Below are 144,179 nucleotides of genomic sequence, written 5' to 3'. Positions count from 1 at the left end.
CTACACTCTAAGCGCAGCTGAAACCAATTAGATGCTAATCAATTTTACTCTGTCTGATGCAGAGTGGAAAAAATGTCCCAGAAGTCTCTCCACCCAAGATGTTCTTGGCCACGGGTCTCTTGCTGTGGGCCCTCCCACCTCTCTTAGTCATACACACTCAGGAAGGAGACCCCGCCAACTCCCTTCAGACCCCAGCAGAGAACAGTCCCAGCCCAGTTCTCCCTTGATGTCAAAGTGCATCTTAGGGAAGAAAGACTGCAAACTTAAAGCCCATCCACACCGAAACTTCGAGAGTGTAAAGACCTGAGGAAACTCCAGCCGTGGCCGCTCTCTGACATAGCCACCTCAGGAACTTTCCTACTGTAACCTCTCATGACTGCCCTCCAGCCCCACCCCTTCCATGAGTACCCAGGACTGAAGCAGTCTTTCAAATCTGACAACTCAGAGTTTGATGTGCAGAGTCACTGTTCGCTTTTAACTCTAAGACTGAATCTAAAATTGAGCTAAAACCCAAGGCAGCCTCTGGCATGTCTACAATGCACTAATTCACATCGCCAGGCTACCTGCATATGGTTTTCAAACAGCCACTGAGGAGTATAAGCCTCAAACTAAACATGACTTCACGAATGACTGCGACACCTTTCCACATTCTTGGCGTTGTCCTCACAGGGCCACCAGAGCTGACTGGCTGTGAGCCACAACCCCTAATCTACAGTCAGGGAACTTGAAAGAGCCAGGTGCCCCAAATGCTGGCAGTCATGGAGTGTTGAAGTAATTAGATCCATGCTCCTCAGCAACAAGGGTCCAGACAAAATACTAGAATGTTATTCATGCTAGAGGGAGGGTTCAGGAGTCCGTGATCACATGAAATAAAGGACTTACGCTCAAACATGAAGACATGAATTGAACCCCAACACCCATATAAAAAGCGGCCACTGCCTGGAGAGATGAATCAGTGCTTAAGAGCTATAAATACAGAAGAAACATCAGTCAACCAATCCTAAACATTTTAATACTAAAATAGTATGTAGAATCCAGACTTGGTACAAGTTGATCTAGGGAAAAATAAATCAAACTTATTTGCATCTCTATATGTATTTATTATTTAATGTCACATTAATTAACATATCAGTAATTCCATTAAATAAGGCAGTATTTAAGGCAGCATCTTAAAGATAGAAATGGGTAAACTGGATTGAAAAACATAGTCCATCTATATTTACAAAAATCATACTCCATATATAATGACACAGACAGGTTGAGAGTATAGTAGCAGAAGGTAAATCATCCGAGTATGAAGTTTGTCTCCTTGGGTCTGTAGTACCTCACTCAATCTGATCTTTCCTAGTTCCATCCATTTATCTGCCAAGTTAATGTTTTCATTTTTCTTTGCAGCTGAATAGTATTCTATAGTATATATGTACCATCTTCACTACCCAGTTGTTACAGGACACTTAGGTTGCTTATATTTCCCAGCTATTGTAAACAGAGCAACAATAGTCATGGTTGGGTAAGTATCTGTGGAGTAGGATCCAAAGCTCTTTGGGCATATGCCAAGGAGTGTGTAGTTGGGTTTTATGGTAGAATTATTCTTAGCTTTGTGAAAAAACTTCACACTGATTTCCAGAGTGAATGTCCTAGTTTGAAATCCCACCAACAGGGAGTAAGGGATTCCTCTTCTCCAAAACCTCTCCAACATTTGTTGCCAGTTATCTTGTTGATCTTCAACATTCTGACTTGAGTAAGATGAAATCCCAAGATTGTTTTGATTTGCATTTTCCTAACTGCTGGGGATGATGAACAGTGTTGGAGATGTGTCTTAGACATCTTTATTTCTTCTTTTGAGAACTCTGTTTAGAATGAATGCAGGCCCATTTTTGAAGGATCATCAGTTTTGGTTTTGTTTGTTTTTTTTCTTTTGACTCTTTTGTTTTTTCAATCATTTACATATGCTGGGTATTAACCCTCTGTCAGATGTGAAGTTGGCAAACATTCTCTCCCATTCTGTGGGCTTCCTCTTTGCTGGGTTGATTGTTTCTTTAACTGTGCAGTTTTTAGTTTTATAAGGTCCTCCTTGTCAATTGTTGGCTTTTATTCTTGAACAAATGGAGTCCTAGTCATAACAACCTTTCCTATATGTAGGTCATGTAGGGAACTGGCTGTGTTTTCTTCTAACTGTGTCACTATTTCAGAGTTCACAGTGAGGTCTTTGATTCACTTGGACATAGTTTTAATGCAGATGATATTTGGGAGTCCAATTTCATTCTTCTGGACATTCAGTTTCCCCAGAAATTGAAGATTCTTCCTTTTTTGGCATCTTTGTCAAATATTAAATGGCTGTACTCATGTTTGGGTCTACATGTCTGTTATTGTACTAATACCATATTATTTTGTTACTATGACTGTAATGTATCTTTAGGTCTGGAATGGTAATCCTTACAGAATTGTTTTAGTTGTCTGGGGTCTTTAGTGGCTCCATATAATTTTAGGAAAGATTTTTTTCCTGTTTTGATGAAAAATGAGATGGGGATTTTGATTGAGATTGCATTATATCTGTAAATGATTTTCAGTAGAATGGTAATTTTTCACAATGTTAACTCTACCAATCCATGAGCATGGGATGTCTTTCAATTTTATAGTGTCTTTATCTCTTTCTTCAGGGATTTAAAGTTTTCATTGCAGAGGTGTGGCTCCCGTGCCACAAGCAAGTCTGAGGTATTAGGAAATGAAAGACAAAATGCCCAGTTGTTTGTGCTAAGAGAATGAGTGTGTGTGCCTTTATTGCAAGAGAATGCATGTGTGTGTCTTTATTGCAAGTGCTAAAAGGTCTCTCTCTCTCTATTGCAGAGGGGGAGCAGCCTTATATACAGACTTACAGCACGGTGGGAAAACCCCAGGTGGAAGGATCATGTTTTCACAACTAGATGTTGATGTCAGTGGGGCAAGGTTGGGGCAGTAAGCCAGGACTGGAAAACAGGATGCACTTGGGCTGGAAAACAGGGTGTACTTGTTGGCTGACCAGCAACTCACAAAGACCCCGTGGGGCCTGGGACCCCACACAAAAATCCTTACCCTCCTTGATCATATTCATTCATAGATAATTTTATTTCCTCGGATACTGTTATGAGTGGGAGTGTGTCTCTGATCTCTTTCTCTGCATATTTGTTGTTGCTGTTTAGAAAACTATTGATTTGGACAGGTTGATTTTGTATCCTGACACTTCTGTGAACTTGTTTATCATTTCCAGAAGTTTTCTGGTAGAATTTTTAGCAGTTCTTATTGACGATATTATGTTATCTGAAAATGTGAACAGTTTGGTTTCTTTTCCTACTTGTATTTCTTTAATTTCCATCTCTTGTCTTAATGCTGCAGCTTCAAGCACAATGTTGAAGAAGAGTAGGGATGATGAACATCCCTGTCTCATTCCTGACTTCAGTGGAATTGCTTCAAGCTTTTCATCATTTGGGATGGTATTAGCTATGGGTTTCTCATATATAGCTTTTATTATGGTGAGGTAAATTCCCTCTAGCCCTGCTCTTTCTAGGGCTTTTATCATGAAGATGTGTTGAATTTTCTGTCCTTTTTTTAAATCTATTGAGATGATCATGTGATTTTTGTCTTAAAGTCCATTTATGTGGTTTATTACATTTTTTTGACCTGCATAAGCTGAACCATCCCTGCATCTCAGGAATAAACCAACTTGGCCATGTCCAAACTCTTACTCATCATGTCTGTCAAGTAACAGAAACTTATCTTGACCACACAAGCAAAAAAGGAGTTTGTATATTGTATCTGGGATCAGGGGAGTCTTGTACAGCCTGGGAATGATGAGGCAGCTCAATGCCAAGAGCAAAAGGATGCAAACATCTGGACATCTTCCAGTCTTTCTTGTCTTCTCCTTTCCACATGTCTCCTCACTTTCAGGGGTGCTGTGCTGGCACCAATGGTGGAGATCTCTGTCAGTAGATCTGACCTTCAGCTGGATCTTGCCCTAATGAAACAGAACGGCCACACATCTTTCATATATCCCTTCACACATATGCCACGGGAACCTTTCTATTCCACCCAGATTAAATTTGCTTTCAGTCTATGCTCTGGCCCCAAACCTCCAAACTTTCCTTCATCTCTATTCCTATCAACACCATCCTTCACCAGCATGGCTTCCACTTACTCAAACCTTCTTTGGGATCCTTCCCCTGACCATATTTCCCTTTGAGAGCCCTTTATGTATACCTACATCACTTGTTACTTGTCATTAACTTTGTCACTCTAGTGAGAAGCAATTATTCACTTTGTTGTTTCTGTTCACCAAACAGTACTTTCAACTCACATCTTTTCATTCTCAATCTCATATACTTATCAAAGTGCCTGGAAGAAGACAGAAGTCTCACAAAGGCTGAAAGATGAGGGCCTTATTCTAGTTTCATTTCTATTGTGATAAAATACCCTAACAAAAGCAACTTAGGACAAAAAGGGTTTGTTTAGCTGATAATTCCATGTTACAATCTGTCATTGCCAAGAAGTCAAGGAAGGAACTCAAGATAACTAGTCACATCACATCCACAAGCAGAGAGAGGACAATTATGTATGTACTTGATGCTCATTAGCTTTCTCTCCTCTTACATAGTCCAGGGCCCAAAGTGTTCCCCTTTCTCCACATCCTCTCCAGCATAAACTGTCATTGGTGTTTTTTATTTTAGCCATTCTGACAGGAGTAAGATGGTATCTCAGAGTTGTTTTGATTTGCATTTCCCTGATGGCTAAAGATGTTGAGCACTTTCTTAAGGCAATGGTGCTGCCCACTTTCAGGCTGGTCTTCCTGTATAGATTAAGGTGACTAGGCACTCCTCCATAGACATTCCCACAAGCCAACCTGATTTAGATCCACAATTGAGACTCTCTTGCCAAGTGATTCTAAGTTGTGTCAAATTGACAGTTGAAGCAACCATCATGTCAGGTGCCCCATCTACACATCTGCATTGTGCTATTCTTCTGATAGAGCCCCTGGTCCCCTCTCATGTTGCCTACTTTACATTTGTGATCTCATTCTTGTTATAATTGCTCTTTCTTTATCTAGTGAAGACCAGAGTTTAGTCTTCTAAATACAGAGGGAGCCATGTTGTCTTAGATGAGCCAACTTTTTAGTAGTCATAATACAGGAAAGGATATAGGGTAGGACAGGATACCAGACCTTCTGCATTCTGACTTTGACCATAAAGGGGTGCCTGGAAATGTTCTCTCAGTATTGACACAGGCATTCCCTAAGTTCTTTGCATGACTTTGTTTCTCGGGTTTCTACAATCTGGAAAGCACATTGATGCCTCTTGAGACACTAAGTTTTGAATAGTTCTCCAGTGATCAAATCCATCTTGAGAAGCACATCTCAGTGACCTGACAAGGACTATTGTGTGGCTCCCTCAGTTCACACTTTCCAAAGTGGAAAAAAAGTAAGTTGATGTATGGGGACTTAGAAGTAATCTCTTTTATGATATCTGTGCCAAGTGCTTCCCCGGGGTCATCTATGCTCCAGGCAGACCTGTTCTCTCTATAGAGCCCCAACTAGTCTACAGAATCCCAGGAATTTTGCAGATTCATGAAGTTCTAGGGCTGTCACCCTGAAAAGAGGCCTTCTTCTTGCATAGGACAAGGCCCAGGAAAGAAGTCAGTATTATAGGACTGAATTTCTCACAAAGCCACAGAGACTAAGTCTTCCTTCTGCTCATTGCAACTTTTAATAAGCCATGTGCTTGGATGAGGAAAGGATGGGAGGTAGAAGAGGCTGTGAGACAATGAGAAAGAACCTGTCATTTGGTCTACAGAGCCCAGTGCTTCTGCTATGCAGGCAAATGTGCTGTCCTTCTAATGCTTTGTGCTACTCTAAATCGGTGGTTCCCATCTAGGGAAGTTCTTGTCCCCAAAGAATGTATGACAAAGTCTCAAGACACCTAGGTCTTCACAACTCGCACTGGCACCTACAGATAGAGCTCAAATTATTAAAAAGGCTTTAAGGTCTGGCATGGTGCCTGTAACCTCAGCACTCAGGAAGCGGAGGCTGGGGGACCATGAGTGTGAAGTCAACATGGATTCATAGAAAGACCCTGTGTCCAGACAAAGTAGAGGAGCACTTAATGAGGGACCCCAACTCAAGATAGAGCTAAGGAAAGCTTTCTGGGAGAAGTGTCTCTGGATTGGCCCTGTAACACTCACGGAGACCCATCAGATGTGGGCTGCATTCATTCACAGCTTCCTGGAAATTTCCCTTTTTTCTATAATGTTGATCTCAGTCCAGCAAAAGTGTGAATTTTGTGACTTTCTCTGGATGCCAAGATTTAGATAAATAACCTCACCCACGCTCAGTCAAATATTCCCCACTTCCTTTCCTTTCCTGTTTCCTGCACTATTGCTAAGGTCTGCATTTGCTTATTTTTCTTATTAGTGTGATAAAACACCCTGGCAAAAATTAGCTTAAGGTCCTGCCTGTTTCCTAGCTTCTCTGGCAGTGTGGACTGTAGGCTGGTACTGCTTTGCTCGATGTCTAATATCCATATATGAATACATACCCTGCTTGTCTTCCTGTGATTGGGTTATCTCACTCAGGATGATTTCTTCTAGTTCCATTCATTTGCCTGCAAATTTGTTTTTTTTTTCCTCTGAGTAGTACTCCATTGTGTAAATGTACCACATTTTCTGTATCCATTCTTCAGTTGAGGGGCATCTAGGTTGCTTCCAGGTTCTGGCTATTACAAATAATGCTACTATGAACACAGTGGAACAGATGTCCTTGTTGTATGAATGTGCATCTTTTGGGTATATGCCTAAGAGTGGAATTGCTGGGTCTTGTGGTATAGTGACTCCCATTTTGCTGAGGAACCACCACACTAATTTCCAAAGTCTCCGTACAAGCTTGTACTCCCACCAGCAATGTAGGACCGTTCTCCTTTCTCCACATCCTCTCCAGCATAAACTGTCATTGGTGTTTTTGATTTTAGCCATTCTGACAGGAGTAAGATGGTATCTCAGAGTTGCTTTGATTTGCATTTCCCTGATGGCTAAGGATGTTGAGCACTCTCTTAAGTGCCTTTTAGCCATGTTACATTCCTCTATTAAGAATTCTCTATTTAGTTCTGTGCCCCATTTTTTAATTGGATTATTTGGTGTTTTGGTGACCAGTCTCTTGGGTTTTTTGTATATTTTGGAAATCAGTCCTCTGTCAGATGTGGGGTTGGTGAATATCTTTTTCCATTCTGTGGGCTGCCTTTTTGTCTTGTTGACTGTGTCTTTGCCTTACAAAAGCTTCTCAGTTTCAGGAGGTCCCATTTATTAATTGCTGATCTCAGTGTCTGTGCTGCTGGTGTTATGTTCAGGAAGCAGTCTCCTGTACCAATTAATTCAAGAGTATCTCCCACTTTCTCTTCTAAGAGGTTCAGTGCAGCTGGATTTATGTTGAGGTCTTTGGTCCATTTGGACTTATGTTTTGTGCATGGCTATAGACAGGGATCTATCTTCTACATACCAACATCCAGTTATGCCAGCACCATTTGTTGAAGATGCTTTCTCTTTTCCATTGTATAAATTTAGCTTCTTTGTCAAAGATCAAGTGTTCATAGGTGTGTGGGTTAATATCAGGGTTTTCAATTCAATTCCGTTGTTCTACCTGTCTATTTTTGTGCCGATACCAAACTGTTTTCAGGACTATAGCTCTATAATAGAGCTTGAAGTCAGGGATGGTGATGTCTCTGGAAGTTCCTTTATTGTACAAGGTGATCTTTGTTTGTTTGTTTGTTTGTTTTGCTTTTTGGCTATCCTGGGTCTTTTGTTTTTCCATATAAAAATGATTATTGTTCTTTCAATGTCTGTTAAGAATTCAGCACAGGTTCTCAATGGCAGCCTCCCAGGACCAGTAGTAAGGTTTTCTAAATCTCCCCAAGTGGTTTTAATATGCATCAAAGTTCAAGAGCTGAGAAGTCTCCTCCAAGCATGTTGGGCCTCCAGTGCACAAGCAGTGAACAGAATTAGTTAGCTGCAATCCCCTGTAGTGTAACCAAGGGCCATAGTTTAGGTTCTCTGTTTTAATGCATAGATTGGGTTATATAATAATTTCTATACTGTGCATGTCCCTTCTCACAATGCCTAAGAGTTTAAAATTATTCATAGGCATAAGAAGGCAAGTAGAGAATTTTTCTTAAAAGATCATTGGAGGACATCATTTTGCCTTATTGCACATGCACCCAAAACAAGTTCAGGCCAGAGTATCTTTCTGTTCTTTTACCTGGACATGAGGAGGATGCAATTAGATAGACTCTAAGTTTGAGCGTCACTGGGAAAGAGAGAGTGATTTCATTATTTGGACATGGGTGTGTCTGCAGCTCTGTGCAAGCTGTGTCCTCTGTTGCTAGCAGTTGTGTTGCTCAAAGTGGGCTACGTGAATACAGTAGTGTGTGCAGTATATGCAGCTAAGAGGCCGAGGCTGCTATTATTATTAGAAATCAGTCATGTATAAACCAAGTGGATCCCCAGGAGCAGAGCCTGGATTCTCCTGAAGTCTCTGAAGACTATCTGCCCTCTTCGATTTCTGGGCTCTAGAGGCTGCTTGCATTCTTTGACTGCCAGTCTCTTCTGCCATTCCCAAAGTGCTCTGTGCTTGTTTCCAGTTTCTTTTCTTTTCAACCTCTGCTTTCATCTCTACCCTAAATCTGTCACTACAGTCCCCTGTTACGAACACTCAGTTCTGGCTCAACTGAGATAATAGAGAATCATTCCCTCATGTCACAGTCCTCATCTCAAAGCTTCCTTTCCCCATTAAGAACTATTTGCGGGCGTTGGTGGCGCACGCCTTTAATCCCAGCACTCGGGAGGCAGAGGCAGGCCGATCTCTGTGAGTTCGAGACCAGCCTGGACTACCGAGTGAGTTCCAGGACAGCCTCCAAAGCCACAGAGAAACCCTGTCTCGAAAAACCAAAAAAAAAAAAAAAAAAAAAGAACTATTTGCAACACTCCCCTCCCTGGTCCCTACTGACTCTAGCTGGTGAGGGATCTGACCTCCTATACTAGCTGCAACACTGGGGAAAGCAGGTCCTGCACCTCTGGTGTGAGCATGGGAGACCTAGCCCTGCTCCTCATTCGCTATATGGCAGCATGGGAGAGGGAAAGATGCCCTCCCCAACCCCACCTCCCTGCCCATCAATGCCTGAGGGGAGAGGGGGAGAGCTTGCCATGAGGTAAGAGCAGGAGAGCTAGCCCTGCCCCTCATCAGCTGCAGTACTCCAGAGAGAGGCCCCTGGACAACACAGAGCTGACCCTGAAGGTGTAGGTGTGGGAGAGCTGCCCTTGAGGATGTGAAAGCAGGAGAACTGGCCCCACCACTTGCTCATCCCTGCAAGGGGTGCACTAGCCAGGGCAGTGCATGAGAGAGAATAGGGTCACCTAACTTTGGATTGGAACCTCCAAAACTGTGAATCAATATAAACCTTATTTCTTTTTAAGTTAGTTGCCTCAGGTATCACAGTATAGTACAGAGAAATAGACTAATGCAATAGGTTTTGAGAAATCAAACACAGGCCTCTCAAGGAATATAATTACCTACCAACCATTTAAGGCAACAGTTAGCTTTGTAATTTGTCAGGCTTCCAATATCCAGAGGCTATGAGCTTCTTAGAAGATAAGGACACTGCAACACTGGATTTTCTGGCCTCACATTTCCAATAAATTTGTATCTCAGGGTTTTTACTAAGATGAAACACTGTGACCAAAAACAGTATGGGGAAGAAAGGGTTTATTTCACTGACAGTTCAATGTCACAGTTCACCATCAAAAACAGCCAAGGCAGGAATTCAAGCAAGGTAGGAACCTGGAGGCAGGAGGTGATGCAGAGGCCATGGAGGGATGCTGCTTACTGACTTGCTCTCCATGGCTTGCTCAGCCTGCTTTCTTATAGAACCTAGGACCACCAGCCCAGAGGTGGCTCCACCCACAATGGGCTGGGCCTTCCCCCATCAATCACTAATTTTAAAAAAGTCATACAGGCTTGCTTACAGACAGACATTATAAAGGCATTTTCTCAGTTGAGGTTCCCCTCCTCTCAGGTGACTGGGTTGTTTCAAGCTGACATTAAAACCTAGCCAGTACAATAAGCAGGCTGAATTAGTCCACCAGTGACGATGGTGGCAACAGCAACTTTGCCCCCGCCCCACCACTCCTCTGACCACTCAGGTATCTGACAATATCTGGAGACATATTCACCTGCCCCAAATGACAGTGATGGACGAGCATGACTGGCACCTGGAGGGAAGAGGTCAGAGAAGCTATTAAATATTTCACAATCCGCAGGACAGTAACCACGAGCAGTTACCTGGCCCAAAGTTACTTTGAGAAACACTAAATCAGACCACTCCTAGTCGGTGTGACCCTTCGAACAACAGCAGCTTTGGCATCACCTAGAGGCACTTCCAAAGTCCAGCATCCTCCAGCTTCAGACCAGAGCAACCAAGTCAGGAGATGCATTCTAGCAGCGTTCAATGGTATCTCAAACACACCCTGAAGTTTAAAATGGGCCAGAGTGATACCTTCTAGCTCAAATTCACTTTGGAATCACTCAGTCCTTCAAAAAGAGATGGTTTTGTGCCTGAGGTTTACCTCAGACCTATTTAGTAAGGTCTGCCTGCTGGGAGCCAGGCACAGGTCTCTGGTACAGTTCTCTGGGTAGGTCTAAGTGCAGGAGACTGGGGAACTATAGCCCTATGATCTTAGAAACATGTGAAGCCATTTGATGTAGAACTGCAGAATCTCGAACCTTAGGAGACTATGGGAACTGGCACTCATATTTAACAAGATCTTCAGGTGATTCTAGTCATGTTAAAGTTGGAGAATACTTGGACACTGGTGGCCCATGCCTGTAATCCCAGCAGTAAGGAGGCAGAAGAGCTCAAGATTCCATCATATATATATATATATATATATGTATATATATTATATCTCATATTTCTTTTCATAATATAAAATGTGGGTTTACAGAGGGCATTCACTCTACCCCTATACGGTGGAAACTGTTCAAAATCTCATTTAAACAATGCTCTTGTGTTTCCAAATGCTGAATATTGTACGACTATGCTTACTGGCACTGCTCACAGGCAAGCCCTTATATTCTAAGCAATTCCCAGCTTGTCAGCGTCCAGGAACAAGTCTTTCTTAACAAAGTAGTGTGTAGAAAAGCACCCTCTCCCCCAGGACGCAGGGGTGTGGTCAACAGGGAGAAACTTGGCTGAGACTTGCCGGGGGAACTGGGGTCTCTAGTAGAGGCACACCCAGATTGTGTCAACGGGAGGGAGGGAGGAAGGAGTTATAAAGAACAAAGGCAGGCTGGAAGGAAGTACAGAGGAGCGGACATTTGCAGAGAACTGGGAATGGAGGTGTGGATTTCCAGTGACAATGCAGCCCTGGGCCTTCAGGTCTCAGAGTGAATTATGAGCACACAAACTCCATTTTTCCATCTAAATAAAGTAAGAAAAATAGAATGAGCTGTGGAAGAGAAAAGAGAAATGGAGAAATAGATTTCTTTATAGTATCTAATCTTTACATTAGGAATTGCTCTACCCATTTCTAAAAAACCAAGACTTGGAGATACTCAGTGACTTGTTTGAGGACCTGAGAGCAGGCTGGCTAACAGTGCTCTCTCATTTCTGTTCACCAGACTGAAGGTGACTGGTACAGACTGGATTATGTCCTCACTACCAGTCCTCTGTCCTCAGTGTTTATATTTTCAAGAAGGACTCAAGACCCTCTAGCTCAGAATGTTACCTTGCTTTATGGAGGTAATCAACTTGAACTAAAATAGCTAGAGTGAGCGTTAATGAGATATGACTGTACCCTTCCAAAAGGGGGAGTCTGGAGAGACCCAGCTACAAAGACTGTATGAGTAAACCAAGGAAGGAAATAGTTACTAAAAATCAAAGCCACAGGTCTATGCCATACTTTTCCCTCACAATCCTCAGAGAAGCCATCCCTGTGGGCACCTCCATTTCAGACTTCTGGCCTCCAAAGCTGAGTCAGTAAATGTCTGCAATTTAAGCCACCCAGTGTGTGGCACTTGGTTATAGCAGCCCCGTTGGAGGGGGTAGGGACAGAACACACTAAGTGACACTCTGATAAGGGTTTAGCTTTAAAGAGAAAAGGAGACAACCAAAAGGCACACCAGTTCCTTTTTTCAGAAAGGTATTAACTTAACAAACCAGCTGAGCAGGTGTTGGAGGACATCCCAGGAGAAGGTTGGCAGACACTGAAAATTGGACGCTGAAAATTGCAGGAGGCAGCTACACTCTCCAGAGACGGAGAACATAAAAGAAGAGGCCAGTATTATCTGGATCCAGAATGTCAGAAGGAAAGGCCTCCTGAGTGGGGCCCAGCCTGGGGGCTGCCTGTCTCCAGGGGGACACTGGGAATTTCAGCTCAGAAGTGTGGAAAAATCATGGAAACCAGAACTGAGTCTTCTCCAGAAGCTGTCCTTGGAAACCCTGACAGGAACAGAATACAAAAGTTTGAAGCCTCCAGTGTCCCCTTCTTGGCTGTAGTCAGAGTGCCTCAGGGAGTCAGTCTGAGACAGATGGATACGACTTGCTGATCTTTCCCTTTTCAGAAACACATCAGCAGGGATCCCCTCAAGAGGACCCCATATAGCATCCCTTGCTGGGCCTCCTTGCCAGTGGTCCTGCTAGCTGTTCAGTGAAGCAGACACCTTTGTGGGCAAACTCCTCCATGAATGCACCTTCAAAGTGACTTTCTTTCGTTTCAACCAAAACATTTGGAGAAAACAGCATGCCTGGAGGCATTTGTGCCTGCCATTTTTATAAAAAGCTTAAGCAAGCTGAACATCCCCAAAGTATTCCTGTCTACCATAGACACATTCCTGTCCGTGACTTTGAGCTAAGCATGGTTCTAAATGTGTCTGAGTATGTGCAGACTCACCAATGAAGTCCCCAATCTTTCTCTGTTCACAGAGGATATTGCTTTGGAAATAATTCCCATTTTTATTTACCGATTATAAGAAATAAATCTCTTTTTACTCTTCTTCTCATTCTCCTGCTCCTTTTTCCTTCTCCTGCTCCTTCTCCTTCTCTCCTTCTCCTTCTTACTACATTGCCCTGGCTGGCCTGGAATGAACAAAGAACCACCTACATCTGCTGAGAGTGCTGGGATTAAGAACATATACCAACACATCTGGCGCTACTCTTATGATTTAGCTATGTTTTCGGTTTTGTTATTGTTTGCATTCTATATTCACCATGATGTAAACTCCTTGAATTTAAAGATCATCCTAGAATTAGAATTTAACGAAGTTCACTTGTACCAGCTGGTTTTATTTTTAAGATTTATTTTGTTTTATATGTGTTTTGTCTGCATTTATACCCGTGCACCATGTGCATGTCTGGTGCCTGCAGAGGCCAGAAAAGGGTCCCCTGGAACTGGAGTTATAAATGGTTATGAGCCACTGTGTGGGTTCAGAGGACAAAACCCAGGTTCTCTGCAAGGACAAGTGCTCTAACTGCAGAGCCACCCTCCAAACCTCCTGTTTTTCTTTAATTTTTGGGATTATAATATAATTACAACATTTCTCCACTCCATTTCCCCTTCCAAGCCTTTCCATATCTCTCTCCTTCAAATGCATGGTCTCTTTTCCACTAATTGTTATTGCATACATATTTGTATGTACATATATATTCCTAAATATAACTGTTTCATCTGTATAATGCAATATTATGTTTTCAGAGGTGACCATTTGTCACTGGACAACCAGCTGGTATACTCTTACCTGGGGAAGGCCACCTATTCTATTCCAATTTTCCTCAGTGGCCTATAGTTCTTTGTGCAGGGCTAAAGCATGGACTTTCCCTGTCCAGTTTTGGCACGTTCATTGGTGTCATAGCCATGTTCGGCTCACATTTGGACATGAGACTTTATTGGTATTGCTTCTGACATTACTAGGAGGCACAGTCTCACAGCAAACTCCTTGGTCCTCTGGCTCTTACAATCTTTCTGCCTCCATTGTTTAAAAAGCCCTAAAATACCTCTTCTCTTTTTAAAAAGAAACAGTAATATAATTGTCTCTATATGCTCATTTTCTTTCCATCTCAGCCCTGACCTGCCGTGACTTCACTAGTTCCAATTTAATGACCTTGTTAACAGTCTGATTCCTATATAATCCTCCATCCCCTTCTCCAACCTGCCCCTCCATCCCAGCATGGTCTGTGCAGTCTCCTCCATCCTCGTCTCAGCCCACCCCTCCATCTCAGCAATTGAAATCATTTCTTCTTCTTCTTCTTCTTCTTCTTCTTCTTCTTCTTCTTCTTCTTCTTCTTCTTCTTCTTCTTCTTCTTCTTCTTCTGGACAGGGTTTCTCTGTATTGTTTTTTTGGAGGCTGTCCTGGAACTCACTCTGTAGACCAGGCTGGCCTTGAACTCACAGAGATCCGCCTGCCTCTACCTCCCAAGTGCTGGGATTAAAGGCGTGCGCTACCAATGCCCAGCAATTGAAATCATTTCTTCACTTGAAAATAGTTTAACAAACAGGAACTCCTCAGCATTTTTCTATCTCTTCCTCTAAACTGACTTTAATGATCCTAACTCTCCTCCCAGTTGCCTGTCCCAACTAAGAGTTTCAGTCCTGTCTCTGGCTAACCTGCCAGGCGTCTGTATGGACCTCGAGAGTTGGTTCTTCCAACCTCTTTGCCGACACTTTTCCCACCTATGTTTTTAATCTCACCTTATTCAGGATCTACTTCCTCTCTACCTATAAATAAACCCCCCATGGCTTGCCCAGCCCTGGCTTTTGTCATTGTTTAGCCTCATTCTCAGTCTCTCTGCCACCAGGTTATCTATCACTATTGTTCAGACGTCTTTGCTATGGTCAGCTGTGGCCAAGTGGCCAAACTCGCTGTGTACTGTTGGGCCCCAGCCCCCACGGGGTCTCTGTGAGTTGCTTGTCAGCCAATAACCACAGGTGCATTCTGTTTTCTAGTCCTGGCTTACAGCCCCAGCATTGCCCCACTGGCATCAACCTCTAATTATGAAACCATGAACTCTTACACCTAGGATTTTTCCTCTGTGCTGTAAGTCTGTATATAAGGCTGCTCCTTCTTTGCAATAAACACACACACACACACACACACACACACACACATTCCCTTAGCACAAATGGCCGGACATCTTGTCTTTCATTTAAATCTCCAGGCTTTCGCCTGATACATTAGATTTGCTCATGGTGCAGGCACCACAGTGTACTTCTTATTCTGGAACAGCTTTTGATTTATGAACATTTTTATTGGTTTAAAACTCTATCTTTATCTCTCTCTCTCTCATATATATATATATACATGCATACATATATCACACACTCACGTCATCGACATTTTGAAAAACAATAAAATACTTTTGCTTGTTTTTTAAAGGTCATGATAAAGGGCATGTATGAGAAAACTAGGATTCTCTGAATGGACTAAAATAGAAGTTGGAGGTTTGGAGGACAGAGAATGTTGACACTGTAATCTCAGCTACTGACAGTCTTGGGAGCATACCTCTAGATAACAAGCATTGTGAATACCAAATGTTTATCCCTGTCATCATCAAGACACTGGAGTCTCAGCACATAAGGCTAAAAATTCTATTTTTAAAATAGCTTCCTTACCTTTAACAAAGAAAGGAAGCTGCCTCCCAACTTTTCTGTAGGACATAATGTCATGCTGATGCTCCACAGAAATAATGGAATTGTATCTGTTACCTGCTTATTATGAGGCAACTTTATGTGTGCACCCTGAGATAACATAAAGTCCACATAGTGTGCACAGCCCATCTGTGCTGCGTAACTGAGCAAGCTGAGGTTCACAGACCTCGAGGCCCTCACAAGCCCAGGCCATCTTGTGCATAGCAGGGTCTGGATTTGAACATGAAGCCTGAGTTCTTCCTGCTGTATCAAACCATGTCCCCAGATAAAAAGCTTTAGCTTCAATCTTGTGTGTCTCTCTCTCTTTTTTGTGGTTTTTTGAGACAGGGTTCTCGGTATTGTTTTAGAGGCTATTCTGGAACTCGCTCTGAGGACCAGGCTGGCCTCGAACTCACAGAGATCCACCTGCCTCTGCTACCAATGCCCGGCCAATCCTGTGTCTTCCCAGAGACCATGGCAAACACATTGGACAGCCTTGAAACTGCAAACCCTTCAGAGCTTTCCATCCCATGGTGTAAATGACAAAGAAGTTGGTTTTAGTGAGTGGGTTTCAAAATAACCTCTACATGGGTTTGCTGGGCCTACATAGCAAAATGCACAGGCATTTGCTGGAAGTCCAAAATGAAGAGGTCAGCAGCTTGAGTGTCCTCTCATAGCCCTTTCTCCGTAGGTAGACATCTTGGTGTCTCCATGTGTCCAAGTGTGCTCTTATAAACAGGGCACCTGTTGCATTGAGTTAGAACCCCTGACAATTTCATTTCAGCTTGATCACTTCTTCAGGACAAATACAGTCACAGTCTGAGTTCTATGGGGGTCAGAGCTTCAACGTGAATTTCGAAGGGACAAACTTCAACCTTTATGATCTTCCAAAGGAAAATCAAAATGCTGAGATAATTCCTGTCCCACTCAGCGCCGTGATGAAACACTATGAACAAAAGCAACTTGGGGAGGAGATGGGTTATTTCTCTGTGCACTTCCGTGTCATGGCTCATCACTGAAGGAAGTCAGGGCAGGAATGCGAGCAGGGTGGGAGCTCAAGCAGGGTGAGCACCTGGAGACAAGAGTTAGAGCAAGGCCATGGGGGAACTGCTCACTGGCTTGCTCCCCAAAGCTTGCTCAGCCTGCTTTCTTACACACCCCAGGACCACCTCCCCGGGGTAGCCTCACCTACAATGGGCTGGGCCCTCCCAGGTCAATTACTAATTAAGAAAACATACCACAGTCTTGCCCACAAGGCATCTTCTCAGTTGTGGTTCCCTCTTCCCAAATGATTCTATCTTGTATCCAGTTGACATAAAAGTAGCCATCACCAGCTGAATTTTAGTTAGCAAAATCCAGTGCCCTAAGGCATAAAATCCCATTATTATGATGTCAGATTGTGAAACTATAACTTGAATATGTCTTAATTCAATTGGGTTCTTCTCAAATCCCACTGATCTCCAAGACTCTCTGATCTATTTAAAACTTAGAAACAGGAGCAAGAAAGAAGTTTATGTACACTAAAGGCCCCAGGCATTCATCCCTTAAATGTTTGAACCTGGTTTTTCTTATTCATTTGACTCCTTCATTGCCATTATACTATCAGTAGTTTTTCTGTTTGCAACATACATTCAGATCCTTTTGTTAATCTCCAACCCTGTGCCAGCTCAGAAACTGATAACTGGAGTGTATGGATACATAAGTAACAAATAGACTTGATTTGAAGGATTGAAGGTCACACCTGTGAATGAACTCTTCAATGTATGGCTTCATGGAAAACCATCCTGGTGACTTAGCAACTTTGATTGATACCTCCAACACCCAGCTCTGTTTGGATTGCTGAGGCTGCCCCATCCAACTCGAATCTCACGCACGTGAGATGTTACAGGCTAGTAAAACTCAGCAAGGATATATATCCTGCCTTTCCATAGAAGAAAACAGGGAAATTCTGGGATCTTTTTAAATTCAGGATTCATGGATAGCATACTGGTGCACCTCAGTCCTTCATATAGTGGGATTTACATTTGAAATCTGGCAAATTGAACCAAAATAGACGGGGAAATGCAATTAAATCTATAGTGCTTGTCACATTTATTTTGTCATTTGTCCTAGTGGGCTTTCTATTGATGTGATGAGACACTGTGACCCAAAGCAGCTTGGAGAAAAAGGGGTTTCTTTGGCTTTCATGTCCATGGTCACAGTCTGTCACTGGAGGAAGCAAAGGCAGGAAATGAAGCAAAGATTGTGAAGGAATGCTCCTAGCTAGCTTACTCCTCATGACTCAATTCAGCCTGCTTTTTTATACAACCGAATTTCACCTGCCCAGGCACGGTGTCACCCACAGTGGACTGTGCCCTCCCACATCAACCATTAGTCAAGAAAATGCCTCATAGCCCTGCCCACAAGCCAATCAGGTGGAAGTATTTTCTAAATTGAGGTTCCCTCTATCCAGATGACTCTGGCTGTGTATCTTGTTGTCAAAAAATTAACCAGTGCATTAACGTTCTGTAAACAATGCAGTATGAACACCTATGTGCATGGTCTGCAGATTATATTAGGTTCGTAAATAATCTAGGGATGACTTAAAGTATATGTGAGGATGTGCACAGGTTATATGCAAATGCCGTGGTATTTTATGTAAGGGACTTGAACACATGTGATGGAAGTGCCCAAAGATGTCCAGAAACTGCTCCCTTGTGGAAAATCCAGACAGCAACTGTAGCCCCAGATGTTCTCCCTGTCTGTCCCTGTACCCCATCTTATACCCCTCATCAGTCTCCATTTAATCTAGACCTGAAGAGATCATTGCCACACCACAGGTTTGTTACAACAAAAACACAAACAATGAAGTCAAATCTTTACTTTTGTGTTTCAAGCTAAGCTTTGCAAGACTAGGGTTTTGAGATATGAAAGCTAATAACACCAAAGACTTAGGACATAAAATCATGCCATAGTATTTGGTATTAAATTCAGAGCCTATGCTTCTAAAAAACAGTACAGACAGCTCCTGTTAGTTTTAGTTATTCTATAATTAAACAGGGGAATGTGCTATTTCTGTGCAGATATTCTAATGAGAAAGAAAAGCTAAGTTTAAAGGCAACTGTGCCATAAACAATAATTGAGGGAACTTGAAGAATCCTAGTAGAGACCCCCCACCTCAGTCTAGGGCTGCACCAGAGGAAAAGGATTATACAGTTTTTGGTTTACGTTTGTTTTATTCAGTATTCAGCTCTGTCCTCAGAAGAACCATGGATGATATTGTTATTCTAATTAGCCACATTTGATAGAAGAAACTAGCTGCAGGTCACTAGTAGTTCAGACGTTGTTGGCTCACCTGGGACCCTTTGTTCAAAGCCTCAATGTAGAAGACTTTCTTTGGGGCCACCAACCAGCTCCCAAATCGAGTCAGGAAGACTTATTATTAGTTATGAATGCTTGGCCTTATCTTGTGCTTGTCCCAGTAGTTCTTATACCAATTTAACCTGTTTCTCTTCATCTATGCTTTGCCTTGGGCTTTTTACCTCTCTTTCACTCTGTATTCTTTTCACTCTCCATGTCTGACTGTCTGCCTAACTGACTGGTTCCAGGTGTCTCGCTCTCTTTCTCCCTCATTCTCTCTCTTTATTTCTTCTTGAGCCTGGATTCCTCCTTTTTCTCTGCCCACCAGCTCCACCTATCCCGCTACTGCTAGTTATTGGCTGTTCTGTGTTTATTAGACCAATCAGGTGCCTTAGGCAGGCAAGGAGAAACAGCAACACATCTTTATATAATTAAGCAAATACAGCATAAGCAGATGTAGCACACCTTTACACAGTTAAATATTCCACAGCACAAGCAAATGCAGCACACCTTTACATAGCTAAGGTAATATTCCACAACACCCCAATACCTTCATTTTGCCTTGCCCATATCCCAGGGAAAGACTACTCAAGCGCATTTTTTAACAACAAAGGATGGAAATGGCTCCAATGCCACAAGCAGATACTCTCACCCAACCCTTATCTTGTACACTGCAGGAAGCCCCCTAGGGATTTATCAGTACAGACAAAAGTATTTTGCCACTTAGCACTGTCTCCAAGTTGGTGCTAAAGCCTCAAGATACTGTTAGACTAAAAGGCCCCATGCTGGATAGAGCAAAGTTACCCTTTCTGAAACGAGGTGATGATGTGGGATGAAACCTTCCTGCCAAACCTTCCTGCCGAATCATGTTCTGACAGCAGTCAACAGCTCCTGGGGGCATCTCTGTGGGCTTGTAATCAGCCACCTGGTCTCCTCTCTCTCACCAACTGGGTTCCTTTTACAGCCATACCCTGCCCATCCGATGCATTTCTAACCACCTCATCTCACAGACATAGGATGTCGACTCCTGAGATATACACAGTCCTTAAGTTGATAAATAAACACCTGCCTGAGAGTCAGTCTAGGGGGCTGGGGTTAACAATTATGTACCAGGGGGCCTTCAATATGGTCACCTTATTGCTTAAGTCTGGCTACAGATTCAGAGGCATAGCTCCTGATAACAGTCTCCCCAGAGGTTGAGACCCCACACAGAGAAGTCCTGTCTCTGACTCTCCTGATTCCTTCAGTCTGCTTCCTTAAAAGTGTGAAAGTGACAAGGGTGTCAGAGCTAGGTGGTGGGTGACATTGCTCTTTCCCGACACTCCTTTGGAAAGGAAAGAGCCTAACATAGAGAGCTTTTCCCAGTGTCACTTCTTACGATTCAACCGCTCATACTTTCTACAGTCTTCTGAAACCTACTTATGTTTTCTAGTTTATATGGGATAGAATGTGTTCCACAACTTCCTTGCATGCCCTCTAGTAGAACTAATCTCACTTCAGTTTCTGAGTCCCTCAGTGAACGTTAACTACTACATGAATGGGTCTTTTAGTCTTCTTGGGAAAGATATACCCATATTAGTGAAGGGAATGTGTTCATTGCATGGCGACTTGAGGAACACAGACAAGGAGGTCTTGGTATGTCTTAATGTGGCATGTCTAGGCTGAAGAGCACAGCAGCTTTCATGGGTACCTTTCACAGGAGCCTGGGACAACCGCACTATTCTCGCAGTTCGAGCTTTAGACTCCCGGCTCTACTGATCTGTATATGCATTCTTAGAAAGAGAGCAAACTGAGCCAGTTCTTATCAGTCCATTAGAGCACTCTCCTAATTGGTCAGACTCTGGGACTCTTGGTCTCAGCCTTGTTCAACTTAAATCCAATTAGCTTTGACTGGCAGAGAAACATTTATGGCTAGGATCATCAACACACTGTCCACGTGTACCTGAGTTAGCTGCTCTTCTGTTGCTGTGATAAAATGCCACAATCAAGGCAACTAGTGGAAGACATTTACTTGGCTTCCAGGTTCCTGTCATGACAGGGAGCATGGAGGCAAACCACAGACATGGTGACTGGAGCAGAAGCTGAGGGCTCACATCTTGAATCGCAAGCAGGAAGTGACATCCATCTTGTAACTCTCCAAGCCTGCCTTCAGTAACACTTCCTCCAATATGGCCACACCTTCTAAGTTTTCCCAAACAGCACCACCAACTGCAAACCAAGCACTCCCATTCCTCCAGGACTGTGTGCACACACAAACTTGTGTTAACACTTGACTTCTTTCAAGGTGGCTACATTTCTGGCACATGGCAGAGAGAAGGAGGCTAACTGACTGGCTCCTGATAAAACCCTTGAGTGTGTTTCTAACATGCCTATCAGTTTAACACTCAGCACTTGTGCCAATTCGTTGCTAGAAGCATGCACCTCCCATACGACTCAAAGGGTTAAGACACCTCAGCATTTGCACCAAGTTTCCTGTCCTTTGTCCCAGGCACCTTTTCCTTTGCTGACGTTGCTTATGTATCCTCACTGTAATAAGTTGTAGTCCTTCTTGCTGAGTCTACAGGATTCTCCCAGCAAACCACTGAATCTGAAGGTAGCCTGGGGGACTCCTAGTATACATCCAATCAGATGGAGAGATTTTCATTCAAATTAGAGTAGCATATTTCCTTCCTCACAGGAGAGAGAGAGGGGGAGAGAGAGGGGGGGAGAGGGAGAGAGAGAGAGAGGGAGAGACACAGAGAGACAGAGACAGAGACAGAGGGAGACTCTAAGCGTTCCCTACAAAAATATTTCTTCAGTCCCTGCAGTCATTCATTCATTGCCCCTGTTTAGTTTACAGTAATGTAAAAGGAAGCTGTCTCTGAAGGCAAATGTGAACAAGCTCCAAGTTTAATGAAGGGAGAAGAGACATGGCAGGGTGGACCTCAGCTGGAGGAGGCTGCCCCCTGGAAGGCTCACTCTGCAGGGCCATTCTGCAACCTGGCTCAGCATTTCTATACGCTATAAAAAGCTGGTAAGAATGAGCATTTTTTTTCTGCCACATCCACACATTCTTAATGAGCTGGGTTTCTCTACGTGACCCCTGTGCTCTAGTCAGCCCTCTGTGGAACTGCAGCTATTCTCATCGATTTTTAGGTTTCAGTGGTGAATTAAAAGCGGTATCAAGTTTGACAGCAGCCCGACCACTGCTCGTGTGCCCTCTCATTCCTGGGAAGTTGCGCAGACCCTGGGAGACTGTCTGTCAGACAGTGAGGTTTTATGATAAATTCCACGGTTATGCTGATAAGACTTTCCACCTAAACCAGTCAAGGGAAGGAGTTTTCTTTTCAATGGGGGAAAATAGAACACATTGCTTTCTGCAAAGCCTGAAGCTATCACACTAGCATCCTGCTTTTTCTCCAAGAGTGGAAGTGGGAAAGAGGAGGAAAAGGAGATGCTAGAGGGGGAAAGAAGAAGAAAAGTTAACTGCTAGAGAGCAAGGTGAAGGCTCTCTCAGCCATGGGTATCTGGCCATGGAAAACACCAGGAGAGATGACACTGCCAGGACCCTCAGGAGCCACCTAGCCATGTCTCAACAGGCCTAGGACAGCTCTGCTCTGACAGCGGTTTTGGACATTGCAGGATCATCATTTTATTCAAACAGCCTTTACAGTCTGCACCTAAATTATGGAGGCAGTTGTTAACACATGCTCTCAAAAAGAAATCTCTGTGCTCAGGGAAAGTGCTTTGGGGTCTTTTCCTTTCCTTTTATTTTTTTTAGCTTTTATTCATGCACATTAATTATACATAATAATGGGTTTGTTATGGCATCTTATACATTTACACAATGTATATTTTATCATATTTATCTCGCATTACCTTTTCTTGCTCCTCAACCTCCCCTGCTGCTCTTCTTTGTCCCAGCTATTCTCCTTCCTCTTTTCATGTTTTTTTGGGCGTGGCATGGTGGTGGGGGGTGAGATGGGGTGGGGGGCTTGATTGCTGAGCTTTGTTTTGGTGACCCACTGCCTTTTATTAGGGCTCCTTATAAAATCCTGGTTAGGGGATAATTTACTAGAGCATAGGCTCCCCCTGGCCGGTGGCTACACCACTGAAGAAAATGTCTCTCCCTCTCCTACTGGCTATTAACTCCCACAGGGAGGGCAGAGCTTTGTGAGCCTTTGCCCCTTGCCAACATTATCTACCTGTAGATATCCACCCAGTGCGTGCCGGGACAGGGTCAACAGACCCAGTCTTGTGCAGGTCTTATGCTAATAATTACAACTGTGGTGTCCAGTATGCAATGGCGCTGTCAAATGTCACCTCAAGCCACTTCACCCTCTTACTCTCCCTTTCTTCCCACCTCACCTTCTGCAGTATTTCCTGAGTCTTACAAGGGGGTGGTATGGACAGCTGGCTTCTGACTGAGCGTTCTGCGGCCCATCGTTCTCACCACTTTGACCATGTTCAAGTCTCTATAATTACTGCTGCCCACTCTAAAAGGGAGTTCCTCTGACCAAAGCAGACGGCAGCACTTATGTGGGTATAAACACAACTCACAGAAAGGAACTGTGTGAACACGTTTCCACTTAGCAAAACAAAAGCAGCAGCTTCCCCAATAGGACTTACAACTACCCCAGCTTCAGGCTTACAGAACCGGATGTGGATTCCCTCTGGTGGAGAAGGCCTCAAAGGCCATCAGAAAGTGATGGGCAAACCCTCTCCACCCGGGTTCTGATTTGCCTTTGCTGCACCAATGGGCATTCAGGACAGGTTTGTTCTTTTACCAATAGTCTTTTATGTCTTCATGGTGTCCTTAAGCTGGGGAAAAAAACCTAGGCTTCAGGCCTACTAATGTCCCTTCTTTGGAAATGTGAAGCTGTTGATAAGAGTGGATAGCTTGCTATAGGATGGTATTAGCCAAGCATTGCTCAACCCAGAATCTCCTCCTTGGCTGTATGCTTTGTCCAAGGAGTGAGTACAGGGCATTAACAGAGTTATCTAGAATCCTTTCCTGGATAGATCTTTGGGCCTGAGAAGAATAAAAGCTGGCCTCATGCTAGGGGGCCAAGGCAGAGAGAAGATGTGGATTCAGCCACACTCAGATTTCTTTATAGTCACATGGAAAGACCAAAACAGCAGCATAAGCTGAGAGACTAGCTTGAGTGAGTGTGTGTGTGTGTGTGTGTGTGTGTTTATGAGAGAGAGAGAGGGAGGGAGGGAGAGAGAGAGAGAGAGAGAGAGACAGAGAGAGAGAGAGAGAGAGAGAGAGAGAGAGAGAGAGAGAGAGAGAGAGAGAGAGACTAACTGACTCACAGCATTATGTCTGGCATTGGTTTCCTAGAGCCACCACAATGTTAACAGCTTAAAACAACAGACATCCATTCTCACACAAAGCTAGAAACCGGAAGCCCCAAATCACCAGCAAGTCATTAAGGTTCATTTCCCTCCAGGAAGGACTTGTTCCCTGTCTGTGCCAACCTTTGGTGCCTGGCATTCCCTGGTGTTTCCTGGCTTGGGGCTGCAGCACTGCATTCTCCATTTTGGTCTCCATGCCACCGTCTGTGTTTCCTTCTCCTCTTCCATCTGTGTACGCCTCTGCACATGGTTGCCTTTAGGGCTGTCCTTGTGGATAATCCTCCTCTGTTCAAGAGCCATCATCACCTCTTTAACATATAAGAACATGTCCACTCTTCTGCCATGTAAGGCAACATTGTAAACTGCAGGGACTGGTTTTTTGTTTTGTTTTGTTTTTTGTTTTTTTGTTTTAGACTACCACAAATTTCATTCAGATCCCTGAGATTTCACTTACCTCCAGCAGCTCCTTCAGCCCCCAGGAGCCACCAAGGCTCCTTCTGCCTTTCACCAAGACAGAATATTTCCTCTTGACTAAGATGAACATAATGTGGGCTCAGTGAGCCAAGAAAAGGGTGCCTTAAATCACACAGGTCTGTGTCTGCAGCAGGCGGGGCAGTGGGGGCTATGGACAGAACCTTGGCTCTTCTGGTATGGTGTGAGAAAACTCACTTCTCTTTTCCAGACATGTTAGTTCAGAACCCTGACAACTGTTACATTTAAAGGATTGGTAAAGATGTTTACAGTATCTTATTGTCTTAGTTACTCTGTAGCAATATTTGTGGCCTGATGCAATTTTCTCAAACAAACAAAAAGAGCCCCTGAAGTCAAGGGCCTCACTGCAGTTGAGGCACTGATGACACCCTAATTCCATTTCCTAATTCTGTGTCTTCAGGCCCCAGGCAAAGGTGTCCTGTAATCCAAACTCAGGCATCCTGTACCCAGGTCAATAGTACAGAGAGCCAGCCTTCCTGATGGACAGATTCAAATCTTGGAATTGGATCTCATTAGCTCTGTTGACAGGCTTCAGTCAAATGCCCATTCTGAACTCACTGTAGCCAAGGGGCTGAAACGTACTGACTGGTTTTCTCCAAGCCTTTCTTTCCCTTTAGGGCAGTGGTTTCCAACCTTCCTAACACTGCAACCCTTTAATACAGTTCCTCATGTTGTGGTGACACCCCCAGCCAACCATACAATTATTTTGGTGGCTACTTCATAACTATAATTTTGTTACGGTTATGAATTATAATGTAAATACTTTGGGAGCTAGAGGTTTGCAAACAGTATCACGACCCCACAGGTTGGGAACTGCTGCTCTAGGGGGAGGTGGAATGTGCAGCTGATGAGTGGCATAAGAATGAAGTGAAGTACTGTCACTTGACGTGCAGTGCAAGCACACAGCATAAAAGGAACGGGCATGTCCTGCATCCCATGACATTTAGGATTCCTACCAGGTCCTGCTCTTTACCCAACGGCATATGCCTGCCAAGCTCATCCTGAATATGTGGCTATCGTAGTTCTATGACTATAATAGGAAAATTCACACGACTAACATAAAATTTTCCAAAAAATAATTTAGAAGTAATTGTATGTGTCTTAAGATACTCTTGACCTTTAGAAAGGGAATACTGCATCAGACACATCAATAAATGTATCAATGTTGAATAAGTACTTTATTTTCCTCAAGATGCTGATCAAGGAATCTTGTCATGGGTTATTCTCAGTCAAAATGTCACCATGAATTTGATTAATTAACCATGAAAATATTGTATTTAAGGAGTCCTTGTAGCCTACATATGAGATTTTGTTTTCTGTAACCAGGTATCTTCAGGCTTCTAGTTACATAGTATCATAGAGAACCTGGGTTTTATATATATATATGTATATATATATATATATATAATTGTGTTTTCTTTAAATTTTTTTGACTGTTAATGAACTAACTACAGAGAACATTTGATTGTGGGGGTTGCTAAGCTAAACCAACATACATATTTTAAAGGCATCTTGACTTCAAAATTTGGGTCTAAGGATGTGTTACTTCGGGAAACGGTTTCTGGTTTTTTTCCAATAGAAAGATCTGTGGGTTTCTTCCAGGCTAATATGGTTTGATCAAACAAGACTCCCTGAATCAATGGCCCAGGTGATCCAACATCCACAACAGCTTCAGGACTGCTGACTAAGATGACTAACCACACAAAATACCCCAGTAGAGACTTGAATATAATACTAAATTTTCTCAAGATCCCCATAAGATTATTAATACCCCTCCAATAAGCAGGAAGTAGTTTAGAAAACTATGCCCAAATTCCCAAATATTTTTATAGATGTTTGTTTTCATTTAAAGGGAATTGGTTATAAATGGTTAATAGTCACAGTCAATCTCTTTCTAAAGAAAAAAGGGGGATATAACATAGAAGTAAATACATTGGTTTAGATTTTAGTTTATTGATACAAATTTAAAGTTAATTTTGTTTATACTGAATGTATACTTCTACTCTTGTTTTAAGGCATTGTGTTTAGACAACTCAATTAAAATGTAATGCATAATTAAGAATACAGATTTATATAGATAGTCGTCTATAATAGTAAATCAAAGAAACTCATTATAGTTTGCCTTCAATGTGGCAAGGCTAGCCATTTTAACTGCTCTTGCCTGGACTGCTTAACAGAATACTGTATAAACTGGATATGCAGGAACCACAGAAAAGTGACTGCTAAATTTGCCAAAACAAGATGGGACAGTCTTTCAGGGTTCCTGCTTCATGGAAGAATCTTCCAGAAATGCTACAGGACACCGAAGAAAGCAACTGAAGAACTTTGCCAGTACAAGTCAGAGCAGATCTTCAAATTTCCTGCTTCATTGAAAAGTCTGCCAGATGTTATATGCCTATAGGTTTAAGATGGGTGTTCCAAACTTACAGAGAAACTTTGGGTGACTGTCCAGGCAGTCAGATATCTCTGTCATTTCTAGAGTTTTGGAAGTTGCTTACAATGCACTTCCAATTTACTTAGGTAATAGCATATCCTTCTGGGATCTTTGATAGAGTTGAAGACAGATATAGTTTTCCTTATTTATGATAAAAGATAAATTATATATAACACTTTAGACTCACAAAGATAGGATAGATGATAGAATCTTTAACTTTGCCAAATGCAAATGGACTAAATATTGTAACTATAATTCTTGCTTGATAACTGTTTTGTTATATATATGATTTTACTATGTTAAAATTAAAAACTTCCTTCTTAATTAGATAGAAAAGGGGAGGTGATGTGGGATGTTCTATATGCTGAGAATATGTCTTGCTTTTATTGGTTTATAAATAAAGCTGTTTTGGCCAGTGGCCAGGCAGAAGATAATTAGGCAGGAAATCCAAACAGAGTTATGGAGAAAAAGAAGGCAGAGTCAGGGTGATGCCATGTAGCATGCCAGAACATTCCAATAAGCCACAACCATGTAGTAATACACAGATTATTAGAAATGAGTTCATTTAAGAAGTGCTAGCCAATAACAAGCCTGAGCCATCGTCCAAACAATTATATTTAATATTAAGCCTTAGAGTCATTATTTGATAAGCAGCTTTGGGGACCAGCGGGTGGAATGAGAAGACTCTAACTACAAGTAACTGTGGGCTAGGGGCTATTATTATATTACAGCATATCCCAGCAGGAGAAGACACAAGGAGTTAAAGATAAATCAATGCACATTTTAAAAACACTTTTTTCTCAATATATTTTTATTTAAATTACAAACAAGCTTGCTTCACATGTGGATCCCAGCTCCCTCTCCCTCACCTTCTCCCTTGCCCCTCTACCAGCCTCCCAACCCCCCCACCCAATTCCCACACCATTCCCCAGGGAGGGTGAGGCCCTCCATGGAGGATCTCCAGAGTCTGTCACTTCATCTGGGGCAGGGCCTAGGCCCTCCCCAATGTGTCCAGGCTGAGAGAGGTTCCCTCCCTGTGGAATGGGCTCCCACAGTTCATTCCTACGCCATGGTAAACACTGATCTACAACCCAAGGCCCCAGAGATTGCTAAGCCTCCTCACTGACACCACATTCAGGGGGTCTGGATCAGTCCCATGCTGGCCTCTTAGCTATCAGTCTGGGGGCCAAAAGCTCCCCCTTGTCAGGTCTGCTGTCTCTGTGTGTTTCACCAGCACAGCCTTGACCCCTTGGCTCATCACTCCTCCCTCTCTGTCACTGGGTTCCACCGAGTTCAGTTCAGTGAAAAAAACTTTTTTATGTTTGTGTGTGTGTTAGTTAGGGTTTCTACTGCCATGAAGAGTCACCATGATCACAGAAACTCTTATAAAGGAAAATATTTAACTGGGGCTGGCTTACAGTTGAGGTTTAGTCCACTGTCATCATGGCAGGAAGCATAATAACCCTCAGGCAGATACTGTGCTAGAGAAGTAGCTGAGACTTCCACATTCATTCAGATCTGCAGACAACAGGAATAGAATGAATCACTGGGCATGGTCTAAGCATCTAAGACCTCAAATCCCACCCCTAGTGACACACTTCCTCCAACACCTACTCCAACAAGGCCACACCTCCCAATAGTACTACTCCCTATGGCCCTATGGGGGCCATTTTCATTCAAACCATCACAGTGTGTAAGTGTACATGTGTGGTACTGGGGACTGAGCCTGGTGCCTCATACATGCTACATATGCATTGTACTATACAGGCCTTTCTCCCATTTTTTTTCTTTTTCTTTTTAACTTAAGAGTCAAAACATTGTTTCAGTTCATTGAAACAACAGCAATGATAATAAATTAGGTAAGTGTGATGTCATCATCCCATTTAGAAATATTTGATGAACATTTGTAGCAGTGTTGCAAGTCTACTTCTAAGGCCAGTTTGTTTCACATTTGGTTTTTATAGCTGTCAAAGTCAGAGAAGTAAATTCATTGCCATTGCCAGAAGTGCATCCACCCAACCCTGTAGGTGATATTTATTATATTTGGATAGGTAATTAAGATTGAGTGAGATCACAGGGTAGGCTCTCATCTGGTACCACCGGTACCCTTTCTTACTAGAAGGAGGACAGACAGCAGGCAAAGGCCTCATGAGGAGAGGGATGATGGACAAGCCTGGGACTGAGACTTCAGAATAACCAGCCCATCTGGATTCCTGGATTTTTGCTTTCAGAATGATGAGAAATAAGTTTGGGTGGTTGAAGAGATCTACAATTTTCTGTTATGGTAACCCTCTAGGATGAATATACTCACAAACCCACACATCTTAACAAAGATGTGTCCCCTCTCTTCACTCCCCAAACTCAAATATTCAGTTCTCAGCCCTAGCAATCAGTCTGGCAAAGGTTTTTGTGGAAATTTGGTGAGTAAATTTCCCTCTAAACCATTCATTTTTCAACTTAACTAAAAGTTGTTCCATTTTTATATTCTTATCAAAAGAATAATCAGGCCACTGGGACTCTTAGAAGATTATGCCAGAGGGTTTTTTTGTTGTTTTTTTTTAATGCATCTGTGAAAGTCTTAATTTGGACAAAATCACTTAATTATAAGATACACCCAAGAATCCAATTTCAAACTATTTCTCCATAACATATTTCTTTTCCAAAATGACTGCTCTTTAGCAGTCCTTATTATCATTGTTCTCTATCCAGAAGTGATAGATTGTGTGTGGATTTATTTTAATCTGATACGGAGTACTGTGCTGACACATAAATAGACAATAACAAATTGGGAACAGCTGTCTTTTTGCCAAATGAAGATGCAGATTTTCAAGCTTAACAACATCTAAATCCTCTGTCCCAAGATCATCTGGGAGCATCAATATGGATAAAATATTTCCAGTCACTTCCCATGTCATTACTAAGTATTACAAATACTTTGCTGTGTGGTGATGTACAAAGCCTGTCACATTAGTCACATTAACCACATCAGAGACTTTTGTCACATGCTGTGAGCTCCAGCCTCAGGTCCTTGCTGTGGTCCCTTCTCTACGAATAGTGCAGTAAAGGTTTCATAGTTGAGCCTGGCTACCGCCCCTTCCTAGGAAGCCTTCTCCCCTGTGTGACTACATTCCCATAGCTCCTGTAGGAAAACTGTTTCCATTAAAGATGCAATGCATTATTAAGAGTACATCTATCCTGCTATTACTTTCCTTAGTTGCTCATCAAATGGCAATTCTTTGCAGATTTTGCTACTGAACCTGGATATAACCAGTAAAATAATCTCGAGAGTACTTGAGACAGTTGTTACTTTTATTCATTTTGCTTCAACTCTCCTACAAGGTGTAATTTGCTGTAATATTCGTTGTCATTGTTTTCCTTTATTTTTGTATGTGTACATCAATTTGTATATAGTCATGCCTTGTTATCCTGAGAAAGTATTTCCAGGGTTCCTCTGAAGTATCCAGAATCCATGGATAACCAGTTATGTTAAAATGGTGCACTGTTTACATATATCCTATTTTATACTTTCCCATATACTTTAAATCATATCTATATTGCTTATAGTACCCAGTAAAACATAAACACGATAACATTGTTTTGGGAGCAATGACAAGGTTGAGAAGTTGTAACATGTTCATTGCTAATGCAAATATTTTCCTAAATATTTCCATTAGTGTTTGGTAGAATCTGTTTTTATAAAACCCAAAGACATGGGAAAACAACTATCCCAGATGTGCGTGAGGAGCAAAGAATGAATTTTATCTTCTCATATTGTTCCTCATTTAATTAATTCTACTACACATCTGTGTGTATGTGCATGTATGTAAATATACGTGAGTGGGAGTGTGTATGCATGTGTGTGTGAGTACATGGGAAAGTCAGCGAACAATCTCAGATGAAATTCTTCAAACATTGTCCACTTTGCTTTTTGAGACAGGGTCTCTCATTGGCCTGAAATTCATCAAGTAAGCCAGGCTAAGCTGCAGAGAGTCACCTGTATCTTCATCATCAGCCCAGGGATTACAGGCTTGTGCCACTGTCTGTGTAGGAGTCAAACACAGGCCACCAGCTTGTGTGGCAAGCTATCCTATTGAATTGCCTTCTGAATCCTTACCTCTAAAACAGAAAGATACCTTTCCCCCAAAGATATGTATTTTTTCTTTTTCTTTCATCCTTTCATCCTTTCTTTTTCTTTTTCTTTTCTTTTCTTTTTTTTTTTTTTTTGAGACAGGGTTTTTTCTGTATAGATTTGTAGACCAGGCTGGCCTTGAACTCACATAGATCTGTCTGCCTTTGTCTCCCAAGTGTTGGGATTAAAGCTGTGTGCTACCACCACCCGGATAAGATATGTATTTTGTAAGACACTTAATGGAGGGAAATTTTCCCAAGTATTGTATTGACTGGCACATGCCTTTAAACATCACTGAAGATGATGATCATTCTAAACGTCTTGCTGATTCTAAGCACTTAACCAGTACCCCAGGACACTTAAGATCAGGGTTTCACTAATAATGATGAATGTGCATGCCACTGAGTTAAATAACCTCTAACCTCTGCATTTTAAATAGGCTTATCGTTACTTTTAAATTTTTGATTTACTTATCAGATCTGATTGCTATTATTTTTGCTGGACTAGTGTGGCAGACAGTGAACTCTTCAGAAGTAGGAACTATGTCAACTCTACCCTTCCCTAAGCTTTTCAAAGAAAAGTTTTACCTTCAGCATGAGGTCCTGTTTTTTTGTTTGTTTGTTCGTTTGTTTGTTTTAGCTGAAATAGCATTTAATCTAGTTTAAACCAAACAATACAATAAATAAATCCATACCGTGGTACATCACAGTCTATTACAGGGAACTACCTCTTGTCACTTCCACTGGCTCACTTCATGGAGTTTGGCAAGTAGGGTTTAATTGACTGCTGGGCACACTGGCTGAATATGGAGCCAGATTTAACCTATATATTTGCAAAGCCACATTCTGTTTTTATATGTGTAAAAGTAAATGAAAGTTAGAATTTTATTTCCAATCTTTTCTGGAGACTCCATGACCCACTCTGCAGAGCAGAATTCACAGTGTAAGCTGTAGACTCACAGCTACTCTGAGCGTCCATTTCCTGCAAGTCTAGCCACTATTAGCCTGGGCTTTTAGGTGGATCTAAGGTTAGTTCCTCACTGGTCTAAGTTGGCCAATTCCCTCGTCACAGTGACCAGTTAAGGAGACACCAAGAAAGTCAATTTGGAGCTGGTGGTTCCCATGTCATCTCAGTACTGGGGAGGGCGAAACAAGACCACTGCCAGTTTAAGGCCAAAGAGTGAGACTCTATCCAGAAAAAAAGAGAAAAAAAAAAAAAGAGGAAGGGGGAGAGAGGGAGGGAAGAAGGGGGAAAGAACAAGAAACTCTACTTGGAGTTTAAAAGCATGTCTTAAGACTTCTATGACGTCTCCAGAGAAAGGCTAACTCCCTCCCCTCCACGAGACCACTGTCAGTCAGTTTATCACCCTGAGGACACAGACTACAGCTCTCAGGAAGCACCCTGTAAAACCAGGGAAAGAAATGCTGCTGAAGGCAGAAACAAAGGCCCTGGGGACGTGTTCAAACTCCTAGGTGAACATTTGCCTAAATCCAGTCATTATACTGGTACTTCTCAGCAATACAGGGCCACTAAATTTCAGTTAACTGCAACACTTTATCCAAATTGACTTCTATAGAGAAGCTGCTTAAGTATCTATTACCCACAATGAAAAATATTCCTCACCAACACAACTGTCAACTCCCTCTTATAGTTTGTTTTGAGGTTATTTTTACTTCTTTTTTACTGTATTTTTGATTGTATATTCATACTCTGAATCAAGAACAATTATGTCCTAAATAGTAACCAGAGAATAATAGTGTACAATAAAATGCCAAGTTGCAAAGCTATCTGACCTTGGGAAAATATCTGAATTTCTCTGATCTTCATTTTTCTTATTGGAAGGCAGAAGTCACTTTTAAAACCCCTTCAAGTTTGCTGTAACAGTTAACGAAAAATATGGTATGCTGGATGCTATCATGTGCCTGGCACATAGTACTGGGTACAATTTAGATGCAAGGCAGATTGATGAAGTAAGAATGGCTACTATATACAGAAGCCTACAATCTATCTACCAGGCACTTTTCATAACCTACCACTTTAAATTTCACAAGCTCCTGAAGGGCATTATTGCTGTCATCCGTCAGATGCCAGAACCTAGGTTAGGAGAGAGCAAAGGTTAGTAGCTGTCAAGTGCGATGCCAGGGTAGAAAGCCAGGTTGATCTGAGTTCAAACTTAAACACATTCTTCTACCCCAAGCTGTTGTTGAGAAAGGTGCAACCGATGCAGTGAAACTCACTTTGGGTTCTAAAAACAAGAAAGCGAATTCAGTAGAAGAAGGACTTTGCCGATTTTGAAGAGTACAAAACATTGTTAATTATTAGAGAACAGAAACAAAACTCAATACATCAGGGCTCCCTTCTTCAACTCTAGCACGATGACAGATGATGCAGGCCATCTACTTCCTACTCATCTCATTCCAACAAGTTGGGAGGCACACAGTATCTGGCCGGTGTTTCAAAGACTGCGTCACTCTCCCCGTGTTCTATTTTCCTTTCTGTTGCTGCAATAAAACACCCGGATCAAAAGCAATTTAGGAGGGATTTTGTTTTATCTCACAGTCCATCACTGCAGAAGGAGCCCCAAACAGGAACCTGGGGCAGAAACCATGGAGGAATGCTGCTTGCCGGTTTGCTTGCAGGCTCACACAAAGCTAGCTTTCTTGTACAACCCAAGACCACATGCCCAGAGAATGGAACTACCCAAGTGGGCTAGGTCCTTCAACATCAATTATCAATCAAGAGAGTGTCTCTACAGACTCCACGGGCCCATGTAATCCAGGTAACTCTCTCTTAGATAACTCCAGGCTATGCCAAGTCAACAGTCAAGATGAACTAGGACACCCCTCTTAGGTATAAATAATAGCAAGTGGTTTTTATTTGTTTTTGCTTTTCCAAGCAGCTGTTTATTCAAGCACGTTTTCCAACTCTACCTGTGCCTGTGGAGTCTGTTCAATTCTGGGGTTCTGCACCAGCAGACCCATTGCCCGATCAGCTCTAAAGTCATGGCCAACATTCCATTTTGACCAGTAACCGAGTTTACACTTTGGTTTCTATCCATGCAACACCTGTAGCTCTCTCAGTGTGGAATGTAGGCATAGTTTTGAAACCTTCTAAAGCTTCAGTAGTAGGTATTCAGCAGGCCTTGGGAGAAGACAAATTATGACAAGTTCAGAGGACACCATGAAACCTGGTCCGATGTGAGCAGTGGGGTGTCTGGTGAAGAGGGTGAAGACAAGACAGATAAGTTTAGGCACACAGAGTAACGGGGTGCTTACAGAGAAGGCAGAAAGTCTGGCTTTGATGTGGGAGAAGAGTGTGGATGAAATTTCTCCGTGGATGAAGACATGAAGCCTTAGTGTCCGAACCCCAGAGTGAAAGAAAATGGCGATTGTTTTTCTTCAGTACAGACAAGAATGAGTATGCCTGGAGTCAAATGTTTCTCTCAGTGCAGACAAGAATGAGAATGCCCAGAGTCAACAGGAGGCTCCTTGAATTTCTGAGCTGGGAATAGGCTGCAATAGGAAAGTAGATGTGTGCACAGGACTGAAGGGCTGCTGCAGAGGAGATCTCTGCAGGAAACCGATTAGGTTATGGTGACCGCCCTGTTATGGGAACGGTACAGGGGTTTTGGAGGCAAACTCTGAAAGAAGTAATGAGTGGAACCCTTAGCTGGTGGAAAGTGGGGCTCATCCAGATGTTGGGTCTGAAGTGTCACATGTGGTTTTATTCCTGGTCACTAGAGACAGGAAAGTCAGGGCAGAAAAGCGATTCTTAACATAGGGGGTCAGCGCCCTTATAGAGGCGGCACACCTTTGAAGATTGCTATAGGATGCATCGATATGGAAATTACCAGAAATGGCAAGGGTGTGTTATAACAGGAACATTGGTGAGGAGTGGATGGGGGAGAGGGGACCATGTTCCTGGATTAGAGGGAAGGATATAAAAACATTGCACTCAGACTCTTAGCAGAGCAGGGCAGTTAAGTCCTCTCTCCAGTTGAATGCAAAAGTAGCTTTCTGTTCACCAGCCCTTCTCAGGCTCCAGTACTGACTACTTCTACTTGGGCTGCAATAACACCCTCTTATCCTCTGTTTTCTCTGTCCCTTTCAGAGGTGAGGGGTGGCTCTGGGATGCTCAGGTTCAAGTCCCAGCCCCTGTATGGGCGCCCACTGTGTTGACCACCTAGAAGGCTCTGCAGCCTGCAGCTAGTTCCTGCTGTCACCCGGAATGCTGCAGGCCAGCGCCCCTCCCGGGGACAGGGTTTCCGCGGTTTTCCCCCCCGCCTTTGTTGCAGGGTCCCTCGAGACACGAAACCCTGTGCCTTCTCTTGAGATGCCTTAGGACTCTTGGTGGGGGTCCAGGAGAGGACAGGGATGCCTGCGGAGCTTGGAAGCTCTTGGGCTCCGGGCGGGGGCCGGGAGGAGGGAGCGCAGCGGGAGCCGCGGGGGCTGCGCTGCAGAAGGGGAGGAGAATGGGGAGGAGCTGGGGGGGCCGGCGGGCGGGGAAGGAGGGGTCTTAAGGGGCGGCGAGCCCAAGTCGGACTTCCTCGGAGCCTGGCGACCAGCAAGGATCCCATCTCCTACTTCAGCTCTCTGCCCTACCCTACGTCCTCCGGAGCCAGGGACCCGAGCACGGTGAGCGTAGCGAGGAGGCTGAGTGGCTGCGGGCTCCGGGGGTGCTGGGAGGAGGGGACGAGTCTGTGGGACCCGAGGAAGTTTCCAGGGTCCGCGCGGGGCCCAGAACCTTCAGTCTCACCCTCTTCTCTCTTCCGCAGATGTGGAAACACTGGCTGGCGCTAGCGCTGGTGGCCGTCGCCCTGGTCCACGGCGAGGTAGGTGACCGGTCTCTGGGGTTTGCGCGCCCGGCGGCCGGGTGTGTGTCCCAAGGATGCTCTCTGGGGGTGGGACTGGGGGCCCTCACGCTTGCGATAGAGTGGAACTCTGGGCTCCTCCGAGCAGAAATTCTACTAAACTTAAATCTCAATTCTGAAGTAGTTTGGTCCATAAACCGGAGCCCCACCACGCCTAATATGGAGGGAAGCTGGGGAGAGGGCAGAGAGGAGAGGGGACAGACTGGGCGGATAGGAGCCGAGGCGGCGGCCAGAGCAACAGCAGAGTTCTAACAGGCGCCTAGAGTTCTGTTCACTTGAGAGGAAACTACGAATAGTTGCGGACTTTTCCTTTCCAAGTCTTTCCTTGGTGGGGGAGGACTGAAAAGATTGTTTAATTAGCAAAATGAAATTTCCTTTCTCTTTTATAGAGTGAATTGTGTTTCTCAAAAATGCATTTTCTTCTTTCTAAAATGTCATGGATTTCTTTTTGTTACTATCTGGGCTCCATAAGAGCCTTTTACAGTTCAAATTTTCCCTTAATCTGCGGCTCTCCCTTTGGGAGCCTCTGATTTCCAGTTAAAGCATGAAGCAGCTCTGTCTTTCTTTCTTTCTTTCTTCCTTCCTTCCTTCCTTTCTTTTCTTCTCTTTCTTTCCTTCTTTCTCTCTGGTAATGTTTTCCTTTCAACTCCAGTGACCTCTTGAGACACTGCAAACAAACCAACAAACCCTATGCTCACAAGCCCCTCCATTAACTCAAAGGTTTATGGACAGAAAATAAACAATTCTAAATTCCCCGGGCTCCAGTCTCCAGAAAAGTGAGGTCAGAAACTAAACATTTGATAATTATGGCAGGAAATGTGGAAGGAATTAAAAAGCATGAGAACGAAGAAATGGAATGCACATTACAAAAGAAATAGCTCCCTGGTGGGTGGTTTATAGCCCCTCTTGAGTTTTTCTTTCATATTACCGGTTAGCCCACCCTTTGCATCACAGCTTGATTCTGCCCCAGAATTCATAAAGGCTTACAGTCTTCTTTAAAAAAAAAGCACACACTGTACTGATGTCTCCTTTAATTCGCTGCATCATTGATTGAGGTAGAAACAAGCTATTTTTTATTCCCAGTAAGATAAAAGCAGCAACTATTTATTAGGTGGCTACAACTTTTAATAAAATTCCACTTTAATCATAGAGAAACTGAGTCAGAAGTTTATGCCACTTATCAGATGCCTTCAGTTATAATAGTGGGGGCAAGATGGGAGTCAAAGCCTTTCAGCCCCAGACCCCATACTCTTAATCACCCCCACCCCACTTGCAAGCATGAAAGCTTAGAATTTTGCCAAGTCTTTTGACATCAGACGTTGGCTGCTTGTATCACTAGCATCATATCTTCTAAAGCCTTTCAAACCCATTGAGGGGGGCTTTGTTATTTCCACTTTGCAGAGCAGGGAACAAAGTTAAGGGAACTAGTTAAACTGCCCACATTGATATAACTGATTAACTCTGAAAGTGGATCGGTATGTGCCCAGCTCCCCCACCCTGCCAACCCTCCTTGAGCCCTACCTGCTCCTCGTCCATTTTTCTTCAGAGTTTGAATGGAGGAAATACCCCAATTTTTAACCCTGGTTAAAGAATACTTCTCCATCCCTGTTATGGCCCTGGGGTGCTCACCTAGCCTGTTCTACATAGCGAGTTCCAGCACAGCCAGTGCTACATATGAGACCCTATCTCAAATAATAGTAACGATGATGATGACAGCTGCTGTCCTGTGATAGATGAGGTGAATCCCAGCTTAAGAACTGCCAACTAGTTTGTGAAATGACAGAACTCTTTGCAGAGGTAAGGTGTGCAGGGACTGTGACTCATCTGCACAAGGCTGCATGTCCCGAGGTCTGGATCTGTCCTAGGTAACCTTCTGCACTTCTCTCTGGCCTCCTCATCCTACTGCACTGCAGGGAAAAGCTCTTTCCTGCTGGAGTTCTCTGGAAGAAGAGCCTGTATTCGGTTCCCAGGCAAAAACCTTGGCGCAGAGGTGGGGGTGGGGGGTGGGGGTGGGGGGAGTGCTGAGGCATGAAAACCCAGTGAGTTGATGCAGACAAGAGGCTGTGAAGTCAGAACACAGGCACAGTGAAGAGGGATCACAGCCATACCATATTTCATGACTTCACTTTATTAAGGATTATTATCTTTTAATCAACCCAGCCTTTATTGCCTGACCTTTCAGGTAACTCTTGGCAAGTTTTAACGCACGTGTTAAATACTGCATCTTTAATCATGGCTGGAAAAGTGAATTAACCCTCTCTACGGGAGACGTGACTTGGCATACATTTTAAACACTATATTTGCAGTTAATGATGCTTGCAGTAGAATTTTTTTCTTCCTTGTTAACCATAAGAACATTCAGCAAACACTCAAATATGGTATTTCTAGTCTTTTGGCATGAGTCCATTTTAGTAAAATTTAGGTCTGCTGCCATTGTGCAAATATTGTTGAACTCTCAAAAAATGAAACATAGAAAATAAAGTGAACTTCTTTGCTGCCTTTTGCTGTAATAATCAAACCCAAGGATTTAATTCTCTTTTAAAAACTGTGATGGTTTTACAACTCCTGTTTTGAAGGTTGGAGTCGACCTTCAGAACCAGCTGTTCCTTCTCAGGGAAGGGTGGCTAGAATGTTCTTAATGCTAGTGTATAGATTCTGTTTGGTTACATTCAAAAAACTATTACCAAATCTCACTAAGGGGAAGTATTACATTGTTCTCGGTATTTTCCATGGTGTCACACCTGGCACCTCAGAGTCACACTGGTTGTTTCCTCCCTCCTCCCTTTGCACTGTCACTGCTTTCCCCCCAGGGCGTTCCTTCAGCCTGCCTCCATCAGAATTCTGCGCGCGCGCGCACACGCACACACACACACACACACACACACACACACACACACACACACACACACACACGTCTTCAGAGCTCTGCACTTGTGTGGGGGTGGGGGCAGCAGCAGAGAGGGGGTTTCTACCGTCAAACCTTCCTGCTCTTTCCTTTCAGGTTCCTCCCACCAAGAATGACCACAGTTCTTGGAAAGCTTTGGTAATGCAATCAAGGGTGATATAGAGAATCCCAGGCATCAGTTTGTGTGCCCCTGGAGTCTTGAGGAGTGTAATTTAGTTCCTCTATCGTGACAGTCTAGAGGGGACACATAATCCAACTGCCTGCTTCAAGACAGTCTTAGTAAGTGTCCAAGTGCCCCCTCCATGCATACCCTAGCTTATTTTTGCTATAGTTCCCAGCATTCAAGGTCTAGAAACGCATTATTGTAAATTATATATACAAGGGACAGATTTACAGAGGTGATCACTCATTCCAGTAGGATCCACACTTGAGCTGTGAACTGGGAATGTGTCTCTTGAGACAGTGGTGTGGAGAAGCAATAACAGTTCTATAGACAGATGCACTGCTTGCAGACTGCCAGGGCTCTGTCCCTCGGAAGCCACACTGTCTAATGTCACTTACACCTCTCCACCTGCATGTAATTACCCACTAGGGCTGTATCAGCCAGCTGGGGAGGGTTGGGAACAAACATCTCTGCATTCTACAGGACTGTCCTTGAGACTGCAGTGTAACCCACACCCCCCAACGGCTGCTCCTGAGCACTTGCAGCCCGTTAGCCACCCAAAGCATCTCCTGTTTATCCTGTAGCAAATAAACTACTTGCTGTGATTCTGAAGGCACTGTTGGGAATTGAGAAGTTAAAACATAGCAGGGACACCGCTGAATAGCCAAAACAGATGGACAAGCACCTGGCAGATGGAGGCACGGCCGCTGCCAATGTCTTTAGAAGGTGGAAGCATTACAGCTCCTGTCAGAGTGAGTAGGGTGGCAGGAAGCTCGTGCAAACAAGTTGAAGAGCTGTCGTCGGAAGAGGCTTGGGACTATGGCTGAGGTGGATCTAAGGACCTCGGAGGTGTACCCCGAAGAAGTGGTCAGCAGCACAGGCCTGGGCAAGAAGAAAAAGTAAAAAATAAACTGTACCCAGGACCACATTGGTGGATTGGAAATGAGATGGTTTCTTTTTCTTTCTCCTCTCCAAATACCTGGACATCCAGGGGAACATTTTGAACAGACATCCATTTTACTGGTTTCAGAATATCAGGTATCGTATTATTAGAAAAAATTACCAAGTCAGGTGGTGAGCAACTGTGGAGTTAAATACAGACGTCTTCCCAAGTTGCCCAATTCCAAACCCCTTGGCTTTGGCAAAGGTGCTTTCTCCAAGAGTGAGCCAGGAATGGCACAGGGTTTCCCTTCACGGTTTCCATCAGACGTAGCATTGTCTGGTTCGGGACAAGCACTCCCTACCCACGCACATAGAGCAGAATCCAGGATGATGTGCAAGTCTTGGTCTCTGCCCTCCCATTCCTTAAGGTCTACAGGTGGGCCTGGAGCTTTAAGTGTTGCATGATAAAATGTACATTAGAGTAACATTATTAGCAAGTAGATTCAAGGACAGCCTGGTCAAAATAGAGAGTTCTAGGCCAACCAGTCCTACATAGAAAGACCCTGTCTCAAAACAAAACAAAACAAACCTCTGGGAGGTCCTTCCATAACTTCTTGAAAATTTCCTTTTTAAAAACATTTATTTATTTTACGTGTATGAGTGTTCTGTCTGCATGTATGTCTTTGCACCCCCTGTGTACCTGGTGCCCTTGGAGGGAAAAAAAGGGCATCAGGTTCCTGGAACTGAAGTTAGATATGGCGGTAATCTGCCAGTTAGGTGCTGGAAATCAAACCTGGGACCTGTGCAAAAACAGGTGCTCTTAACTGCTGATTCATCACTCCAGCCCTGAAAATTCCTTTACATTCGTAAAATATTAACATCCATAACATGTAGCTTGATAAACTTTTGTACCCAGACATTCCCGGGAAGCTACTGCCCAGTGAAGACAGGGAGTTGGTGAAGAAAGGCTGTTAAGTTCAGGATAAAAAAGACACATAGTAGAAATAGTGTGTGCAAGGGTTTGGCCCAGCATCGGTTTCATCATTCCTTGTTGAACAGTGGTTTTCTTTTAATCAGTCTCTTAGTGTCTAGTAACATTTGGCGAATTTTTAGTCCACGTTTTAGCAATAATGAATTTTTACAAACCAGTGAAAAGGTTAATTAATTCTCTCAGGAGTCTGACAATTTAGGTGTTATGTAAGTATTAGAGTGTGTAGTTGCTTATTGTATCTAAGGAGAGTCTTCATAAGATGCCAATCATGTTTTAGAACAGCTGTAAATTAGAACTGCCCTGATATCTAGTAGATGAAGGGAGGGCATATGAGCCACTGTGAGCTGTTTTTCAAAATCTTACCTGTAGGTGGTGGGATGGAGGGTAATTTTAGTCGTTGCTCTAGTCTTTTCTAATTTTTCTAAGTTTTTTATGAGTATATCTTAGCTTCGTGTCTCCTGAGAACATAATGCTAACCTTTTTTCTCATGTTATATGCATTCGACCTGTGTGTATATGGTGGGTATTGACGTGTGTGGACTTTAATGGAGTGTCATGCATATGTGTCTGGATGTATGTGGAGACCCAAGGTTGATGCTAGACATCTTCCTCTAGTATTCTCTGCCTTATGAACTAAGTCAGGTCTTTCCATTAAACCCAGAGCTCAGAGATGTGACTAGTGGAGACAGCCATCTTGCTCTAGGGATTCTGTCTCTGTCTTCAAGTGCCGGGCTTGTAGGCCAGCCACCATGTCTATCCAGCATTTATATGGGTTCTGGGCATCGGAATTCCATTGCTCACATTTGCATGGCCAGTGCTTTTCCACTGAGTCATCTCCCCAGTCCAGTATTGACTTTTTCTTTAAATATAAAATGACATTAAGAGGATAAATTCCTCTTGGGAAAGGAAATGGTCACAGGAACCCTCATGATGTCAAGGCCCTAGATGAAATATCAAAAGAGTAGGACTAACAGGGATTGCTTTATGAGAGAATACGGTAGATGCTGCTCTATAGCTCCCAGAGAATTGATCAAATCAGTAGTATGTGATGATCTTATTAAAAACCGTAGGCAGTGAAACTAAGTACCTGCCAGCACTGGAATAAATGGAAATGGCATGAACAAAGCGTATGCGCAATCCTCACTTGCCACTACCCATGACAGACATTACTAATCAATCATAGAATTCTTCCCTACTGAATTCAGAGGAGGCTTGAAAATCTTATTCAACAGTATTCCATGCAGCCATTAGCAATCAGTCAGAGTCTCTATGTGAAATGAAAGCTATTTGTCATCCCTGCTGGAATACTCAATCCAGTTTGGCAAGCCCTGACAGATTTTAACTGAAACTGGGATAATAAGAAGGGTGAGTTGAGGATGGTATGACTGACATAGTGAACAAGAGGCTGTGGACCTGGGGTTGAAAGTGTCAGGAAAAGCCACTTACCAGTGTCTGGCCCAAGCACCTGAGTGCATTGGGTGACTGTACACACCTTAAATTAAGCCAAGCCCTTGGCCATAGGCAAAGGCGTGGCAATGAGAGTTTTCTTGGCTGCCCTGATGAAATACACGCTTGCTCTGGCTAAGACTTAGCGAGTGGCTGCCGTCACAGATAGCAGCTTCTGCATTAGCAGAGACTGGCAATAGCTTGCTAATAGAATGGTCTCTGGGTAGTTATAATACAAAATGTAGCCTGTAAATTTGCATTTTCTACTGTGGTTGAAAGATTTCCGTGTAATCTCTTCACGGACTTTTTATGTTCTCATTTGGAAGTAATCACTGTTACGCTATCCCCAGGATTAAGTCTGAATTTACACTGCCTGGTATGTCCTTAATAATTCAGGCACATTTGTGACCAATCAGGACGTTGCAAAATGACTCATGTAATATATGGCAAAGGATATGTTGTATTGCAGGCATATGCATGTGTGCATGGTGTGTGTGTGTGTGTGTGTGTGTGTGTGTATGTGTGTGTGTGAAGGGATATTTGATTCCATGTAGGGAAAGTGACTCTTTTCTCCTTTGTTATTTTCAAAATTAAAATCCTGTGTCTAAGGGAAAAAATTGTCTTTCCCCAGGCTTTCATTTATCCTTCAGTGATACTTAATAAATATGACTTATTAATCTGCAGAAGCCTCAGGCATTACCTCATGGCCCTTACTGGGGTGTGATATCAGTCACTTCACACATTTCTTTCCATTAACAGCAGTGTGAGACTAATAGGACCATGCATGTGGCCTTCATCACCAATGGTATACAGCCCAAATGGGTCTGGCCATCAGAGACCTTTGCAATGAGCAAGCAGCCCTTCCTCACCTCTTGCTTCTGGTTTAGACAATTCAACTGCAGTGGGATGTGGGCCCCTGCCCATCCGCAATCCCAGAGGCTGCCCATGGTGGGTAGATGGTGCCAGCATCCCAGATGCTGAGATGACAGACTGGTGCCACCATGTCTGGCCTCCAAGCCTGTCTTTTAGATAGACCCTATTACAGAGCACTTTTGTAGAGTAATGAAATAGTCCATGACGTGGAGGTCCCAGGAAGTGTTTCCTGACAGTCAGGAACACAGCACCTGATTCTCTGACAGGAACCCGGGGTCCTGTTAGAAAACCATGCCTCCATCCAGAGCCCAGCCTGACTCCAGCTTCATGTGCTCACAGCTACGCAATCCCAGGCCAGGACTCTTCTTTGCTATCTTCTCCCTTGGAAACAAATGGTATGCGAGTCCACAAGAGCCCGAAATAAAGGGATATCAAATTCTGGAGAACACTCACGAATGACAGTAAGGTAGAGAACTGCCTCGGTCTTCTGCCCTTCTACCTAGGGGTGCTGGAAGCTGTGATCAGATCTCCCACCACCACAAAAGAGAGCAAGCACACTTCTAATCTCCGCTTATCCATTCCATGTAACACCTCAGACCACGCCCAAAAGAGCTGGTACCCCAAAAGCTATTGGCTAAATGAATTCCCACAGCACTCCCTCTCGCTCATCCTCTTTGTCTAGCCTTTTCCTTCTACCATCCTTCCTGCTCCCTTCTAGCCATCACCCCCACAGCCTGGGCTGTGTTAGGAGCTGACACAATCCCTGCAGACCTCCTGCTTGTCTTCACACAGTTTAAACTCACAAACCCTTACATGCTGCTTTTATCACTCATCTGAAACAGTTCATTGTCTCAGTCAACAGATTTAGAGAGTCAACAGTTTCAGGCTTGTGCCCCATCTGGGGCCTAAGTTAGTGCTGGTGAAGGAAGGCCTTTCTCTCAGGATCTTTTTTTTTTTTTCATCTAGTGGGACAAGTAGGAAGGGAAGGGTACAGCTTCTGATGGTTCAGAGTGAGAAACAGCAAGACAGGGCTGAGAATCTCCCCCACCCAGGAAAGCCTTTCAGAAGTAGCCAGCAGCTGAGCTTGCAACAGGGCTGCACAGACAGAAAGAGCTTCTACATCATTCTTCCACAGTGATCAATCCTCATTTTATCCAGGAAGAAACTTCAGTTACCCAGCAACACCTAGAGGTGGGATATAAACCCAGGGCTTGAAATCCCAAAGTCAAAGCTCAGGGTTCCCTGCTACTCTGTCTTGTTTCTGGAAGTCAGAATCTGAAAACACACCAAAGATTTTGCTTGTTGTATGGACTTGGCTCTGTACAGACCCAGTCAACAAACTCTTCAAAGTCCATCAGTTGCTGGATGGCTCTGGTACCTGAGTTGATACTGCAGCCTTGCCCGCTCCAGCTCGTGAATGTGGTCGTGCTTAGCCAGCTGCTCCTCTGATGCTTGCTGAGTTGCAGTTGTTATTTGGGAGCATTGGCAGCTAATGGCCAGGGACTCAAGATATTTTAAGGCAGTTTCAGTGTCCTTGAGATGTATTCACAACTGTTCCATAGCACGTAAGGCCAAACTGCAGAATGGCTAAGTATGGTTGTCTGTTGCATGGATCCTCCTGGCTGAGGGGAGGATGGAGCCAGTTCCAGCCTGCACTGTACGCACCCAGACATGTGCCCTGGCACAGGGCCTCTCTGCCACCCAGCAGAAAAGGCTCCTTCCCCACCGACTGGTTAGTGAAGCTTCCCAAAGCCAACATTACCTCAGAGTCTTAAGCTTATTGGACTGTGGTCGCCATTTCTATGTCTGTAGCAGTTTTAATAATCTGGTTTTATCAGAGTCCTGAGGCCTCCATAAAAAGCTCGTTCTTCATACGGAGCTAAAATAACACAACTGAAAAGAATTTTAAAACATGGTCCTTCGCCCCTCCAGTGTGCCTCTTTTGGCCATTGCTCACTTCAGTTTGGGTGGAGGAACTGTGAGTTCTCAGGAACTAAGAAAAGTATCCTCAGTTCCCCTCTGATGGATGGATTACTAGAACTTCCTTCAGCCTATAGCTGGATTCCAGCCCCGGGAAGAAATGTCTTAGACAGAGTGAGCCCCCAACCTGAAATCTGTCAGGGGTTGTGTCATATGTTTGTATTAGCTGAACAAAGAACTACAGGCTTTCTGGCCTGGCTCCCCTCCTCCCTCATTCGCCCCTCCACTGGGAGAGGCCAGCTAAAGTCTAGACAGCGTCTGCTTGGCACCATGCCTTCCCAGCAGCCCACAGGGCTCTGCAGCCCCAACTGCCTCAGAGGTGTTCTTTCTGGTTCCTCTCGTTGCTCATTTCCTGCCTTTCTCAAAGTCAGCCCTGAGTTGTCTTGGGGGACTGGCATGTACCCACACATGTAGGAAGCAAGTAAGTGATTTATGAGCCTGCGCAGGATTCGACTGCCTTGTGAGGTTCTGTACTGAGAAGAACTGACTGCAGCATGCCTGAGAAAAAGTGGCCTTGGTGGAAGTTAGCTTAAGGAAGCCTCCATCTTTGATGTGAGTGACCCAATGGCACCTCCAGGGAGAACTGAGACGAACATTTAATCCCTTACACCCTAAAAAGAGTGGGAGTGAACTTGCAGTTTAAAATCCCATTTTGGATTTTCAAAATACTCTATTTAGAGGAAGTAGGATATTTGATTAGCTCTTATCTTCATTTTGTATCTATGGGGGAACCATTGGAAAGAGAGGTTAGCTAAGGAATGAGAAAACAGAATGAAGGAAAGCAGGAGGCCCCAGGATCCTGCTCTTAGTTATTGAGTGCAACCTAGAGGGCCAGGGTATGGTGCCTGAAGAGTCTTCATGCCCCGGATCCTAAACCCTGACTACCCCTTAGATGGAAGTCATTTGATTTTCTGCTTCAAGTGACAACTGTGTATCAGCACCGAGGAAGAAATGGAAGATGTCAAATCCCCTTGGGATTGAGGGAAAGATCTTAAAATAAACAAACAAGACCCTAACAAAATGCAGAACAATCCAAAATCTGAAAAGTGAATCTGAGATTTTACTTGTGTGTGTGTGTGTGTATACGCATGCATGCATGCATGTATGTATATATTATTGGCTTTTCTAGGCAAGGTTTCTCTGTATAGCCCTGGCTGTCCTAGAACTAGCTTTGTAGACTAGGCTGGCCTTGAACTCACAGAGATCCACCTGCCTCTGCCTCTGCCTCCTGAGTGCTGGGATTAAAGGCCTCTGCCACCACTGCCCAGTATGAGATATCTCGACAAAAACAGCTTTTTAAACCTTCACATTTTCCTTCAAAAAATGGTGCAGTCTTGGAAATGGCTTACGAAATAGCTGTGTAGAAAAGTTACTTGGAATCCTTCTTGCTTCCCACCACGTTGCCTGGCCCACGACCAGGATCCAGGAGTTACTGAACAGGTGTTGATGAGTGTCCTGCCTTGGTCCCCTGGCCTTGAACTGTGAGTCAGCAATGAGTGTTTGCGGCTCTCAGGCACTGGTCTCTTTGTCTTTGACCTAAGCACTGAAATCAAGTGACTTTAGTAAGACAGCCAAGGCCAACGTGGATGCTTCAGTCCCACTGACATGTTTGGCGCATGTCCTGGCTCCTGGCTCCAAGCCCTAGTAGATAGTTAGGGACTCGATTGCCCTGACTTCTGGTCCTGCATGGGGGCTACTCATGCAGTGCATGTGCCCTTCCTATTAAGGGTTATTGTATAGGTTAGAACCGTGCACATGTATGTATACACATTTGCACATGCAACCCATGCACACTAATTTAAATTTTACCCCTAGGAAACACAGGTGTAAACAACAAATTTCTATGGAAACTAATGGAGACAGGCAAGTGTGTATTGTTTGTCTGTTTTACTGTGTGACCTCTGTTATAATGCCATGTCGTCACTCTAAGCCTACGGACAGTGCTTATTTTTGTGAATATAAAACTCGACTGCTAAGGAATGCATATGTCAGTCAGTCAATCATTCTACTTTAACCAAAAAACAGTCAGAATGCCTGCAATTAGTTAAGCTGACTAAGTTTGTCGAGGGATCCGTGTTTGGGATATAACAAGAGCAAGAAAATGGATACGGAACTCAAAGACAGTCCAGAGGAATTCTTGGTTACTTTCTCAAGGATGCTTGGATCATTTAAACCTTGGGGTGGTGTTGATACGGGAAGAATTTCTGCTGGAACAGCTACATGTAGGGAAGCAGATGTCCAGGTGCTCCAAGTGAGCACCACAGGTGTGTAGGTGCTCCAAGTAAGCACATTACGTCCCCTTTACCAACACAGCCTGTCTTGAGGGCCCAGGAAAGTTTCATAGCTTCTTACCGACCCAGCTCCGTTCACAAAAGCTTCTGTAGGAGAGAGGCATATGCATGCACCAGCTCATTCACAAATGGTGGGAACAGGCTTCTGGAAATGCTTGTAGCTATGATGCTGCAATCAACTAGGGCAGGGCCAGGCTACCCCAGAAACTTCAGGCTCTTCTGGTCCCAAGAATCTTAGGAATGTGAATGTGCCCAGTTGCTCTGTTCCTCCCCCTTCTCTTCTCTCCTTCATTTTCCACTTTCTTTCCTGTCTTAGCCTGTGTTGCTTTGGTCTTGCTGACAGGCACATAGAGGAGTCATATTTCCAGGGTAGGCATTTATTTTAAAGGCAGGCTTTCTCTGTCTGCATCAGTTGGTGTCTGCATCTTGTTCATCGAGATTTCTGCAGTGCACCACGGGCTGGCTGAGGACCAAGAGAACCCCAGCCAAGGAACACCTGCTGACTTTGGCTTCCTCAGTTCCCTTCTGGAAGATGGCAGAAGGAGGAGAGCGAGGCTGGAGTCCAGGTGCTCGTTAAGGTTGGATGTAACAAGTTCAGTCTTCACCGTGTGACCATCAAGGCAGGAATGATAATATTCCACACTGTGCCCTACCCATTGTCTATCAGAATATTCAAACAACTGACCCCCAAGAAAGCAGAATTGCTCCAGGAAGCTCATGGTACCTTGTCTCCTAGGAGACTTCTCACAGTTCTTGTCAGACCATTTTGTCGCAGTGTCCAAAGCCAATGATGAGGGGCAGGATCCCACCTTTATCTGGACTGCTTAGCACACCTTATGTCCTCTGTTTAAACCTAAATATCACTAGGACCAGACAATGGGCTTGAGATGTGCTACTCTTCCTAATGTGGCCTCATTAAATAAATCTTTTTTTTGTACTTTCCACTATTGCTTTAACTGTTAACAGTTAATTTGTTAACTGGCTTATTGAGGATGGGAGACCCAGCCTGGCCCTGGCTTACCTTAGGGGTTTCCAGGGCTGTGGTTATTATCATTTATTTACTTACTTATTTGTTTATTTATTGATTAGTGTGTGTGTGTGTGTGTGTGTGTGTGTGTGTGTGTGTGTAAGTACCCATGGAGTTCAAAGGCATTGGTTCCCCGAGCTGGAGTTACAGATGGTTGTGAGCCCCCTGAGGTGAGTACCAGGGTTGGAAGTTGGTCTCCTGAAAAAGCTGCATGAGCTCTTCTGAGCTTTCTCTGCAGATCCTTCCTTCCTTCCTTCCTTCCTTCCTTCCTTCCTTCCTTCCTTCCTTCCTTCCTTCCTTTCTTTGAGACAGGGTTTCTCTCTGTAGCCCTGGTTGTTCCAAAACCCACTCTGTAGACCAGGCTGGCCTCGAACTCACAGAGATCCACCTGCCTCTGCTATCCGAGTGCTGGGATTAAAGGTGTGCACCACCAATGCCCAGCCATCTCCATATTTCCTAATAAAATTTCCTAATTTTTTTCGGGGCCATATTGCTTTCAGAGCAGTTACAAAGTTAACAGCTTTCTCTTAGAAATACAACTGGGAAGAAGTCTGTTTTCTACAAAAGGTCCTGTGTAGTCTGATCTGGATGAGATAGGCACTGTTTTTGTTTGTTTGTTCGATATCTTATTTTAGGCATTTTTAATCCCCCCAAAAGCCATGGTGGTGATACAAACTCCTATTAGAATAGCTACTGTTTGATGATTTTGAACTGGTTCAGTCATTTTACAGCTTAGGAAATTGCATTTCCCCTCAAAATCCCCTTACACGTTTAATCAAACAGAAGGCTCCTCATGTCTTAAGTTGTTCCACTGAACGGTGGTTTAATTAGGAGCCTGCTCTCCACACAGGCTGTTTCCTTATTTGGCTGGGTTATTTTTGCAGGTTTTTTTGCAGGTGACGCTGTCATTTTGCTCAGTGTAAATGGCATTGTCTTGGAGACCTTAATTACTCACATTACAGTGGCCTGGGATGTAAAGAGCTCCCTGTTCCTAAGTGACAGGTTTTTAATTATAGGAAACGTCTTCTTTCTGCTTATGCTGGGGGTGGGGCAGGACTGGCTTTCCGTGTGGCTGGCTGACTTTCTGTGTGTGTTTGTAGTGTGCTTGTGCGCACAAGTGTGCATGCGTGTGTAGTGTGAGTGTGTTTGGTTCCTGGGTACCTGGATGCTATTATGGGCTCTAGACTGCCAACCTGTAGCCTAGGTATGCCAGGAGCCATATATGGAAAGCCGTAACACTCCCTTTAAGGGAGAAACAATGGTTAAGAGTTTCTAAGGCTGTGAGTGTTCAGAGCATGAACTGTTCCATGGTGATTCTTGTCCTGGAAATGGGGGTGGGGTGGGTAGTCGGGTAGCCCGGTAGCAGGAGGAGGATGGGGCCAGGGAATGCGAGCAACAGAAATATCAATGTTTGTATGAAGGTGCCATAGTGAAACCCAATGCTCTACACAGTGGTAAAATCGGGAAACTAGAAAATGAGGAGGAGGAAGAGGGGGGAAGGACAGCAGCTGCGGTGGGAAACGCTGATGCTGTGGCTAAAGGGAGGTGCTAGACTGAAGAATTACTCTGTAGCCCAGGCTGGCCTCAAACTCATGGGCCATCCTGCAGCTGCAGCTCTCAAAGCTAGAACTGTGTGTGAGCCCAACCTTCGTGAATATTTCAAGGCTAATGTACCATGAGCTAATCTGGACAAACTTCTGGGAGCAGAGCCTATCTGTATGGAACCCCAGGTGTTGGGGAACTTGCTTCCTAACGAACCCATTTCATGGTGGTGATATAGGACCTACCTGGAACCCAGGGCTTGTCCAAGGGAAGAGTCTTCTGGGAGTGACTCAGGTTGATACCGTCAACATGGTTCTGTCTGTACCTACTCCTGGATATTTGGGGTATCCAGCGAAAGTATTCAAGAATTTTCTCTGAATTAAGACAGGGTTTTGAGGTGAGCTCTAGCTGGCCTGAATTCCCCACGAAGTCCAGGATGATCTAAAACACATCCAAGTACCAGAGCTAAAGACCTGTGCTACCACATCTGGCTACATCTTTTTTCCACTGCCCATACTCCAGTCTCTTAGCAAATTCTGCTACAGGCTCTACTATCATAACACATCACCTGTGTTGACTGCCCTCTGTCTCCATCTGCCACCACTGCAGTCCAAGCCATCATCATAGCAAGCCTGCATTGCTACAGGAGTATCCTAGACGCTTTCGTGTTTTCTTTGTATCGTCTAGCCATCTGTTTCTCTATACAGCATCTACAGTAGCCTTCATAAAATCCCCATCCACACTGTCACTCCCTATGCAGTGCTCTCCAGTGTCCCTTACTGAATTATTTCTCAGTGGCTCTAAGGCTGTCAATGCTCTGGCCTCTGCCAGCACCTTGTCCCCTCTCTCTTCCTGTTGTGCCCTGTACAACCGTCACAATAGCAATGGCTCTCTTCCTGTTCTGGGAGCATAAGAAATCCCATCCTGCTTTGCACTTCCCTCCTGTGAATGAACTGTTCATGCTTCAGTTTTCAGGTCCGATGTAACCAGCCATACAAAGTAAGGCCCCTTCCTTCCCAGCTTTCAGCAATTCGTACCACGACAGAGTGGTGTGAACAGGAGAGTTGGTATAAAAATTGGTTTTCTACCTCCCACTGGCTATCCACCTAGCATTTTAGGCCCTTTTTTGGGGCTTTATGTTACTTATTTCTTTTGGCCCATGGGCCCTTAGGCATCTGACAGACTTTATTAAACAACAAATAGGTAATCTTGCCGCAAGGCCTATTCAGGTCCATTATCAGAGGCTGGCCATGAAGGAGAGTGGTCCTTATCAGAAGGCTGATGAAAGTGATGGCAACGAGGAAGGCGAACTTAGCCTAATGTTCCCAGTCTCCACATAGCAAAAAGGAGACTCAGTCGATAGAGCATGAGACTCTTAATCTCAGGGTCACGGGTTTGAGCCTCACATTGGGCGCCACTTGACCATGCCGGTGGGGGACAGTGAACGTAAGACCGGGGGCACCTAGGAGAAAATGAAGGGCAGGGGGTACAGAAACTGACTGCAAGACAAGATTCTGATCAAGCCAACAACCTTTATTCATCCCAAAGGGATTTATGTAAGACCATTGGCGGGAAGTGAGGAGGGGAGGGAATGGGACTGCATTCAGTGCAGCCAGATGGACACATTCAGGTCTCATGGAAGAATTCCTTTATTCCAGGAAAAGTTCCACCCCACAACACAGCCCTGGATGGAGACCTAGAGAGCAGGGAGATGCCCCTCCCAAACCCCAACTGATCCAAACTCTTACATTTGACCCATAGACCAGATTTTCCCCCTGACTCACCGCAGCCAGTCGCCCCACCTTTCAGTGGAGCGGACGTCTCTTAGGGTACCCCCAAAGCAGTTAAATATGTGGCATCTCTCCAGGGTGGGTGAGTTAAAAACAGAGTGGTGGTTTTCAGAACTATCCTGTTACATGGAACTTGGGATATTTTTCCTCCATAAATGCAGATCTGGCCATAGCAGCTAACCCAGAACAGCTGCTGTTAGCCTTTTGCACAGAAAAGGAGGTCTTTGTGCATTGTTGGTACAACATGAGGTCTCGTGGGGTCTTATTCCCTGAAGAAAATAGAGGGCTTCACTGCAATGGAGCTAAATTCCTCACCATCGCTCTTCAGGCCTCCTGTCAGCTCAGGCTGCTCTGATTAGCCAGCACATGTCGATTTTTCAGCTTTTTCTTCCCAGCTGCTCCAAGAGGAGAATGCAAGGCAGAATTGTTTCAATCATAAAATGCGCATGTTTTCAATTATTTAATCTTGGAACACTAATAGGTGTGTGTAAAGAGAAGCTTTTCCTTGAGAGGAGCCTTCCCGCCAGCCTGGTTCTAGATCCGCATCAGTCCCAAATAAACACACAGGAGGCTATATTAATTATGAAGCTGTTGGCCTTGCTTGTTTCTTACTGGCTACCTCTGAATTAAGTAATTACCCCATAATTGTTAATCTAAGTATTTCTCTTACTGGAGAATGGTTCCGGGCTTCCTACCCCCATGGCATTACATCTTGACTCTCTGTGTTTCTTCTTCCCAGAGTTCTCCTGGACTCCTAGTCCCTCCTATCTTGGTTCCCTATAGGCTCAACAGTACTTTATTGACAAATGCACAGGACTTCCCCCAACAGGTGTGTGTGTGTGTGTGTGTGTGTGTGTGTGTGTGTGTGTGTGTAGAGAGAGAGAGAGAGAGAGAGAGAGAGAGAGAGAGAGAGAGAGAGTATAACCAAGAAAATGACAAAGAGGAAAAGTTTTGACAAGGCATAGCCATCTCCTTGTCTAATATGTCCATGAAAGCTCAAAATATGTAGTTTATTTAGCCCTTTATTTATGTGATCCATGGTGTAAGCTAAGATGCTCAAAGTCTAAACATAGGAATTAGCAAACCTTATTGTGTGTGTGTGTGTGTGTGTGTGTGTGTGTGTGTGTGTGTGTGTGTGCCTTGTGTGGGAAAGATTGGTGTGTGTGCCATGGCATGTGTGCGGAGGTCAGAAGACAATGTGCTGGTAAGGTCTCCCTTCTACAGTGTGGGCTCAGGGATCAAACACACATCACTGGGTTTGGTGACAACTCCTTTACCTGTTGTGTCATCTCACTGGACCCAACATTTTTCTCATAGAGGAAACCATGCTGTTGAAGCAACTGGGCCATGGGAATTGAAAGCAGAGCCCAAGTGAGGCCTGTGTGTCTATGACATTGGCCCATGACATTTTTAGGTTTTCATTACTTCCATATCTTTCTCCTAGACATAGCTCAATCTACTGCCTTGCCCATATGTTCAGATCATATGTGGGCTTCAGTTATACATACACTTCCAGAACATTCAAAGCTACATAAAGTCTTACTTTACCCCCAAGTTCTCCTCTGATTCAGTAAGGTCAGAACTGAGCACCGTTGAGTGCTATGCTGTGTAATACGAATGAGTCCTTTAGTCACCAAGTAGCTACAACTACTCCAGTATGGCTAGTTCAGATAAGTCCAGAACCCACCTACCCCCAAACAATACAGGCTCTTGCCATTCGTCTGCATTTCCCACCAGAACTAGTTGACAGATCCTATGCTGAAGACACCACAAACTTTCACTGCAAGATAAATAAAAATCAAACTGGAACCAAGATGAATGCTTCCTTCCAGCTGTCTGGCTTCCAGAGGTCCAGAAAACCACTCGGCAGGCTGCTAAAGACATCAATAGTCTTAACCAACTGTGAATCCCGCAAATCTCAGTGACAGCCTGTCAGGTAAGATAGACCCATCAGTGCAAGGAAATTCCTGCTTGGCACTGTAATTCCCATCGGAAATTCATGGTTGAGGAGGTCTGAGGTCCTAGATGATAAGTTACTATTGTGTAGCTAAATTTATATGATCCCAGACTGTTTTAGAAATATTTACTTAAGAAAACATAGACAAATGATGCTCTCAACCTTTATTCAAGGGTCATCTTTTTTAGTGAATGGTAGTGACTGCAGAGGTCTAGGTTCTTAGAGCATTTGAGTGACCAGTCCTAGCCAGGACATTTTTACCACCCTCTGTAAGTCTCAGGGAACATTGTAGAAGAGGAAACAGAGAGACTGTAAGAGCCATTGAAATGGTAACATTTGGGAAATATGACTTAAAATAATTTTTTGCTTCTATTTGTTTTTGCAAAACACTTCTTTGGGCTTTTTAGGAAAGTGGCTAGTATTAAATCACTAGAAAGACGTAATGTTCTGAAGCTGATATTTGCTGTTTGTTAGTTAAGATTTGTCCAGACAACTGTCACTTATGTTGTTTGCTTTTCTCGTCAACAAACCTACCTGACAAATCAGAAAGTTACAACAAAAACTGAGAGAGAACAGGTCTCCTTTGTCACGAAGCTTCAGAGAGAATTCAGTCTATGACAGCAAGGAAGGCATGGTGACAGGAGTGGCAAAGTCCCTGGTACTGGGAATTTGCTCCTATGACTTCTTGCCACATGGCCACCAACCAAGAAGCAGAGAAGAAACCTACTCAGGGATGGTCTAATCTTCAAAGACCTGTCCCTAGGGACCTGCTTCCTAACCAAGCCCTACCCCATCAAGGCTCCATAGCCTTCAAAACAGTGCCCCCAGCCAAGGGCAAAATCCTCAAACATGAGCCTGGGGTGGGAGGACATTTCAGATTTGAGCTCCAGCGTCACTTGGCCATAGATTGCACTGATTGTGCATTGTCTTGAGTCACATTGTTAGACCACAGTGTTTCTGTTCCTTGAAACCCCACATATATGCTCACTCTCCATCTAAACTATAAGCTATTCAAACATGTGCTGTGCCTCCAGCACACAGACATACCATGGTGGTTTGGGGGAAAAGTGTGTGTGTGTGTGTGTGTGTGTGTGTGTGTGTGTGTGTGTGTGTGTGTGTGTTCTTTTACTGCTTGATTATTTAGCCCGTTTTGTTGTTGTTGTTGTTTTAACTCTCTTGGAAATGGAGCCTACTCATCCTCCCCTTGGACAACAATAAGGATTGTTCAAAGATTCATTTGTGTTTAGAGTCTTACCTTTCTCCACAGGAACTGGTTTATGTAGATCTTAATTTGTTCTAGAAAGATCAACATTTCTCTAATCAGACTTGCTAAAAACCTGGGGACTGCCAGATTTCCCTACCTGGCAGAGCATAGGGAGAGCAATGACTAAAAAGTGATCCTTGTAAGTCGTAAGGTACCCTTATTACCTCAGAAATCTTGGGGAAGTCCCAAACTTGGCAGAGATCTGTGCTCCACTTTTCCAGCCTGAGATTCTGAGCATGAGTACAGATAAATGAGAGTGTTAGCCTGGTGGCTTCCAGTCTAAAGTCAGAGTGGAGAGGTGACCAGGATTGCCAGCATCTGGGCCATGACTAGAGGGCTGCATGCTGGGTGGGCCTTCCCCTCTAAACATCCTACAATTTTGTAACTGTGCTTGTGACTGAACCCGATGCTCATAATACTCAGCCTGGATCTATTATACCTAAAATATAGTCATTTCTGCTGGTCTCCTGGGGACTCTGACCGTTACCTGCGCTTTCTGACCATGGGATCCCAGAGCCACTGCTTTTGGTTAAGGAATGTGCAAGAATGTACCCCAAGAAATGTCCCCTCTTCAGGGGAGATTTATTAAGCCTCGCTGATGGGAATGATTAGCTGCTGGCCAGTGTGCCACCAGGAAGCAGTTCAGAGGCACCATCTTCTTTTGGGAACGATGTATGAAATGGGTTATCTTTTTAGAGAAGCAGGTGAGAGGATCTGTAATGACCAAGATCTGAAAGGACAGGTGCTCCCCTCACTCAAATTTCCTAGCATCCCAGTAGCAGAACCTCTAAGAATCTCTGACCGTTGAAGCAGGGCTACAAGAGGCCATTCGTGTCCTGAGTGCTGATTGCGTTTCTCACTGTTCCTGAGTCCGTAGAGTTCCAATTGGTTTTTTTAGTATCTATATGTCCCAAATCAGTTGTTTTTTTTTTTAGCATCTATATGTCCCGTTGAAATTCAGTCCTCAAATCTGTAACTGGGTTTCTGGGAACCTGCAGACATCAGGTTAGAGTTCCTATTCTATAAAATAATTTCCCCCCATAGACCTCATGGTCCATGTGATTAGGGTCATAGTTGGTGCCTGCTGTCTGTCACAGTGGATAGGACAGATGTCTGAAAGCCACATCTGCAGACCCTTTCCCTGCTTGTCCTGTTTCACTGTCTTCCCAGAGCTGCTGGCTGTCATAAAACAGAAACAGAGTGTGTGGCCTCCCAGCCCGGCCCTGAACCTCGGATTCAGAGAGAGACTGCCCAGAGAACTTTGTTCTAGCGACTCACAGCCCCCTTCCTTGGGATGCTGCTGAAGAGAACCATTGGCTCACATTTAGTATCACTGAAGGGTGGGATAGGGAACAGGGAAACTAGATGGGACCCAAGAGCCTGGAAGTAGGCAAGCCAGGAGTACCAACTGCCTCAGGCAGTTCCTGGGAAGGCTATTCCTGGGACTCCAGGTTTCTCCTGGCCAGCAGTTTCCATGGCAACACAGTGTCTGAGCACTTCTAATTACATCTGTCTGCTTCTCCTAGAACCCTACTGAGCCACACACATATGGAGACTTCATTTAGTTGGGGGTTTCTGAGTTTTAACCCCTTCAGCGCTTTTAGACTAGAAAAATAATTATTAGCTTGGGGGGAATATTGACAGCTGTTTTGCAACCACACATCCCCCATAAGGGTCTCAGGGCTCCGTTCCCATTTTCAAACTGGAGACCCATGCTGCTGCACTCCACCGGCTCTTCTAGTTCCATTTGCTCAGCATCTCTGACCTCCCTGTCATCCCCGTTAGCCCCAGCCCCAGCTATTGACAGAAGGCCTCAGTCTTGGTTGGGCACCTGAATCCCTCTATAGTACCCAGTCCCAGGGAAAACACCCTCCATATGTCTGGCTAAGCACTGGCCTTCTCTCCTAAGTCTTTTTCAGTAAATTACAACCTATTACCAGGATAGCGCATGAGCCAGAAGGGGGTGCTAATGAGACCCCTAGTTCTGTCAATAGCCAGGAGACCCACATGCTCTGCCACAAAAAAGGGACAGAGCAAGGCAAGTCTTGTTTCACAGGTCTGTGTTTATCGAGGAGTCCATCTCCTCCTACTTCCTAGGATAGTGAAGAAGCTGGGCTCCTAGGAAGAGGTCACCAAGCTGCTGCCCCCAAGGAACCAGCCACCTCCACTTTGTCTCTGGCATTGTCTCACTTCCTTCTCTTTGCCTCTGCTTCCCCCGTGACTAGGTCACCAAGGTGTCAGGCTGCTTTTATCCTGCCTGAATGTATGCCCTGAGGTCCCACCAGAAGGCCCTACTTCTACCTTCCCTCTGTCCTTTCTTATTTGTTCAGCATGTCGCAGCTGGAGCATACGTGAATCATAGACAACAGACACTACTGAAAACCATTTCAGACACCCATTGCCTCGTCGGCTCACATGTGCCATAGAGACGCACACCCACCGGTGCCTGTGTGGGTCTCAGACAGTCTCAGATTAGTAAAGTTCCAGACTGAATGTTAGTGGTCAGGTGGAGATTTGTGGGGTCTTCAGTCACTTTCTGCAAAAGAATCCTCCCTGGGGTCAGTTCTAGGAGAGGCGTTGGTACTGGCACTGTGCCTTGCTGCCCAAGCCAGAGTGATGCAACCCAAGTCTGCCCTGTAAAGTTAAGGTTGATTGAGGGACGTGGGTGATATGCTAGGGCCTACAAAAGGACACTAAAGCTTAACTTTTGTCCCCTAGAAGGTTGTAGCTCAGCCGGAAAGAAAAGATATACACAATCAGTTAATTTTTTTAAAAAAATGATCAAAATGGTTTCATATAAGGGAGAATTACAAGTCAGACGAGGAGGGAAGAATTTGTAACAATCAAAAAGATCTCATTGAGGGTGAAATGGCATAGCCTGAGCTAAACCTTGAAGGACAGGAAGAATTTAGGGAAGCCAGACGATAAATCAGACTTCTCAAATGGTGATAGTGATTTTAAGCTGGTCTTGTGGGACATTCTCTGCCCATCTGAAGGCTAAAGACGCACCTAACAATATCGCATAGGACCAACATTTTCAAAGGGTAATGAGCTCTCATTTCGACTGGAAAACCCAAGAGCCCAGGTTTGTGCCTTTAACCTGTCCTGGCCACTTACTCCACTCACAAGCCCCTCCCCCTACTCTCCAAAAGAGCCAATGGCATCAAGGCCACATTGAACAGTGACATCACACAAGAGAGAGGGAAAAATCACATGATGTGGACTTGTTAATGTGTCTAAGTGAGGGCTGGTATATGAGAGTCAGGCAGCTACCCTGCATAGGAACCGCTTTACAGGACAATGGCTTCTCTTAAGAATAGGGGAGTGTGGTGTTTGAATAAGAGTGCTCCCTATAGGCTCATATATTTGAATGCTTAGTCAGCAGGGAGTGGTACTATTGGAAAGGATTAGAAGGATTATGGAGGAAGTGTGTCACTCACTGGGGGTGGGCTTTGAGAGTCTCTCTGGCTGCTTGCAGACCAAGATGTAGCTCTCAGTTACCTCTCCAGCACCATGCATGCCTTCCACCATGCTCCCTGCCATGATGATAATGGACTAAACCTCTGAAACTGTAAGCCAGCCCCAAATAAGTGCTTTTTTAAGAGTTGCCTTGGTCATGGTGTCTCTTCCCAGCAGTAGAACACTGACTAAGACAGGGAGTTGTATGCAAATGGCGATAATGAATTTGAGCTGCACATAGGGGTGAGGGGTAGAGTATTCCCCATCAAGTTTAGCTACTGTGGTTATTTTGCCACAGCCGGTTCCTACCCTGGCAAATGTGTGTTGCCAACAACTACCACCCAGGTATTGCTGGAATTGACTAACAGAGCAAGATGCCTCTTGGTTTTATCCCTCTCCCCACTCCCACCCAATCAGAACAAAGAAGTCTGCATTCCACTCAGAATTCTGAAAAATGAATACTAATTGGTTCCTGGCTGGGGAGGTGGAGAGTCAGCTTGCTGGGAATGGAGGGCTGAGGGCAAACAGGGATGTTGGTCCAGATGTGGTTCTCTCTGCAGGGGATAGATGCTTCTAAAACTGGCTGTCTGGGATGCTCAGTCAGCTGTCCTGGAGACATCACCACTCAGAATTGAGAGTATTGGGGATTTAGGTGTGGGAATTGTTTTTTTAAAGACACTCCCGATCAGCCATTTTTCTTGAACTACATGTGGAAATAATTAGAGCATGAATGCGGAGTAAATGTGAGGCCTGGCAGCGCAAGACACATACTTCAGTGACAGGTTCTTGGCAGGAAAGGAGGCTCTGAATCACCAGTGAATTTCCGTTAGCCATTTTCTCTTTCTTCCCCCTCTCTTTCATACAAGGCAAACATAAGTAGAATTAAAACTTAGTTGGTAGCACTCTAGTGGGGTAGAAAATTCCAGCAGGTTCCTCACGAGTGAACTGAGCCCACTTGGTGGCCATTGCTGTTTTCTCTAGGGTAGTGGCTAACATTCCTCATGCTGTGACCTTTTCATACAGTTAGTTCCTCGTGTTGTGGTGACCTCCCACCACAAAATTATTTCGTTGCTTCTTCAAAATTGTAATTTTGCTACTGTTATGAATCATAATGTACATATCTGAAATGCAGGATGGTCTTGGGTGACCCCTGTGAAAGGGCTGGTTGACCTCAAAGGGATTGTGACCCACAGGTTGAGAACCACTGCTTTAGCATGATCCCGGAGGAAACGGGAAAGCATTGCTTGTGAAGTCCTTAGACTCTAAGAGCCTACTCTGGTGCCTCCAGCAAAAAGCCTTGAGATGCCATCAAGCTGGGTATGGCAGACATGCCTGTAATCCCAGTACCCAGGAGGCTGAGGCAGGAGGATTGCTGCTAGTTCAGTACCAACCCTGACCTATATCCACGGCATGCTTTAGGGCTACATAATAAGATTCTGTCTCAAAAAGTCTGTAGAGAACCCTTCTCTTAGTGGGCATTCCAGCGAGCTTACTTGGGAGATAAACATTTGGTATTCAGGATCCCATGGTGCAGTAAATGCTTGAGCTAGTTAATGGAATTCAAACACTATAAAGGGACCTGAGCATCATGTCCAACCCTTGCATTTCACAGATTGGTAAACTGAGGTTCAGAGATGTTAACTTCTTCCCTAGGTCACACCTTACGGGAGGCAGGCACATTTCTAGGGTCCTACTTCAGGTCTGCTTCTTGGAGACTGGTTCAGAGCTGTGATGCTCTCACTGTCTCATCTGAGCATTGACCAGATCATTTCTCATACAGTCATATCCATTTTTGGAGCACTCACCTAGCTGGGCTTCTCCCCAGTTTCCTGAACCATCCTCCTCCACTTTTTTGGCTGCTTTGCTTTCTGAGTCCTTGGACTATGGGCAGGCAGAGAAATGATAGGGCCTGCAACCCTACCTACCGTATTGTGCGTGCCAAGCCCTGTACCCTGGAGGAAGGTGTCCTTTCTGATCGCAGAGACCCCTGGTGGATGGTAGGTGCATGCTCTGCAGTCCTTGGATTCTGTTTCCCATTTCCCTTCCCCTCCCCAGCTGTCCTTAGCCTCCCACCCCACCCTTTCCTCTGAGCCCATGTGTTCCTCTTCCCCCACCTCTCACTTCTACACAGATGACATCCAGATGTGCATCTCTGTCCCCATTTCTAGCCGTCAGTGGGATGCCCTACTGTCTGCTTAGACTTGTGTCCATACCTGACTCGTCACTGCCTACCTTGTGTTCACCCTACCCCCTTGCCATGACTGTATCTCTGATAGACACGCCTCTGCCTGCTGGTCCCCCAAAACCAAGGCCTCCACAGGCCCCAGGCTCACTCCTTCCTTCCCCCACACCCCGTATGTTACCAGACCTCGATATTCTTTAGAAAGTTCTGGATGTCTTTCAACCACATCTCTACCCTCTTCCCATGAGGCAGTCTCTGTGTGCTCCCATAGGGTGTATGGGTAGACCCTGCCATCCCGCAGGGGTGATGTAAGCCCCATCCTCAGAGTGGGTCCCCTGTTTGCAGCATTGCAGATGTCAGCATGCCAATCTCACCATCCAGCTGCATCAAAAACCTCACAAAGATGGAGGCCACATCCTTGGTTCCTTTTAAACTATATCCCTTATGCCATGCTGGTCACAAACTGTTACCTTGATTAGTGTTTTTTTCTTTGTTTACTTGTGTTGAGGCAAAGTGTCCCTTTGCTTTCTAAGCTAGCCTGAAACTCCTAGACTCAGGAGATCTCCCCCACTCAGAGCTGGGGGTACAGGTGTGCTCATCACCATGCCCAGTTGGATCTTCGTTATGAAGCCCTGGTTGGCTTGGAACTTTCTATGTAGAGTGGACTGGCCTAGAATTCACAGAGTTTCTGCCTCCCAAGTTCTAGGATTACAGGCGTGTGCTACCAAGCTCTGCCACTGTTACTATTCTTAAATTAATATGGGCATTCATCAGTTCTAATTTTAAATACATTTAAATGATTTACTTTCCTTGTTTGAAGAAGCCTGGAAAACTATGTATGTGCCCTGCATTGGCTATTAAAGTGGACAAATCTTTGGCTGAAGAACAGAAAATGAATACCTTGTGCAAATCTACCAGGGTAGTTTGCAATAGATAAGTGTTCTAAACTTTGACTGGTATACAAAGATTTTATGTATTTGAGGTAAACAACTTGATGGTTTTTACATCTGTATTTTTACTTGTGAGCCTAGCCTTCGGCGGCCGAACCATCTTTCCAGCCCAATGTGTTTATATTCACATACAATCAAGCTAATTAACACAACTGTTACCTCTAAGAAGCAGTTACTATTTTGTGCATGCCCTGGGAAGATTTAAGGTCCCTTTTCTTGGCAAATTAAAAACAGTCATTATAGTATAGTTTAAATTAAAAAAAAAACATAGTCTGCAGAAACTTCTCGGCTTGTGTAATTGAAACTTTGTATTCCCAAATGCCATTTAATGTAAAAACTGTTCCCTGAGAGTGGTCTGTGGGAAGCCAAAGTATGCAAGCCATTTAGTGCTTGCTTGAGATAAGCCATGTGTGCACAGGCTATTCTGCAGGGCTCTGGCAGACTGACTAAGGTCCCAAAACATTGTTAGAATGGTCTTCTTTAAGAAGGAAACAGTGAAGCGAGTGGAGAGAGTTGGATTGCCCTGCACGATAACTAAGCATATATTTCAGTGCTTTTACTTGCCAGGTCCCTCCCAGAACCCTGGGCCATTTTGTATTCACAGTTACGTGTTCTTTTTTTTCAAGACAGGGTTTCCCTGTGCTTTGGAATCTGTCCTGGAACTAGCTCTTGTATTCCAGGTTGGTCTCGAACTCACAGAGATCCACCTGCCTCTGCCTCCCAAGTGCTAGGATTAAGAGCACGGGCCACCACCAGTTGTGAAAATTAGCCATGAGACTAACTCTGCATAGTCTAGCTTGCCAGGGGCGTCCAGAAAACACCATGGAGACAAGGCAGAAGAGAAAGGACCAAACTGGAACTTTGATGGCTTCCATTTGGAGGCTGTACTAGTTCATGTCAACTTGTCACAAGTTGAGGTCATCTGAGAGGAGGGAACCTCTTTAAGAAACCGTAGATCAGGCTGGAGGCAAGCTGTAGGGCATTTTCTTGCTTAGTGATTGATGGGAGCTCCTTGTGCGTGGTGCCATCCCTGGGCTAGTGGCCCTGGGTTCTGTAAGAAAGCAGGCTGAGCAAGCCATGAGGAGCAAGCCAGCAAGCAGTGCCCCTCCAGGATAAACAGTCATCCCTGTACCTGGCGTCAGACCTTTGCGACCCCTGACTAGGTTATTGCCACAGACTTTTCGATCCAGAATAAGCCACTCCGCAGAAACTTACCTATGCCCCCAGGAACTTTCCAGGGGCCTTGGGATTGGCTCTGACACTTTGGCTCCCAAAGATGAATGGCCCAAAGAGACAAAGCTTCTAGAGAAAATGTCCTTCATTGTTGACCTTGATTTCTGCAGTTAAGCATGCCAGTGAGTGAGGGGAGGAAGGGCATGAGCGCCTCAGGATAGACAGCCTCAACAGACTGGATTCCTCTGCCCCGTCACTGTGTCCATCCTCTTGTCCCTCACTCCTGCACTTCTCACTGGAGGACACAGCTGGGTAGCAGCAGCCAGGAAGGCTCCTCTGCATTGCGGCTCTGGGCTCTGTGAGACAAAGAGAGAGATTGCCACCTATTGACAGACATGTCACCTGCAAAGAGAATGCTTGTATAACCAGCAGCTCCCCCATCTCGGGGCTCTGTGAAAGGCCCTCCAGGGATTGCTGGGCCCTTTACATTTTCCATCCTGTCTGTCTTGCTCTCAGTGGTACCTTTCCACTGTAAAGGACAGGGAAGAATGGGGATTCGACAGTCCAAGGTGACAGTGACAGCACTTCAGAGAGAAAAGTGGAAATAAACCACCCACTGTAGTGACAGCCGCTTCCTGTTGTATAGCACACAGCATGTCCCATTTAATTCTCAGCACAATTCTAACCATCAGTATTTCATATTTGCACCTGAGAAATCAGGTTTTTTTTAAAGGCAAGAGTTATTTTTTTATTTATTTTTAAGTTTAAATTTAGATTAAAAACAAGGTTGCTTCACAAGTCAGTTTCAGGTCCCTCTCCCTTTCCCTCCCCTTCTCCCGTGCCCTCCCCCAACCCCCCATTATCCCCTCATTTCTCCAAGGAGAGTGAGGCCCTCCATGGGGGTGTCCATAGTCTGTCATTTCATCCAGGGCAGGGCCTAGACCCTCCCCCAAGAGTTCAGGGTGAGAGTGCATCTCACATTGTTGGATGGGAGTCCAAAGTCCGTGTATATACTCTGGATGGGTACTGATCTACTGCCCAAGGCTCAATAGATTACCTAGGCCTCCTCACTGACACCCACATTCAGGGGGTCTTGATCAGTCCCATGCTGGATTCCCAGGCAGATGCCTTGCACATGAGCATGACTGAGGCAGATATAGAAGAGGGTTGGATATGAGAGTCGGGTATCAGATCTGGATGTCTAAGTTCTGTAGTGCCTCCTTACACCTCCTATTGTATCACCCATAACCCCACTACAACTTCCCTAACAATAAGTCACATGGGTTTAAAAATAAACCAAATATAGAAGAATTGTTTCCCTGTGGTTGGAGGAAGATCCAACTCTGTCACTTTTTGTACTTGGCCTCTAACATCAGCTTCCTCACCTGAAAGATGGGGATAGTATAGCATCAGAATTAGGGACTTAAACGTAGGTAAGTAGTAGGTCATCTTGCAGGATGCCTGGTGTTTATGAATGGGTGCTTAATCACCTGTGAACTGAATAAAGGCTTTTTTTTTTTGGCGGTGGTGGGGGGGGAACCTTAAGCAAATCATTTGACTTTTGGAGCCTCAATTTTCTCATTTGTAAAATGGGGCTAATAATAATATACATGTTCTTACTGTGTTAGCCATGCAGTAAGGTGACATTGTGTGTATGGAAACATTTTGCAAGTTTTAATTGCACTCTCCAAACATTAGCTGTTAGGGTGTAATAAAAAGGTGTGCTTCTCCTAACATATTTTTGAGAACTACTACTTTCTGCAAATGACTTGAGTTTAATTCAACGGCCACAGAATAGCTTTTATTTGTAGGTTTACTAGAAAGGGTTGGTGTGAGACAGCTTAGTGGGTAAACGCACTTGCAGCCAAGCCTGATATCCTGAGTTCCATCCCTGGAACTCACCTGATGAGAAGAGAGGTTCCACTCCCACAGGTTCTCTGACTTCCACACATACCCTGCCACAGGCATCCGTCTCCCACACGAGTAAGTACATACTAAGCTCGCACACTCTGAACACTGCGGGTTCTTCTACAAGCAGCCTGTAAGTTATTGATCACACTTTTTTGGACTATCTATTTACTCTTGTTTCACAGATGAGGAAATACATGGCTTGAAGAATCCGAAGGACTGATTAGGGACACACAGGGGACCTTTCCAGAGCAGACATGTGCACAGGCTCACTTATGTGTCTCTTGCTCATTTGATGGACCCACGGGTAGAAGTGTTCAGGGAAGGGAAGAGGCCACCCGTGTTATTTACAACAATCAGCAATTGCCTTTTCTCTTCCCTTCTAGCTTTGCTTTATCTCTGAGGCACAGCTCCCACAAGAGGGAGGGCCCTGTCTGTCTGGAGAGCCCCCACCCCACCCCACGCCCACCTCCCTTTACGAAACAGAGATCTAAATCCATTCCTCCAACCTTCTGAGAATTACCCCTTCTTTGCTTCACTGTCTGCTGGCGTTTTTTAATTCTCCTTAGCAACATTTAAGGGGGGGGGAAATGGTTTAGCAACACCATGTAAACCTATTAGAATGTGAAAATGCAAATGAGTTCTGGACCAATGAGAGCCCTGCATGGCGGGCAAACTGGCTTGTGGGAGAAAAGGAAAACCTGAAGTTTGCAAAGTAGCCTCCAGGTGGCAGCAGAGCAGCTATTTTGGACCCGTCTCAAGGATCTCAAGCCTCAACTTTTTTTTGTTGTTATTGTTTTGGTTTTTTTGTTGTTGGTTTGGTTTTGACCTGTCCTTGGCTCCCCGTTTAAGACACACCTGTTATTGTGGGTATGAGTTCTTTAGATGACATGGTAGGCATGGGCTAGAAGCATGAACATTGCTGTTATCCCCTTCATTCCTAGGCTTCTTCCGTCTTGGTTGTTTTATAGCCAGCTCTAGCCCTGGAGGCTTAGGCCTGGAAACTTGGAGCGCCCCAGCCTGCTCAGCCTAGATGAGGGCAGGGCCTGGAGGAATCCTGTTCTCTGTTTATCCACCACTACTGCAGGGCTGAGTGGTGAGAGCCGTGGGGCTGGCCCACTACCGCCAGTGAGAGGGATTAAAGAACATGCTACCAACAGAGCCCACGTTTTCATGCGGCATACAGACCTTCATTTCCTTGCAGTTCTGTTAGATCTGTCTGCGCAGGAATCCTGACCAGCAAGAGGCTCGCAGGCCATTCTTCTCTCTTTGGGGCGGGTTGGTCCTCTTCCTCTTGTTGGAGCCTAGGCGCACACAGTGGCTGAATATCAAACAATAGCATATCCGTGTTTCAGCCATTCTTCTCCTGCCCTTTGAGATGGTTTTGCTGTGAACACCTCTCGGTGTTACCATGTCCGGATGTGTCTCCCGTGTTTGCACTTCTTCCTGGCTTAGTCTTCTCAACCTTGAAGAATCAGTTAAAGGCGTGGAACCTTCAGAGAGCCTCACCTGATTCCCTCGTACAAACCTGCTGCCTGGAGCGCCCAGTGTTGCACGGCCATATATGCCTTCTAAATACTTCCTCCCTGGAGCCAGAGTTCATGAGGCCGAAGACTGCCCTTTGAATCTCAGCCCTTAGCATAGTGCTAGCTTTAACACAAATGCTCAGTGCATTTTTTTAATAAGGAAGAATGCAGGAAAGCCTTTCTTGCTTTGCTCTTAGGGGAACAATCTGGGGTTCCCAACCCTGAGCCAGAACAGTGCCTGTGAGTTTGATGCCCATATTGGAAGACACCTTTAGGCAGACCAAAGTCCCAAGCCTGAGAGGTCATCGCCACTGTTGTATCATCCTGTGGTGGTTCGTCTCAGTAACGTGGCTTCCTTTGTGGTTTTTGTTTTAGGAAGAACCAAGGAGCAAATCCAAGATCTGCGCCAATGTGTTTTGTGGAGCTGGCCGGGAGTGTGCGGTCACAGAGAAGGGAGAGCCCACATGCCTCTGCATTGAGGTAGGTCCTGATGGCGGGTGTGGTGGGCAGCGACTGCAGAAAGTTCCGGGGATCCCGTCATTTCTATAAATGCACAGCTGGTCTACCCCCAAAGACACATGCAAGGTTTCCCCTAGGGTTAAGAGTGAAATTCCTGATTTTTAAATTAAATTTTAAAAGAGATAGCTTTTCATTTATTTAAAAAATATTTAGGGAGGCTAGAGAGCTAGCTCAGTAGGAAACATGCTTGCTGTATTCAGAGCCTCAGGACTCACACAGATGTCTGGTATGGCAGCAAGAGTGTGTGACCCCAGCATGGCAGGAGAGGAGCAAATCCATGGAGTTCATTAACCAGCCATTTCATGAGCTCCAGGTGTAGTGAGAACTCTATCTCAGAAAATTAGAGAGAGAACAACCAAGGATAGTACCAAATATAGACCTCTGGCCATTATACATATGTGCACACACACGAGCGCACGCGCGCGCTCGTGCACACACACACACACACACACACACACACATTCATACAATAGCAAGGATATTGACCCAGTGTAGATGTCCACAAGCAAATGAACAGATGATGAAATGTGCTCCATATACACAATGAAATATTATTCAGCTATAATGAAAAATGGCATTTATAGGACCATAGATGGACCTGGTAAGTATGATATTAAGTGGGGTGACTCGAACTCAGAAAGAAAGACGAAATGCAGGTTCTTTCTTATGTGGATTCTAGACTACTATACAATGTATTTGGGTGGGTGTGGTCTAAAGGGTAACAGTGAGATTGGGAGTGTAGTCGGTGTTAGACCTCCGTAATAGGTGACCAAGCGTGGAATGTAGACAAAGGGACACATGAGTCATGAAAAAGAACATACATGAAAATGTGTGTCTAGCTTCAAATCTGTCGGAGTTTTTGTCTTTAGAGGTTTGGGTTTGTTTGTTTGTTTGTTTTTTTAATGCTGGATGTTTGAGCTCAACTTTCTGAAGTAGCAAGAACTGCTTAGCAGTCCTTGGAGGGAGTGGTTGGGAAAGCTGAGCTCTCTTTCTAATTCCACTGGTGTAACAGGAACGAGCCACGCCTGGTCACGAGTATATTTGTCACATTGACCTACTTTGAAAAAGTGACTTAAAAAAAAATCTGAGGAGAGGCTCTGAAAGAGTAAAAATTGTTCCTTTTTCCTTCGGTTTAAAATTCTACCAAGCCACCCATTCTAGTGTTATTTTATATGTAAACTGTATTGCTATACATGAAATTAAGTATGGCATTAAATTTTAAAAATTTAACTTAAAACATTACCAATTATTTTATGTGTCAAACAGTGTCGATTTGTACTACCAAAGAATTCTCAGTTTTCATTAGTCTAAGGCAACTGGCATTAATAATTTTCCCAAACACCAGAGTTTCCCCTATTTTATAAATACTAAATTTTAAAATACTATTTCCACACATAGGTCTGTGCAGTCTGTATTTTGCAATCTTTAGTGTGTGTAGCAGCCTTCCAGACTGACACAGACTTTAACATTTTTTAAACAGCCGAATAATATTTAGTGATGTAAATTTATTCATTCGTTTCCTTAGAGATGGATATTTAACTGGTTCTCTGGGTTGTTTACCACCACAGAAATAGCATCCTTTTGCCAATATTCTTTATTTCTCATAATTGATGGCCACTGGGGGCCTTCTGGGTCAAAGGATATGCAAATTTTTAAATCATCAGGCAGAATGTGGGCTTTGAAGTTTTGTCTTTAAATGGCATTTGAAAGGCAAAATGAGCCGTTAGGAAATAGGCAGGACTTCAATAAATTTTCATTCTGCATGTGAATGTAAGTAACCCTAGCTATAGGCTTTTCTTCTTTTTTTCCCTTCTATAAAGCTGCTCTTTACCCTGGAAATGGGCTTTTCTGTAAATGATACTTTTTTTTTTTTTTTTGGTTTTACGAGACAGGGTTTCTCTGTATTGTTTTGGAGGCTGTCGGTCCAGCCTGGCCTCGAACTCACAGAGATCCTCCTGCCTCTGTCTCCCGAGTGCTGGGATTAAAGGCGTGCGCCACCACCACCCGGCAATAATACTCTTAGAGTCTCCAGACCCTGAATCATTGCATCTGAAGGCAAAATGTACCAACCTGAAACCTGAAACCTGATCCCACTGGGATCCCTTCACCCTGGCAGTCTGTGCTGGAAGGATACAGACCACCATGTGGTAGCATGAATTAGCCTCTGGAAATAGTCTCAGCTTGTCCACAGATAATTGTGTGATTTTGAGCAAGCAATTTCCTAGGAGTCGCTGTAAAGATGAGCCCATATTGGTTTTGTTCAGCACCCAAAGCATACCAAGCACTTCATAGTAAATGTTGGCTGAGTGATTAAATGAAGTTCATTCACTTTCTTGCCTTGGGTATCTTGGTGTATAAAATGGAGGGGTTGGACTCTGGTTAACATCTGTCTTTTGTCTTCTTACCTCTAGTAGTCCTAGCCTGCTTGCAAACCAGATGAACTTTATTCCATATCTCTGTCCTTAATGATTTCCTGTCATCTTTCACACTCACTGTCAGCCTTACAACAGTAGTTGTGAAATTAGAACAAAAGCTGCATGGCTCCCAAATGCTACAGAGAACATGAAATCCTTGTCATTTGGTCCTTGAAGAATTGGTGTGTGTGTGTGTGTGTGTGTGTGTGTGTGTGTGTGTGTCGGTGCATTGAGATTCCATGCCCCCACTTCTCAGCTCTAACTCTTTTGTGTCACGGATAGTGGGATTTGTCTATTTCTGTTTCCCTAACAAAATGCCCAAGCTGGGCTCTTTCTAAACCACAGAAGTATACTTCTTACAGTGTTGGAGGCTGTGACATGCAAGATCAAAACAAATTCATGTCTGGCGAGGGCCTGGTCCCTGCTTGCAAAGGAACCCTCAAACATGGTGTTCTCACATGGCAAACGATACAAGGGCCAATAGGCCAAATGCTGTGGGAAGCCCCTTCTGTAAAGGCCTTAATTCCATTCATGAGGAGGATCCCTGGTGACTTCATCATCTCCTGAAAACATAGCCTCTTTGTGCTATTTCACTGGGGATACATGGAATACAAATATTTCAGCCATGGGAGGGGTTTGTGTACTCTAAAGTTGGCACTGGACCATGATAAACAGAGGAGCGTGGAGAACTCGAAGTAGAACTTCTATACCAAGTGCAGTAGAGTCATTGATGATGACCAAAGCAGGCTTCCCTGAGCCCTGGTGATATACATGCTCCATCTCTGTTGGTGGTGAGTCGTCCGACAAGATGGCTGTAAGGGCATGTTCTAGCCTGCACGGCTGCACAAACATTCTCCTGACCATCTGTTTCAGCAATGCAAACCTCACAAGAGGCCTGTGTGCGGCAGTAATGGCAAGACCTATATCAACCATTGTGAACTTCATAGAGATGCCTGCCTCACTGGGTCCAAGATCCAGGTTGATTATGATGGACACTGCAAAGGTAAGGCATGCTGTCGTCGCTGAAGGCAGGTCTTGTGACAGGGAGACAAACAGAAACCGTAGCAGGGTGGCCTGGCTGACCACGTAACCATTTGGAGATGCTCCGTCCTAACATTCAGAAGCCTGCTAGGTTTGGTCTGGCTGACTTTGCCCTGTGTTCCCTGAATCAGACTTGAGCCTGCTCTCAGCATCACCTGCAGCTGGAGAGTAAATAAGCTGCCTGCATCAATAATCAGCAATGGTAAAAAGGCCCTTAAAGGATATCCACACCTTTTAGAAAAAGGAGGTCTATTTCTCCTTTTCCTGATTTTAAAATTTGGTCATTTCTCAGCCTAGTAATATACTTCCTTTATTGTCACTCTTGTCATTGTGATCACTTGGAAAGATGGACTCCCAAGCATGATTCTAGTCACCAGACCTTTCCAAGTCTAGAGCCTGGGCAGCCATTCCATCTTTGCCTTTCCCTGACACCAGTCTCCTCTCTGTCCCTTGTGCAGAAGTAATCTCTATATGAAGTTTTGAAATTCCAGGGACTGCTCAACCCAGCAGGAAGGAATATAAATCTAGAAGGGTGATCCATTGTCCACAAGCAGGAAGGATCTCACCATGCTTAGACCCTACAAGAAAAAAGGACATAAGGATTGAAGGCAGAGGGCTGGGGAGAGGGCTCAGTGGTCAAGAGCTCTGGCTGCTCTTCCGGAGGACCTGGGTTCATTCAGTTCCCAATACTCACATAGCAGCTAGCAGCCATCTGTAACTCCAGTACCGGGGGACCTGAGGCCCTCTTCTGACTTGCAGGTACCAGGCATGCACAATAGTGCATAGGCATACATGCAAGCAAAATACCCATACATATAACATAAAAATAAACAAATCTTAATTTAAAGAAGAAGAGTTTAAGGCAAAATGATGACAAGGTTGCAAGATTTCACAATTTTCATCCTAAAACCATCGGCATTTTCTTTTACTCTTCACTTGACATCTCCTATTGTCTTGCAGAAAAGAAGTCTGTGAGTCCGTCTGCCAGCCCAAGTAAGTACCTGGCCTTTCTGCAGTGTGTGTGCATCTTAGGAAGGAGACTTATCATGGAGGAAGCATCTTGTCTTTCACAGTCCCTGCTGAGCTGCCAGGATCCTGTGGGGTCAGGACTTTTGATCCAGATCTGGTCTGAGGGCAATACAGCTCAGTAAAACCACGAGACTGAATTATAAAAATGTTTGTTTTGGTGTCTGCCGGTCAAAGCAGCTGTTTGGGTCTAAATGTTGGCTCTTCTGCATTTTTGCTGAGTGGTAAATGTCCTATAGGGACAGCCAGGGACACCTTCTTTCAGGGTCTTGTAAGACATGCTTATGTCATGGACCCAGTAAAATCAGGAGACACGCCTCTTTGTCAGAAGACAGTTGGAAATGCCAGTGTGGTGACTGCCGTAGCTTACTATTAAAAACATATTAAAATCTCAACATGGTTTATAGGCCCGGACCTCACAGTAACCTTGCAGGTCTTACTGTAATTACTTCAGAGTATAAAGGCTCATAGGATTGAGTCAGTTCCCCTAAACCAGTTAGGAAGGACGGAGTGGGAAATGCCCACATGTTCATTGCCTGGTCCTGCCCTGCACCTCCTCGTGTCCTGGCATATTGTCTTCCAGGAATCTCCTTTGGCCAGAGCTGTCTCCCCCAGCTTCCCTACCCACATGACTCCCACTTGTTCCCACATGGCTTGCAACAGCTGCCCAGAGCAGGGCTGAGGCATGGCCCTTTCCTTGCCTTGTTTTCTGTTGTTTATAATAATGATGGGAGAGAGAGTTTTGGAAGGCTCGGTTGGTGAGAAAAGGAGAACCCCAGCAATCCAACAGCATGAATAACTAATGTTTTCATTTATTGATTTGTTAGTTCTTTAAGCTTATCTCAGAACCAGGAGAATTGCTTTAGTAGATGATTCTTTTCTTCCTTGCTCCCTAACATTCATGAAAACATCCTTCTTTTTTTCTTCCTCATTTTTTTCTTAAATAACAACTCCTCTGTTTGACCACTCTTTCAACTTTCTAGTCCAGGGGTTCTTAACCTTCCTAATTCTGTGTCCCTTTAATACAGCTCCTCATGTTGTGGTGACCCCCAATCATAAAATTAATTTTGTTGCTACTTCATAACTGGGCTCTGGACAGTGGATGACCCTGGGATTCTCTTCCTCACACCCACCTCACATATCCCCCACCCTCTACTCCGCAGTTGTCTGCTATCAAGCTAACCGCGATGAGCTCCGGCGTCGCATCATCCAGTGGCTGGAAGCTGAGATCATTCCAGATGGCTGGTTCTCCAAAGGCAGCAACTACAGTGAAATTCTGGACAAGTACTTTAAGGTAATCAGAGTCAAGGTCAACATGATCAGTCCTAGAGAAGGGAACACTCCCTTTTCCCCTTCTGGGGCTATCAGGAGACAGAGTTCCTTAGAGTCCTTGAGTGTGCCCACATCACCAGTTACTTTATGGAGCTGTGAAAGTTGCAGCCTGCTTGATCAGCAGGGGCACAGCAGTTGACCTTTGGGATCCAACGTGTCTGTCCAACATCCCTTTGAACGTTTAAAACCACCAGAGTCTCCAGGAGCTGCCATTGGAAATGTGGCCGGGTTCTCTCCTGCCCTGAGTAACACTTCGGAAGCTGGCACAGAGCACCTTCTGGTATACCAGACCCACTTCAGCATCTCTCCTGCCCAGCTTACCACCCGTTTTTCCACGTCACTAACTTGACCATTCATGGCTTCTTCAAGTGAGAAGAGTCAAGAATCACGTGGGACTGGAGATTGTTCCAGAATCAGAGTAGTGCTGCTGTCCACCATATTAGTAGAAGAGACAGAGTTCCATCTGGACACCCAGAAAGATACTGCTTTTGAAGGGGAAATGAGTGAGGAAATGAATTGTTGGCTTGGGTGTGGGTTATCACACATGGAGATTATTCAGGAGCCTTGAGAGTCATTGGGAGAAGCAGTTAAGGGTGCTCTGCTAGATAATTGAGAACACAGAGAGACACATACAATATTACAGACACACAAACCACACACACACCCATCACAGACACTCAGCCACACATTCATGTACTGTGTTCCCACAGAAGCACCAAGCCTCTGCGCCTTCAAGATGCACATGTTAAGATCAGTGCCTTGGACACTCAACTCCAGTGCATGCTCACAAAACCTGCTGTCCCCACAACTAGCTTAGAGTAGCTCCACACATACAAGGGACTTCATGGGAACTCTTGGACCACCCAAACACCTTTCACACCATCCTAGTCTGTGGATTCTTTAGCTGGCATTATGGACACAGATGAAGAGATGCTGGGTTGGGTTGCAATGGATATTTGATCGTTTAAGGCATCTCCTGTATTGCTCTATTAGATAGAAGTTTTCTCCACTATTACAGAGATTTAAACTCTGGATTCCTAGTTTTCATCTTACACCCTTCAGTGTCCTAGCCATTCCCACATGACAGAGCACTGAAGAAATGGGTGATTTTCCTCTCTATGAAAAACTGCATTACTTTGCTGAGCAAGAGAACCAAACAAGAGCAGAAAGAGACATAAAATGACTCAGGCCTGGCTGGCTGCCAAAGCTAACACCTGCGTTCAATACTCAGGACCCACATGGTAAAAGAAAACCAAACTGTCCTTAGACTTCCACACATATATTATGGCATGACACTCCCACATACATACATACATACATACATACATACATACATACATACATGAATAAATAAATGTAATTTTAATTTTTTAAAGAAAATATTTTTTCCCAAAGCCAAATGAGTAGTGTCTGCAAGGTTTATTGTAAGCATTCATTCTATCCTATCCTTACAGCATGGAGCTGTTGGGCATAGGACACTAATTCCAAGAGGCCACTTGGGATCTTGTAACCATTTGTAGATGGAAGCTGGCCTCAGGCACTTCTGATACCTGTTATTAAATTTGATTGCCAAGTACCCAGGCCACTATGCCATTCAACACATCTCTATGTCCCCAGGCAGTAACACTCTTACAGGCTCCTAGCAAAAAGAAAAAAAAATCCACAGCACAAACAGCTTATCTCTGGAGCATTCTCCCATCTCAGAAAGCTTGCTCAGAGATTACAAACACAAAGCCCCTCTTCCAAGACATCTGCAGGAGATGCCATCCCACCAGATCCACTGCTGCTGTAGGTGAGAGATCTGATGTCTCGGACTTCTGTGGCAGAGCCTTGTTCTCCAGCCCAGCTGGCTTAACTCACACTAATCAGAATTCAAGTAAGGCCCAGGCTGCCTCTTCCCTCCCAATGGTCCAGTCACCGTTTCTTTGATGAACTCAGAACAGAACAAAAGGAGGGCCTGGTGGGAGAGCCTTCCATACCATGCTGTTCATACCTGTGTCACTAGATGGGAGCTCTTGGGGGTGGGGCTGAAAGGGGAGCCAGCCTTCTTACCTCCCTGACCCAAGCATCATATACCCCAGTGTCCTGGCTGCTTTGTGAGAGTGAATGCCTGGCTCGGTCCATCTCCTCTGAACACTATGTCAACATACAAGTATGATTCTCTAGCATGGATCTCAAAACATTCCTCTTCCTTCCTTTCTCCAATCATACAGTCAAAATGGAAAAATGTTACTGTCTCAGAAAACAGAGCTACAGATGGGCTTGCAGAGGTAACCAGCCTTAGCAGCGGGTTAGCTGAGTGAAGGATGCTGGATTCTGGCCAGAGACTGAGATGCCACTGGATTTAATGCTATTGACAAGAGATGGGATGAGATGAGATTGACAAGAGATGGGATATCCCCTTGGTTTGAGACCTGCATTCTGGTTCCCCGAGAGTTGAAGTGTGCACACAAAGTACTGGCTTTTGAGAGCCAATTGGACTTTATACCAGGTGCCCCTACATTCACTCTTGTCACCACACAGGACAGGGTTTGCTCTAGTTGTATTCGGGAAAGTTCTTTGGTCCTCAGAATGCCCTCTCCATGATCAAGCTTACTGAATTGTGCATCTTTACTTAGTCAAAACCTCACAAGTGGCTTATGGGGATATGCTCAGGAGAGGTATACAGTAGGTACATAAAGAATGTCTCCCACCTGCCCCTGAGGATCAGGCCAAGAGTGACAAGACAAGCAGGTTCTAAGTAAAGGCATAATGGTTGTCTCTTGTGTTCCTCTCACTGTTCATGCCATGGACATTTTACATGTGGCGCATGGCAGTCATGGGAGGAGAACAATTGGCCACGTTTTGTCCCATGCCCAGGAATCTAGGCAGACATTTCTTCCAGACTCTTTTTCACAGTGAAAGGAACCAACTTGAAAATAACATGAGGATGTTGATCGCTTCCCAGTGCAGCCGAAGAAAAGTGTGGGGAACGGAGGGGTCCCCCTAGGGCTAGTTAGGATACCAGCAGCATCCAACATGGAATTTGGTCTAAACCCTCCAGCTGATGCCTCTTCCTGTTGCTAGGGATTAGGCATGACGAATGGCTTCAGATGGCTGAGGTCTTGGTTTAGCATCTTGCTTTGGAGGGAATGACCTCACCATTCTTTGTTCAGTTGTGTTCCTGGGGTATCACCGGTCATCAGCCTGCACAGTGTGGCCTGAGGACCTGTGTGCACATATGCACTGGCCCTGCAGTGCGGGGCAGAGGAGGAGGGAGGCTGCTCTTAAACAGCAAAGGTAGACTTCCGTGGGTCCCAAAGGGAGCCTGGCAAGCATTTGCACCGCTGCTTCTCCTGAGCAGCCTGTTAGAATCATACACCCAGGGTTTCATCTCCCAGAATCTAACTGACTGCTTACAATGCCTCAGCTTGTTGTACGTTCACTAGGGTGTGAGACAATGATGCTATCCGTGGTCTGTATGACGGTGTCAGGGAGTGGGTCACAGGGTATTCTTAGGGAATGCAGACATCAGTTCAGGCTGCCCTCCTGAGCAGGATCTATACTGAAAGAAACCCCCTGATGGCTTCTGTTTGGGCTCTTCCACCTGCTCATCTTGGGGTACCACTCCCTAGTTTGGGTGTCCATTGACCTGAGTCACTGCCCATAGGGAGGCCAGGTCAGGACAGAGTTGGGGTGTATTAAGAATAAGATGAGCTGAGGGGTCAGGCCAGAGAGCATACCAATAAAAACCGGGACTTCCTAAACGCTCCTGAGAGATCTCTTCATCTCTTCTAGAACTTTGATAATGGTGACTCTCACCTGGACTCCAGTGAATTCCTGAAATTTGTGGAGCAGAACGAAACAGCCATCAACATCACCACTTATGCTGATCAGGAGAAAAACAAACTGCTCAGGTGGGGAGTGAGGACCTAGCCATATGGTCCCCAGGGAAGGTTACCTGAGAGAGGGGTTTGAACCCCTTCCACCAGCAGAAGAAGGTCCAGTGCCAATGTGAAAGGCGTAGAAAAGTAGGATTTCTCTTCCTCATCTATTCTGTGAACATTATAAACCTGGGATATCAACATTGTTATTGTTTGGGGTCAGAACTTGCAAGGAGAAAAGACTGTAATTTTAGAATAAATTATCAAGATCTCACCATACCCATGATGCTTCTGAGTATGGCAACTGATATTCTGTCATTGACCTTCTGACAGAACTGTATTCATGTATTCTCTAGTGGTAAACCCAAAACAATTTCATTCCTGGTGTTTAAGATGATTAGTGCTGTTTCATGTAGAATTCCCTAATTGCTATAAGCATATCTTCTTCTTTTAGTATTTTCTTAGAATAAACATTAATAAACAAAGAACCTTCTGGTATGGTACTAGTACATCAGGAAGAATTAAGCATGGGAAAGTTGCCTCCTTTTGTTCAAAACAAGTTCAAAGTGCAGCTTCTGTGAATCTTTCTAAACATAGTCCTGGACCGCTCATCTTTTGGTAACCTGGATTTAGGCAATTTGATAATTCTGATGTTTGACCCTCAAAACATCCCAGTGAGGGAGGGACTTTCCCCCTACCTATAGAGGTAAGAAAATAAACTCAGAAAGTCTGAATAACTAGCTCAGGAACATTTGAGTAGGAAGTAGCTGAGCCAGGGCCCAAGTCTTAGTCAACAAAGGGAGTGATGGAACCAAGGTTCTATAAAACTTCTGACAGACCTCTTTTTAGAATGGTGATGGTGTAGTTCTTGACTGAATGTAATATTCTTTCAAGTCCTATATTTCCTTTTCATGTCCTCTATCATCTCCTGCTTTTGTTTTTCTGGACTGGTTGACGTGGCTGTCATACCACCGGAAGAGGCAATTTAGAGGAAGGTGTGCAAATAGTGAGAGCATTTGTTAATCAAGGTGAGCAAAACTGTTCACAAAACTTTAGTTGTCCTTGGGGGAGCATTTGAACAGCCTGCGTGATGTGATATCCAGTCTAATAGCTGAAGGCTGAATGTTACAGGAGTAACTGGGTAATGGTGACAGGCCAAAAAGGAGAGAAGTGTTTGCAGTGAACAGTCATCTTGCCTGAGGCTCCAGGTGTCTGGGACCCTGTGCTTCGTTCCTTTGTAGGGAAGAAGCCACCACCTTGCTGACGGCGCTTCTCTTGTGTTTTCTTTCAGAGGACTCTGTGTTGATGCTCTCATTGAACTGTCTGATGAGAATGCCGACTGGAAACTCAACTTCCAGGAGTTCCTCAAGTGCCTCAACCCATCCTTCAACCCTCCTGAGAAGAGTACGTCTAGTCTAGAAACTGAGTGTTGTTGGGGAGGGCAGGATTACAGGGAAAGGAAGGTGCAAGTCAGAAATAACCGGTAGAATTCTCCAGAGATACCGAACTAGCCCCCATCCATGGTACTGGGCTGTCATCAGCCCATCAGCTCCATGATGGGTTTAAGGCCATGAGTTTATGGAGCATTTGACCATGAGAGACAAGGCAGTCCTTGTCTGGGAAGGGGGACACGTAGGTGCTCAGACTGTACCAAAGATACCACCACGCTCTACCCTCACGTCCCAACTGTTGCCTTTATTTATGATCCGACAGAGTGTGCCCTGGAGGACGAAACATACGCAGATGGAGCTGAGACTGAGGTAGACTGTAATCGCTGTGTCTGTTCCTGTGGACACTGGGTCTGCACTGCGATGACTTGCGATGGTGAGCCATGCTTAGGGCGGAAGGAGGGAGCAGAGCTGTGACTTGAGTGAGAGAAGGTGACATGGGTGTGATGGGGAACAGAAAGGCCAGGGACTGGAAGTAAGTGGCGTCCCCACAGCCCCCCTGGGGAGCATTTTGGGTGGAGCACTTGTTCTGGATGAATCAGGTGTGAAAACCATTCCAGAGATGTCAAATGAGAGAGAATGGTGGCTCAAAGCACCAATGAATGTCTCTATCAGACTGAAATAACCATTATGAAAGAAAAATTGATCGGTGAGAAATATGTACCAGTGCTCTTCCATGGTCTTTGTATATTATCCAACTTAGTCCTTGTGACACTTGAGGAAATACTATATATAAAAGAGTCAGATGATCAGAAGTCAAAATCACCTTAATTTGCCATACCAGGCAAGAAAAAAAAGTAAATGGAAAGTGTAAAAAATAAATTAGTTAAAAATTAAGACTATTGAGACAGGGGTAAGATGGGTTGGGAACATACAGGTGTTGGAGTTTGGGAGGCAGAGCAGAGGTCAAAGAGTACATTGGAACTACTCATGTCCCATCGGGGACCTGAGCTACAGTGGTGCCAGCGATCAAGAGGGAACGTACATCAAAGTCAGACTGAGGCAAAGAGCCAGATGAAAGCAAATCAGAGAAGGGTATTAGAGCCAGGTCCAGAACGGAAGTCACACTGAGTGTAAAAAGAAATGTCAGTTAGAACCAGACTTAAAAGTTCTACCTGCAGGAGTGACCCCGAGGATATATTTTAAGAAGTTAATGAGGCAAGAAAAAGTTGGTACTTAAAATTATGTTCAGGGGAACTGAGTAGGATGGTCACTGAGAGATAGCAATCAAACCCAAGAAGCACTCTAGCCATGGAGCCCAGAACACCAGCGGTATAGGCGGAAGCCAGTGTTATCCATAGGTTCACCAACCTTCCTAGGTCCAAGTTGCTTCAGTGTGAGAGAATAGATGGCCAACCTAACCGTAGGGACAGATGAGAAAGCATCAGAGGCAGTTTAAGGACAAGAATTTTCTAGAAGACACCGGAACTGATAGCCAGACACCCACCCTGTAGGTACTGAAGCCATCAGAGGGCATCCTTAAGTAGGGACCCAGCCTGCCTCACCCAAGAAGCACCCCCCCATTTGTCTTCCCAAACTCCCTTCCATATATCGAGCTGCTCTTGTTAAGGTATTCCTCATCCATTTCTAAGATGCATGAGTGAGTGTGCACTGACTTATGGAACCCTAAACACAAACATCTGAGTAATAAGCCAATCACATTGCATCAGACAACACCTTACTCCCATGAGATAATGTCAGTTTCCATAGCCACGCTGTGGACTAATTGCCCTCCTTAAGGAAAGTTCGGTCTGTGGGGCCTCAACACATCTTGGTGTACAGGCTGTGACATAAGAGGAAACTGAAAAGGCGTCTTCAGGCCAGTGTCTGAACACTAGCAGTGTCATCTTAGATCACAAATCTCAAAGGCACTGACAGGGCATTGAAATAACACCAGAAGGGGCCAGGGCCACGGGAGCTGGCTATGACTGATACTAGTGTCTATTGTTCCTAATGGTAAGTGTTGTGTTCAGCAAATGGATTCCCAGGCACCCTTCCAAACCTTCTAGATTATAATCTACAAAGAGAACATCTTATGGACCTGTGTAAGGTTTTTGCTTTTTGTTTGGTTGGTCGTTTGGGGGTTTTGTTGTTGTTTTGTTTTGCTTTGCTAGGATTTGCTTGTTTGTTTGTTTGTTTTTACTAATTTTTTTTGTACTTGACAAATGTTTGCTACACATCCTGGTTATCAACCCTGGGTGTACAGAACCCCTCAAAAAGCAAAACGTCTGGGCCCAGCTACCACCCGCCCCAATCAATTATATCAAAATTTCTATAGGTGAAAGCCAGACAACTTGAGTTTATTTTATTTGTCTATTTACGGTTCTGGGGGTTGAGCATGGGGGTGGGGATCCTGGTTTGTATGCTGGGCAAGCACTCTGCCAACCAACTGCATCCTGAACCAGAAATTACATTTGCAAATGTTCTCTGGGACATTGTGAGTGTGTGGGAAATGCTGAGAATCACTGCCCCAGGAGTGTTTTGAGCAGGACTTGGGTGGTCACCATTGCTTTTCTGTAGGACTAGCTTGTCTTGTGAGTTAAAGAGAACAGCAGGATCAGAAGTCAGGGCATAGGCTAGACTGCTTATTTGTATTACTCTGAATGACTCGATGCTCAGAGAGAGGTGGGATGTTCAACTCTCCTCCACAGGTTAAGTGGAGAGTCTGTTAGGTAGCCCTCCCCGGCTTACCACACCTCCACTGCTCTGAACTTTAATTTTTCTTACAGGAAAGACTCAGAAGGGGGCCCAGACCCAGACACAGGAGGAGATGACCAGATATGCCCAGGAACTCCAGAAGCACCAGGTAAGCAGCCACGGGGCTGGTTCAAATGTCACTGTTGCTGCCAGGCTCTTAATACCACTCAGAAGCTGTCCATGCCCCAGGAGATGAGGGAAACAAAATACACTTCATTTAACACAGTAGATTTCAGAAGATGCTACCATGCCTATACTACTAAACTGTGGTCCCTGAAGGAGTTGCTGAAGGTGGGATTGGCTGGGGTGTCTCTCCTAACCTTCCATCAGTCAGCATCTGAGAGCTGCTACCAGGAAACAGTTCTTAGCATTTCTGTCCTCAGACATGTGTGAACATAGTAGACTCCTAAGACAGAGAAAGTTCCGAGGAGATGCAGGTGTAGGCCATGAGAAGTCAAGCCAGTGTTCACTGCAACATATTCAGTACAAGGCAGCTGGACATGGAACACCAAGCTTGCCTAGTAGATGCCAGCTAATGTAATCAGCAATTTCTTGGGGTCTGTTCTTAAATTGAGGTTGATTCACATGTCATAAAGTTCACCCCTTTAAAATAAGCAATTATGCAAGTGAGTGACTTTCAGAGTATTCCTAAGATTGTTGGCATTCCTCACGGTCTAGTTCCAGAGTGTTTTAACATACCCCAAAGAAACTCTTCTTTCTTATTTCTTTTCCCTCTGCCCTTGGCAACTGCTAACCTATTTTCTGACTGTAGATGTGCCTGGTGTGGGCATATCATATAGAATGCTCCTTTTCTGTCTGACTTCTTACACTTGGCATCATGCTTTTCAGGTTCATGCTTGAGGCGTGAACCTACTGCATTCCTCTTTATGTGAGTGCCAGTCTACATATATGAAATTCTGTGTATGTAGTCAGTAGTTGATGGATATTTAGGTGACTTCTGGCTTCGATGAAGGATGCTGCTGTTTTACTGTGCAACTTCCTGTGTGGACTATGTTTTCACTCCCCTTATGTTTAGGAATCGAATTGAGGACATAAAATAATGCTGTGTTTAATCCCCAGGGGATTGATTGCCAAACATTTTTTCCAAACACCATTTATTGTACACCCTCCCCAACAGGTCTCCATTTTCTTCCCATCCATGCTAACATTTGTTACTGTTATTCTCTGTTTCATCTGACCTACTGGATGTGTAGTAGTAGCTCATTACATTTTCATGTGCATTCTTCTAGTGTCTAATGGTGTTGTGTCCTTATTGGCTTTGTGTACATCTTCTTTGGAAGAATGTGTCGGGTGCTGTTGTAAGAGCTGGTACAGTGTGCCCTCTTGTTACAGTTGAAGACATTTAAATATAGATTTTAGAATACTCCCAAGGACACTAGGAAAGCTGAACAGCCAAATTCAAGCCCAAACGGTCTGCCTCTGGGACTTATTCATTTTAGTAATTTTGTAGGACATGGATTCAGAATATTTTCCCTTTAGTATCCTTTATCATTAAAACTGTGGGACAATAATATGGTTTGCTTATTTCATAAAATGTTCATATAGAGCCAGCTCTATATCAGTAGACTGATAGGCTATAGGCTATATCAGTGGACATAGCCTCGTGTTGTTTATCAAACAAGAAGGAGCCGTACAAGTAAACAACTAAAATCTAGCATAATCATGTGTCTATTGATGCTATAAGTCTGGGGGCCTGGATAAATACCGTCAACTTCTTCGTATTTGTACAATGATTATTTCCTCTTCCATCTCAAAGGAAACAGCTGAAAAGACCAAGAAGGTAAACATCAAAGAAATCTAACAAGAAGCACATAGCACCATGTCTGGAGACCAGCGCCTCCTCCTCTTCAGCGCTGAGTCCAGTATTCACGAGCGTCTGCTGTGATCACCAAACCACCAGTATTTGCTTGTCTGGCAATGAATATTATTTTGTTAGTTTTGCAATGAAGGAAATGAGGGTGGCTGGTTAGCAGGGGGAGGCCCCAACCTTCATTTTCAGGAGTGCTTTAAGAGAAACTAAAGGGCACTTTGGGGCTGGAGGCAAGTAAGGAAACTGCATCATGCTGACAGAGGAGCAGACCTGGGTCCAAACAAATCCTTTCAGGGGTCACAGCAGCTTTACGGAGGCTGCAGGGACAGCATGTGATGTTGGGGGGAGGGCTGAGCTGGCTCTGCTGGAGGAAGAATGGGGAGCTCTGTGCAGAGGAATCCTGCCGCATTGACCCTTGTCACTCCGGGTCAGCATGAGAGACCTGCAGCATATCTGCTTCCCCTCAGTCCCAACAATCACCTGAATACACAGCCATCCCACTAGTGACCTGTGTCCCTCAGATTTAGATGGACTTTCTAGGAGGCTGTGTTTAAATGATGCAGATACTTATGTACTTCAAGCGCCATAGAGACCTAACCAAATTTTTAAAATACACTTTTTTTAACCAAAGGTGCTATTTCTCTGTAAAAGACTTTTTTTTGCAAGCTGATTTCATTCCTCAATTATTATCATTATATTATTGTCACTTTTTAGTATTTCATTTTCTTGTCTAGATATTAAGCTTTTGTAATTATTTTTTTCAGTAGTCCTACTATTTCAGAGGTGAAAGGGGTTTGGGAGCTTTTCTATAACATAGATGGCCCCTTACTAGACTAGATGCAAGCCAGAGCCGCATCACCCCACCCCGGGCTTCTAGAAGGTCAGCTACATGCCAAGAAGTGTAAGATGCTTCAGACAAAAGCCACAGGAAGAAGCATCTAAATAGGCAATTATTGAAATCCAAAGAGTTCATTTGTTTTACAAAGGACGGGAACCCAGGTTATCCCAGCCTGCCAACACATAGTAATCTGTGGCTAACTGGCAGGGCAACCCTGGCCCTGTCTGCTCCTGCTCTAGGTTCCAATATCCTTAGTAAAGTGGCAAGAATGCATCTTGGGATTTAATCAATGATACAGTTTGTGGTTTAGGTAACTGGCCCAGAGGAAGCTAGGGTCCTGTGACTCTGCCTTCTCTCCTTAGGATAGATGAAACCATACAGCAAGAAAAGACAGCCAGGAACAGCATGGCCAGGTTTTGCCTTGGTCTAAATGATCCTGTCAGGTGGCTGGGGTGAGGGCTTCACGGGTCAGTCTACCCAGGAAGAGAGCATGAAGGACAACCTCCAACCTTCTCAACTTGGTACACATGAGTGCAGTCTCTGGTTGGAGTCAGATTTCCCCATACAGATGAAGAAAGCAGTTTCCAGCTTTGAAAGCAGTATAAAATGAAGACTGCAAGTCAGTTCTTTCTTTGAACCTCAGATTCTTAGCTCCCTTCCTGCCTTGTTTCATGTGCATTTAACATCACAAAAAATATCAAAACCTTATCTCATTTGCAAAACTCAAACTGTAGACCCTCCAAATAAATTATTGAGATTTTCCTGCATAGGCAAATGTGGAAAGTTGGGACAGAAATGGAATTCCTCCTAAATAGTTTTCCCTGTTCTCATTTAAAGGAGACAACTCCACTTTGCTGAGTGTTCTGAGCTTTTATGTCCCATCTCATTAGAAAACTCTTGAACCCCTTGTGCAGTTCAGATTTCAACACCCTCTCCAAGTGCTTTGGAGAGCTCACAGCAGCATACCTTAATCAAAAGTTTTGCCAGTCCATGGCCATGATGGGAGAGAGCAGGAATATCATGTTGCTCAAAGCAAAGAGCTACAGTGTCTGTTCACTGGTCATCTTTAGAACAGTGGTTTTCAATCAAGACTATCCCATCACTCAAGAGGGCAAGACCACATTCCTCTTGAATTCCGCTACTTCTGTGTGAGCAAGGTCGCTGTTGTCTGTACCGCCATAGATTCATGTGATGCGTAAACCATTCATGAGAAGCTGCTAAGTAGCCTAGTTTGGGGAGCCTTAGGTAGAGTTTTGCATGGGACCAACAAGCAGGATTGGATCAAGTTCAGTTTCTACAGTCCTCCAGAAGCCTATAGGCCAGGACTGTAAGCTCCCTGGGCTTTCTGTTTTGTTGTTGTTTTTAATAAACAGCAGTGTCTCTTAAGATTCAGAGCCCAGGGAAGTCTTCCCATATAAATATTCCAGGACTCTGGATACTAGTACCAGTCTTGGAAAAGCAGGCTCCTCCATCTGTAACCAAGTCCATGTGAACAGTCTGAATTCCTTGGTTATACCTATGATCTAAATAAAGTTAAACTTCAGGAAATAGTTCCAACAGATTTCTGTTGCCCATGTGGTTATGAAAATGTATTTGTATTTAGTGTGCTTCCATATTTCATTTAATTTGTTTTTATAATTTCTGGTTTTTGTTACTATGAATAAATAAAAATAAAATAGTTTTGTTAGTTTCCTTTTCTCCAATGAAGGCCAAATGAAATTATGAGAGTGTTTACCTTTTACCACATAAAAGTAGGTTTGAGTTTCTCTGAGCCTTGGTGGGGGTGATATAAATGCATAATTATAGCTGGGCATTGGTGGTACAAGCCCTTAATCCCAGCACTTGGGAGGCAGAGGCAGATGGATCTCTGTGATAGATTAAGACCAGCCTGGTCTACAAGAGCTAGTTCCAGAAAAGCCAGAGCTGTTACACAGAGAAACCCTGTCCCGAGAAACCAAAGATAGATAGATAGATAGATAGATAGATAGATAGATAGATAGATAGATAGATAATTTCCTTCTATTTAACGTTAAGCCTTGGGCCACAGCAACAATCATGTATTCTCAGCAGTTTGACCAGTTATGAGTTTCCACAATAACTGTTGCCCATAGCTGACCAAGGTTGGCAGCAACATAAAGCTAGCTTGCAAATAAATGTCTAGAAGGCAATTTAGCAGACACATCACGGCTGCTGAAAACAATAGCACTAGCTTTCGCCATGGGATCTTTTGCCTCCCCTGACTCTGACTTGCAGTACCAAGCATGAGTTTCTGCCTATGGGCCTTAAATCCAACCAGAAGATAGTTGGTTGCACCAGTAATGCTCATGCTACTATTGTACCCATGGGCACATCTTGCCCAGAAGGTGGTAGTGCAGCATGCTGGTCCATAACTACAAAATATTATGTGCAACACTTCTCCCCCAGCAGTACATCTGTAAGACACTCAGACTACAATTCTATAATGAAACTTTTTTACATGGATTAGAGAGAATCTGCCACTGTCCATTTCAAACACCAGTTGGCTTTGGGATTCAGCAGTTAAAGTAAGATATCTAACTCAGTTAAGGAGAAGAGTTAATATAAGATTAGAGTCTGCTTCAAAGAGAACTTGAACTTGAGAACAAGAGCTTGAGAAAGTCACAACAGCAGTGATAAAATAGCTAGAATGTGCTCAGAAAAAGACAACACGTTGAAAGGAATCTAAGCGGAACACAACTCCAACATTTGGCTTCTGTTCTAATTAGGCTTACTATTGCTGTTATGAAACACCATGACCAGAAGCAACTTGGGAAAGAAAGGGTCTGTTTTACTCCCAGTTTCATATAACACATTTCTAATGAGATGTCAGGAACTCAAGCAGGGCAGGAACCTGGAGGCAGGAACTGACCCAGAGGCCATGAAGGGATGCTGCTTAATGACTTTTTCTTCATGTCTTGCTCAGCCTACTTTCTTATAGAAACCAGGAAAACCAACCCAGAGACAGAACTACCCACAATGAGCTTGGGCCCTCCCCAAGCAATCACTAATTAATAAAATGTCCCTTGTAGGCTTGTCTACAGCTCAATCTTATGGAGGCATTTTCTCATCTGAGGCTCCTTCTGATGACTATAGTGTATGTCAAATTGACTTAAAACTGGCCAGAATAGTTTCCCAGAAGAAATATCATACAAAATATAAGCCAGCTAGTTCTGGTGACAAGAGACAGGAAGTCATGCCCTCAGGACATGGCATGAGATTTAATGAGTCTTCCTCTGTCCCATCAGTTCTTATTAACTATGAAAGCTTGTCCTATAGCTTAGGCTTGTTTCTAACTACCTCTTATGATTTAAATTAACCCATTTATATTAATCAGCATTCTGCCACATGGCTTGTGGCTATTACCTCTCCTCCTACACATTCTGTTTGTTCTATGTCTCCTAATGTTTCTGCCTTTATTCTTCCCAGAGTCTTCTCTTTCTCCTTAAGCTCTGCCTCTTTTCTCCCTAGCTATTGGCCACTCAGATCTTTATTAAACTAATCAGAAGGCACCTTGGAATAAACTCATTTTCACAGTGTAAACAAATATTCTGAAACAATGAGTCTCAGATCCATTAGCAGAAAAGTGTAGACTCCTAGAAGGCTCAACTTGGACAATGAAGTACAAAACCCTGCTGTTTTCTGTAGCCAAGAGCAGATCTTATTCACTTAGAGAAACACTGGAGTTTAATAGCGAGGCCCAAGGCTGAGGTCAGTAGGATCAATCAACCTCTGGGGCCACCTATTTGCATTCGCTGCTGTAGAACCCAAGAACTACGAAGTGCATCTCTCCAGCAGGATAACTAACACTTAGGAGGACTTTCAAATGTGAAGAGAGGGCCTCTGCTGCCTCAGTGCTCCAGTTGGTTACCATGGCACTTTGCCTCCGTGGCGGTCCAGTCTGGAGAGACTTAGGAGGGTGGGAAAACCTGCACAGTCAGCAGCCCACGAAGCCAAGTGAGGCCAGCAGAGGCCCCTCATAGAGAAAGAAGAGAACCTTTTAAATGAAGACCACTTGAGCAGACATTGGGCACTTGCCCAACGCGGACATAAACCACAAGAGAGTAAGAGACCCCCACCCCCAGGCCAGATGACAGTCCCTACCTGCCCATGCAGAAAAATACAGCCTCCAATTTTTGAGCAGCCAAAATGAAACTCTAATCTGACATTTCACTTTAAAAACCAAACAAAACCTCCTATAGTTTAGTAGTATTTTTACTTTATCATGTCTAAGTGTTTTGACTTATTCGTGTGTATGAATGTTTACCTGCATGTACAATGCGCATCACGTGTCTTCCTGGTGCCTGTGAAGGTCAGAAAAAAGGTGTCAGATACCTTGGAATTGGAGTTACAGATGGTTATGAGCCTGCAAGTGGATGCTGGGTGCCAAAATCAGGTCTTCTGCAAAAGCAGCCAGTGGTTCACTGAGCCATCTCTCCAGCCCCTTCATTGTATAGCTTTAGTGTTTAAGAGCAGATTGTTTTATTTTAATTATATGAGTGTTTTGTCTGCATGTGTGTATGTATCACATGCCTATCTGGTGCCTGTAGAGGCCAGAAGAGAGCACTGGATGCCCTGAAACTGGAGTTACAGACAGTTATGAACTGTTAGGAATTGTTCTCCTCCTTATAGTTATCTAATTTTGCTTTCAAATGTTCTCATTAGGAGTTTTTTGTTTTGTCCTTTGTAATTTTTTAGCATTTCCTGCTCTTTATCTCCCTCTACGCCATTCTTCTCCAGCCTTTCACCTGTTGCTTGTTTACCTTGCTTCCTCTTTAGTTTCCCTTGTCTCGTTCATTTGCTATTTATACATTTATTCTTTCTTTTTTGGCAAAGTTTCATTCTAAAGCCTAACTAGAACTCACTTTGTAAACCAGACTGGCCTCAAACTCAGCAATCCCCCTGACTCATCCTCCCAAGTGAATGATTTCATAACCCACTCTCATTTTTGCATAGATCATTCAAACAAAGCAAAAATCTTTAAAACCAATGAAGACACTTCAGAAAACATCATAGATCAAATGAACTAAAAATATATCTGCAGAACAATGGTTCTCAATCTTCCTAATGTTTAAATCCTCTAATACAATTTCTCACGTTGTGGTGACCTGCAAGCATACAATTATTTTGTTGCTATTTCATAGCTGTAATTATGTTACTGCGAATATCTGAAATGCAGGATATCCGATATGCAACCCCCAAATGGGTCATGACCCACAGGTTGAGAACCACTTTACTAACAAGGTAGATTACTGCTGGGAAAAAATCTCCACCAATTACACACCAGACAAGAAACCAATACTGCGAAATGTCGGCGGCAAAAAAACTCAAATCAACAGACTACTGAACTTAATGACAGTTTTCAAAAGAATAAACACAAAGAACAAATAAATACTTCAAAAGTCTTCAGCACTCTTGGCCATCGGTGAAATGCAGATTAAAAGTAATTTCAGCCCAGTCAGAATGGCTATTGTGAAAATGACAACAAATGCTGGCAAGGATGGGGGAGGCGGGATCCTCATCCACTGCTGGTGGATGTGTAAGCTAGTGCAGTCACTTCAGGAGCAGCTCGGAGGTTCCTCAATAAATTAAGACCAGAACTGCAACACGGCTCAGCTACACTCTACGTATCCACTGTCCACAATAGCTGAGAAGGAGGACTGGCCTCAGTGTCTATGAATAAAGAAAATGTGGTACATATTTACAAAGAACTTCCTTCAGTTCTAAAGAAAAACGAAATCATGACATTTGCAGGAAAACAGATGGGTGGAAATCATTATGTTAAGTGAAATAAACTAGACTCAAAAATACTACCTATTTTCTCTCATACGCAGTAGCTAAATTTAAGTGTGTGTGTGTGTGTGTGTGTGTGTGTGTGTGTGTGTGTTGAAAGGCCACCTTGAGAAAGGAGGAAGAACTCCTAAAGGAAGAGGTGAAAGAGAGGGTAGTGGAATTCATATGACATAAAAACATAAAAAAACCAACTATTTGAAGAAAGGAAGGGAGCCAGCAAGAGGGAACAAGGGAACCTAGGGAGATAATGGAGGAAGGGGATGAATGATGACAAAGTGACATATGTGTGAAGATGGCATAATGAAACCCATTACTTCTTATGTCTCAAATTTTTAATTAAAGAATATGAAAACAAAAATGTCATCCCATTCAAATATACCATGAAAATATCTCATTCCTCATATCAGTTGCTCTGTCAAGAGAGAAATTCCGGGTACAGCTGCACGGATGCGCTCAATAATCTAGTCATTATCCTTGAACGAGGCCTTCTTATCCTGGGGTACTGCCATGGGTATCTTGCACATGCCCCACCCCCTGACACACTGGGGAGGAACAGCGCATGCTCCTCATTCCGGCCTGTGACCACTGGGAGCAGATGTGTCCTCACGTGTCATGCACACTCTGGCACAGGCTCCATGACTCTGACAGACTCCAGGCAGTACTCCGTACATTGACTATTGACTAAACTTGCCTGCAGAAAGAAAGGGTGTTGGTCTGGGTAAACAATGCCGGCCACTAACTCCACCCGGATGTACTTCATTGCCGAGGAGAGACACACACAGCATACTCTGGCAGCATACTGACCACCTCGAGGACAAGCGCCGTCTTTTTCACCTGTACTGCTCTGGCTTCCACCACCCTGAGGAACTGTTGCTCAGGATGTGAAACCTTCCAGCAGCTCACTAGTCCATGTCTGGTTTTCTAACAACCCCCTCCCGCCTCTAGACACACACACACACACACACACACACACACACACACACACACACACGCACGCACGCACGCACGCACGCACATACGCACGCACACACACACCCCTTAGGAACTCCGGATCAGCACAATCTTGCTACATTTGCTTTTGAGTGGTGACCTTGAACAGTCCCATTATTGGCTTTCCTCTCTTCTCATCCCCTGCTGCATGCTTCAGCACATGATGAGCCCAATTTACATGCCTGTCTAAATTATACAGGTCTGCCAGAGCCTCACCTGCTTACCAAGTGTCTCCATCAAACCAGGAAAGCCCCATACCAGCCTTGAGGTTCCTGCTGAGTTTGCTTCCGCCTTAACTCTCCTGTGAACCCAGGCCTGTCTGGACCATGACAAACACTGCTCTCCCATTTCCTTCAGTGATGCCTGTCTTTCCTCCATTGTCTTCCAGACCCTGATATTCATAGGGACCTCAGCCTGGACTGCTTTCCCTCGTATTGCCTAAGATAATGCAGCCTTTGTCTCAAGGAGTGATGAATGGTTACATTACACCCACCTCCATAGCCCTCTAAATATCTCAAATGTCCCCATGCCCCACAGCCTCACAAGCCAGAAGTCTCTTACAATCCAAGCAATTCAAGGCAGAACATTCCCTGGTTATCATAGTTTCCTGCACCATACAAGATAGAGGCCCACATCTGAATGCTGATTTATAGATTTTTTTTTCCTTTCTCTCTAATAAAGGTTGGATCTGGTGTATATCTTTAAAAACAAAAACAGGATCCCATATAGCTAAGGGCAGCCTCAAACTCACTGTGAAGCTGGGTGACCGTGAACTTGGATCCTCTTTCCTTTACCAGCAGGTATGTGCCACGATGCCAGGGTTAAATGATCATTTACAGGGAGGAGCAGTCCCGGGGATTGAATTTAGGACCCTGAACATGCTAGGCAGGTGAGCTGCCACTGAGCTCCAGTCCCAGCTCCCTGACAGCTGTCTTCGAATACTTCCTCCCTTCTCTCTCCTCCCTCACTGTCCAACTCTTCCCCTGGGTTCCAAGTTTTTAGCCCCCCAGGGAGGAGTTCGTTAGCATGGGCCTAATCACCAGTCTCTCTCTCTATGGCCCCATTGACTGTAAGAATGAAAACAACACCTCAATTTTATCCTCCCTTCTCTCCATTGTTCCTGCCTCGTCGGTGGCTATTTCAGAGAAAGGCATCTTTGTGTCCTTTCTCCTGTGCTGTATGTGATTCCTTCATTACAAGGGCAAGTTCTTCTTGGCAGATAGCTCAGCCTCAAATGCATGTCTGCTCACCCTTAGCAGGGGTCATGTACCTCCTGCCTACGTCATGAGTACTGCTTTCAGGGCTTGCAATGTATTCCTTCACCCGTCAGGATTTTAGGGGCATTCCTGCAGCCACGTGCTACACCCCAAACTACACACAGGAAGATGATCACACTAAGATTTCCCTGGCAGGTGCTTCATCCTCAGCTCAGCCTCAGATGCCTGTCTTCTCACCCAGAGCAGGGGCCAGGCAACTGCCACTGCAGCAAAGGGGCACACAGTCCCTTGTGGAAAGGAAGCCATGTTGGAGTTGTGCCATGGAAGCTCCTTCCTTAAGCAAACAAACTCATTTGCATGTCTTATGCATAGCGGGAGTTATGCAAACCTATCTTTGGTTCTCTTGGCCCCTGTGTTATGTGACTTTTCCTGTGGAGACAAAAATCTATTCACACCAAATAGGGCGTTGACAACAGATTTTTAAAAAATCGTCTCAAATCTCAATTGGTAAGCCTGTAATTTGGGGAGGGGAGACAGGAGCATTGGTAAGAGGCTATGTTCTCACATCTGCATCAACAGAAAGCCTACCACAGCATATGTGATGATGTACAAAAGCTGCTTCACAGGAACTCTGTCATTCTGGTTGGGTTTGTTTGTTTTGGGGGGGGTTTAGGAGGGAGGTCGGGTTTTTTGGTTGGGTTTTTTTTTTCCAACTTATACAAACTAGGTCATCCAAGTAGAGAGGAAGTCACCTGAGAAAACACCCCCATCAGACTGTCGTTTAGGCAAGCCTGTGGAGCACGGTCCTGATTAATGATTATGTAGACGGTCCCGACCCATTGTGGGTGGTACTATACTTGGGCAGATGGGCCTAGGGTACAAGAAAGCAAACTAAACAAGCCAGAGGGAGCAAGCCAGTAAAGCAGCATTCTTCCATAAGCTCTACTGCAGTTCCTGCACTGACTTGCCTTCACAATGGGCTGCAGTTATAAGCTGAAGTAAATGCTTTCATGTCCAAGTTGCTTGGTAATGGTGCTACAGCAACAGAAACCTTACTAGGACATTGTAGCAACTGGCATTATAACATCACAGAAAAGTGCCTTGTCTCCCTGAAATTATTTACCACTTAAATAACCTGGGGCTAGCAGTTAGTGGACCTAAGTCTGGTACTTTGGTAAACTTCCTCAACCTTGTGAGTTTCCTTTTTCCCACCAGGAAGAATTGTTTCAATTCTGAGGAAATAGCACACCATGGTTACTTGATCTACTCAGACTACTATAATAAAATAGCTTACTGAGTAGTTAAAACCACTTATTATGGGATGTAAAAAAATAAATTAATAAAAAATTTTAAAAACATATATTGTTCATAACCTGCAGGTTGGAAAGTCTAAAATCAAGGCACCAGCAAATTTGATGTCTGTTGAGAGCTTGCTATTTCCCTTAAAGGTAGTGTTTTCTGGCTGTGTCCTCACAGATTGGATGGGGTGAATACGCTCCCTAGGGTGTCTTTAATAGGAACATTAAATATCACTCAGGATGGTCTAGAACTCAACATTAGGTTTCAACTTGTAAACTAAATAAAGGGTGAGCACATTCAGGCTGTAGCAAGAAGCATTCTGTAACTGTGGAAAGATTAAATTAAATGGCTTTTAATGTATCACATGCTGACCTCAAACTTGCTATTCCCCCAATTGCAATGAACTTCTTCCTTCCTCTGCCACTCAAGTGCTAAGATTGCAGAATTTCATTTCATTATGGATTTTTCACATACAGAGCAAGTGCTCCCCATCCCCCAAACTACTATCCCCTATAATGACTTCTAAGGTCACCATGAGTCTGTTGAGATTGGAATGGTGACTACAAGTAAGCCTACATGAGAAACCAAGTAAATTTGACACAGAGAACATGGAAGCATGCTCAGAAATGGGTTGAATAGCTGTAAATACTCTTGATACACATGTCTTGTTGGGATAAATATTTCCAAGTAGACCAAATTTTGGTGGCTTAGATGGTCTACTTCACTCCAGTAGTAGACACATAAGCAGTACCTGCTTTCCACATCCATCCTGTACTCCCCCCTCCACCAATTCTGCCTTTTGAAAGACTGCATTATAGTTGAGAAGTCTCTTTTATAGATCTTTCCTTCAATAGTCACACAGGCTTCTTTGTGCTTCTCTGTGTGCTTCCTTAGTAGTCAAGGAAGCATGGGAGCTTGACAGGACTATTGGTCTTAGACATTAATCTTGTGTACAGGACTATTGGTCTTAGACATTAATCTTGTGTACAGGACTATTGGTCTTAGACATTAATCTTGTGTACAGGACAATTGGTCTTAGACATTAATCTTGTGCACTCTGCATAGCTTGCAAACTTCATTGTATCCTGACAACTACAACTGTGTTGTTCCTGGTAATTGCAGTTACATTCTGTTTCTGATAAAGGTATAAAAAGTCTGATTGCTCTCAATTAAGTTTTGCTGTGGACCCTCCAAATGACTGATTTAATTCCTTAAGGCCATATCAGTTGGCCTTAGTCCTATAAGTAAATGTGGACACTTACAATATATAATATGTTGGTATCAGAGGTTTAAAGTTGCTTGATTTTAAACATGCGTGCACACATGTGCACGCACGTGCGCACGCACGCGCACACACACACACACACATGCACACACACACACATATCTTTTTTTGAGACAGGGTTTCTCTGTGTAGCCCTGGCTGTCCTGGAACTTGCTCTGTAGACCAGACTGGCCTCGAACTCACAGACATCTGCCTGGCTCTGCCTCCTTAGTGCAGTGATGGGATTAAAGGCATGTGCCACCACCACCTGGCATGTAGAAGTATTTTTTAAAAATCGTTTTTATGTGCAAGTGCATGGGTAAACATGCTCATGTATGTGTTGATGTGTATGTTGCAGGCATGTGTGTGGTGTGTGTGTGTGTGTGTGTGTGTGTGTGCATATGCATATGTGTGCATGGACCAGAAGTTAACATTAGTGTACTCTTCATTTACTCTCCACCTAATTTTTAAGCCAGGGTCTCCCACTGAACCTGGAACTCAATAATTGGCAAGTCTCAGGGATACCACCCCAACCCCTGTCCTCACCCAGCACTGCCGGTTACAAATGTGTGCTTCTGCACCTGACTTTTACATGAGCTCTGGAGATCTGAATTTGAATCCTCATGCTGGTGCAGCAAACACTTTATATCTATGCCTGTGTCACTTCCCTATTACAGTCAAGTCAGATCAGGTTGGATTTAGGGAATTACCCAAAGGAAAATCAAATATTAAAAGGCAATTTCCAGGGTAGGGAGATGATTCGTTCAGAATAGTGCTTGCTGAGTTCCATCTCCAGAACCCACATGAGAATGCCAGGCATGGTAGTATGAGCTTGTACTTCTAGCCCTGGAGAGGTGGAGACAGAGGAATCCTAGGTCTTACTGGCCAGTCTGGATAGCCTAATTGAGGATCACCAAGCCAATGAGAGCCCTTATCTAAAGGAAGTGGATGATGTTTCTAAGGATGACATCAGATACCCTCAAATATGCACCTGTACACCCACAAAAAGCATGTACACTCATGCGTGTACACACACACTTTAAAATGTTTTAAAATTCTCATTGACCATGTTATCGCTACAGGTTACTCATCCCATTAAATATTGTTCAGTTTTATTCTTCAAATTTTTGTTCTCAGAAATAAATTTTTACTCAGTTTAGTGGATAACATGTCTATGATTACATTTAAATCCTTGCTGACTTTTCAACTTTCCACCAGTCTCTGGAAGTATTTTCACAGCGGATATGTGTTTAGGAAGTAAAAGCACACTGAAACACCTTAAGTGAAGCACAATCCAGAAGATGAGTCTTACACAAGAGAATTTTATTTTGCATTATGTAAGTATACATTAACTTTAACTCGAGAGCACCTGTTTCAAGCTCACATCAGTCCTTGAATGAATGTGGGGAGAAAGGAAAGCTGCATAGAACAGGATTAGCCAGATCTAAGCAGATGCTGTCACACCCTTGGAGTAAGTCTAGCATGGATGTGGGACATGAAGACATTCGTAGACTTGTTGTGGAATATTAGTTGAAGATGTGTTACATTTGTTTACGAAGCAAACCAAAATTTTAATGATGCAAAGATATGTTGCATTCTTTTATGTTGCATTAGTTTAACTCCACGACACTGTGTTACTTTACCTGTCTTGGTATAATAGAGAGCTGAATGGTCAATAGCTGGGCAGGAGAGGAATAGGTGGTGCTGGCATGAAGAGAGAATAAATGGAAGGAGAAAAAGAGGAGAGGGAGAAGAGGAGGAGAGGATGATGCTAGGGGCCAGCCACCTACCCAGCAATGGAATAAAAAGGAAAGAAAGGTATCTAGAATGAAGGCAAGCCCAGAGGCAAAGGTGGATGGGATGACTTAAGTTAAGAAAAACTGGCTAGAAGCATGTCGAGCTAAGGGTGGGCATTCATAAGAAAGAATAAGTCTCTGTGTGATTATTTGGGAGCTGGGTGGTGGGTCCCCAAAGAGCAAAGAGAAAAGACTAAAAACAACATCAGTGACTGCTGCTACTAGGAACTATTATATGCCAAGACCTGCACGGCTTTGGGATTGAGCTGGCTGGAGTGACAGGGAATGAAGACACATAAACAGAAAAGTTGAGGTGGGATGGGCCGTGCACTCTGATGAAGATGCAGAGCATCCTGGAAACTCGGTGTGTTTATTATGTGCAGCTGAAGAAGAAAGCAGGTTTGCTAACCTGGGAAGCAGGCTCAGGCTACAGTCATCTGGGAGAAAGCAGCTGAGGTGCATACACCCAACGTCTACACATGGACCAGGGGAGGCCTTGCCATTCTCATAGGTCTGACACATAGGTGTCCTGGATGTGGCCTCATGTCAACAGCACACATCCACTTGGAAACTTCATCCATCCCCCACATCTCCCCATTTCTTATTTCTTAAATGCTCCCGATGCAGCTCAACCTGTGTAGTGTCCGGAAACAGACTAAAAGAAAGAAATAAAGATCCTCCACCTCTGGCCTAGGTTATTCAGGTCATCCTGCTCAAAAAACAGGAAAAACTTGAAAGCCAGTGAGGCTCTCCCCTGTTACATGCCTCTCTGGAGGTCGCTTGTCAGAGTGGTACATGAAGGTATCTAAGACCCGTGTCTGCACTAGACCAACCATCTCCTAAGTTGCAGTGCTTATTCAAACCCTGAAGTACCTCCTTCAAATCCTGTTAGCATTTTCAAAAGCCAGTTGTTTGGGAAGCACCACTCCTGCCTCTGGGTTAGCTATAAGTTTGTAAGATCTGGGCCACAAAGTCTTAGTGCAATTTGTGACTTTGGTGAGTCTCACCGGTTTGCTTTTTGTTTTGTTTTGTTTTTTTTTGTTTGTTTCATTGTTTTTGTTTTTCATTTAGTGAGCTCTCTCTCTCTCTCTCTCTCTCTCTCTCTCTCTCTCTCTCTCTCTCTCTCTCTCTCTCTCTCTCTCTCCATGCCCTTGAGGCAGCTATTAATTTGTTGGTGAGCTGGCAAAGGATAGTACTGTTGATTGCCAGTCTCTTCCTAAGGTCCTGTACAGGGCATGGAGTGTCTGCTCCATGAACTAGTTTACACTGTGCCTGGTCCTGACATAATTCTGCAAACCAGTCTTGAAAACAGGTAATCTCCTGGGTTGGGGTAAGATTTTGCCATGCTCAGCCAATCAGGAGACCAGGTCCCATCACCCAGGATACTATGAATAAACGCATGCACACGTGGAGTCAGGCCCGCAGGCCCCTTTGATCTCCTTTAAGGATTTGATAGTGCATGGTTTGGTTTGGATTTTGTGGGTCAGATTATGCAAAAAAAATGGGAAAGCAGTTAAAACCATCAGTGTCTTCCTCAAACATCTTTCCCTGAAGGGTTGCTGTAAAGGAGTGAGTCCACCTTACCTTAAATCTCTCAGTGGCCTGGACCCAAGGTGCAGTTTCACCCTGGGTTGGGTAACCCATCCTTTTAATCACTTGCCTCAGTATCACAAGCACGGCAAATCAAAGTTGTCTTTCTGTCTCTACAGGTCCAGGTGGCATCGTAAGAGTTGCAGCTGTGGCCCTGTTGCTATCTGTGGCTGTCTCGGGGACACAGGGTCAGTCCTTTATGAAAGCTCAGCCTTAGCTTAGAGTTGTCCCACTAGCTCTTATAACTTAAATTAACCCATATTTTTTAATCTATGTTCTACCATGCGGTGCTACCTCTCTTCCATATTGTACCTCCTGTTTCCTCTCAGTTTCTCCTCAGTTGTCCAGCAACTCTATGACTGATCCCAGTCAGCCAATCGCTGACTCAGTCCTTTGACTCAAGGTAGCTTTATTGGCACCGTGGAATGGCCACACAAGCAATTTTCCCGCAACACCTTATTTTCATGGTTCCTCGAAAATCTCCTTCAAACTACTAATGCATAACTATCTGCCTCCAGATTATGCTTGTCTCATTTTTTACAGACAACACATAGAAAAGGCCTCCTCCTTCTCTCTATTTGTGCCCTTCTCAAGGGAACATTCCCTTCCTGACCAACATGAGTGCCCCGTAGTCAAGGTTCAGGCACCCCTTGCCAAATCCTGCCTGGCTTTGGAACTGACAAGACTGGAGTGCCAGGGAATGAAGAAATACAGAAACACTGCAATGGGGTGAGCCATGCACTCTGATGGACATGCACCAACAGTCCAGAAACTCAGATTGTCTGAATGAGGAGGCGGGTTTATTGCATACAGCTGAATGAGGAGGCAGTTAGCTAACCTTGGCAGGCAAGCCTCTGCAGGGGAGTAGTCTCCAGCTATAGTTATCTGGGAGGAGGAAGCTGCAGTAGAGACTTTCTCCCATAGACCCAGCATTTGGCATCCTTGACATGACCACTCTCATGTCAACAGCACACATTCACTCAGGCCTTTATCAGGTCCCCACATAGTGTGATGTAGCAGGTAAAATGTTGCTATCTAAATAGGGGAGTCTTCCTGTCAACAAGATATGTATGCTTGATAAGAATATTTCTTAGTTGGGCATTGGTGGCGCATGCCCAGCACTCGGGAGGCAGAGGCAAACCAATCTCTGTGAGTTAGAGGCCGGTCTGGTTTACAGAGCGAGTTCCAGGGCAGCCTCCAAAACAATACAGAGAAACCCTGTCTCGAAAATCCAAAACAAACAAACAAACAAGAATAAGTCTTAGAGTCTTTGAAAGAAAATATAGCAGATAACAGCATCGTCTTAGAGAGCATGTGGAGGGACTCTAACGGGCTTGAACATGGCTAACATGGCTCTGGCAGGCCTTGTCTTACCCTCTGTTCCCTCTTCCTTACATTCCTAAAGCTATCACCTAAGGTCTATCCCCTTATTTGGCCACTTCCTCCTCCTGAAGCTGACTATCAAACCAAGTCAAGCAATCAAAGCCCATTTTGGCTGCCCAATTAACCTGTCCAATCAAAATTAAACACCTCATCGTAACCTGGGGTTCCCCTTTTACACTCATAAACTGCTATTTGCCTTCGGGTCACATCTGTCTCCCCTCTATCAAGAGGCAGTCCTTTGTCCCACTCTGGGACAAATATCCCTTCCCCTCTTCTTTGTTCCCTTCCCCTTCTCCCTGGTCCTCTATTTCCTGTCTTTGTCTCTTATTTCCTACCCTTTGTTCCTTTGGGACAAACAAGTTTCCTTTTGCTGAGAGCTTGGTCTTGGAGAATCTTGTGCTATACTGGTCCTTTCAGAAAGTAAATATCTAAACAAGTCAGTCTCCTGTACCTTCAAACTCTGGTTACCAGTAGAGGAAAATGGGGAGAAATTGTTCAGGTTCTGATGTTTTGTTCTGTTTGTGAAACTGAGCATCTAGCTATGGTTCTAATCCTTTCTTCTGATTGTGTTTGTGTTGTTTGTTGGCCTTTTGGTCATAGGTCAGTAACAATTAGTTCTTCATGTCCTTAGTACTATTAATTATTTTCTCCTACTTTGCTTGCCCTCCTTTGATTTTATGTGTGGTATTCTTTGTCTTGTCACAAACTTTGCTGCTTGTGTGAGCCAACTTATCCATCTTTCCCTTTGTCATTTAAACAAAAGAAGTTCAAATGTGTGCCGCTGAAGAAGCCCAAGAAGGGAAAACAAACACAGAATCACTCAAAAGCCCTCAACATGAACAGAAAATGCCCCACTGGAGGGAAATCTGAACATGGTGTGACAGTCATTACCAGAACTGGGATGTGTTTAAACTGCAATTTAGAATTGCAGCCTCGGGAATGTTCCAGAACAGAGTTTGAGGAGCCCACGAGAGGATCTGAGCTGAGTCATGTCATCCTCAGATCTGTTCTGTTTTATGACACATTAAGAAGTATGATATATAGTTCTTTTGTGAGATAGAGACTAAGCTCAATACCATTTATGCTCACTTAGCAATTATTTTGTGTGTCTTTATTATATTCGAAACATTTTCTAAGTGTTTAAGTGCTTGGATGCATCAGGGATCGGTGTGTGAAGGGAGTATAATAGTCTCTGTTTTGTGAAGCCCATATTCTAGTAAGAAGAGAAAAATAACAGGCATAATAAAAAGTGAACTACATATGTCAGAAAGTGATAAGGTAGTGACAAGGGAGACTGAGAGAATGTGGGATGAGGGAGCGTCCGGGCTTCAGACTTTAAGCAAGATGGAGAAGGACCTCATTGGGCAAGAATGTAAAGAAAGGAAGCAGAGGAGATTAGATGGGTGATGGGTGAGAGAAGCAGGAGTGTCAGTCTGGCTTGATGAAGGGAAGAGGGAGAGAGTGGCGGATACACACTAGAGTGATGGAGGAGGAAGAGGAGAGTGTTTCCGACAGCATGAAAAGGCCATGTAAAGACTTTGGGTTTTACTCTGATGAGATAAGGGAATTTACAGGAAAGTGAACCCGGAAAACAGTAGGTGCTTCTCACACTGTGTGTGCGCCCAGTCCTTAAAACTCCTTCTGTATCTTTGTGTCAACCTGAAGTGTTCTCCCTACACATTTGTACATTTAGCGACCCATGAAGTGGACCCTACAATGATTCTGGTATAGGGTCATTGTGGGAGTGTTGGCTTCATGGTGGGAAGAGCTCTAGGTCCATTTGAATCTGTGGAAAAGGTGGGTGCATACACTATTAACAGATGAGAACTGGGAAGTCTAAACAGATAAAGAAACAGAATTGAGAAAATGTCTCTGGAGTCCCTGGTGACAGGCCCTGAGAAAGGAGTTAGGATAACAAGCGTAATCAAAACTGGTGAGCATATTGTAACAAAGATAAGAGACAAAGACATTCTGTTTGGGAATCAAAACTCAGCTTTATGGAGTTTTCTAAACCAAAGTCTGAGGTCTGACACAGTGGTGAATGACTGCCTCTCATCTCAGTGTTCAGGAGACACCGGGAGGGGAGTGGGACATTGGACAAGGAGTCATGATTACACTGAGTCCTATTCCATTGTGTACTCACAGATTAATTTTTTAATGAACACAGTGAAGAGCTCAAGGACAGTTTCTCAGAGTCAGAAGGACCATGTGCTGAGCGGTGGAGCAGGCAGCTGTTGACCCTGGCAGTTGCAAGAAGGAGGAGGTTAAAGGTTATGATTTCTGAGAGGAAAGAAAGCAGGCAGGACCAACAGTGAATGTCTTGAGCAATTCCCTCAAGAGGCGGGGCTCAGGGGATATTGAAGTACATAGTTCATTAAGGGGACAACTGTCATTTTACTTCTCAGAAGAAGACCCCAGACCTTGTCCAGACACGCAAAGCACTTGCTATCAACATCAAAGGCCATCGATGTTTCTGTCATTTGCAAGAGAAAATGCTATCCACAAAAGCTAAACTCTAGCACCCTGACCTTGACGTACTTCCGGAGGTCCCCTGGAAGATACAGGGGGCCCTTTGTTCATTCTGTTTCTTCCTGACTGGGCCCCAACACATCAGAACACCAGAGGATGAGGCAAGAGGGTTACAAATTTGAGGTAAAACTGTCTACAGGGTGAGACCTTGTCTCAAAAGATGGAAAAAGGAAAAGAAGACCACCATGAACAACAAGCTAAACTCTGCATAAGTAGGATTTTCCTAGCGTCCACTCGGATTCAGTAACATATAGGGAGATATGGAAATGGAGGAGTAGCAATAGGAGTGATAGGTTCAGACTCGGGTTTGAATCCCACTCTATACTCAATTATTGTACTACAGCAAACAAATGTGCTGTAAGTGTCTCTGTTTGTAAAATGGAGATAACAATCATCTGTATTTTGTAGAGTTGTTATGAGACTAAAATGAAATATATAGTATATAGGAAACCTAAAAGTCCTGATGTGCTGAATGCTAAGTTTTTGCTGGTCTTCGTTGTGGGCAGCTATCCTTTTCTGTAGGAGGAAACAAGTCTTCAGAACTCTGCTGTGTAAGCTAAATGAAGCAAACATGTCAAGGCCTCGGCAGACAGTGAACTGCCAAAGAAAAGTGTAATCATTGTTGGCCCTGTGACATAGATATTTGTGTAGCTTGTGTGTATTTTGTGGACAGCAGAAAACTAATGGAAGTGAATAGTCGGGGGAGGGCATGGCCAGATCCAGCTTTCTGTTAGAGGTAGCAGAGCTAGCAGGAGACAAGCCCCAGCAGATCACTCAGGAGACTACAGAAATGAAGAAAGAAACAAGAGTGATTTGAACTAAGATAATGGCTTGGGTAAACCAAAGTTTAAGGAGGTAACTTCTAGAGGAATTGACTCCTGGCTAGTAAATGGATACAGAGGTAGAAGTAATAGTCAAGAATGACTTCAAGGTTCTAACCAGAACAGCTCAGTAGACTACAGTGCCATTTTCTGAGACAGTTGGCTGGGGAGAGAAGTCATGGGAGTCTCCCATATGTTGAATCTGAGTGGTCTTGAGATGTCCTGTGGACAAATCTGCAGTTAGATAGGAGGGTGCTAGGATGTCTAGGTTGCACATATAGATGTGGAGCTAGAAACAGTATTCCTGGGTGGGAACAAGATGGCAGTTGTGCAAAATGTACCAAGAGAAGACATCGTTGAACCAGGCAAGCTTACTGTGAATTACTAAATCTCTGTTCACCCCCCCCCCCGCCATCCTCCTGGCCTCATCAACAGAAAGTATTCACGGAAACTCTGAGAATTCCTAGGAGGTCAAAGCTGACACAGAAGTGTCACCATCCATATATCAAGTGAAATAGCACAGCTTTGCTAACAAAGAGGTCGAACAAAGAGGGCCAAAGAAGAAAATACACACTGATGCTTAGCATTGAGGTGATTAGGTTTTGCCTGACCTTCTGTGGTCAGACAATAAGAACTAAAACCAACAGAAACTTGAAAGCATGCAGGTCCGTAAAAAGAATGCATTCCCAGGACAAATAAGAACAATAAGGTAGCGGAAGACGCAAGAATGCATTATTCAATCCAGAAGCGTGTACAGTTTCAAAAAATGACGTATGTGTGAGAAGAAAATTTTGCCTAAAGAAGAAAAGGAACTTTATTTTCCTGGTTCTTGATCTAGTTTTAATTACACAAATTATCAGAATTTCTCATTTTAAAAGAAGCTGATACAACACTGTTCTAGTTCTTTTGCTAAATCCATATCCAGAACTGCCAAGCAGGTATTTTTGTGTGTGTGTGTGTGAGTGTGTATGTATGTGTGTGTGTGTGTGTGTGTGTGTGTGAGAGAGAGAGAGAGAGAGAGAGAGAGAGAGAGAGAGAAAGAAAGAGTCTTGTCCTGTACCCCAAACTTGTCACAACCTCACAATTCTCCTGCCTCAACCTACAAAGTATTGAGATAACAGGAGTGTTTTCTACTATATTCTTTATCTTTCACAAATGTATTTCTCTTTCTCTTCTTGTACCACCTAATGTATTTCACTGGGATGATTGTTTTGTACTGTTTAAGTTTCTTTTTACATCTATTTATTGGTGAACATGTGGTGGAGAGCCATGCCACACAGTGTACATGTGGAGGTTAGGGGACAGCTGTGAAAGTCTGTTTTCTTGTTCCACCACATGGATTCTGGGGCTGAACTCAGCTTTTCAGGTTTGGCAGCCTGCTGAGCCATCGCTGGCATCTTTTTGGTCATTTCTGTGTTTCATAAGTTAGTAAACAAAGTAATGAGTTTTATTTAATATTCTTTTAATAATGACTCCTAATATTATTAATATGTGTGTGGCATGTATGTGTGTGAGCACGGATGCCATGGTGCATGTGTGGAGGTCAGAAGACAACTTTAATAGGGTTTGTTCTCATCTGCCACCTTTATGTGCGTTCCAAGAGTGAACTCAGACTTCCAGGCTTTTATGACAAGACTTTTACTTACTGAGTCATCTCACTTGCCCCCATTTAGTCATTCTTTTTTAAGATTCATTTTATTTTTAATTCAGAAAACAGCAGGTCTGTCAGAGATATCAACTGAACATGACATAACCAGTTATAATAAGACTAGGCACAAACCCTCATATCAGGGCTGGATGAGGCAACCCCACAGGTGGAAAAGGGTTCCAAGAGCCGCCAAAAGAGTCAGGACACACACAGTCCCACTGTTAGGAGTCTCTCAAAAACATCAAGCTACACAACATAACACATATGCAGTGGACCTAGCACAGACCTGTGCAGGCTCTGTGATTGCCCCTTGTAGTCTCTGTGACTGCTATGAGCCTGCTTAGTTGATTCTGTGGACCATGATCTCCTGGTGCCCTCAACTCCTCTGGCTCCTCCAATCTTTCCACCCTCTCTTCCACTGGGTTCCCCACTGCACCTACATCTTAGGCTTCTGGAAGTCCTGTGTCTCGATTTCTACTTTAAATTGGCACAAAAATAGTATTTGCCTCATTATATATATATTTATTTATTTATTTAGGATTAAATTAGCAAATGTGTGTTAATTTTAAAGCTTCTGGCACCCGGGAAATGTTGTGTCAAGTATCACGAGTAGCAATTATCTTCATCTCATATGTTGACTGAATTCTCATACTGGCCCTGTGTCAGAGATGTCTCACAGATAAGGAACAGAGAAGCATAAACTTGGGAACTTATCCAGGACTACAGAACTAGAAAGAAGCAGAGACAGGAATCAAATCCGCATACCTCTTGCACCCACTCTGTACTGTTTCCCTTTGTTTTTCTAAAAATCATTCAATCATCATGAATATTCATTTCCAGTTGGTGTTCCCTATAATGTAACTGGTGAACTCACAGAATTAACTTTCATTCAGGCCATGTGACCTAGTGGTCCACATCCAGCTTGCTTTTCCCATAGGTGCAAGCAACATTTAGCACACACCTCGGGAGCTTACCTCAAGAATGTAAATAAAGGGTTGGAGGGATGGTTCAATGGTGAAGAGCACTTACTGATCAGGCAGAGGACCAGGGTTTGGTTCCCAGTACCTATATCAGGCAGCTCAAAACTGTCTGTAACTCAAGTTCTGCAGGACCCAATGGCCTCTGGTCTCTGTAAGCACCTACATGTACCTGCTAACATAATTCACACAGGCACACATGCATACAAATAAATAAGTATTTAAGAAGAATAAAGTAACTCTTTCAAAAATAATATAGATATCATTTCTGTACATTTCACGTGCCTGCCTCCCTAGACTGTTTGTCCCCTTCCTAGGATATCCTATGTGGGAGTTTTAGAAGGGGACATATGCTTTATCACCAGAAATAAGATTATTTTATCAGCTGAATCACCTAACTCATAAAATTAAAGTTTTGATCCAATTAAAAGTTTTGTTTCCAGAACATTTTTTTCTTTTTTTCACAATGTCTCATTACCATTTTCTTCTCTATCCATAACCTAAGCTTACGTCCTATGAGCTCAAACACCAGGAAACATTGTTACACTCAGGTCCCCAAAAAGGAACAAGGGAAGATGGATGAGTTCCCATGTGCTGCTATAACAAATATCATCACGAAGATGACTCATTCATCATTCTGAAGGGTGGAAAGCCCAAGGTTAAGGTACAGACACAGTGTCTGATAAGAACTCCCTTTGTGGCTCATAAGTGACACCTGTCATCTATCCTCACATGACAGAAGAGATAAGGGACCTCTCTCACACTGTACTGGCTGGTTTTGTGTCAACTTGACACAAGCTAGTGTCATCAGAGGGGAAGGAGGCTCACTCAGTTGTAGCAGGCTTTCTTTTGGCCACCAACCAGCTCCCAAATCATGGAGACTTATTAGTTATCAATACTTGGCCTTATCTTGTGCTGTCCACTCAGTCTTATAACTTAATTTAACCTGTTTCTCTTCACCGACATTTTGCCTTGGGGCTTTTTACCTTTCTTTCATTCAAAAGAAGCATACTTTTCCTGCTTCTTCTGTGGCTACCTGGCTGGCTGGGAGCTACCTGGCTGGCCCCCAGGTGTCTCCCTCTCTTTCTCCCTCATTCTCTCTCCTCTCAGCCTAAATTCCTCCTCTTCCTTATTCTCTTTGCCTGTCAGCATCCCATCTCCACCCAGTCCTTCTACTGCCTAGCTATTGGCTGTTCAGCTTTTTATTAGACCAATCAGGTGCCTTAGGCAGGCAAGATGAAACAAATGCAACACAACTGTACATAGTTAACAATGCAACATAAACACATGCAACACATCTTTACATACTTAAACAAATACAGCACAAACAAATGTAACATATCTTTACATAGTTAAAGTTACATTCCATAACATAAACAAATGTAACACACCTTAACATAGTTAAAGAAATACTCTATTCTGCAACAGTCAGTTGAAGAAATGCCTCCATAACATCCATCGGTAAGGCTTTCTTAATTAAAGATTGATGGGGGAGGGCCAAGGCCACTATGGGTGATGCCGTCCTTGAACTGGTGGTCCTTGGTTCTATTAGGAAGCAGGCTGAGCAAGCCATGTGGAGCAAGCCAGTAAGCAGCACCCCTCTATGGCTTCTGCATCAGGTCCGGCCTCCAGGATCCTGCTCTGTTTAACTTCCTATCTGACTTCCTTCCTATCTGACTTCCTTCCTATCTGACTGAACAGCAATATGGAAGTGTAGGACAAATAAACCTTTTTTCTTTAACTTGCTTTTTGGTCATGGTGTTTAGTTGCAGCCATAGAAACCCTAACTAAGACACATAGCAATACAGATCTCATCATACTTCCTTTGCCCTGATGACCTAGCCACTTCCCTGGTGACTCTACCTCCTACTATTACTTTTGGTGTAAGGATTTCAAAAGATGAATTTGGGGGAAGCACAAATATTCAGGCCATAAATCTATTTTTTACAAAAAGCATAGAAATGGGAGAGATTTGGAAATCTAAATATAAGAATAATGATGATAGAAATCACTGGACAAAAAGAACTCAAGAGAGTTAACCTCCCTATGACTGTCCTATATTTCTACAGCCTTTGTGCAGTAATGCATAAAAGTATTTTAGCAAGCATATTCATGATAATTTGTGGAAAAATACCTCTTAGGCTCTTCTCAGTTGGTCAAGTACCCAAATAGCACCATCACCAAAAGGAAACAGAAACCTGAATAGAGGAAACAGATTCCCTCTGCTCTGAGCTCACCAAGTGTTCACCACTGAAACACACCCCAGTGAAACTGACAAGTGACACCCAGCCCACTAGGATTTTAATCTCCTTTCCTTTTGCATGGAAGACTTGAAATTCACTCAGAATTTAACATGTTGGGAGAATGAAATTAAATGCAACAAATCTTTTAAACAAAAGAGACAAAGGGGATAAAAGATGCAGGACTTAATCTGAAACACTCTGGACTTCTTGCCTCTTTGTTTCTTGTTTTTAATTGATGATCATTAAGTGTCCAGGACAAAAGGAACATCACTCACAAGAGAAACCAGGAACTCCACTGACTAAAGGCACGGCAGGTTCTTGGGCATTTGGATCTCTTAATATTCATATTCACCGAACCTTTTCTCTAAAGGAAAAAAGTGGGGTGGAAGGAAAAAGATAAAATAAAAGTTAGTTTTGTATTAGTAGCAGTTCAGCTACAATGCATTCTTAGAGCCACACAGAAAGGAAAAACCGAGAGCAATGAATTCTTTGTTCTCTCTAAGAATGGTAGCCCCCTAAAGGGGTTCTAAAAATACTCTAAGGGTATATTTTCTTAATTGCTGTCCATTTATAAGATGAAATTTGGTCTTACTAGCTCATCCATCCATTCACTCAACAAATATTTTTGAAGAAAAATTAGAGAAGCAAAAGGGAAACAGGAAGAGGGAAAATAGTATTTCCTCTCAACTTTAGAGATAATAAGAGAAAAGGATCAACACAGGCCCAGAGCCTCAGGGTGACCCTCCCTTGTCTGTTAGCTGTGTGGAACTGAGGCTTATGGTGAGGAAGCTGATGTCATAGGTCAGCAATTCATATCACATTCCAGGGTGCTCTGGGGAAAAAAAATCATCCCAGATAAGGAAAGATTGCAGACTGGGACATTCCCTGTCTACCTCTCTACAAACTTCTAGCTTACAACTGAGTATCATTCAACATTACCACCCACTACCCTTCCATGTTACAACCTCCTGCTACCCTTCTGCAATTCTCATCACTCTGATTTAGCTGCTACTCTTGCAAGCTCTCCATCTCTTACTTCTTGGTGTCAATGTCATTACCCCATATATACCCATCCATTTGGGCCTTAACCTCCTCTCTTTTTAAGATCTTTGCCTACATCTTATTTTAGTCACCCTCCCCATGGTTAGTTCTTAGATGAGTCATTGGCAATAACTATGACTTCTCCCTTTCTCAGTTTCCAAACTCTTACTCTTTAATCATTGCCTCTGTCTTTCCAATTCACCATCTCAAGTCCCCCAACTTGAATAGTTTCTTGAATTCCATTAGGACCTAGAATCCAATGACTCTACTACTTTTGGGGAGATATTAAAGGTAGAACCTAGGGCTACATAAATTCTTGGCAAGTGTTCTACAACCAAGACACAAGCCCAACCCACCTACTACCTTTTCTCTGTCCTTTCCTCACTTCCATCCCTCATCTTTCCCTTCATCTTAGATTCTACTGCTGATCATTGTACTACCACCGCACACCCATCTGTCTCCATCTGGCATGTAGCATGACAAAACTCCAACATCTGGTTGACCCAACTCTATTACCATTGTGTATCTACACTCAAAGAACTGAGTCTGGAGAAAAACATGCACTGGTGCCCCAGTGACCTCGTTTTAATTTAATGATCATCAACTTCAAAAGTGTGTTTAGTGCTAAAAGAAAGAACGAACAAAAGGAAGACAGAAAGGAAGAGAGAAAGAAAAGAAACTTCTCTATTTCTTTAGTTGGTCTTTCCTAGATAATACTTGTACTCTTTTTCAGCACTGTATGCCTAACCTTACACTCAGCTAATGAGTTGATTCCTATTTAACTTCTCCTCTCTAAAATAATCTATTCCCCATCTTCATCTTATTTGATTCTTTAGTAGTATTCTGCATAAACATTCCTTCCTCTCTGAAATGTTTAGCTTGGTTTTCAAGTGGTAACATTCTCTTGGTTTTCCATTTATTTCACTCTTTGTGCCTTCTCTTCCTGCTTTACTGTGTTCCCTTCATCTCCCTCACTCACAAGGATGTAAAGCCAGTAAAGGATAGAGAAAGGGGCCTAAGCTTTGTAAAACACAAGTCGCATCACTTCATTCCTCTGTTCAAAAGCTGCCAGTGGCTTTGCATCTCCTCGCACAGTATGAGAAGAATGCAAAAATCCTTACAGTGCTCCACTAGAAACCACACAGTGCCAGCCGACTCTCAATTTTCTACTGCGTGAAGCCCTACCCTCTTGTCACTAACACTTTCCATTCCAACCCCTGGCCTCTGTGTTGCTCCTCAAACCCACCATTCCTGCTCACCTCTGGGTCTGGCTTCCACATATCTGTTCAAGTCTTTGTTGAACCTGAACATGGAAAGTAGGCTGTCTGTGGACAGTCTAACATTACAACTCCCCCTCCCCACTCCCTTCTTTCTGATCTGCCTCTGGCCTTTTGTTTTCCTTTATGTGGCTACTCACCATATGATCTAATACATGTTTTCCTTTATATTGAAAAATACATATAGAAACGTGTGTACATGTCCGACACCAGTGTAAATGTAAATCTCTTCCAACTGAATACTACTATACAACCAGCACCCACACCAATAAGTGGAATAATACTTGTACCCTAGAAATCTCCTCATCCTCTTTTAGTCTCTTTACATCTCCACTCCAAGAGATACCACTATTCTGACTTTCTGACTTCCTTCACACATCATAGAAAAGATCTACCACCTATACCCCCATGGCCGTGGTATTGAATTTCAGGTAAATGGCCTCTGTGGTGGCATGCAACACATTTTAATGATCTGTTTACTATGTATTTCTTTCCCACTAACAGCATGAAAGTTTCAAGAGTGTAAGAATTCATTGTATTCACTGGTGTGTATCTAGCACCTACAAAGAAAATATGGCACGGAGCTGGAACTCAACAAATATTTGATGTGCAAATGAACAAAATATCAAACAAATAAACATGAGCGTAAGAGAAAGGCTCTGAGTGTGAGCCACGTCTTGGGGAATGGGCAGGAGTTCATGAGGCAGATCAAGGAAAAGGTATTCCAGATAGGCAGAGTGTGCACAAAGGCTTAGCACTGTGGAAAAACAAACAAAAAGCAGATACAGTCCGAAAGCCTCAGGGCATGGTAAGCCCAGAACAATGAGCAATGACTGTTGTGAGACACAGCAGGGCTGGGAAAACAGGCAGATGCCAGATCTCAAGGGTCTCGCTTAAATAAATAGATGAGAGGATAGAGAGAAAAGTAAAATATGAGGGCTTTTTAGATAGTTCTAGGACATTTTAAGGGAGTTGAAATGCTAGAGAATAAAAACAACAATATTTCTTTTGAAGTCAACTCATTAATAATGTATCCTTGTGTTCTCAGAAGAAAGTCTGAGGCCCACTGTAATGTTTGCAGACACCAAGTTCATCTGAATGTGTGGGAAAGACTTAGAAGTCTGGCAGACAAGTGAGCCCCCCTTTTTCCCTTTGAAGGAAAGGCCAGCTCATGTGGGAAATGTAAAGACATGAGTCTCCTGGTTCGGCCTGTTTTGCTGGGCTGAGGGAAGGCAGTGGGAGCTCTGCCTCCCTCACCTCTTTAGAAAGGGCTCTGAGGAGACCACGCCCTGTCCCTTCACACAGGCGAGGAAGAGGTGCTCTGGCTGTCATTACCATCTGCTACAGCTTACATCCCACGCCAGTGCTTCTTGGACTTGAGTGTGGGTCACAATCACTTTGAGGCCATATCAAAATCAGTACTGAGTCTCCCCCAGGATTTACTTTCCACAGGTCACAGTGGGACCCAAGAACCCACCTGTCCTTGTGTTTCCTGTGGTGACAGCATTGCTGGCCTGCCGCATTACTACCTGCACACTTGCCTGCATCCTAAACCAGATATAGAGTTTTATAATGTCTCCTTTTTCTTCTTCCAGAGGTGTGGATGCCCTACCATCACTGAGCTTCAACTTTTCCTTCTCTTACTAAACGTTTCTATTACTCTATTTTACCAGGTAAATATAGGGAATCCAGTTAAATTTGATAAATAATACTAATGCATTTCAGATATATAGTTTTTGACATAGATAACATTATTGGTTACCAAAAATTTAAAGTTTGTGTTCATTAGTTAAAAATTTGGTCAAAATTATTTAAAGTTCAAATTTCTTCATATAGAAAGGGACAGTAACAAGCTATCTTGTAGGACTGGGTTAAGGATTTGAAATAGCATATGCAGGCTGGGACATGACTGCATATGACCTAAGTAGGGGTCTCCAGCATCCAAATAAAAACTGGGTGCAGCAGTGCCCATGTGTAATCCCATCCCTGGGGGAGCAGAGCCAGGTGGATCTCTGGGGCTCACTGCCCAGTCGTTGTAGCTGAATTGGTGAGCTCCAGATTCAGTGAGAAAACCTATCTCAAAAAAGAAAGTGGAGAAGCAGCTGAAGAAGAATGCTAACACCAGCCTCTGGCCTCTATACTTGCACATATATGCACATGCACCCCAAACACACATGTGCACACAGACACACACACACACACACACACACACACACAACACATATGTAAAGTTTCAGTCACATGGTAAGTGGCTCACGAATGGCTGCTATGACTACTCTGCTTGTCACATCAGGAAGCCTGAGGATCTAACGGAGGAATAGAAGCCTCTCTGGGAAGAACAGCCACCTCAGTCTGGATAAGAGCTGTCATTCCCCGAATCATAGTGGTTTTTTTTTTCAAACTCAGGGGACTCCCATTTCTGACTCCAGGCTACAAGCTCCTGTTCCTGTGCTTCTTTAAGTCCCCAAAGTGCTCAGAAGTGCTTGCTACATTTGGCATTCAGTAAATATTAATGAGTGGTGGCTTCTATGTGACAAAGTGTAGCCTATTCTCACTCTTTCCCTCAGAGTTGCACTTACTAGGGTACCGCCGGATGGATCGGATGGGCTGGTTGTTTTCATTTGTCTCTTTAATACGGCAGACATATTTTTCATTTAACTTGACTGGATATCTGAGGACAGAGTAGACTCTGTACAAGCCATTCATCTGCTCCTCCAGGACCTCCACCGTGCTGTGGTTGCTAATGTCCCTTTCTCCCCGGTCTAACCAGGTCACGTTGGGTGTGAGGTACCAGCCCTTCGATGTGCATGTAACCACATCCTCATCGTCAATCTTGTCAAACTTCACCTGCGGCATTTCAGAATCTGGTTGAAAAAAAATAATTAGTTCCTTTTTGTTTGTTTTAGTCTCAGGAGACTGAAGCCTTCAGTGTTTATACTAACCCGAACAGAGACAATGTGTTCCGGGGTTCACTGTAGCTAAAATTTTGACCCAAGCATAGTGAGAGAAAAAGAGGATATGTGGCCATCTAGGCCCCTACTGCTACTGTCTTTATTTAGGGATCTTTCCTTCTTGGTGGGTTCACTCCAGATTCTCCACTGACCTCAGATGCCCCAATTGAGAATTACAGAAGAGTCTATGACAACACCACTCTGAACAAACTCTCATCTGATCTCGGAGGCTAAGCAGGGTCGAGCCTACGTAGTACTTAGATGGGGAAATCACAGAAGAAAGTAATAAAGCTGGGTGGCACATGCCTATAATTCCCACCATTCAGAAGGCTGGGCCAGGAGGATTGCTGTGAGTTCAGGCCCAGACCAGCCTACATAGAAAAGATCCTTCTTGCTAACCAGTGGTGATGCACACCTTTAATCCCAGCACTTGGGAGGTAAAGGCAGGCAGATGTCTGTGAGTTCAAGGCCAGCCTGGTCTATAAAGCAAGTTCCAGGACAACCAGGAATGTTACACAGAGAAACCCTGTCTCAAAAAGCAAAAAACAAAAACAAAAACAAAAACAAAAACAAAATCCCATCTCAAACAACAACAGAGAGAGGGGGAGAGGGAGAGAGAGGGGGGGAGAGAAAGAGAGAGAGACAGAGAGAGAGAATTCTTACCATCTTCCAATCTCTTTCAGCTCTTACCCTGGAGGGAGGCTGCCTTTGCAGGACTTGCAGCCTCATGGGCTGTCTGTCAGAAAGGGCACAGCTTTCCATGCAATACTGGAGGATAAGGGCTCAGTACTGGGGAATATGGATTCAACCCAATCAATGTTTTTCAAACTACTTTTTAGATTTTTTTTAAACTTCTTATTTTATGTATGCGTGTGTTAACCTCACATATGTCTATGTACCATGTACATGCCCCATGCTCATGGAGGCCAGAAGAGTGACTGGATCCCCTGGAACCGGAGTTACAGATGATTGTGAGCTGCCATGTAGATGCTGGGAATGGAACCAGTGCTTTCATTAAGGGGACATCTCTCCAGCTCTGAAACCTATGCTTTAGAGCGAGAAGAATAGAGCCAGAGAAGCTAATGGATTGCCCAATGTCATCTAGATTTAGAACTCCAGTCTCCTGATTCCCAGTTCAGCACCATTCACACTAAAGTGTGTCTGAACTTAACTTCTTCCTATGGGACTGTGTGTGTGTGTGTGTGTGTGTGTGTGTGTGTGTGGTGTGTAGGGGACATTTACAATGTGTAACATTTGGGAATCAACCAGGACAGCTTTGGTTGCCCTTCAGTTCATTCATATCAATGAGTGAGTGATGTGTACTGGTATAGATGTAGCACCTTTGCTTCAGGGGAACAGTTTCAGCTAAAGCAAATTGTTAACCCACTACTCTTACGATAGGAATAAAGTAATCTGAGTTAGAAAAAATGAGACCACCAAGAGAGAAAATGAGGAGCTTATGAACAGAGGCCAAACTTGAAGCCAGGTGGCTTTACCTTCCACTATAAGCTTGACCTTATTCTCGCCTCTGCCGTTGGGGGCAACAGCCGAGCACTTGTACACAGCTTCATCCATGAAATCCACGTTCCGCAGCTGAAGGGACAGGATGCCCTCAGAAATCTCGTTCTGATCCACAGAGACCCTTCCCTCATACAAGGCATTCTGTTCCTCAAGTTGCTCTGCATTGTCATAGAACTGGTAAACCACCTTCGTGTACACTTGAAAGAAATCGTAGTACTTGAAAAAGCGGTAAAATTCACGGTCTTCCACTTCATATTCCTCTATTATGTCTTCCCTTTCCCAGTAAAACTCAAGGTTTTCTGTGCTCTCTATAAAGGAGAACTCACAGTCGAGGGTCACATCAGTGAACGGGTGCGCCCGTACCTCTTCTGCTGACCCTGGACGGTCAAAGAAGAGATGAAATTAGTCAAGGCCGATGACCACGGCAGCAGACGAGACAGAGAAGGGTTTACTGGAGGGGACTGGTCAGTTATAGAATCACTAGAAGGCCAGAGAGGTGAGTCCAAAGATGTGAATGGAAGATTTGTCTGCCCTGAATTCTGCTAGACTCAGAATGACACAGCAAAGTGGGTCTGTCAGGAGGACCTGTCAGGGAGCTGTGTTGCTCATGTGTTGGCTCCAAACTCAAGCTGTTCTTGCCAGATTGACCCTGGCAAAAGAAACCTGCCACATGTACTGTGCACCGTAACCCTTCCATCCCTCAGTCAGCTGCCTGCTCAGCCCTTATGTAAACATCTCTGACTGACAGGGCAGGCGTCACTCCCAGAACCTTAACGTCGAAACATTCTTGAGAACGTTCTTTGTTCTGCACTTCAGTAACCCAGGAAGGCACATTGGAATGGTGGAAAGATGTTTATATGTGAAAATCTTTCAGCAAACTAACCTATTCTACCTGCCACAAATACCTCCCAGCCTGGACAGAGTTCTCACCAGGGGCCTGATACTGTGGTCCTGGACTATATAGATCTCATGGATTCTTGGCATGGTGTAGACCCCTGGCATGTGACAGCTGAAGGTTGACAGATCACCTGACTGAATGTTTTCAACTATTTCCCCCAGAACCCACCCAGAGGTCGCCACCAGCAACAGGTGAAGACTATAGCAGTGGGGGGCTCTCTCTCTCTGTATGTGTGTGTGTGTGTGTGTGTGTGTATGTGTGTGTGTGTGTGTGTCTGTCTGTCTGTCTGTCTGTCTCTAAAGAGATGCCATGCCACAAAAGGTAGGAAGAATTGGTGAATGGATTTCAGTGAGGGCACTGCTTGATACAAAAATTATGACACAATAGAAGAAAAGTAAGTTAAGCACTAACAGCAACTCTGGGTATCGCATTAAGTGGGCAGGAAAGCTTCCAAACCATCAGCAAAGTGCAGACAGACAAACATCCAGCAGAGAACAGAAGGCACAATCTGCCAACCAGCATGCAGGGACCCGATGGCTGCTGACAGGGCTGTCAAATATTTGGTAAAATGTTACTATGGGTGTCTATGGGAGCATTTTGTGTTAGCCTAACAACGGAAAGAATAGACTTCAGTAACTCAGATACCCTTCCATGCTATCTGAATCTGGAACAGAGCAACACCAGCTGACTGTCCTACCAGCAATAAGAATACCTGCTAAAATGCTTAGGCAATCTTTTTCATGCCCTCATACCTGAAGTGAGACATGGGCTCCTCTTGGGTCTCAGGTCTTTGGATTCAGATTGAGACCCACCACCTGTGTGTGTGTGTGTGTGTGTGTGTGTGTGTGTGTGTTTACACTCATGCGCACACTACGGAACCCTGACTCTATCAGCTTATCAGCTTACATTTATTTTGTGTTTAGAATATGCTAAACATATTGGAAGATCTTTCTTTTCTGGATTTAACCTTCATGTGCAGACTACACTGAAGCAGATGCTATCTAATACCAGGAGGTGGAGTGTTCGGGGACACACAGTTCACTTTGTGAGCAGTAGTAGACTCTGCTGAGTCTTGTAACTCTGGTTCCAAAGCTCTCCATCTGAAATGTGCTCTTTCAGCAAATAGTCACTCTTCCTAAAGTTGGGCAGCAAATCAACTATGAAGGAACTAGATGAATGAATACAAAGAAAGGCAAGATAGAAGGGACAATGTAGGAAGAAACAGCTTTTATGTCACGATTGGAGGGATAGATTTACATGTTTTTAGAAAGCAGTTTCTAAAGTCCTGGTCTGAAAAATTACAAATCCAAACTCTAGAGCTAAGTAACCTCTGACTAATCATGTGGCTTCAGGCGACTTCATCTCTCTGAGTTTATTTCTGTATATATAATGAGGACACCACCTGCTCCAGGTGATTGTGAAACCCCTTGGGGTTTTAGTGACTGTTTTTGTGTGACACGACTCAGTCATCTTCCAGAGGGACACAAGGAAGAGACCAGCTGTGTGTAGCTGCACTCATTCTGATCTCTCTCATCAGAATGTGTAGTTTACAAAGATGGATCATTGGTTTTATCATCCAGGGTTCAGCCTCCGAGCTCTTGCTACAGCTGCACCTTTTATGGCCTTGGAAGGAAAGGCTTCACACTCTGGAATGTAAGAGCAACACAGTCGGCTAAGGCTGGATGTTTTAGTAGCACTTTTAGTATGAGTGACTGTTAACTCACTTTGCCTTTTTTACACACACACACACACACACACACACAGAGTCTCTAACCATTGTGTCTGCACAAGACCCCACTCCTGTCTAAATTTACCCTGCATCTTTTTCAAACTGTTAGGCTGCTGTCTTTAGATCCCCCAGGTCTAAAAGACCAAGACAAGAAAAGCACTAAAAAGCTAAAATTGTACAAAAATTCTTCGAAAATTGTACAAAAATATGATGGGTGTCTAACACATTGCAATAGCACCTGGTATGTCATACCACGTTGGTATACTAGAGAGGTACTAAGAGATGAACCTTCCTCTTTCTCATCCACGTTCTTTTTAATATTTTAGTAGCACTTTTAGTATGACTGTTAACTCATTTTGCCTTTTACCCCCACACACACACACCATTAATTATCAAGTGAAAAGAGCCAAGAAATATCACCAGTGGACCAAGACTTGCACTAACTTGTGGGTTATCTCTAGGAACTAGGGATACCCTCAAACTGTTGCTGCCCATGGGAGATGAGAATTACTGTGGGTTCCTGTGAGATGGCATGTCCCTGAGGACTATGATGTGTTTGGTCACTGTGTGGAGCAGTTATATTGTGGGCTTGTATGCACAGTATCTTTTTAGAAACCCTCCATTATATGCTTCAGGTTAGCTCAATTATATTAACAATTCAAGATCTGCACCTGACGAATTGCCAACATTGTTGCAGACTTGAGCACAAAAAGTTAAATTATGACCATGCAGATTTTTTTAGGGCAGGGCTGATTTCAAATATTCTGACACTATAAAATTTCACTTGAAGGTGGGGGTTCTGGGTGTCTTTTCTGTTTTGTTGGGGAGTTTGCAATCGATATGGGGATTAGGTTAGTCACGTGACTATGGCTTCGAATGGACACACCTAATTTAGAGGGAGGGGTTTCTTGTTAGAACAGATAGAATTAATATTACAAAACGTATGATATGTTCTCCCACACATCTCACCACATTTTGTAAGGCAAATAAATATTTGCTTTTCACATTTAACAAATAACAAGACTGAGATTTGAAGAGATTCAATCATTTGCTTGACTGGCGTTTTGCTGGTTGGTTGGTTTTGCTTCTTATCTCTATATCATTGTCCTCACTATCTTTCCAAAATACCGAGTTTTTGAAAACAGACTCACCTGCACCATAATGAAGCAGAAGTAGGTTGACCCACATTAGAAAGAAAGCCATTCTGTGAAGAACACAAAGGCAGAAGTTTGCTTCAGCTAAGAGATAATCTGAGCCGCATAGCCACAGCCACTGAGTATGTGTGGGGTCTTCATCAGTACCACATCTACCCTCCAGACCTGGCAGAAGTGCCCTTGGCTGACAGAGGCTCCCATAACCTGTTCTCCATGTGCCAATGTCATCTGAACGGCAGCGCACTTCCACTTCAAGGAGTTCTAACACACTAGTACATAGGTATGCAGATAAAGGCACAACATTCAAACTGAATCCAATCTCCCACTTGGTCTCATTTCTTTTTCTGTCTTGTTTTGTTTGTTTGTTGTTTGGTTTCTGGAGACAAGGTTTCTCTGTGTAGCCCTGGCTGTCTTGGGACTTTCTCTGTAGACCAGGCTGACCAAAAACTCAGAGATCCACCTGCCTCTGCTTCCGGAGTGCTGGGATTAAAGGTGTGTGCCACTACTTCCCAGGCTGTTTCTATTAATACATCCCAATATCATGGAACCACCCCCCTCACCCCAGCACACCCCCATCATTGTCTGTATCACTCCTGACATCATGCCCCCCCCACAAACTGTTTGAGGCGGCCCTCTTAAAGTCCTTCTCCCCTCACAGGCTGTTAGTCATTCCTTCTGCACCCTAAGCATGCTTTTATTGCACAAATCATACCTTAGGCAGTTATTTTTCCATGTGTTCTTTATCTCTATTTCAAACAAATGAAAGAAAATGATTTACTCCCAGCATAAAGTCTTTCCTATTATTTTTAAGTAGGGGAAAATCCCACCTCTATTCCAGTGCTACTTATGATACATTGTAAGTGCTATGTGTCAAATGTCTCTCCACAGAAGATGCCGCAAAATATTTTGAAACCAGACCTAAATTAATAGAAACTTAAGGGGTAATATGACCAATGACAGCCACTGGTGCTATTGTAGTTAATAGAGGAAAGAAATAAATGTCATGGAGAACAGGTTCTAAAACTACAATATGTGTTTTATAACTCAATAAAATTTTGTCAACTCTGATATGAAAGCTTTTCATCATTAGGAAAAGTAGAAACTCCAAGGCCTTCCTGATTCCCTTTCAACCCCAGTTACACAGAATTTCCACCCCTCTGCCCTTTGAGTTGCTGTGTAATACTCTTGCACATTGAATAAAGCTTGTTTTCAATGGTCCTAACAGCAACACGGGATTAATGTAAAAATAATTCTAACAGAAAAGAATATTAAAGTCACCCTCAACTTATCTACTTTGTCTTATAGATGTTTACATTCATATTTAACTACAGCTTTACTGGGCTGCTCACTTCTCAAGAACAGGACTAGATATCTATCAGAGTAGTCTATATATTTTAAATCCAGTAAGCATTAATAGAATTAAATGCATCTGGCTTAAGATTTTTACAACGTTTCACTGTATAAAGGGGGGGGACAACAACCTGCCCTCCAACTTCAAAAACAAAGAGATTTATGAATTAATAATAATGAGAATAAATTATCCTAAGATAGAAAATTCCAGCCATGAAGCCAGGCCTTGCCTCAAGTAGTTACACCTTCTTGATGTCTGATTTGCAGAAAAAACACAGAGATGTCCATGAAGCATGGCTGCGGCAACATGAGCACGAAGGGACTAGACACAGTTGGCATGGACAGCTCAAAACTTTAGTCACGCCGTGAATCGCTTTACTGGCCACCAATTCCTCCCAAATAGACAGTCTCTTTAGGCAAAGAGCTTACCTGTTTGCCAGCTGGTTTCTCCGATCAGCCAGCTCAAAAGCAAGTGAGGCGGAGCCAGCACATCTTTGAAGGGATAGTTTTGTGGCTGTCCTCAGGGAGATGGCTCAGAGAACTGCTATTACCAACCTGCTGCCACAGATGCTCAGTAAAGAACTGTGAGATGATATTTTTCAGTCATAGTCGTTAACTGAATAAATCTTTCAAAGTGTAATTATGCTGAGAACTAAAAAGAAAACTCTAAACCTCTGCTGGGTAATTATTCTGCACTCATTTTTTTTAATCAAAAATTTGAGGACTAATAAAATGCATGTGGGAGGTTTTGCTAAAAAAAAACAAAGTATGAGACTTTATATGCACATGATAACATGGTATATGGTGTCAACCTTGTGAGGGGAAATATGTGCTCATGGAGGAAGAAAATAAATGTATCATAATAATAATAACCGGGATTATTTCAGGGTGATGGGAGGGCAATTCTAGTGTTTTTGTTGCATATTTCTGAATTAGTGACCTTTTCTCTTACATTATGACAAAGACTATAAGTGAAACAATAGCAGATTTTATACACTTACTGTGGTACAGAGAATGAGGGTCCAGAAAACAGTGAACAAAATTTCCTCTTCTTGTTGGTAAGAATATTTTGTGTCCTATTGAAGCTTCACCCATTAACCCACAATTTCAGTAATGGAAAGTTCTTTTTGTCTGTTTGTTTGTTTTGATTTTTGAGACAGGGTTCCTTTGTATAGCCCTGGCCATCTTGGAACTAGATGGGTAGACCAGGCTGGCCTTGAACTCACAGATCTCCACCTGTTTCTGCCTCCCAAGTGCTAGGATTAAAGGTGTGCGCCACCTTAATCTTGATCTGCATCTTGATCATTAGAATGGCCAAGGTGAACTGTGTACCAGGGTGTGAGTGAGCCCATCTGTTGTTCAATGGAGTCTTTATAGCAGGGCAGATAACAGGATGCCAAACCTTCAGGAGCCTCCAGCTGGAAGTCATGCAGGACCACACACTGTGTGTTCATTTATGGTGGGCTTCTTTTGCAGAGTTTAGCATCATGTCTTCAAGAGTTGTCCGTGTAAAACATATTGACATTTCTTTTATTTGTGTTGCTGAACAGTGTGTTCCACTGTATGAATCCACCACATTCCATCTATCCTCTATCAGTTTAGGGATTTGGGGTTAATCCAACAGCACCCCCCCACACACTGTGATGAATAATGTTGCTGCAAACATTTGTGTGTACATGCTTGTGATGGGTTTTCCATTTTTCTCTTTGGTATGTATCTGAGAGAGGGATTGCTGAGTCAGATGGCAACTCCAGTTTTAAACCTTTTCACACCATCCAGATGGGTTGGTTTCCAAAGTGACTACACCAGTTTTCATTCCCATCATCAGCCTATGAGGGCTACTGTTATTCACATATGCACCAGCAGTAATCGTCATTTTATTTTAGCTTTCCTAGGTGGGTATGAGTATTGTGGAATCTTTGATAGCACTTTTTTTTTCGAGACAGGGTTTCTCTGTATTGTTTTGGAGGCTGTCCTGGAACTCACTCGGTAGACCAGGCTGGCCTCGAACTCACAGAGATCCGCCTGCCTCTGCCTCCCGAGTGCTGGGATTAAAGGCGTGCGCCACCAACGCCCGGCTACAATTTTATTTTTTAAGAATTGAACTGCAGTGATTGAAAAAACTTTAATCCATCTTGGAGTAAGTAGATAAGGCAAAGTGAAAATGATTCCTCAGCGGAAATAATGCAGAACCCTGTGTGCCCATCTGAGCATTTGACCTTCATCTGCTAGGCAACAATAACCCTATTCGCATAGGTTTTACAACTGGCAAAAATATTGGCACTCTCTGTCTCTTTCTAGTCTGTTCCTATGATTTTCCTCTGGATTCCCTGGATTCTCCTGCAAGAGAGTAAGAACTGAACGAATACACACAGGTACACACTTCTGATTCTCTTCACCTGGGCAGTGTCCTACAAATGACAGATTTCTGATAGTCTACAGATGGGCTTGTCTTGCTCAGCATCCACCAGGCCTGTGATCCTGAAGTACTGTCACATAACAAAAAAAGCACAGCACCTCAGATTTTGTTTCCAACTAAGTGGTCACTCTGGTTGTATGTCTCATGCCCACAAAACCTCCAGTCTCAACCAATGTTCTATAACTCCAACAATCACAGGATTTTTGAAATGCCACAGTGGGTAGATGCCTTTTGAAATTCCATCTTCTCACTATTTGAACAATCTTATCATTCTGAACAAGAAAAAAAAAGGACACTAGACTAGGTTCAGTGAATCAATGTGTCATAATTTAAAGGTCATGGACTTTGGAGTCACACAGACATGATGCTAAATTTCTACTATGCTTGTCACTATCTATGTCATACAAGGCATTTACTCTTTATTTCTCAGTTCAGGGTTCCTCCCCTTTAAAGTGGAGCCAAAAGCTCCTATTAATAAATTACGTCAAATTTACAGGCTGTTTGAAATGTAATTTATCTGATGTGGAAATTCAAACTAAATGTCAAGTTCTTGATCAATCTGGGTGCTTTATAAATGTCACTCCTCTTTCAACTAAAAGTATTTATAAATATACTGCTACTCAAAAGCTTAGGCACTGTGGGGGCTGGGGATACACTCATAAATGAAGATGTTCCCAGCAGGACCTTTCAATAGAACCTAAAAGCTTAAAAAAATTCAACCAGGTAAGTCAGACACACTAGTCTAGTCAGTGAAAATTATCTAAAGGAAATTACACTGAGGGCTGGATCAATGACTCAGCAATTTAGAATTTCTGCTGCTCTTTCAGAAGACCCAGGTTCAATTCCCAGCACCCACATGACAACTCACAATTGTCTGTAACTCCAGTTCCAGGACTTCTGATACCCTCACACAGACATACACACAGGCAAAACACCAATGAATACAAAATAAACATAAACTTAAAAAGTTACACCTGTTAAAAATGGATAGCCCAGTCAGGTGTTCTGGAAAACACCTTTAATCCCAGAATTTAGGAAGCAGAGGCAGGCAAATCTCTATGAGTTCCAGGACAGCCAAGGCTGTTACACGAGAAGCCATGTCTTGAAAAACCAAGCAAGCTAGCAAACAAACAAACAACCTCCCTCAAACAACAACAACAAAAAGAAAAAAATAGGCTAGAGATTATCATGTAAACCAAAATAAATCAGACTCAGAAAGACAAATGTCGCATGTTTTCTCTCATATATGAATCTATTTTAAAATCAATCTCCTCCATATGTAGATAAGATACATATATAGATGTGTGTGTGTGTGTGTGTGTGTGTGTGTAAAAGGCATGAGAGGAAGGATTAGAAGGCTTTGTTTTAAAGGGGAGGGAAAGGGGAAATAGACAAATATTGTATGCCCTCATATGCATACATAACATGAAAGCAAAGGGAGATAGTTTGGAGTGGTCAGGGAAGGTGATGATGGTGGATTGAAGGAGGAAAATACAATGATATACATGTATTAAAAAGTCATGAAGTGTCGGGCATTGGTGGCACATGCCTTTAATCCCAGCACTCGGGAGGCAGAGGCAGGTGGATCTCTGTAAGTTCAAGGTCAGCCTGGTCTATCAATCGAGTTCCAGGACAGGCTCCAAAACAATACAGAGAAACCCTGTCTCAAAAAACAAAAACAAACAAACAAAAAAGTCATGAAGAAACCCATTACTTAATACATTAACATAAAAATTAATCATACTTGCCATAATAGGGAGTTGAATATTACCCAGTGCACAAATATGAAAGGGACTGGAGAGATGGCTCAGCGGTTAAAAATGAAAATAAAGAGCTTTTCTATATGGAAACCTATTCTAATTGAAGAGATACATCGTTTACACTGATATGTATACTTTTCTTGTTATAACTTTCAAAAATAATACTGTGTTCAACTTTTAGAACATAGTTTCTATCCTAAATTCAACAAATAAATAAATAGCTCAAATCTTTATTAAAATAGGTCATACATTAGTCAGTTCTGCAAGCAGTATACTTAAAATTTGTTAGTTTTCACATTTCTTTGCTAAAGTTCTGTTTTATACCCTCTTTCCTTCACTGTTTATGTAAAAAAATTAGTTTCTGTTCTATTCAAAACTTTCTTCATAGCTTCATTTTCTACTATTGAGATAATTTTCCCCATTATCTTTTTTTGGTTGTGAGCCTAGCCTTTAACGGCTGAGCCATCTCTCCAGCCCTTCCCCATTATCTTATGTGTAATCTTAGCTCTTTTTCAAAATCACATTTTTTATTTTACATTATTGTTTTTTTAATCAAGGATACATATTTTTAAAGCATGAAATTGCATTAAGTATGTTTGATGACTACAGTAGAGCTACTTCTATAATGTTAGTTTGATCTGAAATAAGGTCCATTTTAACAAAGAAACTTTCAAATCATATGCCTGTAAGACACTTGCAGGTTTTGTTTTTGTTTTTCTAGATATGGTTTTTCTGTGTAGCCCTGGCTATCCTGGAACTCATTCCGTAGATCAGGCTGGTCCTTGAACTCAGAGATCTGCCTGCTTATGCTGGGTTTAAAGGCATAGCACAAATTTTATTTTTAAGACATAGTCTCTCCATGTTATTCTGTCAGTTCTGAAACTCTGTAGACCAGGCTGGCCTCATACTCAGAGAGACCCTCCTGCCTCTGCCTTACTATGCCTGGCAGTCTTTTTCTTTTCTTTTTTAATTCCACCCATAGATTGTTAAACTGACAAAGCCATATCCTCCTATGACAACTCAGTCATAAAGTTTAGCTATGAAGAAGTGTAAGTCTCAAGTCTCTCATCTACATGACTGACGACAATTTTATTTATTTATTTATTTATTTATTTATTTATTTATTTATTTATTTTGGGAAGAAAGCAGTTTAATACCACTGGTTACACAGAACCCTGTAACTTTCTTGTCTGTAAGCACAGAAAAAACAAAACTAAGTATTTTTCTCAATTCCATTAATGGCTGTAAGATACAAAGCATAATTTCAGAAAAGACGGAAATTGAAATAAAGATGAAAATATACGAACTGGAATTACTAAATTAGAGCCTGATTCAAGAGTTTCCCCTAATTAAACTCTGGTTCTCACTTGCAGTGACTCTGAGCACTTTCTCAAACTAAGCTCAATCTAAACTAGCTCAAGTCAAGGGACCTCCTCAATCCAACTCCCAAACTCATCCCACCCACAAGAGCAGACCAAAGCCCATGCCAGTGATTGTGCGGTTGCCTTGGACAAAGTTCTTATTCGACACACATTACTTTTTTTTTTTTTGACAGTTTGTTGGAACTTTATTTTCCTTCCATGTTTTCCTCTTTGCTTGGGTGTCTGCAGAGCAGCTCAGGACCATTCAGTGGCCTGCACTGCGGGAGCTGCTGTCCAGTCCTCAGCAGCTGGCTGGGCACTCACACACCGCTATCACAAAGACAAAAAGAAAAAACCCTGGAGGGAAAGTAGGGAAGGTCCTTAAACATGTTTCCCAGATGGGGCAATTGCACTCAGATTAAATCTCTCGATTTTGTCCTTAGCTTCGAAGAGGGCTTTGTCCTACACCACGTAGGACGACGGGCTGGCCTCGAACTCAATACACCTGCCTCTACATTTCAGTCCTGAGACTAGAGACGTGCACCACCAGGCCGGTTCTTCTGCAGCCTCAGTAATTCTCAATTCCCGTCATGGCTGCGCTCTCCCGATCCCACAGATTTGGGGAACTGGTCTCAAGGGAGAACAAAGGAGGCGGCGCCCCGTGACGCGCAGGTCCTCGGAACTGTTTACTCAGGCGGCCAAGGCCGCGGTCGCCCGACTATAAAGGGCGCGCAGCGGGCTCCAGGGAGCCACGGGCTTCCGCTCGCCCTGCTGCTCGCCGCACCTGGAGCCTCTCGAGGCGGCGCCCGCCCGGGTCAGGACGACCCCCGGGAACCTCGGGTCTCCACTCGCCCACAGCGGACGCCGCGCCGTGCGCCACGTGAGCCGGAGCCCGCCCCCGAGCTGCGCGCGCACCCGACTCGGCGCTGGGCATCTCGTGACACGGGCGGGCGTTCGGGGTGAGCGGCAGGCGGCCCTCGGGGCCGCGCCACTTCCGACGCGGCGCTCGCTTCAGGTTCCGGGGCGAGCCGCGGCGGCGGCCTGGGATTCGGGCAGGATGGAGGAGGCCGCAATCGGAGACGCGGAGCTCAACTGGTCCCGCCTCAGCGTGTCCGCCGAGACGCTCGAGTCGGAGCTGGAGGCGCGCGCCGAGGAGCGGCGGGGCTCGCGGGAGGCGCTGCTGCGGCTGCTGCTGCCCTACAACCGCCTGACGTCGCTGCCGCGGGCCCTGGGCAGCGGCTTCCCGCACCTCCAGCTCCTGGACGTGAGCGGGAACGCGCTCACGGCGCTGGGACCCGAGCTGCTGACTCTGAGCGGCCTGCGCACGCTGCTGGCCAGGAACAACCGGCTCGGCGGCCCGGGCTCGCTGCCCAAGGGCCTGGCCCAGTCGCCGCTCTGTCGCAGCCTCCAGGTGCTCAACCTCAGCGGCAACTGCTTCCAGGAGGTGCCCGCCTCGCTGCTGGAGCTGCGCGCGCTGCAGACCCTCAGCCTGGGCGGCAACCAGCTGCAGAGCATCCCCGCCGAGATCGAGAACTTGCAGCGGTGAGAGGCTGCGGGCCGGGGGCGGCCGGGGTGGAGAGCAGGGAGGTGGCACCTAGTTGGAGGCGAGGACTGCCCGGCCATCGCCAGCCCAGAACTGAGATGAAGTGGGTCATGGCGTTTGCGTTGTGTTTGGCCTGCGCAGATCTTCGAGACAGTTTAGCTGTGTCCTTTTTTCTTTTTACCCCCCCCCACACACACAGTGAGCTCTGGTACTGGCTCTGTAGCCCGGGCTGGCCTCGAACTCAGAGAGATCCGCCTGCCTCTTCCTTCCAAGGTACAGTATTGAAGACAAGCGCCTCCAAACCCGGCTTCTCCTTCATTGAGTCTAGAGAGGAAGCGAAGGGGGCACCCATTAACGGAGGTGGTCGACTTCTTACAGTGCGTGGCCTTTAACATGGCTCTGATCTACTTCTCTGCCTTTTCATTTTGTGTCCATCCCCCTCTTGTCTTTCGCGATAGTCGAAGTACCATTTGTGGAGTTAGTGAACATTGCACTTCAACACCGTATAGAAGAGGCAGCTTGTCACTACTAAATTGTGGGTTGGGTGGGCACGAGGTCTCTTCACAGGGGGCTTCCTTTGACCCTGGGGAACTTATTCACACTTCAGAATCTTACCTTAGGAGTCACTTCTAGGATTCCTTTCTCCTTTTTTGGGGTGGTGGTGGTGGAGGTGGGAGTGGGAGTGAGTCTTCCAGACAAGAGTTTCCCTGTGTAGCCCTGGCTGACCTGAACTTACTCTGTAGACCAGACTGGCCTCGGACTCAGAGATCTCCCTGCCTCTGCCTGGGACACGACAGCCTGACTTGTGTTCCCTTTCCTGTTCCCTGGACAATTGTAATTACAGACAAACTCCTCTTTGTCTAATTCATTCCACTATTGTATTTATCTGATTGACTATCATTTCTTCTTACAGGAATCGTCTACCTCACCTAGTAGGTTATTTATTCAACAATGTAGAATTTAACGGAATGAGGACATACAGAAAAAGGGTACTGAAAGTTCTGTAGGGTGCCCTGCAGGGGAGTTGGAAGTAAAACAGCAACAGAGAAGTATCTGTTTGTTAAATATTTTCAGCTCCTTTATTGGATTAGCCAAGATAAAAGAATGTGGAACAGGAAAGAACCTTTGAGTTAACAGGGAAAGCATTGACCTGGCAGTAAAAATTAATGTCTCAGCCTTAGGCAGATCACTCACTTAAAGTGTCCTATTTGCTGAATGAGCAGTCTGGGCACCATGTCCTTTAATTTGCCCCTTGATAGATGTTTGCAGAGTACTTGGTGTGTCTAACATTCCCTTAGGCTCTGGAGCGACATGGTGAGCGTGTCCTGGATCTAACAAATTGTATTAGCACAGGGTAGAGATGCTAAAGATTTATGGACTTCCTTATTAAGTTACAGTGCTTAGAAATAAATCCTGGGATGTGAGAGGACCTCGAGACAGAATCATGGGGATTTGACATGTTTGGGGTCTGGATTTGCATTTGAGTCAGGCCTTTGAAGGAAGTACCAGTGCATATTAACTAGAGTGTGAGCCCCTGGAATCAGTCCAAGTAAAGGGAAGAGTGTATGTGGGAGCCAGGAAGCAAGGAGGAGAGTAATGGCCAAACTGGTGAAAGAGGAGCATTGTGCTAGGAAGTGACAGATAAAAACTGGGGCCGCTGAGATGGCCTCACAGTTTGAGGGCTTCTGTAGAGTGTGGGTTGCATTCTGCGTGCACATGTGTCTTCTTCCTGAGGAGAGGCTGAAGGCATAGGGGAATTTTGAGTCTGCTTAGGAGGTCATGATAGTAGAGTAGAGATGATGGTCTACAAGAGTGCTATGAAAAGATAGGCTGTAGGACAGCTAAGGAGAGATTTATGTTAATTTGATAGGCTTTGTTTCCTTTTAATTGTAAGATCATGTGATCCAGCCTTTTCATTTCAATTCCAGCATATTAAGAGTAACCTGGGGAGAGTATTATCTCCACATGAAAAAAGAAGTAGGCAAAATTCCATGTATGGAAACCTTGAAAATAGGCAATGCCATAGGTGCTGTGACATTCTCTATGAGTCTAAGATGAGGTACTCTGTTTTTAGAGGTAGATACAAACTCAGAGAAAGGAACTCTCAAGATCACAAACCAAGCCTTTAAGTAGTAGGACTGGGTTTGACCTAGGGTCTTTGATACCAAATCCATGGTTTTCCACAGTGGCCAGGTAGGACTAGGACCTGTTGTGTTGGCACATGTGATCCAGAGAACCACTTCAGGTCATTTATACCTGGTTGACTTGATTTCTGACCTGACAACTGCTACTCAAGGTTGTTAGTCATTATGTCTTTGACTTGATGAAATGTGGGACTTTTTGCATGGTGATTTTTGTTGTTCATGCCTATATCGGAATCAGCAAAGGGTTAGAAAAATGAGTTTTAGCTGGTTGCAGACCAATGGGGTCATGCAGAATTGTACTCCTAGGGAAAGAAGCAGCTTCAACCATGACCTAGTTCATTTCCTTCTTTTCTTGGATGAGAAAGCTGAGATTTCATGTGAATGAGTTGCTTGGAGCCAAATCATGGCCCCAGTGATAGAGCTCAGTGGTTCAGTTCTCAAAGACTGCTAACTGTCCTGAAACGCTGGAAAATGGAGAGAAATGGTATTATAGTCACTTGAACCCTACAGTAGCTCTTGAACACCATGTTCTTGGAAAATCTGTAAATTCTCCTCATTGTAAACCTGGCATGCACTGTGTACTGTGGTATGCTGCTATGCTGCTCTTCTCCCTTCCCGGGGCTGAGGGCGGACCGTGTGACCTTCCACATGCCAGGCAAGAGCCACTTCTTGTGCCAAGTCTAATATTTTGACACATGAAGAAGATTGTCCTTTTAAAGAACAGTCAAGAAGAACAGTTTTTAAAAATTACACAAAGCATATGGTCCACAAAAATTTCCCTTTCTCCACCTGTCACCATTCCAGGAAGGAATAACAAACATAGCTTGGCATAATGTGCCATTGGCTTCTCCAGGATTTCCTGGGCCTTAAATGTGTCTGAACTCTGCTTGTTGTTTGCAATGCTGAGAGGTAGGAATGATTCACACTTTGACATTTCTTCTGATGAACTTAGGTTTTATTCCTCTCAGTTCAGAAACAAACTGGGGAGCCTGAGTCTGAATCAAGTGAGCTTCCTGCGTCTTTTCTGATCTTTTTAAAAATCAGTGTCCTATTTTTTAGTGACCTTCCCTTGGTGTGACGCTCAGTGTAGTTTTCAAAGATAAGTATATGAGGATTGTGGCAAGACAAAAGCTAAAAATTAATCTCTGGAATGTTAAAGCTAGTTTACAGTAGCTATTTTAGGAATGAGATAACTCAGCAAGATGATAAGTAGAAAAATGTGCTGAAATTCAAATAATGCCCTTTCCCCATTTAAAACCTTACATTGACTTTCTTTAATTTCATACAGTGTATTTTGACTATTCCTAGGTTTGATACTACCTCCCTACTTACTCAACTTCAAGTTGTCTTTCTTTTTCATTTTGTCCTTTGTTGTTGTTTTTCTCTTAAACCCACAGTAGATGTTACCCTGCTACTCTTGGTTGTAGGGCCTGTCCTGGAGTGTGGTTAGCCTACTGGAGTTATTACACTATTAAAGAAAATTGACTCACCCCCACCCCCCAGCAGCTATCAATGCCTAAGTAATTTCTCAGCTACTGGTGGGACTTCCTGTCAACATCCTCTACTCCATGCTTGGATTTTGTGTGGGTTGAGCTTGCACAGGTCTTTTGCATGCTATCAAAATTACTGTGAGTTAATATGTGCAACAGCTCTCTCGTGTCTAAGAAATACTGCTTTCTTGATGTTATCCACCACCTCTGGCGCTTAGAGCCTTCCCACCCCTCTTTATTTGAGGATCCCTGAGCCTTGGGGCTCTGGAATGTAAAGCACATGTCACTTAGGGCCGAGCACTCCTCAGTTTCTTATTCTCTGCATTCTGAGCAGGTGTAGGTCTCTGTACTAGTTGCTGTCTACTTCAAGAAGAAGCTTTTCTGATGATGGAGAAATGTACTTGTCTCTGTACAGCAGTAGGTCATTAGAAGTGTTTTAATGCTGTGTCCATTTGGTGGAATAATAGTTGGTTCTCACCTAGGGCCTATGCCATACCTAATCACAGTTTTTTGTTTTTTTTTTAACACCAGTAACAATGTCAGATATGGGTTCCATTTTATAGAAGAGGCCTTAAATCTAATCAGAAAGTGGTTGGTTTACTCCTGTAAAGAGGGGTGGGAAGGCCCTAAGTGTGTTTCCTAACTTGGAGAAGGAAAGGAAGAAACTTTTCCATGGAACAGTAAGAGAAGTTTTAGAATGGGCATGTATGAAAAACACAAGTAAAATTCTTAGAAAAAAAATACACAGTTGTCTCCTGTATCTATTCATGGATTTCCTTACTGACTTTCAGTTACTCACAATTAACTGTGGCCCAGAAATATTACACGCAGAATTCCAAAAATAAACATTTCCTAATTCTTAAGTTGCAGCCCATTCTGAGTTTCATGAGGAAATCAAATTGCCCCATCCAAAACCTGAATGGGCCTTCATTCCACAGGGAATATCCAGTCCTTGGATTCCACCTTGCTCGCTGCTCCCTGGTTCACCTCATCTACCTTACCTACTCTGTATTCCTATCTGCCTGTGAATTACTTAGTAACTTCCTTGATGACTGTTTTGCCTCACTGGAGCGAAATCCCTGACAGAAGCCACTTAAGGAAAGAACTGACTCACAGTTTCAGACAGTGTCAGCCTTGTGGTTGGAAGGCATGGGAAGCAGCTCAGTTCGTGCAGGAATGTGTAGCAGAGGTTGGCTATTAACATGGGAGATAGCCAGAACTAATGAAGGAGCATAACTTCCAGAGGTCGCCACCCACTTCCACCAACTGGGAACCAAGCATTCACAACATGAACACCTAAGAGCCACTACAGATGACCATCACAGCTGCTAAAGAGAAAGTCGGCTACAAAGGAGCAGTAGTAGTAATAGTGACTGATGTGATAATGAGGCCAGATGTGGAAGGAAATTGAAGGACATCTGCCAGCATAATGGAAGTAGCATATATGGCTCAGAACATCAAGGGGAAATAAATGAAAGAAAGGAAACTATGCAAGAAAGAAAAGGCAGAACCACAGGGATACAATATGCTGAGATCATTGCAGAACCTACACCCTCACAGAGCAAACAAGTTGTTCCTTGTTTGTGCATGAGAGGTACTTAAAAACACTAGTAAGTTAAAAATGAGAAGCTGTTCTTGGCAACTGTATTGCTTCTCATCTGAATTACACCGAACACCCAGTGAGGTTCCAGTCACACACATTCATCCAGCTAATTGTGATTCTCTTGCTAAACTGTAAAATGACGCAACCAGCTTTCATTTAAAACCCATCTACCAGTTGAGAGTCATCCTAGAAATGGTTGGAGTTAGGTTCCCATCACCCAGGTCAGGCGGCTCAGAACTGCCTGTAACTCCAGCTCCAGGGGATCCAGTGACTTCTGGCTTCTCTGAACACCACACATACATGTGCATGCCTGTAAATAAACACAAAATTAAATATTAAAATTCACCCCATCATACCTAGGATAAAATTCAAAATGCTACCTGGCTTTGTGATCCGACCATCCCAGGTTATTTATTGACTACTGAGTTCTGACTGCTTCATTTCCATCTCAGTCTGATCTCCCCACACCAGCTGTGCTACAGCTGTGCCTTGCACTGACCGCTTTCCTTCTGGGGCTCATAGTCAACTCACTCAGCTCTGCTCACATTTCAAAGTCTCTTAAGAGAAAGCCCTCTGAGCAGTGGTGATGCACACCTTTAATCCCAGGACTCGGGAGGCAGAGGCAGGCAGGCATATCTCTGAGTTCAAGGCCAGCCTGGTCTACAGAGAGTTCCAAGACAGGTTCTAAAGCTACAGAGACTGTCTTGAACACCTACCCCCCACCCCACCCCACCTCCCAAAAAAAGAGACAGAAAGAAAGCTACCCATGTAGAGTCATCTCCCATTACTTTCTGATTGACTCCATTTTTTCTTTTTTTTTTTTTTTTTGGTTTTTTTTTTTTTTTTCGAGACAGGGTTTCTCTGTGGCTTTGGAGGCTGTCCTGGAACTCGATTGGTAGTCAGGCTGGTCTCGAACTCACAGAGATCCGCCTGCCTCTGCCTCCCGAGTGCTGGGATTAAAGGCGTGCGCCACCAACGCCCGGCTGACTCCATTTTTTCTTAAAGTACTATCTGCTCTAAGATACATGCCTCATCAACTCCTTGAATGATTGACACTATAGTCCCTGAAATGGTGCTTGGCATATGGTAGGTGTTCATATTTGTTGACTAGGTATTTTATGCTATCTTTAATAAGCAGCGAGTAACTGACCCTAATTTTTATGACAGTAAGTAGTGGAATTGAATGAAATAAATGCTAACAGCAGCAGCAAAAGTTGGAAGCAGTATTAATAATCAGGGGAAGTGGGTTTCAGATCAAAATAGATTTAAAGGAACAAAGAGAAGCACTACATAAATTAAGTAACACTCCAACAGGAAGTTTTAGGAGTCAAAAACTAGTTGTATCTGCAGTGTAGCTGTTGTGTATCAGGAGCAAAAAGTAACAGGCCTCTAAAGGGAACACTGTGGAGATGAGCATCCAGTGAGAAAGCCGATGACAAAACACAGCTTCTGAATTGCTCCTCTTACAAAGGCAGCATGAATTCTTGTAATACATCTGAAACAAGCAAAAGTAGGTCACACAAAGGAACAAAGTTATGCAGAACACGGATTTAACAACAGAGCTCTCAACAAAGTCATGGAAACTGTCCAACCCATGAGGAAATGGGCAAATGGTATAAACAGGAAATACTCTGAGGATATGCAAATAACCAGAAACATAGAGATGATACTAAATTTCACTAATTAAAAAATTGCAGATCTGTAGGTGAAAAGTACAGAATCAAATTACACCATCAAATTATTTTCAGAAAAAGTATTGTCAAGGGAATATGATCTGAGGTAGAGATAGATCACCAAAGAGGGTGCTGAGCAGGCAGACCTGCCATCTCTGGGCTCAAAGGAAGAGACTGCCTCATATATGAGAGTCATTGAGGAAGACACGCATGTCCACTCTGGCTTCCACACGCATGCACAATTGCACACATACGGGCAAAAAATAAAGGGCCCACCAAAATAATGCCTGTTTTGGGTAACTATCGTAGCATGTTTCTTCCCCACTTTAAAGCTGGTGTTTTGCTATTTTTACTTGTGTTTATGTGGAAGTCTTTGAAAGAATGATAGTTCTGAATGAATAACAAAACCAGACATAACAGTGGGAAAATTGCAAATACATTGTGTGTGTTCGTTTTTATTTTTATGAATATTATAGGAGCTGACTGTCACCTCCCTGAAAAAAATCCTTTACAAAGAGCCTTTCTACAATCATCAGAGAATGGCATTATATCTTGTTACTTATACATCCTACTTTGAAGATGTTATTTTGTTAGCAAACCAGAACTTTAACTCTGAAGAATGTATTTGCTTTATTAAGAGAAAAGAAACTTCGTATATGGTTTTCTGTGGTGATATCTTGTTTATACTCTACCAAATAAAGCTTGTCTGAAAATCAGAGAGTGGAGACAGTTTTCTGACAGAGGGCAGGACTATTGGTTTTCCGATTACCTGTTAGTGAATGAGTCAAACACAAGCATGCCAGCATGGAATTGCAGGGTGTTTCTAATCTAGCATCTCCAGCCTTGTCTGGGTTCTTCAGGAAAAAGTCTCTTTTATTAACAGGTGTGCCCATTGAGTCTTTAAAGCCCCCTCCTCTACCCAAAATCTTCTATTTTCTCTCTTCCCTCTGTTTTGTTTTGTATTTGTTTTCTTTTGTTTTGTTTTATGAGATAGGGTTTGTCTGTGTAGCCCTGGCTGTCTTGGAACTCACTTTGTAGACCAGGGTGACCTTGAACTCAAAGAGATCTGCCTGTCTCTGCCTTCAGAGTGCTGGAGTTAAAGGCATGTGCCACCACCACCCAGCCTGAAATCTCTTTTTCTCTGTCTAAGGACTAACTTTGTAGCCCAGCTGGGGAAGCTTTTCCAGTGAGAGCTGCTGGGATCCTTCCTATTCTTTTCTAGTGTCCCTGAACTGAAAAAGTTTTGGTGGTTTAATCATGCATTGTTTTGCATTTACTTTCTGGAGACTGCCTAGTACAGTATTTCTCAACCTGTGGGTTGCAACTTCTTTGGGGTCAAATGACCCTTTCACAGGGGTAGCCTAAGATCAATTGTATATCAGATATTTACAATACAATTCATACAGTTACGCTGTATCGATGAAAATAAGCTATGGTTGAGGGTCACTACAACATGAGGAACTGGATTAAGGGGCTGTAGCATTAGGAAGGTTAAGAACCACTGACTAGTTTAAAGCAGATCCTGAGTAAAACATGTGGTGAATGAGTAGATGAAATGTGTCCATTGTAGTAGAGACAATGAGGTATCTTGACCAACTTGTATTTATTTGCGTTTTTAAAATTTGCTTTTGCAGTTTAGAGTGCTTATACCTTGGAGGAAACTTCATTAAAGAAATCCCACCAGAATTAGCAAATCTACCTTCTCTGAATTACTTGGTGTTATGTGACAACAAAATCCAAAGTGTGCCTCCTCAGCTTTCACAGTGAGTAGTCTCGGTTTATAGATACAACCATCTGGTTAGGAATCACTGTCTGAAACTCTCTTCGTGCTTTATATATTGAAAAAAATAAAGAGTATGCCAATAATCTCAGCACTGTGGAGGCCGAGACAGGATATTTGTAAGTTTAAGACCAACTTGGGATACATAGTAAGACCTTGATTCAAAAAAAGGCAAAGAAAGAAATAGGTATGCTTAAAAAAAGTCGTGCTTAGTAGCTCAGCAGCTTGTTATGAACTGAGTAATTTTTAATTTTATTTCATTGTTCTGGTTTATTCCTCAAAGTATTTGCTCACCTCACTCTATGTGTGTCTATGTGTGCCTGCATGTATGTGTATGCATGCAGGTAGGTATAGTTGTGTATGCTCATGTAGAGGCAGAGGATGACCTGCATGCCATTCACTTCCTTTGAGATGGGGTCTCATTGGCCTGGAGAGTTCACCAATTAGGCCAGACTTGTTGGACAGAAGGCCCAGGGAGCTGCCTCTGAGACACCTGATATTTTTAACTGGCATTTTCAGATTGATACTGGGCCTTGAACTCAGGTTGTTATGCAAGGCAGAGGCTTTACAGAATAGTAATTTGGCATAGCTTTCTTGAGGAATTTGGCAATTTGCATTTGATGTTAAGCAAACTCCTGTCCATATGTGACTTTATAATAAAAAAGGTCGTTATTGATGGCATTCCTGAAATCTTTTGTAGGTGCTAAAATATGCCCTCTAGTGTCTTTAAATCTATCATTTATCTCAGCTGGGACATCAGAATACTTTGTGTTTTAAGTATTCTTAAGATCCCAGAAAGAAAGTTTTGATAGCATTTATAAAACTATTCTGAGTTGGTTTTAGACACTTTAAATTTTCATCTATTGATCTCAGTCCTAATTGTTCATTTATATGGGAGGCTCAAACACTGTATATACACACATAGCTGTGTTTGTGTACATTTAGACATGTATGTAACTGTGATTTTCTAAGCTGTTTCACTCATCCATTGCCTTCACTTTCTGTGAACATGGCTTCTGTGTCGTGTTCATTCCAGGTTGCATTCACTTCGTTCTCTCAGTCTCCACAATAACTTGCTGACATACCTGCCTCGAGAGATCCTCAACCTTATTCATCTGGAAGAGTTGAGTTTGCGAGGAAATCCACTGGTTGTTCGTTTTGTTAGAGATTTGACATATGACCCTCCAACACTTCTGGAATTAGCTGCAAGGACCATTAAGATCCGAAGTATTTCTTACACTCCTTATGATCTTCCTGGGAATCTCCTAAGATACTTGGGTTCAGCCAGCAATTGCCCAAACCCAAAGTGTGGCGGTAAGTGAATAGAATGTTGGCCTTTTTCACGCACTTAGCTATGTTTAAAATTTAATGTTGTGTTGTTTTAATTAGCTAAAGTTTCTTTCACACAAAGGTGGTTACTACCCCCTGAGCCTCCTTCCTTCTTAAAAATTATTTTCATACTAATTTTTACTTCAAACACAAGGAAAATACTCAGGAAATCTCATCCTGTCTTGGAGCATTATGAGGAAAGTACAATGATAAAATGAAAGGAAACACAAAGAAGTACAAGCAGTTCTTCCATGTTTATTTGAAGATTCACTATTCATGTATCAGATACAGTCAGGGTGCACTTAGAGATGTGTGCCCATTTCTGGATGTAAAAGGACTTTATATTCTTTAACTTCATGCTCCAGGATTCGCACTTACAGCATTGGGCGGCAAATACTACTTTTACATAAGTCTGTTTTTAATGAGTATAGAAAGGCACTGGTATGAAGATAAGTGTAAACACCAAGAAAATGTTGCATAATGATATCAAAGCCTGGTAAGAAAGAATTTCCCTAAAAAGTGTCATCTTGTCTTAAGATTATTTTACAGGTAAAAAGAAAACAAAAATTACATTTCTGAGAGTGTTACAAGATAAAGACAGGGTTTAAGAAGCTAAGTTGTTTCTAGTTTCTGGTTATTACAAATAGCGACTATTTGAGTAAATGTCCTTGTGGTATGATTGTGCATCCTTTGTGTATATGCCCAGGAGTGGTTTTGCTAGGTCTTGAGGTAAATTGATTCCCAATTTTCCATAGTGGCTGTACAAGTTTGCACTCCCACCAGCAATGGAGGAGTGTTTCCCTTACTCCACATCCTCTCCAACATAAGCTGTCATCATTGTTTTTGATCTTATCCATTGTGATGGGTGTAAGATGATATCTCAGAGTCCCTTTTAATTTGCAGGAAATACCAATTTTTACTGTTTTTGTTTTTGGGTGGGTATTCACTAAATGAGATCATTGGCTTTGCAGCCCAGAGATATAGAGCCTGCATAAATGTAAGATGACATTTTGTTTGTCAGTTTTGCTCTGACAAACTGATGGTGCACATGTGTCAATCCTAAACCCTTGGGAGAGGTGGAGGCAGGAAGATCAGGAGTTCAAGGCCAGACTAGAGTTTCAAGGGCAGCTTGGGCTATAAGAGATCAAAAAATAAGAATGGATGCTAACAGCTATCTCCTTTCTACAAATTCTTGTATGGTAATTACTTCCTTAATCGCTATTAAAGGAACTGTTTGTTTAGTCTTCTGACTGCAGGACAGTGCCAGTAACTGACAAGCGGGTGTAGAACAAGGACACTTCACATACCCTGTAATCTAAGACACTGGCCCCCAAGTAACTCACAGAAAATAAGTATGCTAAACTGTCCTGTCCTTTCTTGGCTGTCTCCCTTCAGATATATTGTCTTGTTTGTTTACATTTAGAGGGGGAGGATGAATGATTGAGAATATTAATGAATTGTGTCACAGCTTACAAAGGAAGACTTGTAGGAATCAGTTCTTTCTCTTCCCTGTGTAGATTCTGGGAATCAAACTCTGGTTGGCAGAAGCACCTGACTGCTGAACCATCTCAGCAGCCCTCCTTGCCTTCTCTTAGCAATCAGATTGCCACCTGGGAGGTCGTCCATTACTTCTCTACACTGTGCTGTGAGAAGGGATTGCTGGAATACTTCTGCTTAAGATTCCCAAAGAGAGCTTGAGATGTAATGTCTCTCTAGGAAAAAACTCTGGGTCTTAGCTTTGCTTTTATTGACTTCTTATGTTCTTCTTTTCTCTAGGAGTCTATTTTGACTGCTGTGTCAGACAAATTAAGTTTGTGGACTTCTGTGGGAAGTATCGTCTCCCCCTGATGCACTATTTGTGTTCTCCAGAATGTTCTTCCCCCTGCAGCTCTGCCACACACAGCTCCACATCCCAGAGTGAGTCTGACTCAGAAGATGAAGCCAGCGTTGCTGCACACAGAATGCAGAAGGTTCTTCTTGGTTGACCAGCAGTGGGTGTTGAAAAATACTAAAACTAAGCAAAGGTGATTATAAAAGAAAATGGAGCTTGAAGATGATTGGAAACCTTCGTGTTTTCATCTTGAATGTCTGTGGAAGAGTTGCAGTGGCGTGAAAGATTTTGCATTCCATCTGTCCATTCAACTAGATCGAGTCCAATTCCATATTTAGATTCTTTGAGTGTAGTTTATTCTGAATGGCAGTTCAAAATTCAGCTGGTTGGTCACAATTTTTAATTAAGTCTTTGATGAAACACTAGCAAAATGGTACACTCTGAGGAGCAGTTATAATCTGCCTGGAGTGGTGTTACCTGGGGCAGTTGGGTTGACTCAAGTAAGACGTCATGGCAGTTGTACTACCAGAATTGTCCTGGTTTGTGCTGAACACTATGCCATAAATAGAATGAGCCTTCTCCTTGTGTCACCCTGGGTTGAGCCTTTCCAACCAACTAACCAGTACAGTAAGAACCATCACTTTTAAATGGAATATATGAACTTCAGCTCTTGTTTTGTGTGGTTGTTACTGACTTTATGCAATCTAGCTGTGATGTGTTACAGTGCCTTAATCCTAGCAAGGATATGGAAGCTTATTCTAGAAATTATTTCAGAGCAACCTACAACCTGACAATATGCAAAACACTTGGAAACGTGCTTTAACAGACTAGGTAAACAACTATATAGATAACACCCAAGGACTGTGGGCCTGGAACTCTTTATGTAGAATGGACTGGCCAGGAACTCAGAGATCCACCTGCCTCCACCCCCTTGTGCTGGCAGTAAAGGTGTGCACCACAACCTATTTCCATGGCCATCTTCAATTTGTTAACTGCAATGATCTCTTGTAAGTGTGGCTTTCACATTTATGGGAGGCTACAGTCGTGATCCATCTATTTTCCAAAAGACAGAATAATTGTTCTTGACAGAAAAGTCTAGATGGCGAGTAATCTAAGAAAAGCTGCTTTATAACATTGGACTTAATGAGGGAAAGTTGGACATGGTTGTGCATACCTCCAAACCAGCACTTGGGAGGTAGAGGCAGAAGATCAGGAATTCAAAGTTAGCCTAGGCACCACAGTGAAGTTAAGGCCAGCCTAAGCTATATACATGAAAACTTGTTTCAGAGTGGGGATGGGGAGGATTTTAACTGTCAAACGTGTCTCCTATGCTTGTGTTGTATACTAAACCAAAACATTCTCTGCATTTGAAAGAAAAACTACAATTAGATAACATGACAGTTGAAAGTAGTCAGAATAGAGCTCGTTATGTTCATCCACAATAGAATAGTTCACGAAGTTGGTTTAACCATTGAACACTAAGAAAGAAGTATTGATAAAACGGGAATGAAATCATTAAAACCCTGTGTCTTTATGGTGTAGGAGAAAAATAGTAACAGATTATTGTCATTGGAAATAACAAATTTTACTAAGTAGTTGATTATGCAATAAAAACTATTATTAAAACTAAGTTGGCATCAGAAAATATCTAAGTCACTACTGATGATTAACTAACCAACCTGTAGTAGCATAAAGGCTGGTTGGTAAGTGCTAAAGCTACTTTGAGATTGCATTAGGGTGTCAGGTGCTCTCTTAAAGAGTGCTTTGTTAGAGGCCAACCCTATGCTGAGACTATTTGCATGTTAGGTTTCTTGTATATATTATTTTTATTTTAGTAGATTAGTAGATTATAGGGTGATTCAGGGTTTGTGTGTGTGTTTGTGTTACGTCATGAAACACGAGAGTTTCGTGGCTGCAGTTGTGAAACGCTGCTATAGTGAGTCCCCTTACCTTTTCCTCGAAATAGTGTAGTAAGAGTAATTATTTTTATTTAGTGATTTTCTTTCTGTGTTTATAAAAGTGATGTTTTCTACTGCAAATATAATTATATGATGTTATAAAGTCTTTGTATTTGACCAAGTGAGCAGCTATAAGCTGCCTACTGCAAGATTAGGAAAGGCACGGATGTCTTGGGCAGTATCCAAGTGTCAAGTAAATGCTTTGTAATTAGATGACATTAGTTAATATAGAGTGCTTTCATGGAAATTGTTCAGATTGATGGGACCATATTCTCCTGGTTTAAATACTTCTACTTTCTTAATTGATAGTCATCTTGACCTAAGTAATAGCTTGAGTAGCCTTTTAGGAATTACTTGTAAAATAGCCTTGTAAATAGAGCATCTAGCCATACATACTCTTTCCAGCCTCCTAGAAAGAAGGTATACTGTTTCATCTTTCATAAATATAAATATTCTAGCCTGTGGCATATAGATATATCCTATGGTATTCTTTCAGCAAAGTGTTTATTGTGGTTTTTTATGTGTATAGTTAAGCTCTGTGAACAGTGTGCCAAATCAATGTGCAGCTGTCTTTTTGCAGAGATAGGGATTATAGGGATTAGATCCAGGGTCTTATGCATGCTAAGCAAGCCACAGTTCATGCCTACCTAGCATAGTCAGCTTTTAGTGAAATCTTCATTGGCAGCTGTTTTACCTTTTTTTGGTTGTTTATTTTTTTTTCTTTTTTACCCATATCTGGCCTTATTCTTTACTAGAGCTGCCAATGATTGATAATTTTTTCATATTTTTTCTTTTTAAAAAAACTGATTATAGACATTAACTTAGTGAGATAGGAATTGGCCATCTAGAAATATGGTCATCTTCTAAAGTCAGCAAGATGTATTTTGAGCAGTAGTCTGTCTCTATAGGTATGAATCCTATGTTTATCCAGCTAATGAACTTTTAGAATCAACAGGGGCTAATTTTCATAATACAACTATTTTATTTTCTGAGACAGGGCCTGGCTGTGTAGCCCAGGCTAGCCTTGAACTAGCTATGTAGCTCAGTCAAACCTGCTTGTAATGCTCTTGCCTCGGCTTCCCAGCTGCTGGAATTCCAAGTGTAAATCATGGGCCCAGCTCAGTATTTTACTTAGAAATGTCCCAAAGGTGCCGATTAGTCTAAAAATCTTGATGTCTGAATTTTTGTTGCTAATATTAAAAACAAACACACATTGTAGATGGGCTTCAAATATGAGAAATTTGGGGACAATATAAATAAAAATAAAGGGCAATCCTTAATAGTACAGCACAGTACTACAGACTATTTCTTACAGACACTGGAAATACTGGGTTTAAATGAAGACTCAAGAAGGGGCTATTTGCTGTAATGTTAAGTAAAACAAATCTGTAAAAGCAGCAAAGGATAGGGAAAGAGAAGTCATAGGTACCCAGGGAAATCCCTGAACCAATAAAGCTCTGTAGAGTAATAAGAAATTGTTTTAAAATTAATCTACCAAGTGGCCTCCTACTGCCATCTAGAAACCTATCACTAAGTTTATTACTGCTAATGTTATTATTGAATTGGTCCCTGTTGCTGGAGGCTGTTCTATTGCTCTCTATAAAGCAGAGTCAGCAAGCTGTAGGCTTTCTTTCAATCTTGCTCTTCCCAGAGTTCCTATTGGAAAGTAGTTCCTATTGGCCTGACTTACAATACGGCAGGTAATATTAGTGAACATTTACCTTTTTGTTGCCTTTTTTAAAAAACTGCAAATCAAGTATTTAGTAGTAGCTATTTACGTAAAAAACAAATGTTTGTTTCCATGTCCATGCTTGTAGATAAGACTTTACCAGTAAAAGTATATATGTAAAATGATTTAGCTGCATTTAGTTTTAAAGTTTTAAATCATTTATTTACTGAAATGATTTGCCTTTCATCTAAAAGTAGACATTATTATAAGTATTGCTCTCCATGTAGTCCAAAATGCTGATTTTCTTTTTAAATTAAACTAAGCATGTAACTCCCGTGGTGAAGTATACTGTGTAGACTTTAAGCAGTGTGACCTGTAGCACAGTTCTGTTCCCTTGCTTAGAAAAGAAGTGTTGTGTTACCTCTCACTGTCTGTGTATTAAGCATTTAATGTTATATAACATTAATTCAATAGCATGCAATTTTATGTTTTCAGGATTGTGTGATCTTTTTAATAATATAGTAGGTAGCACTATCCTTTGTGGTCTGGAAGTGCCTTTAAAGTCTTCCATTTAACCCAAAGTATGGAAAAAAAAGTATATTATATGGTAAATTGTCAGTGATGGCTGTGTGTATTGTCATTGACTGTGTGTATAGGGCTTCTGGGAGGGGAATCTTAACCATACTGTGCCAAGAGATCAGAGCCCTACAGAACCAAAGGTCAAGCACCACCACCCTGCTCCCAGTAGAAAAGTGTATCTTTTATATGGTATTTTATTTAAATGTTCATGCTATCACAAAGGACAGCAAAAGTTCCACTGTTGTCATATTTATGGCATCTTAGGAAAATACTGTCACTGAGGACTAGCATGTTTTGCCACCAATTTTCCTATAGGATGAAAGGGGGATAGTTTAATAAGTGCCACCATTGTTTTTATATTTTTCTTGATCTCTACTAAGGATTGAAGTAAGAAGCATTCCACTAACTCACAAAGTTAGACACATACATAGTAGGTGATATTGATGGGTGCTGCTAGAGTTTTACTCAGCAGTAGTTAGCTTCAATAACTGACGTAATATTCAGTCTCCTGTGTGTGTGTGTGTGTGTGTGTGTGTGTGTATGTGTGTATTAGATCAAGTATCTTAGTGAAGGTTATTCACATACAGAAAACTCTGCATTCACCAGAACATACTTTATTCTTTTGGCCATGAAAAAATTGAATAAACTTGTGTTATTCAAAACTTCAGCTGGGGAAAGAAACTAGGATGAAGTTGGCATTGCTGTTATTGGAACCATGGTTGGATGGTTGAGAGTCCTTGTTCTCAATTCACATGGTCAGCACTTTCTAAAAGCCATGTGCAGACTAGTATTGAGGTTTGTTGCATTCTGAGCCCACTCGGTGTTGTTAGAACATAATTAGAAAGGCTGTCTACATAACCAGCCTTAGTTTTCACAAAGTTGGGGGCTTTATATGTCAACAAAAAATGCTGAAAAGGTGTTACTTTTGTCAAATTATTATGTATGCTCTGACTTTTTTAATTTTCAGTACCTATAGTCTTGTGTATTAGAAATATCTGTATAGGTATATACAATTAAAATGTAACTCAGAATATAGATCAGTAATGGAATTTGTTTTCTGGAAAAGGCAGAGTCCTATTGTATCGAATTTATGTAACCTTATATAATGGCTACTGTGCTAAAAAGAATGTTTAAACTATTTAAATTCTTGTGCCTCCTCACCCAAAGGACATGAAAAAATATATTAACTTTATATATCTTCTTTATGAATTTTGCCTTAAACATTGTGCCTTGTTTTATTAAATTGTTTTTATTAGACTCCAATTCTGGTTTTTGTAACAGCATTTTATTCTAAACAAGCATTTAGAAAAACCTTTATAATGCCTGTATTTGATATATTACTGTTTATCTGTTTATGGAAATTATTGAATATACAACTCTAAAAATTAAGTGTGTGTGTTAGCATTTATTGTTCATGCTAGATACAAGAGAAAATCGAGTTAGAATGTGTTCCTCCATAAGAGTTCCTTCTTCCCATCCTACCCTGTGCTTCAAGCTCTAATCACCTTGTAATCAAGGTCAGTCCTGATTTGTGTTTATTTCAGAATCCAATACTGATACAGTCCTAACTTGATGGTCCCACACTTCATATTGCCCTTCTTTAGAGCAGCTGGTGTTCTGAATTCCAGAATGTGGAAGAATGTTTTGGTTGGCTGTGAGCTGGGCAAATAGTGACTGGGAAGGACAACATTTGCAAACCAACTAATGCTTCAAAATTGCTGAAATGGGAGAAACTCTGTGCATCTCTGATTATTATCTAGAAAGAGTTCTTTACAAAAACAGGCCTAAGGAATGGAAAGGATGAGAAAAAAAAAATGTCATTCTGGTCTCTTACCTTTCCTGGATAAAACTGTTCTAGTGTTGGAGCTAGTGATGGAGGAGACATCATCCACCTAACTCTGCAGGCATCCTATAGCCAGAACATTCAAGGGTATATAAGGTTACGTATA

General features: G+C 43.5%; 3 protein-coding genes across 3 annotated transcripts; 2 read left to right on the top strand and 1 right to left on the bottom strand.

Moving 5' to 3' along the window:
- Positions 1-35,925: 35,925 nt before the first annotated feature.
- Fstl1 (follistatin like 1) lies at positions 35,926-85,283 on the top strand. Its single transcript, XM_005071502.4, has 11 exons — positions 35,926-36,052; positions 36,193-36,249; positions 66,972-67,076; positions 70,403-70,532; positions 71,531-71,563; positions 72,760-72,890; positions 76,706-76,824; positions 78,083-78,195; positions 78,505-78,615; positions 80,969-81,045; positions 82,714-85,283. Exons 2-11 carry the CDS (start codon positions 36,193-36,195, stop codon positions 82,756-82,758), a joined length of 921 nt encoding a protein of 306 aa, XP_005071559.1. The 5' UTR covers positions 35,926-36,052; the 3' UTR covers positions 82,759-85,283.
- A 26,731-nt stretch (positions 85,284-112,014) lies between these two features.
- On the bottom strand, positions 112,015-117,790 carry LOC121141846 (V-set domain-containing T-cell activation inhibitor 1-like). The gene is made up of 3 exons (XM_040750374.1): positions 117,739-117,790; positions 113,936-114,337; positions 112,015-112,352 (listed from the first exon to the last, which is right to left on the bottom strand). Exons 1-3 carry the CDS (start codon positions 117,788-117,790, stop codon positions 112,015-112,017), a joined length of 792 nt encoding a protein of 263 aa, XP_040606308.1.
- Positions 117,791-125,461: 7,671 nt separating this feature from the next.
- On the top strand, positions 125,462-143,619 carry Lrrc58 (leucine rich repeat containing 58). Its single transcript, XM_005071501.4, has 4 exons — positions 125,462-126,173; positions 134,719-134,847; positions 135,901-136,178; positions 137,970-143,619. The coding sequence occupies exons 1-4, from the start codon at positions 125,689-125,691 to the stop codon at positions 138,176-138,178; spliced, it is 1,101 nt and encodes a 366-aa protein (XP_005071558.1). The 5' UTR covers positions 125,462-125,688; the 3' UTR covers positions 138,179-143,619.
- Positions 143,620-144,179: the final 560 nt, after the last annotated feature.

This window comes from Mesocricetus auratus, unplaced genomic scaffold (assembly GCF_017639785.1).
Source record: "Mesocricetus auratus isolate SY011 unplaced genomic scaffold, BCM_Maur_2.0 Super-Scaffold_100008, whole genome shotgun sequence".
In the NCBI taxonomy this organism is placed as follows: domain Eukaryota; kingdom Metazoa; phylum Chordata; class Mammalia; order Rodentia; family Cricetidae; genus Mesocricetus; species Mesocricetus auratus.
This window is presented reverse-complemented; position numbering and strand designations above follow the sequence as displayed.

Excerpts from the sequence above, each read along its gene's own strand:
- Lrrc58 (XM_005071501.4), top strand. The coding sequence starts at position 125,689 with ATGGAGGAGGCCGCAATCGGAGACGCGGAGCTCAACTGGTCCCGCCTC. Across the intron at positions 126,174-134,718 it reads GAGATCGAGAACTTGCAGCG|TTTAGAGTGCTTATACCTTG; the intron begins GTGAGAGGCTGC and ends TTGCTTTTGCAG. Across the intron at positions 136,179-137,969 it reads CCCAAACCCAAAGTGTGGCG|GAGTCTATTTTGACTGCTGT; the intron begins GTAAGTGAATAG and ends TCTTTTCTCTAG.
- Fstl1 (XM_005071502.4), top strand. The coding sequence starts at position 36,193 with ATGTGGAAACACTGGCTGGCGCTAGCGCTGGTGGCCGTCGCCCTGGTC. Across the intron at positions 67,077-70,402 it reads CCACATGCCTCTGCATTGAG|CAATGCAAACCTCACAAGAG; the intron begins GTAGGTCCTGAT and ends CATCTGTTTCAG. Across the intron at positions 78,196-78,504 it reads CTTCAACCCTCCTGAGAAGA|AGTGTGCCCTGGAGGACGAA; the intron begins GTACGTCTAGTC and ends ATGATCCGACAG.
- LOC121141846 (XM_040750374.1), bottom strand. The coding sequence starts at position 117,790 with ATGGCTTTCTTTCTAATGTGGGTCAACCTACTTCTGCTTCATTATGGT. Across the intron at positions 114,338-117,738 it reads TCTGCTTCATTATGGTGCAG|GGTCAGCAGAAGAGGTACGG; the intron begins GTGAGTCTGTTT and ends TTGACCGTCCAG. Across the intron at positions 112,353-113,935 it reads GGTCAAGCTTATAGTGGAAG|ATTCTGAAATGCCGCAGGTG; the intron begins GTAAAGCCACCT and ends TTTTTCAACCAG.